Here is a 144179-nt window from a genome sequence, read left to right on the forward strand (position 1 = left end):
CATCGAGGAAAACACTTGAAATTTCATGGGCAATTCAATGCCGAAACCCTTTCACCCATACCCATTACTACTACCCGTAAAATTTAAAATCTAAAAATAATAAAATAGAGGACACGCAAAACAGCATGTAAATGTGTTGTTAAATGCGACGGCGACATAAAGAAATATTGGCATTGCGAAAAATCCAAATCCGGCGGGCATAAATCAACAATTTTTATGCAATTGCCAGAGATATCAGAGTATCAGAGCACTAACCCCATTCACTCGCCAAATGGAAGAGGGGAATGAATCCTCAACATATGCCAGCCCATTAACATGCGATTGTCAGTTCGGTTGTGATTCGGCATTATGAATATTCATAGACGGGCATTGTCTGAAATCGGCGTAACGTAAATTAAAAGGCAAATTTATAATAATGCCCGAAAGCCAGAGGACAATGGCAGATCACAAAGGGGTTAGATCAGATAAATGCTCTATCTTCTCTGGCCAGCAAGCACTTTTCAGCGATCCGAGGGGCAAATCGGCAATAAATCGCCTTCAGACAATGGGTGCAGCCCAAAGGGCGAACTACAAAAAAAAAAGGGTTTCGAGAGCATCCTATCTCCTATGTTTGCCTACTCCCGATTTTATTGACAATAGGGGTAGTAAAAATATAAACACCGCAATACCTGACTTTCCATCGCTCGCCACGCAAAAACATTGAACTCCTCGTTTCGAGTGTTTGCGGTTGGTATCGGTTACTCGGATTTTTTGTTCTAAATATATTTGGTCCGCACTTAATTAGCCTTTCGGGCCAAACTTTCAATACACATTTCATGCTCAGATTGCTGATGTGGGATGGGTTCACAACGCGACGTAACTCTCATCTGCATACAAAATCCAAAATCTAGGCCCGCATATAGCATCGTTTCCTTGGCTACCTGAAGCTGAAGCGAATTTGAAACGCTTTTGTCTTTCGTCTTCACGCATCATGAATTTGATTGAGGATTTTATGCTTTGCATTCAATAATTTTACGCAGCTTCTCCTCATTCAGCACGGAACCGGAAGTTGGCCGCCGGAAATATATTGTATATATATCTCGAGAGATTTGGTCTTCCCTCGTTATTTACTGCGCTCTGAAAAGTTTTTTTCCGAAAAGGGAAAGTGCAAGAAATGCTCAAAGTTTTGCAAGTAACGCACTTGACAGTCACCTTGAATTGAGTTGGTTAATGAGGGCGGGGTTATTGATATTGATTTGGTTTTTCATCACAAGCTAAAAATATATTTTGGAATTGGTTGTTATATATCTTTAAAATCTTTCACATTATTAAAGACAGCTACAAATATTTAGCTGTTCAATTTTATATGCTAATTAGTGCTCATGAAAACTATAATACGTTAGCTAAGCAGCAAAAGTAAAGTAAGAACTGACTACAGATAGTTGCTCAAATTGTAAAAACACCTCGTGCCACAGAAACTTTACCCACGAAAAAAAACACTAGAAAAATTGCAACTGCTGCTGCAACATTTGGATACCCAGGAGCAACAGAGTAAGAGAACTTTCAGTTGCAGAGGCAACTTCAAGCAAACAAGCAAGAGCAACATCCACAGGAGCAACATCAACAACATCTTAAGCGACATAATGAAATTAAGCCACATTGTGCTGCTCCTTCGACCTCGTTTTCCACACCCCCCACACAACCCACACACATTTCCCTGCGCCATTTAACTGCTGCTGTGTCTTTGGAAAATTCAGGAAACCCAAGAGAAGCTCGTGTACGTGAAAATGAACGCCCAACTTTTCGCAGCTTGACTCATTTTCATTTTCCCCCCCGCACAAGCCCACTCTCTGTGTGTGTGAGTGTGTTTCGGGCGCAATTAATTAAAACTTTGTTGGGGTTGGTTATGGTCGTGTCCTTGAGGGGGTGGTGGGTGGCGGAGTCTGCTGGCGGGGAAATTATGTCAAAGTGTCTGGCTCAGTTTGGCTCCTTCCCCCCGTTTCCTCCTCGTTCTCTGCTACTTTTGGCTGCGCTTGTCTGGGGCGTTTTGCGGGAATTCCCCCAATTATTTCGCCGTCGCCGTCGCCGAGAGAGCTTAATTTGTTTTTACTTTCAGTCGGGCCGGGCGTTGGAAAAAGTGGGTGGTTTTTCCTTGCTTCACTCATTTTCCTTTGGCAACTTGTTGCTCGGCTTGCTCTCTCGCATTTAATGAAATCAATTATGCTGAGGATGAGCAAATGGCAGCGCAACTGGTGGCTATGAAAATGAAATGCCACTTGCTAGGCAGCCACAATTTGTCAACTGGCACATCACATCATAGCAGCACAACAGCAGCGCCACTATGTCCTTATTTTCCCTCACATCCTGGCGAATTCAAGTGGCTCGTTCCGTTTCCCTTTGGCTGAAATTTCAATAAGCGAACAATGGCCTGAATTCTGGGGATTGGCTGCTGCTGCTCCAGCCGCCTGCAAATTGTCATTCAAAATTCATGCACGCCACGCAGGCGGAGGATCCTGCCAGGATACGGCATCCTTCGGCTGGCTCTCGACTCAACTCACACATGCAGCTGGTGGCAGGCTTCAGAAATGCCTTCAACACGGCGAGAAAATGGGGTGATTCATATTTACAACCGGCCATTTAGAAGGCTAATGGTCAGCAAAGATTAAAGTTGGCACAACTTAAATTTTAAATTGAAAGTCGGTAATTTGAAAGTGGTATAGCCCAGGGCAACTAGCATACGACCGCATTTTATTATTAACCAAAGTTTTGAAAACTATTTCTGTCTGTGTAGTACAAGGATAAAAAAAAGCACACATCCTGTGCGACACATTCAATTCCACATTCCTATACGTGCCCTTAGTAATACTTCCCCCCTCCAGTCGTCCTGCGATCGCCCCCACACATACCCCTTTTCACCTTTGTCAACACACAGGACTCCTCACTGTACTTTGATTTTTATTCATTTCCCGCTCGCTGCCATCGACAATGACGCTTATTATGAATTCTTTGTGATTTCGCGTGTTTTTTTTTTACCAGCTCTCGTGTCTTTTCATATTTTCAATATCTTCAGCGCCTCCCGATCGGCCCCGCCCCCGCGCCCTTAGTCAATTGAAATAACTCGCATGATGATTGTTATTCAAATGTGATTTTGCTCCTTATTCTCCTCGCATTCCCATGCATCCTTTGCCAGCCAGCCTGTATTTATCATGTTGTTTGCCTTACATTGTGTATGCAAAAATAATTATTTATATTGTTGCATTCGAATGGCAGGAGATTTGCTCTGTTATGCAGAAGGAAATTTTAGAATTTCTAATTGTTCCCGGAACGATGATTTTTACAAATTGAAATCGACATAACTTTTGGCTTTAATAATTTGCTTGGATTTATTTTGTAGAAGAAAATGTATCAAGTAGTTTCCACAATTTGCCATATTTTCGTCAGTTTACCATTGCTAAAATCGTGAAGATATTTTATTTAAAAAATGTTACCAGGCGAAATGCTAATAAACTGAAAAATTGGATTCTTCTCCCATCCTACCAATCCCATTAACCTTCGCATCAACTCAGTCCATAACACCAGGCAGCATTAAAAATGAAACAAAATTTGATGACACCACATCATGATTCATGATGTCGAAGGAATATCTTCGAAATTTGAAATTTACACTAAGAGAGAACACGGGACGAGCATTTCGCCATCGATTAAACCTTTTTTTGATGGGCAAAACCTTGAACCCAAATCGCAATTCGAAGATATGAATGAAATGCGTGGGGTATTTGCATTGTTGTGCGAGTTCTTCAGGGGCGGCGGCTGTCATCAAAAAAATATTGTATTGTTATTATTTTATTTTTATGTGCCAGTGTGGATGTTATTTGCATAAGGATGCCAGGCTCGTGGTCCTAAAGGTCCTGCGGAGGTCCTGAAAAACCAGCAGCCAGAAAAAAGGAACGTTGAAATAAAAAGCGTTTTGTGTTCGTTCGTTTCGCTTGCTTATTTCGCATTGTAAATTTTTATGCTAAAGTGGGTTTCTGTGTGTGTGAGTGTGGGTGTGTGTGAGGTCCTGCCACACCCCCTGCGCCCTCTTTTCGGCTGCCTAGCGAGCCAAGCAATCACACACATTGTAATTGAACACACACGCTCGAACGCATTTTGTTTAGATTTCATTTTTTTCTCTTCTGTATGTCCTTGTTGCTCCTGCTCCTTTCGCTCCTTCTGCTTTATTCTTTGGCGGGTTCGTCTTTCTATATGTGCGCATTTTTTTTTCTTTTTGTATACATTTTGGGTTCAGGAGATGTCGACATAAAATGCAAAACAGAATTTCATTTTCGGCAGGAATGCTCTGAGCGGAGTTGTTGTTATTGGGAATGCTACAACATTGTTGAAGCATGTAATATCCTGCCAAGGATAAGGGTTGGCACACTCACACTCACAAGCACGCACACATACGTACACAATGGACCCTCCCCACTATATCGTGTATGTTGTTGACGATTTCTGCTCGAGTTTTTGGTCCTTCTTACTTATTTTTTTCGCTCCTTGCGAATTTAGTTTATTGGTTTTGTGCGCCTGTATGCGTGTGGGAGGAGCTGCTCCGCATATGTGTGTGTGTGTGTGCGTGAGTTCCCTTTTTTGGGGTGATTGATTGGCATTACGAGCTCGACATTTACATACACATTTCATTTATGCAAATGCTCGCAATTCATATTCCACAAATACTTTAGCAAATTACAATGAGCAGCAACAACCACAACAACAACTACACACAATCGCTCTGCTCACATTTCAATTTCCAATTTTAAGCATTTTCGCAGCTAATTTCCCCTCAAGATTTGCACCAGTTAGATATCCATGCGAGATATCGGCTTTAGATCTCCCGTAATTTCCTGTCGCAGCCATTTTCGTATTTCCACGCCAATGGGGCGAAGTGGAACGAAGATGGCCAAAATGCACCGAAAGGTGTGGCCAAGATAGTCCATCATTCCCCGGCTATTTAACTATTCATATTCATTCGGTAAGTCGGACATTCAGGCATTAGCACAACCAGAACTCGATGCCAAGTACAGGGGCTGGAATGTCATGCCTGACGAGTTATGCTGATGAAGAGGCGTTTACGCTTAAGACGGCAGTACAGTGGATAAAAATAACTGCGAGTGTACATAAAATTAATATAAAATGTAATTCATGATTTGTTATTACATATGATAAGTTTGAGTAACTTGAAACTTGGTGCATTTTATTAGTTTGAGTAACTTGAAACTTCATACTGCCAGCTGCCTGATTATGATTTCACACATCAAGATTATTGCAAAATAAAACTTTGATGCTTACAAAATATATTAAATTAAACATTGGTTTTATTTAAACAAATTGAAGTACAGGGTTTTTAATCCTGTTTTTTACTATTTTAAAAGGTATTTAATTTTAAGCTATTGATTTCATAATTACTACCACTGTAGCAGCAAGTTGAACAACTTCCTTAGCTCACGACTTGGATTTAAATTAGCATTTTGCATAAATGTTTGGCATGTCATCATAAAGCAACACAAGCACCCACACACACACTTAGCACACACATTAAAACCGCACACCCACACAAGCAGAAACACAATCACAAGCACTTGTACATACACTGATAGCAGAGTTGGAAACATCAAACAAGCATTCGCTGGGCTCACGCGGCGTATGCGTAATGCGAACTGCAGACATTGCGCCTCAAAGGAATCGAAAGATTCGTCTCGTTTGTTCGTTTGTGCCTATGAGTTTGGATTACTCGTGTTACGATTTTCGGGGCGCGGTTTTTGCGATGTGCAGCTGGGCAAATCCGTTTTGTGTGCAATCAGCTAAAGCTATCACAGAATTCGATCGACCAGGTACTCTATATAATGTCTCCTAAGCAGCGCACCAGAGGAAATTAATGTTCCTTTTTGGGGCTAGATGAGGAGGTGGTAGATGTGGAAAACCTCTGGTGGATGCCTGCCACTGACGTCTGATGTCTGAGCGAGTGTGGCAGATTAATGATTTCGGAAGGGAAAAGTGAAGAGGGGCGGCAAGGAAACCCCCATGCTCAAAAACACCAAAAACCGACCTCATGCCAGCCTGATTAGCTTCAAGCGATGGTCATTAGTCGCTGCTCAGGAGGAATTTGCCTTTATTAAATTCCAAGAGTTGCAAATGTATGCAAGCATATGGGTTTGCTACAATTCGCTTCAAAATAGTGGGAGTTACAATTCCTTTCTTCAAGATTAAATGAAATTAATGCAATACTTTAAAACAACTAAGCCAAATCTTAAAAAAAAATAGGGTAATTTTTATACATAAAAAGTAATCAAAAGTGTACAAAATTTATTTAAAAAATAATAAAATGAAATAAATATAATATATTTATGGGTAATTGAAACTTAAATTAAAATAAGGCACATAACTGAATCAAATTTAGGTAATTTTAATTTTATCCCCTGCTGTTGAAAGCCACACATGCGCCAGTTAACTAGTGAAATTATAATAAAAAATATTTTGCAAAAGCCAAATAACTCGAAATGCCTTTTTGATGTTGTCGAAATATTCATGTTGCTGCCATCACAACAGCAGCAACATCAGCAACATGCAACAGCAACAACCGACAGCAACAACATGGGCGGCAACTACAAGTTTCTCGCATTCATATATGAAGAAAGGGATCTTATAATAAATTCCTCTACGGGCAGACGAGTTGAGGATGACGAGAAGCGAACGGGATTCAATGGGAGTAGGGAAACTTTTGCCTTCCTATTTTTCCTCTTTCCTATTTATATTTTTTCTTTTTGGCCAAATTGTTGCATGTAAATGCGAAGGACTTGCGAGCGAGTATGTGTTGTAGTTTCATTAGGATTACAGTTAGCTTACAGTTTTGCCAACCCCCCCTGAGAATCCTCAACCCCCTTTTTAAGCTGGTTATTGAGTTATGACGCATGCGAATGGTAAGCAAAAGTATGGGGGAAATACAAATTTGCTGCTTATAAAAGTCGGTAACTATACACACACACACACACACAAAACACATCCGAGCGGATTTCAACTTTTATATAACATAGTACCATAGTTGGATGCGAGTTTGTGTGAGACGGCATAACAAAAGCTTTGGCAATAAGCATGGCATGGCTGCCGAGGCTGACAGACATGGCTCGAGAAAATCACAGCCCTCCAAAAGCCCAACTTCCCCTACCCGCTGAATTGCCATGCCCCCCCGTTGCCACCGCCTCTGGCATCCCTTTGAATTGAAGTTGCAGCTGATCCATGAAAATATGTTGCATCCAGCCCGACAGCAGCAACAACAATATCTCGAGTACTGCTACTTACAGCTTGTGGCTCATAAAAAGGCGAAGTAAAAATCCAACTAACATAAAATCTATAAAAATGTGCACAGCATTGAGGAGCAGCCCAGTGGAGATGGGGCAAAATATTTGCCCCGGAATGCAATTTGGATTAGCTTAAAGTGAAAATTTCTGTAAGTAAAACAAACAAATGCATTCAGCAGGAGATAAGTTGCAACCGAAGTGGAATTTCAATATGGAAAGCCTAAAAATAGTATGAGAAATTTAAAATATTACCAATATGAAATTGAATAAACGTTAAATATGTCAATAAATACTACGATAAATTTCAAAATATTTTAAACTTAGATGGAGTATTCTGATCATATATGCAAAATATATATATAATGTGGAAATCCGGAGCGCTACATCCAAGACTTTAAACCAAGCTCCAAAAATTGATTGTATTGTAAACTATTGATGGCAATTTTTGTAATGTGAGTATAAAATAAATAACATTTAGTGGTTCTTATCGAATTTTAAATTTCTTTCCAAATCATTTAGATACAGTTAAACAAGAAAGAACAAATAAATGTTATTTAATTTAATATCGAACCCTTTTAAATTCGTTATTGTGCGCACACAAAATACTCATTTTCCATTTATTTTATATATATTAAAAGGAAATGCAGGTCAGTTCATTGTCACATCTCCATTTATGGGTTTCATTTGGATTTATCCCAAGCAAGACTAACAGCTCTTACCTATCAAGCGATTCTTTAAACTTCGGCAACTCTTTCGCAGCCGCATTCGATTGGTTTGTTTATTATCGATTCAGCCCTACGAATCCATGTTTCCCCCCTTATTGGTAAAAATAGTGTAGAGGGTAACCCCATCATTTACCCGAGGACATTTCCTTGTTGGCGAATGCTGTTGGCATGTTGCTGCTGCATTTTACATTTTTACTTCGTTAACTTGATTTCCGCCGCCAAATGAATGCAGTCGCAAAAAAGTTGACAGCTTCAAGCGATCGGAGCGTGTTTAAAGTTTAAATATTTGGTAACAAAAGCCGCCGGGGGGAGCGGGGAGGCGGGGGCGATAGCGGCTTGAGGCGGTAAAATTCAATTTACGCCAAACAAAATCATAATCCATCTATCATTCATCGGGCGGCGAACGGAAGGAACTTCATAGATACGCGCCAACCTGCACGCTCAGATACAGATACAACGCATCTATATCTGGGCGTATGGGTAGGAGGTGGGGGGGGAATGCCTTTCTTATCCTGGGGGTTTGAGGGCCTCTCATGCCGAGGCTTTTCTTTATTTCTTTTTACATATTTTGTTACGCTTGTAAAGCTCAAATCCCCAGCGTATAAGCATTTCTACTTCAGTCGCTGCTCAGTTTAGCAGGCCCCCAGTTCCCATTTTAGATATATGTATATATAAATTATTTTTTTTTATTTTGCTCCTCATACCCGGTTGCTTTCGCCTTGTTTGCCTTTGAATTTGACAAAATGCGTGGCTGGCATTTGGCTGATAACGTGGCTAGATGGCTAGCACTGCCCTTAAAGCCCGCTCAACAAATGGCCAGAAAACGTTTGAAAAGCGTGGTGAGTACTCCGTCTAAGGGGTACGTACTACGTACTGCCTGGAAGTTTTCTCTTTTCTCCAGTTTTTTGTGTTTCTATTTTTTTCTTTGCGTTTTTTGTGAAGGAGAAAGACCCCTGACACCTGAGGGTAGAAAGAGAGGGGTTGTTCGGGCAAAAAAGAGAGGGCTATAATGGGTCTCTGCAGAGAGAGAAAGGACTGCAAGTGCGGCTGCGCTGTAAGTTGGACAGAAAAAAAAAAAGGAAGCAGCGCTGCCAGCGTCACACACTTGACGTTTCTCCCTCAATAATACTATATCGTGTATATTTTTTGGGGGTGGCAATGTGGACTTCCAGTTGTGCGCCTGTATGGGTGCCGCCTGTGAGGGTGTGTGCGTTAACGCCATGTGTGTGTGAGCGGACCACAAAAACAAATGCCAGCCAGAAGTTCTGTGGGCAGTAGCTGGCGGGCCTTACGCCCGGCAAGTCTTCGTTCTTCGGTCATCGGTCTTCGGTCTTTGGCACATTGGCACACCCCCGGTGAATCCCCCCTTGAATTCCTGACGCCGACGCCTCGCGATTACTCCAATTCGTGTGCGTGCGATAAGAAAGTCGAAGTCGAAGTCTCGGAAGTCTCGAAGCTCGCAGCTCGAGGACCACAGCCAAAGTATCTTATTGGAGTCGCTGGCATAATCATTCCTTAACGCGACGCGTCTCGGTGCGGTTGTGTTTATAGATCCCCATTTCGAAAATAGAGAAAAATACTTTGAATCGCTGGGCATATCCGTGGATTAATATTGTGACATCGCCGTGAACTTGAACAACCTACGATGATTTATTACACAAAATGACACACGAATTGAGCAATATTTTTCTGATGGATTCGGAGGCTCAGAAAGCTCAAGAAGCCGAGAATTTTCAAATTAATATATTACTATTAAGGTAAGAGAGTGGCCCAAAAAATACAGGAAACTGTTTCAAAGTGCTTGTGTGATGAGTTTTTAAAAAATATTATTTTTTAATATTTGGTCATTTTGGACATAAATATTTTTATTACATATTGGAAAAATATATATCAGATATATCAAAAAATGTGTCAATTTTGAAATTATTGTTTTCATTGCGTTTTGAAAAGAAAATTTTTAAAGAAGTTTGGTCTGTGGAAAATCGAAATATTAGTAACACCTGTTAATTAAAAAACGATTGCGGTTTTCGCTCATTTGATGATTACTCGTATATAATGAATTAGTATCTGAAATGGTTATAAAATCTCTTCAAATTATTAGAACATTTGACTAAAAAATAAGTCCTTTTAAAATAGTTCACGTTTTTTGATATTCATGATTTATGATTTAATTTGTTATACATTTTTTAAAATGTTTTCTAAAGCAAAAACTAGCCTTACAATAAAATAAAATGGTGGTTCAAACTATTTTGTGAAGTTACAATTTGTGCAATAATTAAGTGAAACATATTTCAATGACATTAAGAAAATATTTTGAAGTCAAATTATATGAGTTTTAGAGCATATTTTAATAAAGTGATGTAGAATATTTTAAATATATATTGATCACTGTAGCATTTTAAATTAATGAAGCATATATGTTTCTGATATTTAAATATCAATTTTTTATAAATCACATGCAAAATGCCACAACACATAACGGCTAAATTTTATAACGGCTAAACGATAAATCGCGATTTTCATGTCCATTTTCACGTGATATTTATCACCTTATCAAATAAGACAAGATCACTTTTCTCGATCGCCTCGCGGACTTAAAAAGACAACCGCACCCAACGAGCCAACGCGCCAAAATAACTTCACATCCTGCGAATTCAAAATCAGAGCCAGAAAATGCAAACGAAAACGAAAACAAGGGCAGCCGGCGAAATAATTGCATAAATTAAAATCTTAATTATGCCAGGACACACAAAACAGAGAGCGGCTCTCTGGCCCTCTCTTTCTCGTTTGGGTTTTGTTTTTGGTTTTGGGTTCGAGTTCGAGTTCTCTCACCTCAGTCGCCGAGTGTGACGTCATTAAATGAGCGAGGGACAAAATGAAAAATGAAACAGGACGAAGTGAAGAGATAGAGATATAGAGAGAAAGAGAAAGAGCGAGAGTGAGTGCGAGTGCAAGAGAATTAAACAAGAGGAGAAAATTTGCTGGCGGAAAAATATGCAAAAATACGATGGGCGAAATTAATGAGCAGTAGTAGTAACAGGAGCAAAGGCAGCCAGGATGTTGCAAGGACCTCTCTGCCGCAGTCGCTGCTGCTGCCGCTGTCGACGTCGACGTCGTTGTGGCTGCTCTGCCCAGACTCTGCTCATTACTCAAATGAGAAGCGCAGGACTCGTTGTCCTTGGCCGTGATTTTGGTCCTGTTCGTGCCGCCGCTGCCGCCTCTTCCCCTCCCCGCCGCTGCCACCGTGTTCATTAACATAATTTTAATTTGGGTTAGTGAGACAAACGGCCGTTGAACCTGGCTGGCTGGAAAATCAGGAAATCAGGACTTGAGCAGCTGTTAGACAGCATCAGAATTTGGTACTTTTTTCGGGTTATGTTAATGAGCCGAAGGATACAACCCCATGTGTACCTCTTTTTTTTTGTTTATATGCAAATGAGCTTTTTTTTTGTGGGCTCATACCTGAGGGCCTAGTTTTTTCGTTTTCGTTTGGTTTTTTTTAGGGGCTGCTGCAGCTGGCGGGGATTTAATTGCAATACATCGATCACAACACACGCCGGCTAATTTGCATAAATTTTTGCGAATTTACTCGTTTTTTTTTATTTGCACGCGCAAATTCTTTATGCAAATTCAAGTGCATTATTTGCAAATCATGTTCCGCGGGCAACTCCGCTGTCAATTACCGAATTGATTTCGACGGATGCGAATTGCTTGAGTGCTTGTCGTTAGTTTTTGGATTGAGTTCGGATTTCGGACTGGTAGGGGTTGTCTACTTTGCCAATTATGAGCTTAGAAGTGAATTGGCAACGAGAAGTGCTTGGGGGTAAACGGAATCAGTATCTATGAAGGGGATAAACAGAAGTGATTGTTCAGTGTCAATCAGCGAGTGATTTGGATCTACAAATGCTATTTCGAGTTGGGAAAACATTTTACTTTACGTTTAAATTAGTAATCTGGATTACTTAAATTCCTTCCTTTGCCCATATCAATTTTTGAATAACTTAATATTATTAATGATTATAAAATTATTTTTTCGAACATTCTTATAATAAATCAAAACAGGTATTCTTCTAACACCCACACACCATTTTAAAAAATTCTCTTATCTGAAGGCTGCCAAAAGGACCTTAAGCCCATCTGAAAATCAACTCCACCCCACAAATCGATATCCTTTTTGCTCGGCTTTAGCAGATGCGTCTCGCGATTTCGTTTCGCCATCAATCGCGATGCCAAATCGTTTTAGATAAGCCTGGAATGGCCATTTATGACAACGCACCCATAGTTCAAGTCTAAAACGCTTTCCACCCGCTGAAACTAAATGGGAAATTGCCACCCAGCAAATACACGCACAAACACACACGCATACGCCTACTCCGCACATGTCAGACGGAAAACTGCCATTTTCTTTTGGCTTTGGCACAGCACACAACACACACACGCGCACACATGTTCGAATTTGGAGCGTTTTCTTCATCGCGACACATAAGTAAATGTTTGATGGTTGCTGTACCAATACAAATACAAACAACAACCACAGACACACGAAAATTGTGAGGGTGAATAAACCAAAAAAGGAAAACATAAAAAAAAACCTCAATAGAAAAGCGTGGGACACACACATGAAGTTTCGGGGGGTGGCTGTTTTTCCAACAGAGGGTGGTTGAGTGCTTCGTGTTTCCATATTGGCATGTGCAAAAAAGTATAAAATCGGGAAAAAAATGAGAGACAGCGCCAGCGAAATAAACCAAATATTGTATCTGCGGCCGTCGAGTCTCTTTGGCTCCTGGAAAACGCCAACCCACCGCCCTCTCCACCCAATCTAGACCCCCTTTACAACGCCTCTGCTTTCCTTTGTGGCTCCTTGCCCTGCTCTCTGCTTTGTGTTAGAGTAATCCTTTTTAGCGAAAAGCGAACGCTGCGTGAAAAAATAAACTACGGGAGGAAAATACATATCAAAATGTTGAAAATAACTGACAGGACGACAAGCACTCTACGCTGTCCTCCCCCTTTCCTGCACGCCCCTGGATGTCTCTATCCTTTCTCTGTAACTCCGTTGCCATCTATTTCTCTGTCCAACTGTCGCGGGTTTTGAAGGGAATTGAATTATAGCCAGACGTACATACATGAAGTTTCCTTCAGCTGAAGTGCAAAAGAGTACACTTGAAAAATTGAAAATCAAATAAAAATCCTACTCTACATCTAATTCTATTTTGTATAATTTAATTTTTGTATAATATTAATACAATTAATGCTTGCAATTGTATTGCGCACTATTTCAACTATCTAACTCCAAATCAACGCATGGCAGTGAAAACGGATTTCTAATATATTAAGTTTATACGGAAATCCCATTCAAACATTCGATTATCTAAATCACACTTATACAAATATTTTTTCCCAAATTATGAAGAGTACTTCCCATTCGAATTTTCATCTTTGCAGCCACGGAGTTCGTTGAATGTTTGCCTTTGTCAGGTGCGCCGACAAAACCAATTTTCAAATATTTTCACTTGGTTTTTTCTTGGCTGTCAGGCCACTCATTGGCAAAATATTTGCTTGACTAAACAGATATATATATATATATAAAATACACAACCAGAGGAGCAAACAGACAGACAGGCAACCAAATGCGTCTGTCAAAGTCAACAATGCATTGCTGGCAAATCAATTTTTGGCAGAGCGAGAGTGAAAGGTTTCGCGCCGAGGAAAATCCTTTAACGAGGCAGACGGGACAGATTATGCAAATTAACGGCGAACAAGTTTTTATTTTTTCGCAAATCAATAACAAGCATCGTGTTAGGCAAAAAGAAAAATTTGCATAAATTTCCACACTCCCCACTCGGCATTCACCTACGGGTACAAACTCCTTTTTGGCTTTATTAGTTTTGCAGCGAACGCATTCGACATTTTGCGATTTTTACATTCTGCAATTTTGCAATATTTTTTTGTAGTCCTTTGCATTTTGAAAAAGAGGGAGGATTCGAGGCGATTCGAGTTGGCAAAATATGCAAATGAAGCTCAAGTTGTTAGGGTTGCACATGACCTGAGGGGTTCGAGGGATGATCGGATGCGAATATAGAGAGAAATCTGGTTATCGATTTTTATAGTTTCCAAAAGCTAGCAATTTGCAAGCAGATCTGGCGAGATTAATTATAATATGGTAGATAACTGGTATTTGCATTGAAATTCTTATTTTCCATTCCTATCTCAACGCGCTGGTCTGCAAATTATAACTATACTGTATACAATCTTGTTAAACTTCGGTTTGAACCTCTAAACCAGACATCTCAACTCATTCTTATCAGCTGGCCGAAAAAGCTTAGCACAAACAATTTGCCGCATTCTTAGCGAACGCAAAAGGAAGTAACTATAACAAACAATTGTGCTGTTGTGGAGAAACATTTTCAATTTGTGCACAAAGCAAACGTTACGATCCCCGAGCCAAGTCAAGCTCAAGTACAGTTAACAGTTTGCCCGTTCCACTCTTCCTGAATAAAATGCAAAATATTAAGCATAAAATATGTAACCCATTTCAAAGAGAAAATGGGTAGGAAAAGCCAGCAAAGAGCGGTGGGTGGGGGAAAACTGGGGGGAAAAAGGAAGCTGGAACGGTACTTGCGACTGATGGCTGGTTGGCGATGCCAAATCTAGAGGCACATTCTGGCAGATTTACTGCATATTGGCCCGGCGTCAAAAGCAGCCAAAAATTGCGCGAGGCGACGGGCACACAGTTGAGTGCGTTGCTATCCCCCAAAGTGCCGCCCCCCGCTCTTCGGATTTTCCACCCAGTTTTCCCTGGCTTTTCCTCCTGTGTACAGAAACAGAATTTCTGGCTGCGACTGGTTCTGGCAGTCAGCATTGTCCTTGTTCTGGTCCTGCGCTCTAGTGAATTTATTTCCATCATTAGTTTTGGCACTTGAAGCTGAACATAAATGTGATTTATAAAGATTTTCCAACACTCATATACACACACACACACACACACACAGACACCAAAGCACCGCGAAAAATCAATCCTAAATGTGTATTAGTACAAAGATCGACGATACGAAGGCGGCAAAGTTTTCTCTGCGTTCGAGACACACCCACATCATCGAATATGCATTATTTTGACATTAGCATAATTTACTCTGCGGCAACGGAAAAAGCAGGATGAGTAGGTGTATCCTGGCACTCATCCTTAGATCCTGTCATCCTGACGTTCTGTCATTGGCACTGTGGCAGCAGCCACATGGCTGCTTGTAACAAATAGGATTCCATCATAATAATGTACCCTTGGCTCAATATACATACATATATACTCGGATATATAAATATGTATATGGATGGGAGTATTTGAATGTATATATGTACATCCTGTGACAAATACGACAGGACTCGCAATTGCAAATATTTCAAACTCAAACACACGACATTCCCGTTCCCCGACTTTGGCGTTTTTCGGCTTGGGGGATTTGCTTTCAGCTTTCTGCCAGCGAAGCTGATGCTCCGCAAAATTGATGACTATAGTGCGTGATGTCATTTGCATGACAGTTGCGCATCCACGGCACAAGAAGCTAAGCGCAAAGTATCTACATCTCTCTAAGCGATTCGAGGTGGTTATATATAAGTGTATCTCTTGTCTTAGAACTCTTATGTATCTGCACCTAAGGTGGTGAACGACTTTTTGCTAGTCTACTTCCTTGGTTTAGCTTGAACACTTAAGCTCAGTCAATTTAAATTTTAGATAAGAACTATATATGTATAGTGTATAACATTAACTAACATAAAAATGATCAACATTAAATCTATCTTCAACGCATTTCATTAATAATTGCTCAAAATATTTTCCCTTGTTGCCTCTCTTGAATGTTTATTGCCAAAAATCCTGCCCTTTCATTTTCATTCCCAATCCAATTAATATTTCAATGTCATCTTTCATTCCGGCTTCAGAAAAAACCTCAAGATGCTGGCGGAAAAGAAAAAATTGTTCTTGACCTAGAAACAAAAGCAGGCACAGAACGATGACGACGCCAGGCCGGGGAAAATGAGGAGGAAAACCCAGCGACGACGTCACCAAAAAGGCCAAGACACGAGGAAAGGAAAGCGAACCAAACAAAAATTAAAATTAAAACAAGGACACACAAAAAAAAAGCGTCATCGTCCTTGGCTAACAGAGAGTGTGAGAGAGGGAGAGGGCAATAGCAACAGCCGCCAGCTGTGGGCCAGGCCAAAAAGAAAAGCGGGAAAAGCAGGCAGAACTGGGTTAATAAGCAAAACGCAGACGACGATGATGAGGAAAAACGATGATGATGAGCATGGCAACGAAGTGCATAATCAACAAGAGAGCAAAATTGTGGGTGCGAACTTTACTCATTTTCATTTAGGTTCCCGAGGAGCACAAACTTTTCTCGTTCCCAGCATGCCACTGTATGAGTATATGTGTGTGTGTGGGTGTGGGTGAGTATCTGTGTGTGCAAGGACGACTCCTTGCTGTTTTTAATTTCATTGCAAAAGGAAATGAACGAAGGCAGGCAAAATGGAGAGCCGGGCAAGAGAGAAAACCTCAAGGAGCGCGAAAATGAAGCCAAAGACACTGCCATCCACAGTCTGGGCGCCAAGTTTTCCCGGCTTTCGCCGCCATTCACCCCCTATCCCCATCCCCTCGCTGTTTTTCCCACCCCCTCGCTACACCCCCGCAGGCTAAATTAGCTGCAGCAGCCGCGCGACATTAAAAAGTTTGCCGGGTTCCTTCGCGTCTCGCGCGAAAAAATAAAAAGAAAATGCAAAGAAAATTCGCTGCGAAAAGTGAAATTAAAAGGAAAAAAAGAGGAGGGAGAAAAGTTTTCTTTACAATGCGAAAAAAAGGAAGTGCAGAGAAATTAGTGGCGTAAATGTGGGCAAGGTCAAAGTCGCGAGCTCCGCAGCCATGACAATGAACCAAATTGTCTTTTCGAATTTTGCAAGTTCATAAGTTCAAGTGACTAAAGTGCAAATACATATTTACTCTTATAGTAGTTTACCTACACAAACAAATCCCTCACAATAACTTAATTACTTTATTAGAAAACTTCATTCGATTCCATTTTGCCATCAATTAACGACTGATAACTCCACTTATTTGGTTCGGCAACTTTGTAAGCGAGTCACCATTAATTATTCAAACCCGATTCGTTGGCCAAACAACTTCCTTTAGAGATATCAAAATTAATTTAGCAGACAAGAAAAAATTGAACTGTAAATTGATTTGGCTCATTAGGCGGCGCGAGCAAACAAATGGCAGCAGTTAAAAAAGCCGTTAGTAGGAAGAGAAAAGAAGTTAGTAGCAGACGAAGTAGCCGACGGTTATGCGGTTATGGAGATACAAATTCAAAGATACAAATTGCCAAGCGGCAGCGCAAATTTTCAAATATTTGGCTAGAAACGAGGCATTATAAAGCACTTTATAAGGATGCATTAAAAATAACAGGGCATGAAGTATGAATCTTTTTTTTTATTTTTTGTAAAAACGCAACTACGGCGCACTTTAATTGAAATTACCAGACTGGCCAGCGGGCAGCCGTTGGTAATTAAACTGGTTCCAAATTAACATTAAACAAAAATTAAATAAATAAGATAAGCAAACTACAGTTAGCGGTCGCGGCAAACATGTTTGAGTGCCGCACAAAATTAGCAAAGTGAGTGAAAGACCGTGCTACATGTTGCCTGGCAGAATGCCGACGCTTACAGATAAATTTCTGTCAAAATTGCTGATTGACTTCATTAATAACCACGGCAAAACCAGGCAGCCAGCCAGTCAGCTAGGTGCACTTAAAACAATTTCACTAACCTATTAAATATATATCTCAAATGATGTAGACAGAAGAGCTTGCAAGTTCATCTAATATTTCTAAACAAAAAGCATGCAGTTTGTGGTAATAAACCTATAAAGTGTTATGTCCCTAATTGTTTTGTCGCAAAGGAAGTTTTAAATGGAATCCTTTTTGACATTCTTTTACATAGAATTTTATAGAACATTTTACTGTTTGTTATTTTTTTGCAGTGCAGCTTTGAAGCCAGGCTGACAGCTCAACAAGGCAGCTGCTGAAATGCAAAGCAGATGGGCGAGCCTGCCAGCTGAGGGGGCGTCAATTGAGGGGGATTTCTTGGCGGCGCGGTGAGTGGTTAGCAGGTGGAGGAGTAGAAGAGGGGTCCAGTGCAAATTAATAGCAAACTTGTAGGACCTGAATGCTGTGTTTCGGTGGCGCGATTGATAAGCTGCGTGCTGCGTGGCCATGTTCGGTGTCCAAACGCTGCCACAACATGTTTTTTTCTTCGCACTGCTGGCAAACTGCTCGCAAATGGCTCGAAATCAGTGCGAATATTTATGTTTGTCCAGCAGCCGCAGCAGCAGCAGCAACAGCAGCGGGCTGAAAAACAATTTTAATGGGCGCACTGCGCACTGACCATGAGGAAGCGATTTGGCCGATTTTGCATCTGCATCTGCCGGTTTTGGCGCCCCGTTTAATTGCGCTGCAGAAACCGTTTCCTTTTAATTGGCCATCGAACAGAGGAGGCGGACAGAGCATGTAGTTGGTTGTGGGGGGTGCGGTGGCAAATTAAAAATGCCAGGCAGATAACTCAATAAATGTACAGATTAGTTACAGACGCAATCAATCAGCGTCAAAGGCGAGCCGCACTAAATTGTCAGACTTGCTAATAATTGCAACGGCAACAACAACAGCGATATCCGCAAGTGCCACCAAGAGCCAGCCTTTCGATTCGACCAAAATGCAGACGTGGCACTTACTGACCATCTGCACTGGGCGAAATGGGGGGCAAGTTTATTAAATTTCAAACGAAATGATGATACTTGAACTTAAATCCCTACCATACTTCTAAAAGGTTTTTTTTTTTGTAAATGAAATTTGTTTAAATTCCCAGAGAAAGAAGACTAAAATTGTATAGATTATTTAACTGATTCATCGTCTATCCTGTGCTTAAAAATGGCAATGAACCTTTTTGAAAATCAGTATCTTAAATTCCTGCAAATTTTATATTGTAATTTCTTCTTAAGGAGAACGACCCAACTTTTCGCTCCGTGTCCATATGTGCCTGCGCCAGTGTGTGCTCGTAATTTGGTTGCCTTTCACAAAAGACACTTGACGTGGCCAAGATGCAGACAGACACACAAGACACATCGACGTCGGCGTTGACAACGGACATGGCACATGATACGTGGCTCTTTGGGCTGTTGCTTGTTGCTTTGCTGCTTGCTGGTTGTTGTTGCTTTGCTTGGTTGTGGCTGCCGACAGTTGGTCATCATCGGTCCGTATGTGCTGTGCATTTTTTACGAGCATTTGCCTCGCTTTTGTGGCCGCAGATGCGCTCAACGCTGCGCTGCGCTGAGCTGAGCTGAGCTACATAAATTTTGTGGCCCGGCGAAAGGCAAAAATTAAAATGCGCTTATAAAGCAATAAAATGCAGCATAATAGTAATAGCGGCAGCGGCGTAATGGCCACGTAATGAAAATGTCTACGATTTTGAGAGATGTGCGAGTTGAAAGATACACATATGTACAACCATGCAGTGCAGCATGGGATGCAGCTGTGTGCATTGTGCAACGTACACATAACGTATCTCTGCTAGATGCAGATTGCAACAGAGAGTGCCCAAAAAAAAAATAAAAAATTTAAAAAAAAAACAATTATAGAATGTATCTCGCAGATTGCCGACTGCACATTGGATTGTGGCCGGGCACGGAGAGTTGAGAGTTATGGCACTGGCATTCTATGTGCGCCGGCCCTGTCAACGGCAATTTGCCATAACATAAAACTGCACGTTTACACTAATAGCACAGGTATCTAAAGCGCTCAGCAGGTGAGCTTCAGCTCCAGCTCCAGCTTCAGTTTCAGGTCCAGCTCCACTACCCGAGTGTCGCGGTATCTTGGTATCTGGGTATCGGAGTACTCGAGTATCTCAGTATTCGAGTATTCAAGTACCACCGGGCTATCTGCATCTGTATCTGAAGTTGGACTGGTCGTCGCCATGGTCAGGCCTTCACTTTTTCGCTGCCCGGCGCTTGATTAAAGTTCAATGCATATGAATTAATTAAGTGTTTTTTTTTTTTTGGTTTTTTTTTTTACTGCCTCCTTTTTCTTATTTATTCCTTTCGCGCTCGCAAAGCTTATCGGTAACGCTCGAGCCGGGCACATCCATCATCCCGTCCAGTTTTTCAGTTTTTCAGTGCCAGTTCCAGTTTTCTGGCCCAATGTGGGCAGTTCTTCCTCAGTAAAAGTGGCACAGGAAAAAACAGCTAAAGGAAACTGGACAAATGAGCGACAAAACTGGTGCAACACATCAGACACAACATCCGAACCAATAACAATTAAAAAAGATCAACAAAAACGTAGACCGTTAACCGAAAGCATATTAATAGCTGTGTTTAATTCAAATTTCCTCATCATAAATTCATGTTTTACTCCACCCCTTAATTCAATAGTTAATGTTTTAATATAGCCAGCAACAAACATTTAGCTGAAGTTTTAAAATGAGAGGTTTATATTATATAAATATTGCTTTCAAAGTAATAATCCCACATGTGAGCTTCTTTAACCCGCATCGTATATAAACTTTTTTAGTTCCATCACAATTTTGCGGCACGTTTGGTGCCCCTCGCCGTGGGGGCGTGGCACACTGCCCGCTGTCTGGGCGTGTATGCAACTTGATACATTTTAATTTGGTTGCTTTAATTAATTTTTTTTCGCTCAGTTATTTAGTTGAGATTTTATCGCCCAGATATCGCATTTTGGTGGTTTAATTAATTCTTTGCTAAGTGAGAAATTGCCTGGCTGGCAGTGGGTGGGAGGCTGTCCATGCCCGTTGGCATCAATCAAAGTGATTGTTGAAATGGATTTCAAGCACGTCAGTTCGGCCAGTGGGCAGTGTTGGAATTTTTACTGTAATTAAGCACATTTTAAAATGTCGGAAATAGAAAAGTTCGCATGCGTCTATCAATAGTTTCGCATGTTCATTAAGCTAGATTTATTGGCATAACCTCTCACATAAACCAAGCGGCTAATCAAGATCACTGATCATTAGGCGAGGCAAACGTCAACACTTCAAGCCCGGCGATAAAAGTGTCAATCCAAGGCACATATAAACCTCAAAACCAGCAGTTCGTCAGTTAAAGTGCAAGTCGCATAGAGTCGATCCTGCAGATGCAACCGAAAGTTTGCCAGCCAGCCAGCCAGCCAGCCAGCCATTCGGTGCGATTTATGTGCGAGTTTTGTTTGCTCAGTCTTGGCTTTTCGTATGCAAACTGTCAATCAAAGACTGCAGCACCGGCAGCGATGCTAATCAGCCCAGACTTTGGCAGTTTATGTACTGGCCGGGCCAAAGTTATGGCGCCGTTATGGCCCACGAGGAACAGAAGCAGCTGCCACCGTCTTTTCGGGAGGCGCAAGGCGTTCATCACTGAGAGAAAAAACTATGCAGCTTGAAAAATAATGATGCAACTAAATAAGCAATTTAGTTGCATTAAAATGGGTTTCAACAAGGCTAGAATAAATTAATTACAACTTAGAAAACTATAACGCCTACCATTGCTACGAATTTATATTTTGTATTATTAGGCTTGAATATTTCACATCATTTAGCTGCCTTCTGCAGGTGTCACTTTTTGCGACAGTGAAGCTTTCGCCCGGAGGTCTGGGCTCGTGACATCCCAGGGAGCACATATTGAATATCTGCTGTGTTGGCTCAGCGGGCGGCTAAACATTTGCTCGGCTACCTTAGACCAAAAGCTGAACACAGCACCAAAGCCGAAGCCAAAACCAAATTGATTTACGTCGCGGGCAGACAAATGGCAGAGGGGCCAGGGAATTAACAGTCAAATCTGAAATGGCAGCAACTAAATGCAAATCATGGTGGTTACCATGGCAGAGCGAACGTATCCAGCAGATACTTAGTACTCGGATACTCGGGTAAGTCGACTACAGATACAAATACAAATACAAATACAAATACGTATACGAATACGTTTACAACATGGCTGGGCTGGCAATCAAATGCATTTATTTTGCATATAATTCAAATGATAATTTGTGTGCAGTCAAGTGCTTTTGTAGTTGCCAGCTTGCAGTTGTGGTGGGCGTTAAAGAGTCGCCTTCTCGAAATGTCAACTTGTGTAGTTCTGTCAGATAAATCAATCAAGTCGATTAGTTTTTCAGCATTGCAGGCGGTAATTAGCGTGTGGGGTGTGACTCTCTTGATATAGGAACAGGTATCTAATGCGGGTGGAAAATTCTCCAAGGTTAATTCAGCCATTGAAATTATCTTAATTCGAGTTTCCCATCGGCTCGAGTGCAAATCAAATAAATGCCAACGCCTGGGCATATATGCGGTATTTGTATCTGTATCTGTATCTGGGGAATACCCATACCCATTTTGCGGCTAATGCATTAGCCTAAGTATCTACAACTCAACTTACATTCTCTTTTTGCATTACTTTTTTTTTCTACAGAGAAACGGAGACGGCGCCAGCTAATGTGCAAACATAAAATTTTAAGACGCCGCCGAAAGGAAAGCCAATGGATGGAAAGGATGGGCAACTGGATGAGTCTGGCAGAGCAGACTCTTTTGGGACTTTGATATTTGCCGAAAGTATTGGCAGCCAATTTCATTATTGAGCCCAGCCAATATCTGGCAAACATAATCCGTTTATGACTCTAATTGCAGCTTAGCACTGACAAGTCAAACACTCCGAAAAACTGCCAGATAAGTAGACACTTCAAGTGCAGTGTAACCAAGTGAACTGTGACAACAGAAAGAAAAAAAAAACGAAGTCTTTTTACCATCAGCGAGGTATAGAGTTCCTACGTTCCTATTCAGTCGTAGGAACTTAATACCGTGCTCTTGGAGGACTGTCGACCATCATAAAGTTAAAAGACGTATCGAAATTGCAGTGATGAAGTGAATGTTTTAATTTGTAGAATTCCTAACTCTTAAAATATATCTAGTGTGAACTTTACCTTGTCATAAAATGTGTAAAAGATAATTTGAAAAAGCTTTTATACGTTCAACATTAATATATCTTGTTCTTGGCTATATGAAAATTTAAGGTAATGACTCAGCCAAAAGAATAACTAATATAACAACACTACTCTGCACCACATTTGAAAGTGAATCTTCAGAGCGTCTTAAAGTATCGAATGATCTAGAATTTGTACTCTTTCACCCCACAGACAATGATCTAGAATAGGTACCCTTTCACCCCAACTAAAAAATGTATCAAATGTATACTTAACCCCTAACCGTAAAAAGGAGTTGAGATCGGATCGCGTCGGACACTTTCCTCGAAGATAGAAAACCGTTGCGGATATGCCGCGAACCGAGGAGTTCAACAACCTTTGGATGCATCTTAGAGATACGCACTCAGCAAGGACCTTCAACCCCTTTACGGCCTATCGCTGCCTTTCTATCTTGATCCTGGCATTTGCATGGTCGCGTTTAATTGCGAAAATTGTGCAAGGACGAGCAGCCGTTACGCAATTGATAACGGTTCATTTGTTTTTGCGGATTTCATATCCACTTGATTAACGGTAAAGGCAATGGATGGCGTAGCTACAGGATACAGGATACGGCAGCGGAAAACTAAGGGATTATGTTTGCAAAACTTAATGAAGCGTTACATTATGAATATGCAGCGGCACATGTTATGTAATAGCTTACAATACGTAGTACAAATTAACTAAAAAACAAACTAATTGTGGTTCTTACTAAAGTTACTAACATTTCAAGTTACAATAGTAAAGATACCATAAAAGACTAAAAAAATTGTGAGAAAACTGATAATACATACATATATGAGTAAAATTAAAACTATGTAACTAGTATAGAACAAATCTTGTACAAATTTTTAATTTTATTAATTAATGTAATATTTATAATATTTAGGATGTCTTTATGGACAAAATAAATAGAATACATGAAAATGGAATTTTCAAACAATTTTTTTTATTGGTGGGACAAATCGGATTCCAATATGACTAAAGGGTAAAGAGGTCGAATCACCAAAGGCCTTTAATATATTCTAACACCACTGTGCCGCGTTAGCAAAGTTCCACACCACTTTCTAATATCCTTCAAATAAAATTCTACCGACATTATTTGCCACTAGAGCATGGATTTCTTTGTTTCCGATAATTCCAATAGATGTCGCTTTAAAGGACACATAGACAAGATATTTAAGATTTTTTCGAAACTTCCCAAGAACGTCTTTACTGTTTGTGCATTTCACTATTAGTTTATAGACCTTAGAAAACTTTTTCCAATAAAATATATATTTAAAAGAAAATCGTAAAAAAGTTAAAATATCTCAAAAAAAAAGTAGATATAAATCTCAAACTTCGATTTGCACAAATGCAACAAGTTTACAGCTTTTTACAAGTTAGTATATAAATGCTTAATTTTAAAGTCCAAGTGTGTGTAACCCCTAGAGGGTGGATGCCCGAAAGCGAATCAATTTCCATTTTCCGATGCCCGACACTTTAATGGCAATTTCCTGCAACAGAGAAAACACGCGGCACATAAAATCAATTAAACGGGAGTGATGCAGCAGATTCGCATATTGCAAATTTGTTCAATGCTTATTGGATTTGGCAGTCGTGGGAGTAAACAAGGCAAATGAGAATCAATGCGATTTTACTCCTGCTGTTTTCTTCTTCCAACGGAAAGAATCAACGACCACCTGCTGGGCTTTTGTGGGCCATTCATGGGGGCAAATCCAACCGAGAGACAATATCTCTGGGGGCATGCACATCAATTATGTTAATTTCAGTCAGCAATTACAAAGCACTTTTTTAATTTATCCTATGCGATACTACTAAAAGGATTTATAGTCCAACGAAGCAGGAACTCTAACATTTTTAAGTAAAGGAAAACCAGCTATGAACGTTACAAATAAATATTAAATTGTATATACTAAAAGAAATTAAAAAATTATTTATTCTCTTTAGTACCGACAATAACCAAAATCACAGACAAATTTAGCTGAGATTTCATCCCCCAAGGCGCTAAGCGATGTTTTCTATCAAGGCTTCAAGGACCTGGGTACAGTTCCCCTTCAATGGGAACAGTAACACAAAATAGAAAAACATCGAAAAATCTGTTCGGTAACAAAACGTAGACTCAGAAAATTCCCCTCTTTTCTGAAAGCAAACATCGCACCAGTTCGTTTTCACTCAAAACGAAAACATCGCACAGCGACTGAGTCAGCCAGCAAAACAATACAAAAAGGGGCGGAGTCTAAAAAGCGAGCAAGTGACTCAACGCGAAAACATCGCAAACATCGCCAGCGAGTGAATTGTGGTATTCATTTCCCCTTTTCAGTCGCTGAGTGAGTTTTACATTTATTGTGACTATGTGTAAGTAAAAAATTGTAATATAAATTTCAAAGAAGATAGGTAATCGGTTTCTTTGATTTAAGTATTTCAGAATCCCCTTTTGTAAATTCGCAATACGTCACTGCTGCGTTGCACGTATTCAAATTTGAAGTTTTCTGACCTAACCGCGACCACGTTTCTAGCTTAATACCCTTAAAACCCAACCCTTAGTTAACCCTTTATTTATCTGCGATTGTAGAACTGGTTTCTCATTATATGGCTGTAGGAAATACAGCAGATGATCAATGATCACAGCTATGCTTAGAGAAATATATATCACCGCAGGCTACAAATTCACCAGAGTTGTTTTCAATTTTTAACAAGCTCAAACAGATTTACTGGGTAAATAAGCTGTGGCTCTTTTCATTGAACGTATTTTACAGTGGAAGATATTTAAAAGGTGAACTTGTATAAAAATTAAAGCAAAAATGTTCAATTTTTTACTGTTTCATTTGTGTTTTGAAGATATAGTAAAATACCTCTGTATGTACTCATAAATTAATAGTTTTAATAATAAAAAAAGGTTTTTTTTTTCCAAAAAAAACCACTGGTTTTTTGTTTTCTATTAAGCCTAATTATACAATTTCTGATACATTTATTTAAGAACTAGTCCAGTGCAACGAAGTTAAACTCTTTCAATATTCTTTGTAGTTATCTTTGCAAGGTTAGCTAGCTTTTAAATGTAGTTTTACATTATTCAATCCCATTATTCCTATTCTATTCGAAACTCATTTTAAAGGCGTCCACTGTACAAGGACATTAACCCAACCCACCTATTGTGCATCTGCCTGGCACTTAGTCGCTTCCTGTGGCACTTTGCATCCCCCTGCTGCACCCCCAACGGGAATGTCAACCCTTACCTCTAACCCTTTAAACGTTTGACACTTCCCCGCTGACCACACTCTCCGGCACTCACACACACACACACACACACACACACACACACACGCACACAGCAACGATTTATACCATCAAGAGTGCTCTTCAGGCCATGACGCACTTTTCCAAAGGACTCGCGACCAAGAGTCCTGCTTCTGTTGTGCGTGACGCATTTTGTGTTATTGTTTTACGCGTTTTGGTGTTTGGAAGTGGCTACCAACCAACCCCCCGCAAAAACAAAACTCTCTCGTTCAACCCATTCTAATGAAAACCCCTTGCCTCAACCCTTTTCGCCTAACCAATTTGAATTTGAACAAGTTTTGAGCGGCGAAGGGAGAATTATGGCACGCAGCTTTCGGCCTCTGTCTTGTTGTTAGTCCTCCAAAAATTTATGCCAACTTTCCACATTTCTAGCGACAGTTTGCCCGCGTCACTCGCCTTGAACAGTGAGAGAAAAGCCGAGACAACTGAGAGGAAATCGGCCAGAGAAAACACGCAAAATAATTGTGGCAAGAGTGCTGGGGAAAAAAAGGGTTTTCCTGGATGAAAGTATAAATTTTCCTAAATACTCGATTCGTTGTGCGTTTGTGTGCCTCCTTGAGAGTTTCAATTCTTTTGTGGAAATCTGTGTAATGTCATTTCGGCGGCAAAAAGGACAATTGATAATGAGTCATTCGAACGGAATTCGAATGGTATTTCAGTGGCAAAGGGCCGAAAGGAAAATTAAGTGCTCGCATTGATGCTTAATTAAGAACGGGGAATTTTTATGGCTTTCCCATGGAATTTAAAAGGTGAGTGGAAAGCGGAAAATTGATTTAAAATGTATTTCTACGGCGCATATAAACACATCAACGCATAAAATCAATATTCACATGCACAACATGTATACAATTATATTTCATTTGGCATTACCTGCAAAATAAATTAGCCATAAAATATCCCCTAATTCTCTCGGCATAAAATCCAAATCCACATAATAATATTTCTAATTGAATAATAAATGCCGCATACTAAATAAAGCCTGTGGCCAAAACGGGCCCTTTGAACCCAGTCTAAAATAACACAAAAACTAATTTAAACGAAAAACTAATTTTAATGACATTTTAATGAGCCGCAAAATAAGCGTTCAATTTCGACCAGAATCAATTAACTTAATTAAATACATTTTATGCATTTATTTATACGTTTCCATTATAAAGCGATTTTAATTGCCGCCAAAAACTATTCGGATTTGATAGGCCGAATAATTATTACGTTTTTGGGTGTGTCCATGTGGAATGGCACCCTCGTTAAAGATTTGTCGCATACAACGTTAAAATGAAACAATTCTATTCAAAACAAATGAGCAAGCTTAGATTAAATGGGCTAAGTTTGGCAGACAGATTATTTTAGTAGTTTGTCGCATTTACGACTTGATAAAAAAATTGGGTTGTTGAACTTTGTGGTTGATTTAATTATAATCAGCTGTCATGACTTTTATGTTTTTTATTTGAGCAACAAATTATTAAAACTATAATACACTCATAATTTTTTTTCTTTTTGTAAGTATTTTATAAGAAAAATATGTTTCTGTTGGTAAACAAAAATCCTAAATAAAATATTTTATAAAAAAATACTTATTATACATATATAAATTCTGAGACATACTTAAATTTTTGATTATCTTTATTACAGTACAATGGCTTTAGTGCTTTTGAAAAATCTACATGTTCATAACCATATAAAGTATAGTTAATAGCTGTCGATGGTTGTGATGTTTATCCTCATTTATTTTCTGTTTCCTGCATAGATTATAGATTTCTTGTAAATCTACCCCAACCCAACCCATTGATTTTCCTATTACCTCTGACTCAATAACGTTTTCAAAATGGCAGCAAGATGAAGGCGGTATCTGTGACGAAGGAACTGCAAAAAGCCGCAAAACTGCATCTGGCGATATTAGGGGGTTGGGTTTTTTTCTACAGAGCACTATATATATATATATATGTATATGTATATATGAAAGTCGATGCGGAGGGGTTGCAATTACGAAATACGGCGAAACACTTCCACTCAGTACTGAGTTTAATTATAGCGCGCGACTAGCGAAAAAAAAACTCAGCGAGCCGTTAATAAGCATTTAATTACTCATTCTGAGTGGCAAAGTGCGCGCGTATGGGCGCCCCTTTTGAGTGTTTGCGTGTGTGTGAGTATCTGTGTGGGGTATTTCTTTGCTGGTGTGCGCCATCGTCTGCCATCTGTGTGAGTGAGAGCTCTCTCTTTTTCGCTCCCTCTGTCTCTCTCACTGTGGGCGATTCTGCTGGCGTTCTGCCAGCGTTTCGACTTTACCTTCGCGCAGACGCTCGTCTTGAAAAGGGGGCGGAGTTTTTTTTTTCCCGCACACTTTCTTGCTGCCGCCACAGCCACCCACCACCCACTCACCACCCCCTGCAGTACCCCGGCAGCCACCCACCCCACCGCCCACTTACTTAGTTCGTCTCTCTGCGTTGCCAAGGCAAATAATATTAAAACGACTGGGAAAAAATGCAACAAAAAAATTGAAGGAGCGGGGGAAAAAAGTAGGAAAAACCTCCCGAGTACATTTTCATGTACAATTTTTTTTTGCTCTATCGCTCTCTCTCACTCTCTCCGCCTGCCTTCATCTCTATCTCGCTTGGCAAATTGTGGCCATATTGGATTTTTAGCACTTTTTTTTTCCGCTGCCGCCGCCTTGGCCGGCTCTTCTTCTTCTTGGCCAAATGCCGGCGGTTCTGTGGGCCGTATATTCACCCTCAATTTTCAGGGTGGCTCAAATGTTGATTTCTCTATTTTCCTTGTTTCCCATTTTTTTTTTCTGTTTTTTTGCGTGCACATAAATTGTATATAAAATAGGGGGTGGCATGGGCTGTTTTCGGGCGAAGGGTGGGTGGTTGGTATTGGTGAGTTTTGTTGCTAGGTAAATTTTTTTACCGCCGCTTTGATTTACTTTCCTTTTGGCTCAACATTTCAACTCAAAAAGTAAGCGCAAAAAATGTACCGAAGCTTTGAAGGTCTTTGTTATTCACTCAAAACAAAGCTAGAACGCAACTTCCAAGCCAAAACAAAATGCAGATAGAAATCAACGTTAATATAAGCTCCAAAATGTTTTCGGATATAATTTTATAAATTACTTTTTGAAGCCTGCCAAATGTATATATGTAAATAATGCTGGCTATGGCTTTGAATAAATTTAAACTAAAAGTAATGTCAAATGGAAAGTGATAGATAGCGCTCTACAAATTTTAACATGTAATTATAAAATATACTTAAAAAAACCTATGAGTAACTGTGGACCATAAAACATCGTCCTCGCTTTTTTGACTCAAAAAGTAACTCCATTTGAAGCGGGGTAAAAACTTTAGGAATATCTCTGAAAATCGGACGGCATTTCCCCGCTTTTTTTTTGCTTGAGCGCAAATCGCGGTTCATTAGAAAAAATTGCAAAGGGCAGCGCAGTCGGCGTTCTGCGGTTGATGGCTGCTGCTCCATTTTTATTTCCAACTCCCTTTTAATTTGCATACGTATGAGTGTATATATGTATATATGTATGTATATATATATAGGTATATTCCCGCTGATTTTTATTTATTTTTCAGTTGTTTTTTGCGTGTTTCTGCCACGGCCACGGCCAATGCCACCCCCTTGTTTCGGATGAGAGATGGTAAAACATTGGTGATTTTCAGCCGGGACAGGCTCCGTGGTTCATCCTGCCAGTCGGCCTTGTGCAGTTACCCGCCAGCAGCCGATGTCGCCAGTTGCCAGTTGCCAGTTGCCAGTGGCCAGTAACCAGTGGCCAGTTGCCAGTTGCCAGTTGCCACGAATAAATCTTAGTCATCAGCAGACTGGCCAAGATCAGCCATACACAACATAACTCGGTCTAAAAGCCAGAATCCAGTTGTTGCTATTGCATTTGCAGTTGCTGCCAGTGTGACACTTGCAGACTTTTTGCAGCGGAACCACGACGAAACGACGAGACGGCCAGCAAACTTGCAGAGAGCTGCATTGATTTATGGCGCAAATTTTATTGTCTGGCCGGGAACTGGAACTGGAACTGGCCTGGAACTCCTGACCGACCAGCCAGTCAGCCAGTCAGCCAGTTGCTAGTTGGTGGCTCTCAACTTGTTAGCCACTAACTGTAAAGCCTCGAAAGTGCCTCAGTGTTGGTGAATCGTGCGCGTGTCATGTGACATTGACTTTTAGTCGGGTGAAGTTTTCCCCCCCATCCCACATCTCACATCCATATCCAAACTACATATCCACGCCAACCGTGTATACAACTTTGTGTATAAATTATATTATAAAACTGAAACATAAATTGCAACTTAACAAACTGTAACAACTTTCGCTTTGGACCGCAAAAAGAGAACCACGCTCTGGACAAAGTTTGCCGTGCATTTGTTGGGTCAACACAACAAGTAAGTTTTAAGCGACACGTTTATTTCTGGCAAATTGTTAAGTAAACAGAATGCTTTTGAGTTCTCAACATGGGCATAACATTTTTCAAATCACATCTGCTTAATTAATACAAACAAAAGATTTGGCCATTTTACATAAAAGCTACAACTTGTTAATAAAGCAATGTGTTAAATAAATTAGACACTTTTTCAATGTTTGAGTTTAAAACTATCTTTGCTACTTTGGTTTCAATATTAATTACTCAACTATTTGAAACACTTACAATATTAATTGATAAAAAAATCTGAATATTACATATTTGAAATTTACTTTTATTTCATTAATAAGACGAGAATTTTGTCTTTACTTTGCTAACAAGAAAATCAACCAATCTACATAAGTATATTGCATTATATTTAAAAACTATAATCCGATCCACTTATGTATATCAAACGGCAAAATAACACAACAAATTAATTTATGTCGATGAAAAAAAATCGTTTCCATTTAGATTGGAATTATTTTAATTAAATCTAGATTACATTAATGGTTCATGAATGCTGGTTAATTGCGAAATAATTGTTCCAATTACAACAAAACATTTGCCATTTACAAATTTCAATTTACATGAGTGTTAGCAAAAGCATTTTACTGCTTACAAGAGCGCTTTAAAATATATAAATCCCTCCGCTTTTCTCTTCATTTCTTTATGGGAAAACATACGAATCCAGTTGCAAATGCACCTGTATGCCATTAAATAAATAATGAAAAGACAGCAACAAAGATCGGCGAAATCAGTGGCATTTTTAACGCTTCCACTAACTGAACAGCAGTGAATGCAATCTCCTTTTATACTTCTTTCTTGTTTTTCCCTTTTATTTTGTTTTTTTTTTGCCAGCTTGTCTCTCACGACTATCGAATTAAAATTTCCTCTGCTTCAATATTGATATTTAATCAGCAGCGCAAAGAGTTTATTTTTTTTTTGGTTTTTATACTACGTATAGTTATATGTATCGGCGCACACCAAATTACATATATATATACACGGGCTGAAGTGAAGTGAAGTTGGTAAAGCGCATTACGGTTTTAAGCTGGCAGCCGCTTATCAAGGACCACTTAAACAACCGCCGACCCACTGCAAGAATTTCGCATTCACATCCACATCATTCGGCATCCTCCTCTGCCTCAACCGCACTTTCATCCTTTCCTCAGTTATTGTCAGTTGTAATTTTCACTGAGAGAAATCACGGAACATTGGCTGAAATCACAATTTATAAATTACTGAAAATAAAAGCTCCCTTAAAAGCAGTTTCAATTGCACATACACTATTAGTATCAAAAAATATCAGAATTAAAATATAATTCTTTGAAGCTCTAATATGGAATATTTCTCACAGTGTTGCTGCGGTTGACTTGGGTGGAAAAAATGTGGGGGGAGGAGGGTAGGCCATGGAGTGCACTGAAGTGCAGATTGGCAGCTTCATCGCTGTTGATTCAGAACTGGACTGACGGGAACCGAAAAACCCACTCCCAGTCTCATCATTAAAAACAACCGAAAATAAGAAGACAACGAAAAATTTTCGTACACAAACAGCAGCGGCAGCAACAAAAACCAACCCAAATAATAGCAAGTGAAATGTGTTTTCATGTACACACATACACATACACCTGTACGTATATATAAATATATATATATATTTATAAAGGCGATTCTCGAGGGGGTAAAATACGGCTTACACGTGTCTGGGCGTTGCTGCATCCCATATATACATATATCTGTATCTGCATCTTTCGCAGGCAATGCTTGTGGGGATACATGTGGCCAAAAGGTGACCCAAATTGAGAAACTCATGTAGGAGAGGCACAAAATTAATTGAAACTTTCCCAAACTCCAGTTGGGTTTTCAGTTGCTGACAAAAAATAATGGAAATCTATTTGTTTAATATCCTTTCTGCGTTTAATTAGTGGAGCTTATCCCGAAAAACTTTGTTGGCAAAGAAAGCATACAAATAATCCGTGTTTTTCGGCTTAAAACTTTTGCCATTAGTGGTAAATACTCTTATGTGCCTATTCTTAAATCTGTTCTTACCAACTTTAAGTACCACCACCCACTGTTCAACCCCAACTACCAGTTTGTAAAAGAACCCAGAAGCGCCAGACAATCCTTTCTTTTTGCGTACTTTTTGCCTCGGACTTTTAACCATCGCTTCATCAGCACACTTTTATCCTTTTGCTTTGCTATCGTACCTTTTGCTGTTTGCCACTTTTACCCACTCCTTTTTGCCACTCCTTTTACCCCCGCATCTTTGGGATTCGTTTTTAATTTTCAGCTGATTTTTTGATTAATGCTTAAACGTTTGCTCCTTTTTTCCGCTCAACGACGACTCCTCGGTAGCCCTTCTTTTATGCAAATCTCCAGGCACTTTAATTAGAAAAAACAAGAAAATGTCTTTTTAGATGAAAAGCTGTTGCGCGGGGCGAGGGAAAAACGCCGTTCACTTCCAAGTTTTCCTCATTATGCTCGCTTTTTGTGTTTGTCATTTATAAATTGGAAAAGTTTCCTTAAGCAAATTATGCAATTTTTTTCCCCCGTCGCCCTGCTCTCCAAAAATAAAAGCAATGTCCAAAGAAGAACCCTTTCGGCAAAAAGTAACCCCAGATTGCCAAGAGCTCCCTTATCGCTCAGCTGACGTTTTCTCAAAACAAACGTCACATGGTCTTGCTTCCTTTTTGATTTCTGTTTTTTATTTTTTTTTTTAATTTTTTTGTTATCCCCATTCAGATTTGTGGCTGAAGATCCCTCATTGAGGTAGGACCACGACCACTACGAGTCGAGTTGAAGGTTCTCAAGGTTCGCGTCTTCAGGTTCCCAACGAGCTGGTGACGACTTTGCATCCGCCTTAGCCTCTTTGCTGCCTTTTTTCCCTTTTTGCCCCGGTGCATTCAACTTTATGTCTTTGATTTATTGCTGGTCGCCTTTGGCTTCCTTTCTCGGGGGATCGGGATTGTGCCTGGGCTTGGAATCGGTATCTGAACGTAAATGAATCTGAATCTGAATCTGAATCTCAAAGCGATTCCGATTGCGAGTCTGAATGAAAGCGAAACAATGCCCCCTTCTCATCGTTTATCCTGTTGTTATCGGGTGACCCTGCTTTATGTAGGTCTATAGGCTACTACTACCTCATGGCACTTTCGGTTTTCAACCGTCGAACAGCAGAGTTCTGTGATTCCTGCTGCTGTTGCTTCACCCCTTCTGTTCTTTTCGTTTCATTTCGTTTTTGTTGCCTCTTGCTTCCTCTTTCACTCTTTCCACCTTCTGACTGACTGTGATGTAATAAATACGCAGCGATCCCTAAAAACCCGATCCGTATCTGTGTATCTGCATCTGTCTCTTTGTTCGCATCCGAATGGAACATGTGCTTGCGCCCCTCGTTGTCCATAAATTGCCGCTGAGTTGAGGGAAAATCCCTGTTGATTAGTGGGAAAAGAATCGAAATGCCCAACGATGAGCGGCGAAGAATAGAATTCCTAGCCGTACTTTGCGGTCATCTGGGCGCAGAGATTATGTCATAAAGATAAAAGGGCACAGCAAGTGTTGCCTTTGTGACCCGAGGTGTGTGCATCGTAATTAGCTCGGCTTTTTTTTTTCCTTTTTTTTCCAGGTGAGAGGGCGTCTTCCTGCTCCTCAGGAGATGTCAGTCATTGAGGATTATTTGGGATGTGATCTTGCCTGCTGTGCAATAAGAGCAATTAAGGTCTTGTTAGAAGAATCTCTAACAAGCAAGGTTCTAAGCAATTTAATGGCTTTTGAGAAATACAACTATACAATACATACAAAGTAAAGCAAGTAATTGATAATTTAATTTGAATCCACTAGAAGTTACTAATAACAGGTGCCGGGTTTCGATTATAGTTATAATTTTCATTATGTTAATTTCAATATTGCACCTTGATAGACTCATCTGACATGCATTTGCAGCCATGATAGCCGCGCAAATTGTGCGCCTAATGGTTGCATCACCGAAACAAGAACAACACCCACAATTAGCGGCTGAACAAAAACAATGCAATTGACTGTGAGAATATACAGACTCAAGGCGGGAAAAACTCACTCAAGTCGTTTGTTTTTCGCCCACTTTTCCCTTTTTTTTGCCCCTTTTCCGCCAGCTGCGTCATGCGCAAGACTTTTGAGTTTTGAGCCAAGTGTTCTGGGCCTTCTGAGTTCTGCGTTGAGTCGTCTGTTGTATGTTGTGTTGTGTGGGGCTAAAATGTCACGTTCGATCATTGGAGTTGCCCCGCCCCCGCTTCCGCTCCCTTCGACCGCCCCTCTGGGGGCCAACTAATGCATATGCCAAAGCGGGCACGTAGGCGCATCAAAAGGAAATGTCAGTCAGGCGACAAGCCCACAAACGGCAAAAGCAACACGGCCAACATTACACTGGAAACAAATGCAGTCTATTTTCGGCCATTTTCTTATCAATCCGATTAAAAGTGTTCACTTCTGTCAAGGCCTTGTAATAAAAACCCGACGGTACTCATAACAGAGAGAAAAAATTAATTAAACTGGCATTTTGTTATGCAAACGGTAAAGTCGTAGGGTCATAATTTACAAACAAAAAATCTTTTAAATATTTTATTATATACATACATATATGTATCTATAATCAATTGGAAATGCAAAATAATCAAATCATTTATCATATGGTGTCATATTTTGTTCAGTGCACTTGGCCAACAACAACAGCTGAGCTTCGGATTCTAGGTTCTCAGTGGTAATCCTTTGGCGAAACACGTGCAAGCCCACACACAGATACACAGATACTGTGCGAAACTCACAGATACAAAAACACACGGATACAAATACTACAATCGAGTGTGGTGGGTTCTCGGACTTGTGGTGGGCTACAAAGCCACAAAAGCACACCAGCAACATGTTGACTGCAGCTGCTGCAGAAATGCATTTCGCAAACACACATACACACACAGTTGCAGTCCGAAGAAAGAGAGGTGCATATGGGGTCAGAGGGAGAGGGCAAATGCATACACATATATATCTATATGTGCGATTATACGAGGTTTTTTTTCTGCCTACCAAAAGTTGCCGTCGACGCCGACGTTGCGATTGTTGCTGCGGTGCGAGTGGCTTTTTTAGCCGCCAGTTGCCAATTGCCGCATTCGCTATTCGGCTTTGAAGCCGCTCGGGTTGCCCCAAAAGAACAGTTAGCCAGCAATTCTCCGGAGAATCGAATGGAAGCGATTCTTCTGGGAAACGAACTCGTGACCGCCCACGTGTCCTACGTTCTTCTCCTAACTTGTAATAACTTTATCACCATCTATGTGTTTTTTCTGTGCGCCAACGTTCTGAGTTGCAGAGAATATTAGATGTTCCCCAAAATTAACTTATACATTTTCCGGCAGTGTACTTGAGTGCTTGTGTTTGTGCCACCGAGTGTCTGTGTGATGACCAAAGAATTTTTGGGCCTGCAATTTTTTGGTGAGTTGTGGATTTTTAGTACAAGTTTGGTCGAGAAAAAAATCTTCTTATGCGGGGAAGAGTGTTTTGCATTCAAAGTAATATTTAGAAAATTATAGACAAACAAAAAAAATATATGTATAATAAAAAGTATTATTAGGGAATTCTTAAGGAAGCTTTTAAAGCCACATTTTATTCAAATTATTATGTCAGAATAAATTACCTGTGATCTTTTGTTTTGTAGAACTAAAAATTTAATTAATTATATGCACATAGGATTAATCAGCAAAGTAGAAAAACATTTACCTGCAGGAAAACCAAAAGGGTGGAGTAAGAAAAACATACTCCTAGCAGATGACAAGCAATGAAGTTCTTCCGGCTGCCTCTCTTATTTCTGCAAAGAAAAAAATACGACTTGGCTCCAGAAAGTCACATACTCGCATCTACAGGCTTACGAACTATAATCGCCAGTTTCCTCTTGGCCAAGTCAAGACCAGGCTTCCTGCTCGACTGCAACAACTGCAATACAGAGGGAAAAATAAGCGAGTTAAATGTTGCAAATGATTATGTGGATATACTACTTTACAAACGTTATTATATTCTTTAATATATAAAATATTTCTCTTTTTCTTTGAGAAAATGAGAACAACTAAATAAGATGTGACAATATCCCTTTTCAATGTCACTCACTGGCATTTTTCGATTCTGCAACAGCAGCAGCAAACACATTGCAACCTTTTGCGAACTGTCTAATATAATTTCGCCTTGGAATAACTCAACTAAGTCAACTAAGGGGAAACGAAGAAGTGGCTCATCAAGATGCCAGCGTCAAGTTAGAAAAGCAAAATGTTTGCTTGCAGATCGGGGCCACACTGGCGAGACTACTTATAGAGTAGAGTAGAAAGACCATACAAAATAAAAAAAAAGAGTCAGGAAAAACGGGCCAAAAGGGATAAGCCGGAAAGCAACACGGAACCCAAATTAATACAATAATTGAAGCCAATTTAGTGTAATTTTCTTCAATTTCATTGTTGTTGTGCTGTAGGTTTTTGCTGGCCGTCTATCCACCGAGTTTGCCAACTATTATCGCATTTGTTTGCCATTTGCCAAGAACCCTTCTCTGCCGCTACCTTCTTTGCCCCCAATCCACCTGGAAGTTCATTTTGATCCCCCCCTCTGGGCAAGTCTAGTGTATAGTATACATAGTACATACCTATAGTTTTTGTTCTCCTTTGCAAGCTGACCGAACGACGACCACACCCCGAGTAAACCAGGTTTGATTAGTTTTGGGTCACAAGCTGCTTGGCTAATTAAATTAAAAGCCCGACAAGTTGCGACTCTTTTTAGATCGGGTGAAAGTGTGGCTTACCTTTCACTCACTACTACTCAGCGCGCTCTTCTCGCATTAACAGATTAACAGATTAGCCATCTGCCCAGTCGTTAAAGAGCACAACTCCGCCCGAAGTTGAAGCTTAAAGTTTTTCCCAAGTTGTTGACCGGCCCGGGCCATGAAAATCAAACATCAAATTTATGACCCGAGTTATGGGCCTGCGCGTCGTTAACAGTTCGGCGTTTTGTTTAAAACTATGAAAAAAAATCCATGCATCCTGGCGAGGAACTGGGGAGTATCTGATCATAAAATATAAATAAAAGTTGACCTACGAGATTTGGTTTCGCTGTAAAGCCCCGGCAGTAATAGAGTTGTATTTTTTCCCCTTTGATTATTTATGAACATTTTGGTGTAAATAATCCATAGGAGTTGACTTTCATCGGGATTTGGGTGTGCAACAAAAAATTGTCGTTTAATTAAAACATAGGCTACATAAACTTTGCCATACCCAGCAGCATTTCTATGTTTGGTGGAATTAAAATAAAAAACCCTTGCCCCCAAAAGAAAGCATGCGAAAAGTTGCCGAAAAAAGCTGAAATGCACAAAATCTCCGGATCATTTTATATATGTATATTTATTTTTTTTTTTGGCTTAACTTTTTGCCGCATGCTTGTTGTTTGTCGTTGCTGTTGTAAATTGTAATTTGAAAAACATCACCGCAAACTGTCAAAATGCTCTGACATTTACAAATTATTTTGCTGGCAGCGAACTGGTCCGATGGCGGAGCACCACCACTGCACCACCCAACCACCACTGCACCACCGCACCGCCGTAGTAGCTCCACCATTCCCGCACCACTCGGCACCACATCAGCGATTTGACGCTTTGAAATGCGAAATGGAAGCGGTCGCCGTTAATTTGCGTCAACGGGCTAATAAAGTTTTGGCATTTGTGTGTTTATACCTCTTTTTCTCTCGTTTTTCACTACGCTATACTATACTTTTTTACTTTTTTTTTTTTTAATTTTGATTTTGGCATTTGGCAAACACGACAAAGTTGCTCTAGCTATATCTGTTTCAATCTGATTGGCCGTCACTGCACTTTGTATACTAGAAACGACAACGTTGATTGATTCGATGATTCATATTAACGGTTTTCTAGATTTTATGCTTGAGCACTAAACCATTTAATTGCAAATATTCTCAGCTTCATTAAATGACAATCAGCCAGTAATGGCAAAGGCTTTGTGGATTGATTTTAAATTTGAATTGATCCAATCTTGTTTTATGCTAATTGTCTTTTGGTCTTTAACATAAAATTGCTTTCGCTTTCTAATTTTGAGATATTTTTCTAGCTGAAGTTATATTTTTTTCTGACCTAGAGCCCATCGAGTGACTAAGCCAAGCTGACACTTCAATAGCAACAACATCGAGTCAGAGGGCCGAACTTCCGTTCTGCTATTGGCTAAAACCCCACTCCTTTCTAGTCGCCGTTAATTGCATTTGATTGAGCACCTGAGCTGTGCCACAGAGTATCAATGAACTCGAGAGCTCGTTTCTTTTCTACTCTTCTTTTTTTTTTGTTCCTGTATTTTCCCAGCGCCGCGGGCTATGCAACCGAATAAGTGAGGATCCGCTCAGTGCAAGGTGCAAATTCCCAAGCCCAGATTGCCGCAGCATCGAAGAGGAATAGTAACCACTAGTACCTGTAACCTGTAACCAGTAACCAGTAACCATCCAGCTCACCTGCCACTTGCTTACCCTCCTCACCTGTGCTGTGTGTGTGTGAGAGATACTGTGGAAAAATGGCTTTATGGTCTGTGCCCCGAGGCTGCGTGTCTAGGAGTGGCCGGTGCCTAATAGCTGAGGAATATCTGGTAGTTTGGATGGGCGGGGGGGGAGAACCCTAAACCAGACAGGGGAAAAATGAATTATGATTTGACGGTAGGCATTTAATGGATGGCCATGGATCTCTGACTTCGACTTTGACTACACAACGAATTCTCGTAGCATTCTCGTTTGGCGCCAACACATATTGACAGCTGCCGGTGGTTAGGGTATCTTCCTTATTTTAGTTTTTTTTTTTTTTAATTTCGGTATGTATGTGTGTGAAGTTATTTCGGCGGACAGGTGAATGCTATTCAGTTAGAATGCCAAGCGGATCGTATCTGTGGCCCTTTGTCTTCTAATTGAATTGAATTTCCCTGCGCTGCTTAAAAAGGTGCCATTGAAAAGCATTCCAAATTGGAGCATGACAAGTTTCGGTCGATTGATGGATTGCCGTTGCTTTGCGGTTTAACTCCAAACTCTGACGGTTGATGGATAGTGAAAGGATAGTTAGGGATCGTTGGGAAAGGGCATCTTTGGCCTAAATGGGAACCCTCATATCTCGTGGTTTTATCTTTCCAAGCCTGGCCGTTGTGAAAGGGTGTTCCTTTCCAAATCTTTAAAGGTTTTGAAGTACATACTACGAGATTTGAAGCTGAGATGTATGAGAAATAATTTAGAAAGCTTGTAATTATCACTTCTAGTATTCATAAACAGAACACTTTAATTTCCTTTAAATTGCTTTCAAACTATATGTTTTTTCTAAGGTCACGAAAGAGTATATTTATCTGCCCTTTTCATTTCAAAATCCACATTATTTCTACAAAATGTGTATTCCTTTTCATATTTCCTACCCAGCAGTATCTTTAACTGCTTAAGATACTATCTCCCACTCCGCAGCGCATCTTAAACTGTATCTCGACTGCTCGCCGCAGCCCAATTAGCCCCGTTTGCCGCCGAGGGGCATCCTTAAGACGTGCCAGCTTCCTTGGGCCAAAACTGAGACTTGTGGCACTTTGTCCAGGCAACCCACACAATTGACAAACTGTGTGATGGGCGTTGTGAAGCCCCAAGTTGGGCCAACTAAAGGCGGCCAAAGGCGGCCAACTGGGGGCAACCGCAGCGGAAACTATACTGCTGAAACAACCGCCCACCGGCAAAACAACTTTGGCCAGAGAAAACAATGGCAATGCATAAATTTCAAGAACAACAACCCAAACACGGCAATTTTTGTTTTCCTTTTTGTTTTTTTTTTTTTTGTAGGCCGCAGAAGAAGATGCGGTGCAGAGCGAAAAACTCATTAGGCCCAGCGCCTACGAAACATGAATGCAATAATATTCAACAAAATTACGAGGCTAATAACATTAATTCATACGAAAAAAAACAAGGGGAAGGGTAGAGAAGGTAGGACTAACCTTTATGCAGTTTTGTATCTATGAGATATACGCACTGCGTAAAAGTTCATTATAATAAAGAATGCGGCACTCCGAAAAGGAGTTTGCCAACCCATTACAACCGCGCTTATCATAAATTATGACCCAGAAATATGCGTAGAGCCAATGTCATAAACATAAACTAGGCGAATTAATTGAGACAGAGAGAGATGGCCGCAGGCAGATACCAATAGAGCGGCTCATAAAGCCCGGAAATTATGCGTTTTTAAGTCATGACCCATCCCACAGTGCCATACATACATACGATTGCACCTGCCTCCGCAGAGGGAGACTCCAAACCGGACCACATACACCTTTATGTGTATATGTAGACCATCGGAGCATTAGAGCGGCATTTGGCCAAAGTGCCAAATACTACCTGAGACACTTACAGCTGGGGGGAAAATGATAGCAGTCTTAATAGAGATTATCTTACGGAATACCAAGAGTGATACTATGAAATAGATGCCAACAGGAAAAAGGTGACCAAATTTGATATCAAGTAAGAGAAAAAAGTTAAGCTGGACAAACCTGACATGTGACACTTTGAACAGTAATAACTTAAATACATTTTTATACTACCTTAATCCATTGAGAGCATTTAAAATATATTCTTTCTATTTATATAGATATAATTTAAACCCTTTAGTGCACAACAACCTCCTTGACTGGCACTATTTCAATGACCTCTGGTACGCATTAATCGCAAAGTAGAGATCGAGTGAATGGCCTAGGCCTAATTGAGTTTTGAGAGTCGTTACACTTCATCGCAATGGGAGTAAATTAAACTGTCATTAGTTTACCCTTTGGCACTTTTGTCACTTTTTTTTGTTTTCTGAGCGGCTTTCGGCCTGGTCAGAACATGTGAAGTGGCGCGTTTTCCTCTGTTATGTGTGTACTTTTGTGCTGTATTTTTTTTTTTCGGAATTTTTTGTATTCTTCAACGTCTTCTCTCGGCTGCAAAGCCGTAATAATTTTGTAGGTTTTACGAGTGCCGCCAAGACAATTAGGCATTTGTTATGTTGTGCTGTTGGCCAAGTGTGGGCATTTTGCTTAGCGGCTTTTCAGGCTTTGATGTGAGCAAGTGAAAAAAAAGAACGGGGTAAAAAAAAATAAAAAGGGAGATGAGGGAAAAAAAAAGCGACGAACGCGCGCGCCCGCAACGAATCTAACGCCTTTTCAAGCTCGGCGTTCTCAGCCAGCTTTGTTGCTTTGGCTTTTTGGGAGCTACACGGCTCTTAACTTCTGCCGCGTTGTTACTGTACCAACAATATCGAAGATTTATTTTTCCATTATGGCCAGCCGGCAAACGTTGTGGGTGTCGGATGCCCCGACACAAGCCATTGGGGCATGACGAGCCAAAAAATCGAAAAAACTAAAAAATCGAAAAACGAAAACGCAAACGAAAAAAACCAAGTCAAACAAAAAGTTTTTGGAGAATTTTAGGCGGTTTAAACCGCGCGATGATCAGACTTTTCGGCGGTTTTAGCCGCTGCTGTAAAACCATGTGCGAAATAAGCTAAATAAAATAGTTATCAGCTTTGACTTAAGCGGTTTTAACAGCGCTTATAAAATCGCTAGCCAGCTAGTTGAGACTTAATAAAAAAAATGAAAAATAAAACGAGTGGGTTGATAAGTCAATTACAGCATTAACCTTGAACGAAGTCGGGCCAACGCGACTTTTACCGCGTCTAATGATACCCAAGCTTAAAGGTATATTAAGAGTTTTTTAAGTGGGTTTTTCAGATCGATTTTATGGGTGGTTATACCTACATTTGTATGTGATTTAATACGAATTATACCACCTAGCTATATCAACTTATAGATCGATTTTATGGGTGGTTATATCTACATTTGTATGTGATTTCATAGGAAATATACCTCCTAGCTATATCAGCTTATACCAGAGAAAATTCTGGAATCATGAACTGGGCGTTATTCAAACACTACACTGGTGGCCAAATCCAAAATGCAATAAAAGCTCACATTAATTAAAATACATGATATTCAAATTAACAGAAACTCTTTTTATATATTTTATATTTAAGTCAACTAATTAACGACACGCTATAAAAATATGCCAAATGAAAAATGTTTATGATAGAAAGTTGTGGAACAAATTTTCCAACAGTTCAATTCGGAAAGGAGGTGGGATCAGCGGCAATAAAAACCCACAAAAAGCTATTCAGAAATTCACATTCTATGTAGTTTATACCCTTGGCTTTTGTTCCTAATGATTCACTTGCCGCCGTGCGATCGCTATTGTTGTTGCTGTTAATGACTTGACAGTAAAGTAGCCTACACAATTTATAGCAAAATCGAAAAAAAAACTAAATGAAATGAAATGAAATAGAAACAGAAACAAAACTTGTCCGCCTACAATTTCTGATTGTGAGTTTCCTTTCAGTTTGAGTTGTGCTGCTTGTTTCGTTTTTTTTTTTTTTGAGTTCTCCTCTTCTGATTTTAATTGAAACATTTTTGACCATATTTTCTTAATGATCTGACATGACATGGCGTCTGTTTTGTGTATGTCTCGGTTGCCTCACATCGCGCATTATAAATTCAAAGCGATTTCCACTAATTTAAGCACAACCAACTAGCCCAATCAGATATACCCAATAGTAATAATATACTATAGTATAAGCATGAGATCCCATCATATTTGGCTAAATAAAAGCGTTGACTGTGTGACATTTGAATTGCCGGGGATCGTTTGTATGTGACATATGTGTATGCCCCCCCATATCATTATTATAATTTGTTCATTATGTACCGATCTTTATAGCTGCAGTTGCCATGGCAAACGCCAACGCCTTTGGGCCACAAAAAGCTGCAAATGTTGGCCACATTCACCATTGTTGCTGTTGCCCGGCACTTGTCGTTAAAAAAATGTGTTGAAAATGCTTTTTTATGACACGAAATGAGCCGCAACCATCAAATTGAGCCAAAAACCCAAAGCAGCACACAATAATGATCGTATTATATGCCTTCTGGGGCTCTTCTTAACGTCTGCATTCGATGTTTTACCACCTGGCCGAAGTATACACTTCTTTAAGCTCGTTCAGCTATTATGACATGTTTCATTAGGCTGCAATTATTGTACAGGTATAATTAGGAACTCGTAACATTTATAATCCATAATAAAAAGTACTTTAGAATTAGTCATTTTTATGTGTATAAATTAGGCAATCGGGGTACAAATCTGCATTTTCATCCGTTATATCTATTAACATAAATTTGTATATACAGAAATCTTTAGACTTTTTGCACATTTTGCACTCATTCAAATTAATTTCTTGCCAATTCACAAATGGCGAGACAACTCCTTGTGACTTCTGGCTACCATTTATTTTCGATTCTGTGATCAACTTATAATACCTCGCTAATTGAGTTGATTTATGCAGCTGCCGTTGTAGCTTTAACCCATTCGTTTTGATTCATTTGAATTTATTTAGTTTTCATAATTTCTGTGTGCTACGCTTAGATTTCTTGTATTTTTGTTTTTTTGCTTGTGTATTGTACCTTTTGTTTTTGCTGTTGGTCTTTGTTGATTTTCGCTATCAATTTCAATTTCGAATTTATTTATATAGTATTTCTTGTCGCTAATTTTGCCTGGTCGGGTTGTCGCGTTGTCTCGTTGTCTCGTTGTCTCGTTGTCTCGTTGCTGTGTCCACACTTGCTATTATTTATTTATGTATGCGGAGGAACAGATTGCGCGCCATGATTTATGCCTGGCACATTTTATGGCTATTTTGTTGGTAATTTATTAACAAGCTTGTTAACAACAGTCTGCTCAGCGCATCGGCTTTTTGGCCCGTCCCAATCCAAGCCCAAAAACTCCCAGCCGTTACTGGCCAATATGCAGATGGCCAGCTCAGCGCGCATTAAAACGCTACAAGCCTGAGCTTTTGGCCTGGCCAAAAAAATAAACGAAAAAAAAAGGAAATTAAAACGAGACGAAAGACGAAAAGGTTAAAGGCCAAAATACGGCAGCTAGACGCAACATACCAGACAGCAGGTGGCTTTAACGACCGCAATCATGCCGATGTGTCCATGATGTTGATAATGATGATGGCCACACTTGGCGAAAAGTTACAGTGTTGCATAATCAAGATCGACAAAAATCGGGAAAAATATATATTTTTATACAAAATGAAACATAGTATTTATGATAAATCTACTAGATACATTTGTTTTTAAAATCTGTAATACCTTATTGAAATACCTATTTATTGGTTTAAAAACCTTTGCAAATTCTTTGGCAGCAAATCTATTTTGTTCGCCCTCAGTGCACGATGACGCTGATATTGCTGGCTGAAACTAGCCAAAGTCATGTCCATATTTATAGAAAGTTTGGCTCACACACGCTGCCAGCTAGATCCGACGGAAAACTTTGACATGCAGTTGGCTCAATGCTCCATGGCTCCCTCGAAATCCCAACCCACCTGCTCATCCCCTTTGAAAAACATGATTTGTTTGCCGAAGCGCGTGCAGTAGCCCAAGTGGTCAAGTGGCCGCTCGGTCGCCGTTAGCTGTTGCTCAAATATTCTAAATATTTGCTAAATAATAGAGAAGACAGCGGGCCATTGGCACTGGCACTGGTACTGGTACTGGTACTGGTGCTGGCACTGAAATGGAGGGAATGGGGGGACTTGTCTTTAGTGTGTAGGCAGTGAGGCGTAGACAAACATTGGCGAAACCAGCGGACAAACCAAGTCCAAAGCTAATGGCAGTGGCTTTGCTTTTGACGTTTGAATAGCCACGGCTATTTGCGTAGTAAAGTGTACGAAGACCCAACTGACGGACAGTCTATATACTCGGATACTCGACTATAGCCCATGGATATCGCTGCCCGTATGTGCAATTGATGGACATTGATGGGTACCCCCTCTTTTGTGAGCGGCCCCAGCTGCGACTTCAATGGGAAAATAAAGCCCAAGTCGGGCTACAAATTTTCAGCACATTTCCATCGACATGGTGGCGGATACATAATGTAGTGCTTTCCCAGGGAAATAATATTATAAGACTTTTAATTTCATAAATTAAAAATTCTAATCCCCAAAACATGGGAATTATACAAATTTAAAATTGATAAATACATTACGTACGTACATCATTAAAAAACGAATCAATTATTTTACAGCATTTATGCATTACCTCAGAACTCACTTAAGAATATTTTCCTCAAGTTTCAGACAGATTTATGCATATTATTTCGTAACACTTATTCCTTGGACACTTTCAATTGATTTTCCAAGCCAATTTCAATTGTGGCTTAGAGCCAGTTTTTTTTTTTCTTTTTCAGTTTTATTTAAGCCAAGTCAGCGGCAGCGCCAAGTTGTCAACTTAATTTACAGCTAACATGTGAGCTACAAGTTCGCGGCGATTGAGCAAGCGATAAAAAGTATTAATTTCATAGACCCCATGCAATTAACATAAACTGGACAGAGAAACAGATCGCAGCCATATAGAAAAAGGCTTATAAATATGCAAAACAGTTTCGATTACAGCAACTCCTTCGCTGGCATTGCAGATACAAATCTGCAGCTATCTATGTATCTAAGTAACGCGAATAGTTCCACTTTAAACTTGATCGATCGCAAGAGGGTTTTATGGTTTTATGGGCCACGGCACGAGCGACAAACATTTTGCATTTGTCACCACCCCCCTTCCACAACCAAATGAAATGGAAAAAAAAGTCAACTTTTATTTGCATAATCGGTAATGATTTTTCATTTTGTGAAATGCCAAGGAGCCCATAAAAACCAAAAGCCTGTTGAATGCAGCCAGAACTAGTCTGATTATGACGGCGCGGAATTAAATATTATTGTTTATGACCCTGATTTGCCATGGTAAAGATTACGCCTTATTCAATCTATATTTTTGTGTATTTATGTTGGGCTTTAAAAAATAAAAACGAGTTTTTTAAAATAGGTAAAGTCGTAAACACTTAGGAAATGTGTTTTTTATGTATAGCATTTGGTATAAAAAGACTTTCAAGCTAAAATTATACTTTGATCTACATTTGGAAGTCTTTAAAGCAATACTGCATAGAAATCATAAAAAAAAAAAAAAAACTGAGAGCCAAATAAAATGAAAGAAAGGAGCAGAAGCAATCGGTGAATAATTTGGACAAATCGTGCAAGTGCAATAAAAGCAAAATTAAACGTTTTGTGGCACCAAAACCGAGTTGCATCTCAATTTGCTTTTACCTGCAACCTGCGACTTGAAACTGGAATTGGAGGTGCCGATGCGAGTGCAAAAGATTCCAGCTGCCCTTGATGAGCTGCTGCAGACATGGCCCGAGGAAAGGTTAAGAACGAGAAGCTGGCTGAAAAATAATAAAAAAAAAAACGAAAAAAAAACACAACCAAAACAAGAAAGGCTGCAAAAGAACACAACTTTCTACCTTTAACTGTTTTGGCCAGAGCCCTGAGGAATTTTCAACTGGTTTTTGGTTTGGAACCTTATCATTTCACAGGGGGGGAGGCGCAAATGAAATGCAAATGTTGTTCGGGAGGGGGCTTATCGGTAATCTATTGACTGAAAATTTGCAACAGATAAGGCGGGGCACTATTAAGCCATAAAACGCATGCAAATGAAGGCGTTGAAATGCGCATAAGGCCAAAAAGGAGTGTATTCGGGGCTGGTCAGTTCACTTAGCCGAAACTTAAAGGGCGCAAAAACTAACGCGTTTCGGAAAAGATAAAGCCGGGCCAAAGAACAGTGGCGGGTATGGTTGGTAGGTTGGTAGGTTGGTAGGTGGCAGGGGGCATCGCTGGTCAGTGGCAGCTGTCTGCAACTGGCGGGGGTAAAATTCAACTTTAACTTCAACGAGGCCAACGGCTGACTGGCAATTAATTATGCCCAAAGTCGCTCATTCTCACTCTCACTCACTCGATCTGCCATCTCGCTCTGCGGCACTCGCCCCCTCTCCTTCTTGTAGCGGGCATATGTTTATTTACTTAATTTACTTAATGACACATATCTAGAGAGGAGCACGAGTCACAAAGGGGCACTGAGAAAATAAGTTACCATTTTTGGTTCAATATTGGCTATAAGGACAACAAGCTGGTCGAAAAGAAAAATATTTCCATGTTTCCAAACACTCATTTCTATGAAACTAAAATACAAATATAAACATTTTATATGAATATTTACAAAGTACAAATTCTAACAGTTCTAGCAAACATGTTTTTTTTTTATCACTTATTTCTCACTGTGCACGCACACACAATTTTATTCTGGTGAGGTCATCCAGGCAAAGAGGAGCAGCCCATGTTTGTCTAATAAATAACATTATTAATTACCAGTGCAATTAAGCATAAGTACGAGTGAGGCAGGCACCCTCGCCAACATAGATAGAACTTCAAACCAACGAAACGGACAGCGGAAAAAAAAAGAACAGACCGACTGCACTTGATGACCCAAATTTGAGCTCATTGAGTGATATATGAATGCATTAATCTTAGTTTATGTTTATTAGTTTGTTTATCAAATTTTATGCGAGCTGGAGAAAAAATGCCGAAACTTTAGCTAAAAACCGAGAACTGAAAACTGATCTTGCCAAGAAATGCATCAGAGATCAGATCTGTGATCTCTCAGCTGGAAATTTATGATCAACATAATACGATTTTATGTTGCTTTAATGGCCACCGTCGATATTTATGATCGAGGGGCAAAAGTTTTTTAAATGGCAAAAGCGTTTTTTAGAAACTTTCAGCTTAGGGATATTTTTATGATTATGCCTATAAAATTGGCTGTCTCTAATCTACAGCCGCTCGTTATTTTCTTAAATATGGCAACTGTCACGAGCAGGAGCAAATCAGGCGAGTACTAACTAGAAAATGCGGAAAATTACAGAGCGCGAGATGGCAAACTAGGGAAACTCTACACACGCCCTTAGCAGGGAGGGAGCCATCTAGTCAGTCTAGCCGTGTCACAACGTTTAATCTTTATTAATTACAGTGAAATAATAAGTAGATCCCGCCGACGAGCACCCTTCCGCATCCCCACCACTTTTCTCTGTGTTTCTCCGCGTGTCTATTTCTCTATTTCTCTCCTTTCTCTGACAATGTCAGACGCACCACCGACTGATTAATGCCGGGGCTAAAAGAGCCAAACAAGCAAACATGCCACAAGCAGGCGAACGGGCAACTTTCGGTCTGGTTTAGGAATTCTAGCTATGCACTGGAAAAAATACAGATAGGATAATACTAAATTTAGCTGCCAAATAAGGGCTTAACATTATACCAAGTCGGGGATAAAAAAGCAAATACCTATATAATTCTCTAATGGAAATATAAATTTCATATTTAATTTTAAGGAGTTTGAAATGCTAGTATTTAATTCAATATAATACAGGATTCATAGAGGAGATACAATCTTCAGTTTAATCTAAACATACTTCAAAAATGTTAAAATAAGTTATTTTCTAATGTTTTGACTGTACTTTCCCATGTTCAGTTGCCTTCTAGTGGGACAACATCCATCACGTTGGCATTTCTCCGCATGGAAAACAACTCCCCAATTTGTTTGGGGCCAAAACGCGCCCAGCGGGTGGCAAAAGCGGTAAAAAGCCAAAGGGGAGTGGGGTTAAAAAAGCAAAATTAGATAGCAGCGTGTGCAGGGCTACCATTTGATCCTTTTTTAAGGTCAGAAGCGAAGGCGTTGGCAGAAACCGCGCCTCGCCTAATTACACATCTCTAATCAGAGGTGGTGACCCCGACAGAAAATTAAATGAATAAACGAAATTCATTTAAACATCTGCCTGCATTAAGCAGTGAGCAGTGAGTGAAAACTTGCGGCTTGTCAATCAACCGAAAGCTGTTCAAATATTTAAACAAAACTCAGCCTCCTCTCAATGCATATTTGCACTTCAACTTAGCTCAAACTGCGCATGCAAATGCAAATGCAACAAATTCAAATAAATTCCGCGGGGGGGACAGGACAATTAAATATGCGCATAACTGTTGATAATCATCGAATCAATATGCTGACAATTTTCTCACGCATTCGCCAAGACTCGCAAGATACGCACTCGGATAGATATTCAAATGAGTCGCATCCCAGATACAGACAAGGATCCCAGGATGAGGGTTCATCACCATCATCATCGTCATCATCCTCATCATCATCATCACGTTAATGTTAATGATGAATCATGATGATGATGCTGACATCAGCTCGAGCGGCTGAAGTCAATGAGAAAACGAAGAACGGTTTCCAGGGGCCAAAAAACGATTTGTTCTGCTCGAACCCTTCTCCTTTGCTCGTCATAAAAAAAAGGATTTGTAATTTGAATGTTAAATAGCAGCAGCCGCAACTCTCATTCCCTCCCTATTTCTCCAAATTGTATTTACTGCTGAATTAATTCTTACTACTTTCTTGAATAAGTAAAAAAAAAACGAAAGGACTTGCCCTGTTTGCTTAGGGTTTCCTTTCATTTCCATACAATTCGATTTGCCGCGCCGCCTTTTAAGTCTCCGAGAAAGAATCTATAAAAAAAGAAATCTATTAAGAAAACCGATTTTATTTTTTTTTTTGTTCGTATTCCTCTGATTTCTTCTCCAAAAGTTTCGCTGGCTGCCTAATGGCAATTGACAGGCGCAGTCATATGTAAATCTTAGGGCGTGGCGGTATCGACATTCAACCAGCTGCCGTTGGTCTCCGATTTCAAAATCAGTCGGGTGGCCAAGGGAGAGATTAAATAGGGCGCAGGCAAAACGTGTTTTTCACGGTTTTTTAACGGTTTTTGGTAATGGAAAAGGGGAAAATTCGTTATGACAAATCTGGGTAAAAAAGGTAAATAATTAGCCCAAAATGAATTAAGAAAATAATGTCAGAAGAAAATGTACTATCTTATTCAAATTGCATTCAAATTATTCGTGAGAAAATTTTCTTTCTAAATAGTTTTTGTATTTGTACTTTTTTTTTCCATTTTTACTACATAAAATTATTGAAAGTAATTTGCAATTTAAGCAAGCCGCTTAAAATTTAAGAAAATCTTTCAATCCTTGTTTTTATCACAAAATTATTACAAAGTTATAAGTTTAACAAATAAACCTGTCAATGCAATTGAATTTCAAATTTACCCAATCAAGTTGTAATCCTTTAGCAGGATTTATGGCAACTTTTCTATTTGCTTTCCTTGAATTGAATGGACAGCAGGACGGCCCCTCCTTGAAACGTTGATTGCATTTTGAAAGGGAGTTAAACTGCTGAATTGCAGCAATAATATTGCAACCGACATCCATATGTGCCATTTGATTTGCATAATTCAGCACACACACAAACCGAAAGGAAGACCCAACCCTAATGCGAATGCAAAAAAAAAAAATGAACTAGCAAAATATTGACAGGACATGGGGATTGTGAAAGTCAGAAAGGAAAAGGGAATGATATATACAGATATATTGCCGCTTAAGCTGCAAAACAGCCGCGCCCCTTTCTACTTGCTGTCTGTCTGTTTGTGTTTTTGCAAATTCATCGATAATTGGCAATTTGAAATGGCAACAAAACAGAAGACAGGGGTTGCTTTCGACTTTCGACACATGAGAGTGTACGAGCCCAACCCATATTGACTTTGCCACTCTTGAACAGAACCCCTGATTCAGGACCCTTAAAAAGAAAAAACACAGACCTCGTGTCAAGGGCGCATTGCAAAAAAGAATTGCCAAAAACTGAAATAACAATGAGAGGGAAACAAGACTTCGCACAATAGATAATGACTTAATGACACTTTAATTGTAAACAAGTTAATTCGGGCCATTGATGGCCAGTCACAACCAATTATCGCATCGATTCGAGCCAAAAACGGTGGCAGCAATTAGTGTCAGTTATTAAAATTGGCAAAACAAAAGCTGAATTATAATTATATCGTCGCAATGGAAACCAGATTGGGGGCTCATAAATTCGAAACGAACTCCTCAAATGAGATGTGAAATTAATAGGCCGCGTCTGTCTCTCAAATGTTTTCGATTTGTTTAAACAATTTCCAAGTTGCTGGGAGCTCGATAAAAAAATATTTGTTTGCCTGATTGATATCTGCATTCACACCAGATATACACATACGTACATATATCTCAATGCAGAGTAGAAATTAAGTTTTCCCCTTTACAATCAAAAAAAACAAAAAGCATTCACAAATTCCTAACAAATATCTTCTTCTGCCCTTCTTCTATTTACAGAGGGAAAATCACAACGACTTCTGGGGACCCCCGAAAAAGGTAAGAAATCAGCCAACGGAGTGAAACTTGGCCAAAAAAGGCCAAGCCAAGCCAGGCCAAGACAAGCCAAGCCAGGCGAAGCAAGGCAGAAACTTACGAAACAAAACAAACATATTGCAACTTTTACTTTGGATCTGAGGGCTGAACGTCTTTGGGGCCCCGAGGTCGGTTCGCTTTCAAGTTTCGTTTTTTGACAGCTGCTGTCAAATGCTGAAAGGCAGCCCAAGCAGCTCCCATTCGAGCAGAAATCTAAAACAAGTCACACACGAAAAGAGTCGCAGTCGCAGTTTGGAGTAGGAGTCTCCAAGTCTCGAAGTCGAAGCCGTGGAATCAGAACCAGGCTGCAGTCTCGGTCTTTGGGTCTCTTGGATCCGGGCATATCGCCAAAACATCTCTATACCAACACACACATATGGGCATAAACAGCAGGGCTTAATCTAATAGTTTTCAGCTTTTGAAAACTAGATTTTAATACAAGAAATATAAAATCAAGTTGTGAAACCCATATAAACACAAGTCAGTAGCTTAAATAAGTACAACAACTTTTATTTATGACACTCCTACAAATGTTATGTAAAGTTATATTATTATATCACTACATCACATCGTCTTTCTGACCTATTACTTAGCCAGTAGGTAATTAAGTCGGCAATTTTAGAAATGTTTTATAAAACAATTTTACGGCACTACATCCTACTATTAACTTAACCCCCGCTGTACATCAGTACATGAGCACACCTTATGGCCCGGCTATGTTTCTTAGCCGTACTCTAAGCAAGTTCTCAAAACAACAAAGAGAGAGGCAGGGAACAACAAAAAAGAAAAAACAATGAAAACATTTTTATAGTTTTCATGCACGAAGTCCACGAAATGAAAAATTCTACAATTTAAACTGACATTTAAATTGATAGTTCAAGAGATGCACACGACAGATACGAAACAGGGAGAGCAGCCAAAGCAGCAAAAGCAACTCGCACATACATACCCTCGGATACAAACGAGTCCATCCATAAGTATCTGCATCCACATCCACATCAACGTCTATGTGGCAGTGGCAGTGGCAGTGTACTCACTGTACACACTCGTACATGATGGGAATGCATATGCCTGATGCATCGTTTTTTTCCGGCCTGAGCTGCTGATGATGTGGAGCTGTGGAACGAGCCGCCAACTGATGCTGATAACAAAAAGCACACACCGTAGAAAAACAATTGCCAGGCCTAGAAGTCTGAAAATATTTTTATTATGTGCAACCGCATACGAAGCGTTGGGCTGTGGTTGCAATTGCCCTTGCTGCTGATGATGGGAAAACTTTTTGAGCAGGGTCAAAAGAAAGCATGCAGTTCAATGCATTAAGCCACAATAAATGGGTTTGTTAGAAATAAAACTAGGAAATCTGTAGTAAGAAGTGTAGAAATGGTACGCCGAAGAGCGGGCTTTCCAATAACATTGATTTAACCACAATTCTCGGTTCACTACAATTAATAACTATAAACTCCAACATACAATATGCCACACATTTGCTATACGTTTAACAACTGAAAACACCATTTCTGCACACATATATTTTAACTAAAGTTAACAACACTTTCAACAACACAACAACGCTAATGTTTCTACGACCCCAACACGTATTAACGACACATAATACAAACAAGAAAAGTGTAAAACTAAAACAAGAAAACCTACACCATGAACAACCTTCGGCAACAATCACCGCCAGAATCCTCCAGCGACGTCGTCAAGTGTCATGTGCGTGTTCGCTATCACCCAAGTGCCGCAGATGGAGATACAAAGATGCAGATAGATAGGCAGACACTCAGATACTCAACGGCCCAAAGACGGGGAAATAACCATATGCGCACATATATATATTTATATCTACTATATATATATATATGTATATATACTTGTACATATATTAATGTATGCCATACGAGTGGAGCATAGATTGGGCTACGGCGCTAATCTTATAATTAGCATTCCTGGCAGATAACAACAACAAGAACAGAGTCAGTGACAGGCAGGCGACTGCTGACTGCTGGCTTGGACTGCAAATAACAAATAACAAACAAGTTGCAATTACAGAGCGGCAGTGGTGGCAGTGGCAGCAACAGCAACAGCACTCGACTGTTAATCGGGTTGCATGATAACTGCACATTAATTAAAAAAATAAAGAAAGAGGCGAGTGAACGTGGGGGAAATTACAGATCCCAGCTAATACATTTATGAAACGAAACGAAACCGAAAGAGTGCTAATTGAATTATTGCAACAAAGAGTTCGCTTCGTTTCTTGCCATTTCTGGTTGCACATTTAATTGCGCCAACTCGCCACGCCCCCCTTCCCCTCCCCGCCACTCAACTCCGCTTCCATCCAACGATCACTTTCGGCCCCCTCCACAGAAAATAAAAAAGAAAGCCTTTTGAGCATATTGCTTACCGTTCCAGGAAGACCCACAAATGCCCAGACAAAGCCAGACTCCGTTCTAACGGTAAGCAGCTATATAACTAAACCCAAAATAAACCCGAAAAATATATATTTAGATGGGGGCACAGGCACTGAGAAAAATGTACAGTGCTTCAATGGTTTTAAATCTACTTTCTTTTCAAAAACTGTATACAAGTTCCAAAGATAACATTTCATTCTTTACCAATTTTAAAGTTCAAGATCTAGTTCAATAGAAGGTCACTTAAATATGTAGTTGAATACTCTATATTTCGAGCAGTGCACAGACAGACTGAAGTTCAATTTCTTCTCGTTTTTTGGGCAATTCATAAACCGAAAATAAAACACAGCAAAAACCGAAAAACTGTCAAGCTCAGTTTTCAATTGCTTCTGGCCGTGTAATTCGAGAGCCTGCCCCAGACATTTGGATGAGGGGCGTGGCAAGGGCGGCGAGGGAGGGGATATTAGGCCATGCTGCGGGCTTAGTCACTTCTGGGTAATGTGTCCTCCAGCAGCGTCGGTTCAGTCCAGTCCACACCAGTCCAGCCCATATTAGTTTTCAAGTCCACAAAACAACAACACATTGCAGACCCGGTTGTGCATTGTTTTGCTCTTGTGCTCCTGTGCTCTTGTGCTGTATTCATGATATGACGGGGCGCACAACCCGAAAGATACAGCTCGAGTATCTGCAAGTGCACGCAACACTGTTGTTGTTTGCTGTGTATCCCTGTATCTGTATACCCGTATCTGTGTATCCGCATCTGCAGCCCCATGCAATGTCTAGGGCCCAAAAGGCGGTACGGACATTTCAACAGCATGTCGCTTCATTTAAGTTTTTTGCATCAATGCACTCGTGACAATTTGTCATAAAAAGGAGCAGAATGCCCAGCCAGAAAAGACCAACTGGTCAACTAACTGGTCAGTGCAGAGATGTGTGATATTTCCTTGGAAGTTACCCATCTGTTGGCGAAACTCCCAATTTAATTTAATGAAAATGAAAGCCAAATGGGGGAAAGTTCTTTGACTTGTTCTTGCCAACAAGATGGAAAATTATTACTAAATTCATTTTCTGCAGTAATTCCTATTTAAATATCTAGCTTTTTGGCCTTACAAAGAATGTGTTTCCAAAGCTCCACAAAAATTCCTAGTTTGATAACCGAAATACACATTAAAATCGATGGCACTCCCCAAAAAGTTTATAGCCATCATTAGTAGCAATCAGTGTTGCCATCTGGCACCTGAAATCTGGTCGAAAAATAATCTCCTATACTCATAATTCGACCCCATAAAACTACCCAATAAAAAGCTAATTGCATGAATATAAAACCCATCTTTGGGCTAATCATCTGATCCATATTGGGGGGTCAGTCCCCCGCTGCGAAAAAATATAACGATTGGAGGTGAAGCAGCTAAATGTCAGATTTGTGATCGCATTTATATAATTCATTTTTAAATATTTTAAGTCACACAAAAGCACAGCGCACTCAAAACATATATTTAATATCCAGATTTTACGATTCATAATGCGAGGGGGGGCCGGTTGTGAAGGTGGATTTTTATTACCAATAATTTTTAAATTTGTTGCCTGGTTGCTGCTGCTGCTGCTGCTGCTGATGCTTCTGCCTTATTTTATTTTTACTCATCTTGCTTTTTTTCATTTTATTTATTTTCCTTTTAATTTTTTGCTTCTGCTCCGTTGGACGGGTGCAAGCAACTTGTTATAAATATAAACACAGATACTTATGAAGGCGCATATAGACGTGCATACTCATATCCATCGGTTTATATATAGACGGACGTGTGTGCAAGTGAATTGATTGTAAAGCTGCCCGACCGACCGAGCGACGCGATTATTTACGGTTTATTTTCAACACTTCAAAAATAAACGCACGCGGTACGAGGAAGGGAAAGTTTTGGGGGGAGGTGGGCGGTGGGCGGTATGCGGTGTGCGGTGAGCGGTAGAAAGGGGAAAAGCGCAACATGAACTTCTGTACCGCTCAACGATCTGCCTCCCGCCCTCTCCCGTCTCTTTCCCGCTCAGGGCCTCATTTGAAACAAAAATATTGCATACTAATTTTAATACGTAACACGCGGACGACTTTGAAGGCGGCCAAAAATATCGGCACGGGTGCACTGGGAAAAATAAGGAAGGCGAAAAGTAAATTTAACAAATATAAAAGAAAAAAATTGGCTAAGAGTATGAATTTATATATTTTATGTATATCCATCCAATCTTCATTCTTCTAAAATGAAGAAAATATATAACTCCAAGAAGCCTATAACAGTAAGGACTTTCTGAAAATATTTCAATGTTGCCTTAACATACGTTATAAATATATATGTACCTGAATTTTTCCGGTGTACTCAGGGGATTGGGGGATCCAGGCGGTTAGGGCTAAAAGTGTCAGGCGCGTTGTGGGGCTTTTTCATACACTTTTTGGCAGGTGGAACGAACGACAAGTGCCTGCTGGCGAAGTGGGGAAAGTGGGAAAAATGGGGGGAGGAACGCGATGCAGAGGACTGCATTCATATTTCAATATTTTCGGTTGGCCACATTTAAAAATAGCATTTAAAATACAAAATACATGAAAAGCTATAGCCAGCAATCGGAAAGAGAGAGAAAAAATGGAAATGCATAGGAAAAAGAAGCAGTGAAAATTAATTTCCACATAATTTTTATGAGGCAATTACTCATCGACACTCTCTCACTCACACGGCTCTCGTTTCTGGTCTTAAAAGTTATTTATAAATTGCGATTATAAATAAAAGAAATTAAGCACCGAAACGAAATGAATCAATGGAACATGGCGTATGCGTAATCTTAATAATAGCTCATTGATAGAAGCTGGGCATGTCTGCCACACCCACTTGCCCCTCGAACCCTGCTGAAAACAGGTCGAATGACCCAACTGACCTAAGCAGTGGCTACCGTCCTGTACAGTGCGAGTCATAGTTGTACATTGTTAAAAATTCTATTCAGATGGCTGTAATCTTATACCAATTAATAATATTATTTATAGCACATTCAAAAAGACAACTTATATGCATGAAACGCACTGTGGCGCCACCTCACACATATTCCATGTGCATATTATTCCCATAATTACGCCCCAACCACGCCCACCCATCTAAAAGGCTGAGGTGAAATATGCTTTAAACTGCATATTATTATAATAATTCTTTCTGTCATACCATTTCTTGGCTACTTTGTGTTAGAATTTCCGTCTGGCGGTGTAATTATTTGGAAATGCTTTTTAAGCGATAATTGCCGGTGGCACTACACTCTTTCTCCATTCTGCTCGGCATTTTCCTTGGCTTCCTTGGTGGTTTAGGGTATAGTTTTTTTGTTAGTTAGGTTTGTCAAATTATACAACATTTATCATCAATTATCGCAGAGTTGCTGGTGTCGCATTCGTGTTGTTCTTTCTTTACCATTTTATTTTTTTTTTTTGTCATTGGTGGGAGAATGATTATTCTAGGTTCGAGGTGCACGCAACATTCATTCATATGTCATGAAATTGAATAAGCAAATGACGTGCTGACTGCCAGTTGAAACTGAAATTTCCAACATGACGATTGCACTGCCCATTTCCCATTCCATGTGGCATTCACCTTTTTTCCCGACCACAAAACGCAGTTTAAATGGAAACCATGCCATCTACCTCAAACTCTATATACATATATGACATTTCATGCCAAAATGCAGACAATTGTCAATTGTAACAACTACACCCCTTTTTCCACATGCTCAGCTCCGTTTCTCTGGCTTATTTTTTCTGCCGCTTTTTCGTACAATGCACATGGAGAATAAACGTTCTGGAGAAGCAGAATTTCTTACGAAAAAAAAGAAAGATATAATATTATAAATTTCTAATCTGCAAGTAACAATATTTTCTATTCATTCAGTAGTGTATATCTTGGTATGGCTAACCCAGTTATAATACTTTATCTGCAACACTCTAAATATTATGTGATGAAGATGTTTATCAAGATATAAATTTTGCCAGTGTATATATATTCGTATAGGCCAGAGACCAGACCACATGCTAAACGAATGTTGACAAACAATTATTATTTTATTATTATTTGTTTGTCTGTTGTCTGAAAGTGCCCTCTCAGCACCTCTCCGTATCGCTATCGCAATAGCGAGCTGCTGCTCTGGTTCGGAACGTCTATCTATCAGTTTGACAGTTAGTTTGCATGACTTTCACAGATACACATACACACATGGAGATTCGCTCACACAGATACTTTTTACACTCACATGCCAGTTGTCGTCAGACCGTCTGCCTGGTACTTTTTTTTCTCCACCGCCTCCCCGCGTTTTGTTTACTTTGTCTAACTGCTATTTGTAATACAATTCATGTTCTGTTGTTGATTATTTTATTATTTTTTGCTTGGTGGTCGGTCGCCCGTTGGCGCTGAAATCTTCACATGCAACATATTTTAGCGACCTAAAATTAACTAAAACAAACACAGATACTACAGATTGGGCGTATTGCGGGGGTATAAACAAAGTTTGACAGCTGAATATCAAGCGCTTAAATATTTGCCACATATTTTCTCTCTGCCCCTCGTAATTGTGGCGAAATATTTAATAAAGTTCTCCGGCCTGTCGGCCTGATTGCTTTGGATTAAATGGCTGTCAGTTGGTCGAATGACAAGCTGGAAAGGGATTTTAGTCTATGACGAAATATGGTTATAAAAAGTATATCATAGGTATAAAAGATTATTAGGGATTGCCTAGCAATAAGTTAAAGTTAACTGAAAATCTTCTCATTCAGATGGATGGCACACAGTTTTCTCTCCTAACTGAGCTATCATATCTGATCCATATTTCCCAACTCATTTTCTCGGTATCTGCGTGAAGAACATTTCTATGTGCTGGCACACAGTTTTCCAGCTGAACCATTACTAATAACTTAATTCGATTCGAGGAAATGGGCAGCGAGCAATCTCATTCATATTGGGGCGTATCTAAACACAGAAATCTAAAGCTCAATGGCTCATTAAAGCGAGAAGAGCGGGCGGCCTCGAATGCGTTCTTTCCCCTTCTTTAGATTACAAAATTTATTGTTGGTAATATGAATAAAAATGAAAAATTCAAATGCAATGTATATATGGACATATGTATATGTATCTGTGTGAGGCTGCTAATTATGCATGCCGCATATGAGAGCGTTTGCATTAGAAAAACGGCAGCAACAGGCTGCTTATGCAATCCAATGCAATGCAAACGGACAAGGAGGAAAAATAAAAAATCATAAAATACAAAACAACGGGGAAAAAATTATAATAATAATGCAGCGGCAACAAAACCATGAAGGGGAGGCAGGAAAATATATACATATATAATAAAAAAAAAAAAAAATAGTAGAGATACAAATACGAGAGCATTGCAATAATGGCAAACGAACCAAGGCACGCAGTTGGCCTACGAAATGAGCATTTCACATTGTGTGAATTTTAATTAAAGCACCAACAGCAGCAGCAGCAGCAGCACAGCAAAAGTTAGACGCACTAAGTCAGCGAGCTTACTGCTTAATTAAATGCAACATATGCCGCTAATTAAATTTATGTGGCCGTCGCAAGCTTTGATTATCAAAAATTATTTATGCAAAATCTCTGACAGGAAATACCTGCAACTGGCAAACTGGCAACTAGCAACCTGCAACCGCCAACCTGCAACTTGCAACAGGAGATGCATGGCTCGATAAGCCCAACGGCAACATAAGCAACATCAACTGTAAACTGCAAACTGAAAACTGCAACTGCAACGGTAGCAACAAAAGCCTGGGCTTAATTTAATTGTACATAGTTTTTGGTTGCATTGTTAATTATGCTGCAGTGTTGTGGCTGCTTTGATTTAATGAGCGAGTGCTGGTTAATTTATTGAAAGAGCCAGTCAATTGATAAACTCAATTAAAAACGGTGAGGCACCAATTGATTTTCACATTGAAAGCTACTGCAGCAATAATTCATTGAAAATTGTGCTAGACCTAAAATTGATTTAAAGCTATTAATATATTTAATATAATAAGGTAATCTTTAGAAACCTTTTGATAATCGCAACAAGCATATTATTATTTAATATTTGTTTAAACTCGAATGCTCACTTAACTCTTAACTTTTACAACAAATTGTTTTACATAATTAGAATTAAAAATGTAATATGCAATAGAAACAAATTTGGAATGGAATTTGAATCGATAATGCAACTAATCAATTCCTGAATGAACTGCAATGACACTTTCTATGAATGACAACCACTTTCTGTGCGATTTGCATTTGTGCAATGCATCAGCTGCACTATATATACGCAGATATATCTATAAATATATGTATCAGTCCGGAGGTGTTGGTGTAAACAATGTGTGGCAAACACTTGCACTATGCGCATAATCGACCAGGGAAACCTCTTACATATTTATTTATTGTGCCAAGGCGACTAACTCGCCGACTGGCGATGAAACTATGACCAGATGCAGTGAGTCACCCTGATGAAAACGAAATGGTAGTGATGGGCCCAGTCGAGTTTTCGTTTTTCGCTTTTGGAATTTAATTCATTAAATTAAAATTAATGTTTATTTACGCGCCATTTTACAGCGTGCCAGCGAGCCTAGCCAAAAGTATTGCCAACGGAGCATAAATTAAAATATATTACGAGCAGAAACCGAGCAACTTCAACTTGTTTAAAATTAGCCAATGCAAAGAGCAACAACATCATTATGTTTGTGATTAGCACAGATAGCTTTTTCCTCGTAATTAAATTAGTTCGCTGTGGCCAGAAATGCGATATTGCTTATGGCTTTGCATCTGACACTTGATTGACGGCAGCTGGCAAAAAAAAGTATAAATTATGCCTAATGGAGTTCGCAGATTTGCTTAAACAAAACGGGTTTTTCGTAGACAAAAACAAAAATGCTGGGAAAATAATTGTACGCTCAAAGATCCTGATAACAGATCTACAAGTAAATCAATATTTGTAGTGTTTTTTGAATCAGGTACTATAATTAAGCGATTGTGCCGCGGCGATTGGAAAATTAAAAACGTTTTAACAGCGATTTCGCAGAGATAATATTGTCTAGCTATGAATAAACTAAAACGAGCTTAACAAATGTGTAACAAGCGCAGCAACAAAACAAACAAAATTTTTACAATTATTACAAAAAAAAAAACTGGAGGGAGAGATGGGGATGATAGACTAGACGACTATGTACAGCTGTTTTGTCATTAGAAATGCCAATTGCACGTAATACGTCAAATGTTTTGTGAAATTATTTTTAATGAAATGTTGTGTCATTAGGCGAAAAGAGGGGCGCGTCTGGTCAGCGATTAGGTTTCCCTTCTCTCTCTCGCTCCCTCTTTCAGTGACTGACTGACCCATTGTTGGTTTTGTTAATTTAGCTAAAAGTCCATTAAACGTTATAGTTCCTATGGCCGATGGAACTATTAACGTAATTGTTTATAAGGCACTCGGGGACCTCTGCTTTACACCTTATGGCTCACGGCTCATGGCTCATGGCTTACGGCTTGTGGCCGAAAGGTAGTGGAGTCGTACCATCAATAGCCGTAATTATTATGATGTGTGACATGCAGCCTGCACGGCCGGCAGTCATTATCATTATGTTCAGGGACAGTGAACTGTCCTTGATGATGATGGGGCAACCTGATTTGGCCCAGAATCGGGCATGAAAACCAAAGGATCTCGATGGGGTTCGGTCTTTAAAGTTGAAGTGCACAGGGTTTTAAAGAGTCATAATGATCTGAGATATTTTTATAAATTATATTAGTGCAATGCTGCTTAATGGCTTACTGGCACTAGCGCTTTTTCAAGGCATATAAGAACAATGGGAAACTTTTTCGTTTTTTTCACTTCTTTACAGCTCAAAGTCCGATGAGCTAATTATATTTTTAGAAAACCTAAGGTATTGTATGTTTTTGAGTTTGGTTCTATGGTTCGCAGTTACTGCCCCATCAACTCGCAGATATAAAATGCCCCGAAACAAATACGACCTCGAGAGCATATCGCTTGAATCACCATTTAGCAGGGAATACAGCCCACATGGCCTCTTTCCATCGCCACTTTGGCCACTTGTCAACGCCATCAAATGGCAAAAGGCACAGAAAAGGAGATGCAAGGGGGGAGTGAGCTCACTTTATTTTTTTATTGCATTTTAGCAACGCTTACTTTTGAACAATCAATTCAACTCTTCCTACCCTCTAAACGCCTCACTTTACTTAAGCAAACTGATTTTTATCATCGCTGCCGTCGCGTCGTTTTATGAGCATCATCAAAAACTAATAAAAACTCAATGCGTTCTTTATTTGCAGGCAGGCAGACGGCAGTCTTCAGTCGTAACCGTGCTCTTTACTAGAGTCCCCAAGCCCCAAACCCCGGACCAAACCAAAGAACCGAAGAACCGTGGAACCGAAGACCCCAAAGAATTGGAAGAGGAACACTGTGCAACCAGAACCACAAAGGCAACATGTTGCACATGCACTCGCCAAAAGCAATTTGCATACAAATGTTGCCAACGCACTTCAAAAACTGCGCAATCACAGGGGGTTTTTTTCGGTGAAGAGAGAGGTGGGCAGGGGAGGGGGTGGTGCAGCGGAAAAAGGGTAAAAGCCGCTTCATAATTTGATATTAAACATGCACGCGTGTCTCCTTCTCTTTTCCACCCATATGTGCAACTTGTAAATTTGCAAATTGCTAAAACGCATGACAGGAACAAAGGGCGAATATCTTAATGGCGGGGAAAGTGGGGAGAGTATCGGGCAGCTGTGTGAATTTGCATTTACATCAAGGAACCGCAGGACAGCAAAAGGACTGCAAAAAGTTTCCCAAAATTCAGACACACAAGGAAGCTGAATAACAAAAAGTGCAGTTTGCTCAATTGACATTCAATTGTTAAGCATACAAAATGCATTGGGAAAAATAGTGGAGCTCAAGACGAAAAGAAATTTTCAATTTGGTCCCACGCGGCGGATCATTCCAAAGGAAAGATTCCTAATTTTCGTTTTTTCTTACAAACAAACAGTTTCTTTTTTTTTAAATTGACTACTATATTTTAGAGAATTTCTTGCAGTGCCTTCGTGAATATAAAAGGCAAGCCCAAATGAATTTATTTTCAATTTTATTTTCAATCTGCTTTGTGTCCGTCATATGATTGACATGGTCGATTGAACTGGCAAACGAGCGAGGGAGTGGAACGATACACATATCGTTTATTTTTGGCAGCAAGTGTTTGCGTTCGATTTGCAGTTTTGTTAATACTGCACTCGAAAAATACCCGAGACACCTCCTCAATCTCAAACTCAACCTCAACCAAAATCCGAGGGCTCTTGAAGCCAAAATCTCCGGAGTCTTAATAAGCTGGTGCGAAAAACAAGTACACACACTTTTTTATATCAGATCTCTACACACGCAATTAAATGTATGTACCTACTCTTATTTTGGGCTACTACGTGTGTGTGTGGATATATAAATCATATTTATGAGACATTTCCCCAGCAGGGAAAAAGAGAAAAAGGAATAAAAAAAAACATATGAATGTTAAATAGGCACGCAATGTGCGAAAGGGATGGCCACAAAATGCGTCACTCCCCCCATTTCACTGACTTTTCCTTAACGAAGGAAAACAATAATCAATAAGTAATACAACGGGCAGCAACTGTGTGTGGGGGGGGGGGGGGGGGGGGGAAACTCACCCCCGTCTTAGCCATAATTCCTCCCTCTCGTTCATATGTGTTACAATTTTTGCTGCCCTCATTGCCTGGGTAGTTCATAACTTTTCTCTCATGTGTGTGCCTATGTGTTTGTGTGTCTGTGGTGGTTTTCCATGGTTCTTGGCCAGGACTTCAGGCGTTTGACAGCCATGTTTGTCCTTTGCACATGCACACACACCCACACATGATTGTTGTAGGCGTCTCCTTGTGGCGGCACCCCCAAAAAAATCCAACCAAAAAAAAAAAACAGCAGGAAAAAGGGAAAAAGTGTTGCGGAAAAGTGTGCCACAAACTTTTCGCCCGAAAAAAGTTTGTCTGCTGACACAGATCTGTGTGTAAATGGGCGAGATAAGAAACATTCGCAAATTTTCCAGACTACCTCTTTTTTGCACTCTAAGCGTACACAGAAAAAAATGTTAATTGCATTTTTTTTAAAAGATCCCCAGTTAAACATACATAGTTCATTGAACTGGAAAGTTTTGTATGACTTTTCGTGTGCTATTATTATTAATATTAATATTATCAGCTTAATAAATCAAAATTTTTGGTAGGACGTGAATTTTAAAAAACTGATAAAATAGTTCCAGAATTTTTCTGCGAGTGTAATCACCTTTTTTTTTGGCTTGTAAAGAGTTGCCGAAAAACAAATTGGAAAAATTTGGTTAGACTTTGGGTTCGTTTCAGTTTTGGGCCCAGCTGATTTATTGTCATAAATTTCATTGAAATTCATGAGGCTCTTGGAAGAACCTCAAAAATGTTTGTAAAAAATAGGGCGTGGCCTAAATGATGTACCTGTGTGTGTGTGTTGCTGCGCCTACGCAATGCCCCGAAAAGATTTATTTCAATGGAACGAAGAAATTATAATATTTTCTAACTTCTATCATTGAAAAAGAAATATGTTGTATAAAAGAAATACAATTCTGTGGGGCGATTATGAAAAGAGCTGTTGATGTATGAATTGTATGGGCCTCTCATAAATCTAGGGGCGCTGTCAAGGTGTCCAATACTTTTTTTTCTGGGCCTGTCTGTGTGTCTGTCTGTGTTTGTGCCTCAAGTGGCAGTCATAAATTTGAGATTTATGTTCATCTCGCTTTTGGATTTTGTTGTTCTTTGGCTCTTAGTTTTTTTTTTTTGTCCCTTTACCAATTTTTTTTCGGTTTTGGTCAAGAGAACCTGCCACAAAGCACAGTTCTTTACTCGCTTGTTAATTAAATGCGATTGCATCATCGCATCTTTCAGCTGTCCATCTCCATTGATCACAATGGCGGTTAAGTAAATAGGAGTAAAGCCAAAAATATGTGGGTAACACAGGAATTCATTTTTCTGGCTATTTATGTCGCTTGTTATTTTATTATGTTAAGACAGAATTTTGTAAGGTATTCCTTGAAGTAAGCCTTGCTAATGTGTTGACCCATGCTGTGGGTATCTCTATTCCATTTTATCAAGCTATGACTGGACAGAAATTGTCGCTAATCGCTGCTCATGTACCAAAAGACATGCCGCATTTGTCTTTGTCTTTAATTTTTCGGCTTTGCCTGCTCTGACACATTTTTCTTATGAATTTTCAGTATTTTCCCCCGACTCACTAACTTTTCGTGGCGTGTTTGTTCTGACCGCCAAAATTGCTTGTCCAACATTTGTTGAACATGTTTTTGTACTTTGTTTCGTAGTTTTTTTTTTGTTTAAAATTTTTTTTGTATTTTTTTTTGGGGGAACCAACAACGAACTACACGCAAGTGCTGAAGATTTTTAGGCAGATCCGTTAAACATCAAAATCAACTTTTTCAAGCTCATTAAACAACCAGGGGGAACAAAAAAAGTGAAATAAAGCCAAATGTTGACCTTCAAAAACGCAACGCAACCAAGCGAAAATGGCAAAAAAAAAAAAAAAAGATTAAATAGACATAATACGAAAAATAACAAAAGTCAGAGCTGCTTGGAAACAGGTTGTTGTTTCGCTCTCTCTATTGTTAACATTTTATTATGCTTTTTTCAAGCGGAAAGCAACAAAAGCCCCCAAAACTCATGCAATTTGACGATTATTTACGATCGAAAAACATTTCTCTGCCGATTTTTGACCTTGCAGTTGTTGCACTTAACACGTGCCAGAAATCGATAATGAAAGAACGCGTTTTCAGGTTTTCAAGTGTTAATCAGGTGTTCCGACTATAAAAAAAAATCCAGTCGAAAAAAAGCAAAAATAGCCCGCTAAAAACGTAAAGCCCACATTAAAAGGCGCCAAAAATATTTCGACGACGAACCACAGATAGCATTTACAACAATAAAGGTTCATTTTACTTAAAACAACTTTCCAAATACCCTTTTTGGTAAAATCTTGGACTACAGATTTGCATACATTTTTAAGGCTTCTACATATTTATGTATGTTATCGCATATATTACAAAACTTGCAAACATCTCTTAAGCTAAAAACATTAAATGTTTGAATATTATTTACATACATACTATATTTGTGAAGGTGTGTACATATGGATGTACATATGCATACATACAAAGCTGATAAGACTTTAAATTCCTAAAAACTTCGTTCTGTACCTATTAAAAACCTTATGTAAAATTCCGCTATTCACAAAACTTTACTGCTGATCAAAGTTAGCATACCCTATAATACTCTACGTATGTTTGAAAAATTCTAATCATAAATGGACGTTTGCCGCGATGACGAAGAGTTTGCCTATTGTAGATCTTTATTTGCCCATGGCTTTTGTTGCTTTTGTTGTGGGCACTTCAAAAGTCGTGTGCGCGTTGTTGGTTGCTGTTGTTGTTGCTGTTTAGTTTGGTTGTTGTATATCGCTTGTTTACTTTTACGGTAAATACGAAAAGCAACAACACTAAGGACTACAAAAAAGCGCGCGCTCGTCGCGCGTATCTAGATAAATATCTGTGAAAATACACTTGAGGCCAAGCTACTGTATGTACGCACGGTGACTGCGACGCCGGCAGAGACGCCGACGGCAATAGGCCGATACAGTAGTTGCCACACAAATAGGGCTCTATTGAAGAGTATAAAAAAACTAATAATAGAATCCATTCCATTAACGAAAAGAAAACTTCACAAATAGCACTGAAAATAAAATGCAACCAAAAGTTGTAACACAATTTTTGAGACAACAGTTTTGCTGTTATTTGGTAGTTGGAATTAAACAACATTTTACAGATATATTAAGACATTTTTGTGAAATAATTTGTAATATTTTTTACAATTTACACGCAGTATTTTACTTAGCGCCCAATAACTTGCCCTTAGCTGTTCTTGTTTTTGTTGCTGCCTTTTCCAGCGGAGGCAACGACCAACAATAACAACAAGTAACAGCAACAAAAACAACAAGCGAAGACGACGCCGCGCAAAAAAACAATCGTAAACAGATCATCGAACTCCGTCGCTGTGTTGTTTCTCCTGTTGTTGTTGCTGTTTGTTGGCTGCCGTAGGCCTTGAAGTGGCTCAAAAATTATAGATTTTTTTCCGGTGCATGCCTTCTTTTGGCTCAAAACCATTTAATTGTTTCATTAATTAAAAGTCGCTTTTTTCCCATTTTTTTATACAGTTTTATTGCCGTTTTGGTGATATTAATTGAGTTGAAAAAGCGTGCGGCGCCCACGCAGCAAGCAGCGACGTTGACGTCGGCTGAGCTGCTTTCACCGCTGCTTGCGTCATGTTGGGCGACAAAGCTACAACGGCGACAAAGCCACAACCATAATGCATTTGCTGGCTCTGCAAGCGTGTGTGCATGCAAGTGTGTGTGTGTGTGCAATGCAGCCGCTACAAGTGGGCAATTCACCACTTGAGAAAACCACCACCGAAGCAAAGAAACCCACCACGACAGCGACGTCGACAGCAACCAACCACGAAACCGCGTGCTTTTCGGTTTTCAGTTTTCAGTTCAGTCGCCAAACGATTCTCAAATACGAAGGACGCAATCCGCGGATGATTTTAAAGCGAAGTTTTTAAAAAATACGAAGTATCTGGACTCTTTTTGAAAATCATCGAACGGAATTTGTATCTAAGTATCCATGAAAGTCAAGAATTTTGTGGTTACTTCAAAGTTAAAAATCCGTTACTTATAGAATGGAGAAAAACTGGAATTACTTGATCGGGCAGATATAGTCGCCTGAATGTTTCAGTGTGTGTGTGGTGCACTTGTAGCGCTGCTTACGTGCACAAGTGAACGTCGACGCGTTTTCTAATCTGGCGATTATCGATTGATAGCGATAAGCCGCAGTCGACGTCGACGCAGGCAGCGACTGCAGCGCCAACACCAAGCCAAAGAACACACACATGCAGAGAAAGATACAAATGCACTCGAAGAAAAAGTCACTCCATAGCTGCGCGCGACTTGAAACGAAGTTTCTGCGCGCGTTTAAAGTCGCGCGATCGACTCCCTCGGCCGCTGTCGACGTCGCTGCTAGCCGCCGCTGTCGCAGTCACTGCCTCTGCCGACGTCGACGTCAAACATCGCCGCATCGAGTTATTTTCTGCGCGACTTCGCTGCGTTTTTTTCAGTTCGGTTTCGGAGCTCCAATGTCGCGCATCAATCGCTCGCAAATCGCATCGTGTTTTCGCATTCGCGTGACTTGACAAAAATTCGTAAAAACTGAGAAACAATTTACCAAGTGATGAACAAGAAACGGAAAATTTTAAGTTTAATAAAACAACCAGATAATACAACGCTTTAAAAAATTAAAATAAATACATTCGAAAGCAAATAAATTTTACAAAGTTAAATACAAAAAGAATTAAAAAACTTAAAAGCATAAATGAGATACTAATATCAAATTCAACATTTTTAAAAATACCTAAACGATTTTAATACAATAAAGAAGAAATGAGTAAACATTAAAAAGCTTTTTTTGAATGCATAATCAGCACATTCAATCCATTTTGTGTATCAGAACACAAAAAAGATCAAAGTTTTCTACATTGTCTAAGAGGAAATCAACTTCCTATAAATATCGTATTTTAAAAGCAAAATTTGACACTTCTGTTTAGTAGCTAAAGTAACTTATTCTTCCCAGAAATATTGTACATCCCTTTTCTCGATGTAGGAAAACTCATTATAAGTGGTTTACTTCCTTTTTAAATTCCCTTTAAAATTAAAATATAAAAGCAAATTAGAGATATAAGCAAACTTTCCGCTAAAGATTATCTGGCAAAATATACAATTCTAAACTGTAAACAAAAAAACCTAGCCAAAACTTTCCGCAGATATAATTTCAACAAATAATAATAGTTAACCCCGCACACACGCGTCTATTTCCAGATTATTAATAATGATTTGAAAAATATTTAAATTCAATCAAACAAAAAGTCTATCCAGCAAAAAATGCCAACCCAAACCCCGAAAAAACAACACTGAAAAAGCTGCCAAGCGAGAAACGACGGAGGACCATACCATATATAACCCCCATATATAACCGTCGTCGTCATCATCATCACATCAAGCTAGAAATTCCCCCAGCACAAATCCCATGAAGAGAATCCCATCAGTCGAGTAACTGAGAAATACTACAGAATGAAACCAACAAAAAAAAAAAATAAAAAAAAACAAGACTTGGAATTTTTGTAAGCTGGTATGTGAGCTGTTGTTGTTCGCCTCTTTTACGGTTTGAGCTCGAGTTTTGTGAACAAAAAAAGAAAAAGGGAAACGCGCTGGCAAGATATTTTTTACCTGGTTTTTGCCATCAGCGAGGTATAGAGTTCCTACGTTCATTATAAACTCGTAGGAACTTCATACCGTGCTCTTGGAAGACCAAAAAACAACCAAGTGAATGCAAAAATCCCAAAAAGTATGGCGAAAACAAACAAAAAGTGCGTTTTAAAACGATGAGAAAACGCTGGACACAAACGAAAAGGAAGTTGCAAATGATGGGAAAGTAAGAGTTACTACTAAAATGATGTTCGAAATTCAGTAGTGTTTACCCAAGTTTATTATAGTAATTTGAGGCCACAGACCTTCATGCAAAGTTGCTCTTCAAGAGCGAAATGAGGTTTTCTTTTGTGGTTTGTAAGAAGTAACACAATGTTATCATTATTCCAATTAAATGTATATTTCAAATATATCCATTAATGAATATATTTTTAAAATTGATACAGCAAAGCTCCTTTTAATAAAACTATATTATTACTGTATTAGGTTCAGTTTTAAATTGTTTCTTAGGTCCTTCATATTGGGCCTTGGATTAATTCAATTCAATTCAATGCGTTTAAAAACGCTATAAAAACGCGCGCGAATCGCTTGCTCTTGCATTTGTACAAAATGTACCAAAATAACAGCCCGTAGAATTAGCAAATTCATTAAAATGATGTTAAAATTTTTCCGCTGCAAAAAATACTTGAAAAGCATCAGGAACAGCTAAAGATACTGAAAACCAGCTACCGATAAGATATGGAAAGGCAGTTCTGAATGACTAATTCCGAGTAAAGGCCGATTGAGGTGCGGTTGATCCGAGCCACTTAAAAGTACTTGTCATAAATTCACAAACGTTATTTCTAATCTAACTAAATATCAATTTCAATTAATTGCCAAGTACAGATAATGTTGGATTTGTGGTTGCTCTGTCCCGCTCTGCTCATATAGCCCTCTCTTTCACCTGCTATTAAATGGCATCCACATTGAATTTGCTAATTGGTAAACTTGCAAAGCAGCTAATGGAAACTGTTTGTGGTTGATTGGTGTGTTACAACGGAGGAAATTGTTTAAATGTAATTTAATGAGGGAATGGATAGAGTTAACAAAAGGCTTTCTACTAACCTAGAATTTTTACCAGAAAAGTCCAAATAAGTTCTTTACGAGCTTGAAACGTAAACTACCCCTATGATTTTGGTGAAGAATTTCTCGGACTCGAGACACAAAATGCCCAGAAAGACCATTTCCAAAAACCATTAAACAACTGTCTGGGCGAACAGAAAGATATGGAGTCCAAACTGAAGCATGTCGATAGGAGAAATGCATGCTGCCATTTGTATTTCATTTTATTGTACTTATTTTTCGCTATGCCCGATAAGCAGCGAAATAAAAAATAATAACGCCAACGGCGCACACAATTTGCAATGACACACCAAAGGCCACAATGATACTTTTATCAACTCGAAAAAAAAAATATATATGTATATTTAAAATGGACGGAGAGAGAAAAATAAAAAATATATATTTGCTTTATCGCGCAAAAATGGGAATGAAACGAGCAAAACGGTTTCCGTGTGCCTTTCGCAATTTTCGCAGCATATTTGCCACTGTCACTGTTGGCCAAAAGGATGGCGACCAGGCCAACAAACAACCAACAACAGCAGCAGCAGCATTGCACTGCCGATTTCAACGCTTTAAATTCCTTCACTTCTGCACGGCTGTTGCAGCAGTTAATTTAATTTCAGCTCATAAATCAAAACTGTGCCGCGCAAAATGTTTGCTTTTGACGCGCCGTTTTTGTCGCCAGACTAACCGACATCGCTGGACATTGGACATGGGACATGGGACACTGCACAAGTGGAACGGACATGCAGGAAGGCAGCTGGAGGATCGGGATCGGAAGAGGAAGATTGACCAACGGAGAGCTGACCAAGTCCGATTCACAGCCACCTGATGTTTGGCAAACATCGGCAGAATGAAGCCACAATTGGCTGGGGTATAATAATGAGCCAATTTTCTAGCTACCACAGCAAACTATATAAAATCAATGGGTTTAGGTACGATTTATTGGTGAAAGTGGTAGGAAATGAAAACAACCCAGAAGCAATATCATATATAGTCATAGTCTAGATAATTCTTGCTGAAGTATAGAAAACTATTGAATAATTTATATCATATGGTCAAAGTGCACATGTTTAAAATGGCATTTTAAGTAACAATTTAAGTGTTAAAGCAAATATTAGTTTTTAGGATAAATTCATAGCATAGCAGACAGTGAAAAAAAGGAATACGAATATTGCTTAGAATCATATTGTTAAATGTTAATATATATGAAAAGGAACTTACTTTGATTTACTAGCTAGAAATTTACTAATATGTGTTTTTTCTGAAATAAAAAATAATAATTAAAAGTAAACCTAATGTCTTCTTATTAACCTTTATCATGGGCTTACTTCACTCGCTGATTCACTGGCCAAACAACTGGCTTTATCGCGGGTCAGTCGACTGACTCGGTCCTCTGAAACTCTGAAGTTCCCTACACTCCCGAATGGATATCTCTCGGACGGCCCTTCCCAGTAAGCCAAGCCCCTTCGGCCGCAGACCCATTTCCATTCCCATTTCCATCCGAGGGGCACTCAAAAGCGTGACAGTAAATAGTAAGCTAAATGACAAGTACTCACAATAGTTAGATAGATAGTCGGCGATAGTTGGATAGTTGGGCGCAGAGTAGAGATGGGCGACACAGATATATGTGCTGGCAAAAATCCTAAAAAAAAATGGTAGTAAAATTCATGGAGAAAAAATAGAAACTGGGTGTGTACTTATGCCAAAATGTTAGCCCTACAAGCCATGAAGCTCGTTAAATGCCAATCGCATTGACACGACCCAAACTGGTGACTAAGTCGTTTAGAAAACTACGTTTATAACCTACTCCACTACTAATCCGATGGACAGCCTCGATCTTCAACTGGAAAAGCGGTCTGTGGCAATATATACATATGATCGCATTTAAGATACCCTGATGTATGATTTCACTAAATGTCTGAAACTCCTTGGTATAATGGAAACCCCTTGACAATTTATTGTATTTTAAACAAAGCCAGCTCTTTCATTTCAATAAAGAGGAGAAAAGTGGTAAAGTTGGCTGATAAAATCGGATGTTAGCTAACGGACTACTAAATGTTTGCTGGTGTGAGGTTTTTGTTTTATCATTTAATAGTTTCCCAATTTGCTTTATAATAATTTCTTTTGTAATCAGTATTTTTTGTTTCCAAGAGCTGTACTTCAAAAAAATGTATATATATATAATGAGCCCAAAAAGGCTTAGTTCCATATAAATCTATACCACTTAGTGCACTTCTCCCTAAGCGAATTTAACGTTCAATTTTAGTTTTTGCGATTCGAGTGCCAGATTCCCTTACTATCCAGCATAAAAAGCGCTTTGTTTGACGGCCCAACCCAGTTTTCCGACTTGGCACAGTGGGGCACAGCTAAGGCTGACCCATATCGGTGCAAATATGCTAATTATCTGGAGGGGGCGAACACTGTGTTGCCACTGATATATGTACATATGTACATACTCGTATATATACGACTATCTCTAGTCAGTCTGTCAACCAGTTGAAGCACTCGACATCGACATCGCCGGCGGTCAAGGCTGGCCTAATGGGCTAAAAAGGTTCGGGCCAGCAGCCCCCCCCCTCCCCCTTCCCCGTTCACCATTCGCCGCTGTGGAGGTGGCTATAACTATATGGCCATTTAGCCATATACCCATATAGCCATATGGATATGCAATAAATCAGCCACGTGCATTCGAGTGATTCAGCTCGAGAGAGTCGTGCAAAAGATTTGTGCAATTTTTTTTGTTGCTTTTTTCCCGCTCATGTAATTAACGCTGACGTCAACTGAAATTATTTACAAGAATCAATTTTCAATCGATTAAGTTTAGTGGCGGCCCCGCCACAACTTCGAGATCGCCCGGGGCAGTTCGACTGGCCTGACTGACTGTTGTCACGTCGGAAGTTGATTCAGTCACAGATTGCCGTTTCACTCGGCCTGATAAATACATTTTTGTATCAAATAAATTGTGAATTTATTAGTAAGGTAAGGAGCAGCAACGATTCTTCTAACTAACAACCCGCAATGGCTGATTATGGTTGAAGTTTCCGGTCAAATATGTTTTACATATAGTTTGCAGAAATATTAACAAATCATCTAGAGCTTAGAAATTCAGGAAACTTTATTTAAGTTAGATTTTGCGTTTGTAAAATTCGATTTTATCATCAAAGATAACAATTTGTTTGATTTCATCATATATTTTGTAGACCATTAAATTGTATTTCAACTTGATTGCACACGTTGTGTGCATATGCTAACTCTTTGGAACCTACTGGCGTTTAAAGTAGTTTTCTTGTAGTGTATGTAGGTTGGAAAAAGTGAAATATATAACCCCCATACACTTAATGGCTATGGCAGCAATGGGAAATGCTGGGCCACGATCTGAGCCCAGTACAAAACTTGTTTCGTTAGCGGATCAACCCACATGCTGCCCGTATTATACTATTATACTATGCTGACGTCCGATTTGCGAGCGGGAGAACGATCTAAACAAATCATTTAGATCATTTGTTATTCATTGAAATGTATTAATTTTGAATTCAACATTCAGCAGCGGGCAGGCAGTCCACATTGTGTGCGGCTTACCGATACAAAGTGTGTGACTTTTGTATCTGTATCTTATACTTTTTTCTTCATTTTTTCTTGTTTTTTTTTTTTTTTTTTTTTTTTTGGTTGACTCTTATTTATTTGAGTTATCGCCGGTGTCCCCGCATTATTTCACTGTCGGATTTGCGTAGCATTGTTCGAGCAACGAAAACTTGAACAAAACTTAGAGCTGAAAACTGAAAACGAAAAGCCAAAAACCAAAAACCAAAAACCAAAAGCCAAAAGCCGATTTCCAACTAGATACGCTGGATTGGCATTGCCCCTAACGGATTGTGCGGCGACATAAGCTTTGATGGATTTTGACATAAATATGAGTTGGAATTTCGTGCGAGCGCGGCCATGTTTGGCATGCCAAAAGCAGAAAAGCAGGGCTTATCACTCCACCACCACCACCATCGACCATATAGAGACCATATAAGCGATCTATGCTCGGATCCATACGATCGATCGACGGTGTGGATTCGATTCGAGTCGATTGGATTGGATTGGATTGGATTGGATTGGCAGCCAAACTGACGACGACAGGCCAGAAAATAAAAACACGGCCGTGTCCAAAAGCCACGACTATAATATGTACATATAAATACATACATATATGTATATGCGGTTTGCTTATGGGCATCGATCGGTCGCAAATACGAACGAACACACAATTTATGCTAATCCCGCCGGCCATAATTTGTATTTTGTTGGGCAGTGTAGCCGATGAATTTTAGCAAAGTGAGCGCGTGTGGAGCATGTACAAGCAGCAGCCAGCCGGGTCCATCCGATTGCGTTTAAATGATTAATTTACATAAATATTTTTATGATTTGCCAACAAAACGGCCGACAACAGAGAGAATCTGGCCACTAGCCAGCTTACACTTGAATTTATTAATTGTAATTGATAATTTCAAAATTTGAACCACTATTTCTATTCTTCTAGAACACTACATCTATTGCAAATATTTCATATTTCCATTATCAGCGATACATACATACTAGTAATAATACCATATTTAATTACCTTTTCTAAAAGTACGAAAACCACCTTTTATTCTCCTTTATTTATACTTGCTGAGGAGGCAGTAAAATATATATGTAACTACATTCTCATAATTAATTGAACATTTTTTTAGAAAAATAAAATTTAAATAACTAATAAAAAATTGTAAAAAAATTATAAAAATATGGTCTATCACCTGACTTTTTCTGAGTGTGCAAGGTCCAGTGGCTCTTATGCAATCCACACAGTTGGCCGAAAAAGTTGCGCCCCTTTTTTCAAACTTCTGTTGGTTCTGGCCACGTGCCTTTAACGCAATCGGAGGGAGTGAGAGGGAGCGGCGCAAGAGGGAGGCAGAACTAGTTCAAGCAACTGTAAAAGCCAACCTCTATGGGCTTCGCTGTTTTTAGCCGCCACTGGGTGTCATCAACCTCGAACGTCTTTTGTCTTTGGCTTCGGCTAAAAAAATAAAATGAAATAAAGAGCCCAGATGACAGGCTTAGTGGAGGAAGCAAAGGAGCCGGGAGTCGGAGTCGGAGCCGTAGAAACCGGAGGTTCTGAAAGGGAGGTGCGGATGCACAGGACACAGGACGTGAGCCACATGTGACTCAAATGCTCAAATGCCAATGAACCCAGAAGAACGAGCGACGAGAACGAGCAAACCAGGAAGTAAATTTCTGCTTCCTACATCAAACGCACTGGCTGGTGGCAACAGGTGTAGCTATAGCCCCCTATTCCCGCAAGATTTCCCATCATCATTGCCATCGATGCAATGCAATATATGAAAATGGTATCTGCGTCAGCAAATGGATACCGCTCCTGCATCTTGTCAAATGGCATTTAGATAAGTAAACGATCGCCGTAATCTGCAATCTATAAGGTAATATCCATAATGGCAGTGGCATAAATTAGATAATTCTACAAACTGGGGGATTAGTTAAATGCAAAGATATCGAATGGCGCGAAAGGAAACCACTTTTAAATACTTGATTATACTTGCATATCGCTCTATTCTAATTATTTGCAGTTTTCCAACAGATTACGTTTTAGGTGGTTTAATTAAGAATAAAGTATAACAATTATATTATCAATTTTGCAGTTTTTAGTAAATTAGAACATTTCTTGTTTGTTTTCAAAATAAAGTAAAGTAGCTAAATATGTATATTTATAGTAATTTCCAACTCAACATGAAGTGCTGGCAAATTCCTTAGATAAGTAAACTCATTAAATCTAAATATATATTCTTTAAACACTAAATTACTCATGAGCGCAACTAAACACGTTCTAATGACAGCAGCTTTAAAAAAGAATATATTTTTAATGCAAAAATATTGTGGTTTTACTTGGTTGAAACTAAAATCGTTAATCACATTTTAAGCATATACAGCTCTTATCTCTTTTGGTTGCTGTATAACTAAGTTTTCCATTAATAATTAATACTTTCATTAGATTATATTATTCTCTTTGTTTTTTTTTTTTTCATAGAGATAAGTTAATGGTGACCCCATGACAGAGACTTTGGTCATCGACACCGTCATCCCAATCTCACACTCTAGAGTTGTTGTCGTTGCCTGTTAATCTTCAGCTACTCAAACCCTTTTTATGCAAATTCAAGAAAAATATATGAGTGAAAAATATAGCAGCAACAAAATGCTGTATAAATTTAACATATACATATAGAAATTTGTGTGTGCGGGGATGGATGTTCATGTGTGGAGACTTTGTAGATAAATTTGCATATTTCAGTCGTTCATAATCCAAGTCTTTCCTTAAGTTGAAGTCTGAGTCTGCGACGCAGACCTTAGGGGGAAATCAGCCAAGCGGCAACGGAATCGACAACTAAAAAAAAATATAAAAAAAATTTATATATATATATATAAAAAGTATAGGAACAACCTGGGTTCGCGTCACTTTGAGAGGCGTCGAACCATTTGAAATGCCACACCTAACTAAATTTAGGTATTTTTTTCTTCATTTTACTTTGCGCCTACTACCAAGTTTGTTGTTTATACCTCCACATGTTTTTAATTTACCATATTTTTACCACTCGAAGGAGGAGAGAAAAAACAGCTATATCACCCAGGCCATTTCTCCTTTTCGAATAAAGGAGGCGGGGAGAAGCTCTAACCGGTGATTAGCATTTTTGTTGAGTATTTAATTTGATTTTATTGAATTTGTTATCACGCTGACAAGTTGCTGGACCACTTAGCGGAATCGAGGAAACGGTTATACACAAATATTTCAATGCTTTAATGTTTCCAGTTTTTTGAGTTTTCGATTTTTCGATTTTTTTTTTTTTGGTATTTTGTTGCTGAGTTTATTTGGCAAACACACGTGCGGCTGGAAAAGTTCTGCGATGACATAGAACGTCTGTCGCACATCATCACACCCTAAAGCGAATTGTCATAAAAAATGTTCACGATTTAATTTTAAACGTTGAATTAATTTTGAGTGTTTGCCGGCAGATCCTTATCTATGCAAAAATATTTGCCAAAATAAAACAACGCAAGCCATAAATGTGACTAAGGGGGCACTGAGTAAGCAAACACGAAAAATCCATACTAATTAATTGTTCAATCAGATAACACTTGACTTTTGATATAAAGACATTTCATTTCCCTGCTAAAAAAGATATTTCACCAAAAGAAATTAATGACAGAAACGAAAGTCTTCATTGTTGTTGCTGGAGCTTCATTAATTTGCTGCTTGTGGCCAACAAACTGTTTTTTTTTTCAGTTTTCTGTTCATTTGGCTAATTTATGGCTGGCGTTGGCTAATTTTGGCAGGCACTGTGTCGTCAGCACCCTAATAACAGCCAAGATAAGGAGGAAGACTCGTAATAAGGGAGATACCTATTTGGGTTTAATGATCTTTAAGTGGTAGAGTATTATTTTGAGAAAGTAAGAACTCATGATTTGTCTTAGAAAATATGTAATAATAAAAAAAAAGCGGAGAAAGTTGTTTAAAAATATTGTTAATTGTTTAAACATAGATGGAACACCTTGTATTTTAATTAGAAAGAATACTATACTAGTACAAAATCGAAAACAAATCAAAATAAATGAGGTATTTCCCACTTTTACTAGATAAAACAGACGAACTGATTAACCAACAATGAAATCCCTGTATCGTTCATTGGTTTCACAGAAATCTACGCTTTGCAGAGCTCCAACCTCCTTTTGCTTTATCGATACACCTAGCGATATATAACCGGAAGATTTGGGATATGAACGCACTAAATCACTTCAGCAAGGCGCTTGGAAACAACATGTCAACAAAATGAGCAATTCAACAAAGTTTAGCAGCCAAGAAATATAGCTATGGAAAACCACAAACAAAATGGCAACAAGGCAAAAAAAAAAAGTAGCAGCGAAATGAATTCGCCAACAAACGAAAACATTATTCATTGAATGTCTATAAAGACAGCGGAAAAAATATACGTATAAGCGATCTATGCGAAATATAGAAATAAAATATAACGAATTTGATAAATACATATGTATACATATATATTTGTTCACACATATGCAGCGGCGACAAGAGAGTTATATTTGCAGCTATTGTTGGAATTATATACGTATATATATATTTTTGAAAGGCAAATTGATTATAAATTATGACGCTGCCAGCTAACTGACAACTATTTAAGATTCCAAACAATTATGATTTATGGCGGTGTGTGTGCATAATGAGGATGAGATACCTTGACATGATCGCACAGAATCGCATCAAAAATATACGCGGACTAGATCTTTGCGTAACTAATAAAAACGTTGAAAAACAGCTCAAAAAAAGTTTGATCAAAACCAGCGGAGATCAACTGCCATCAATCATTAACCCAAAAATTAGTCACTCTTTTCTCCTCTCCTCTCCAAATTTTTTTTTGCCGTCGAGCTTCTTTTTTTGGTTGGTTTGGCGAGTTCAAGGCGTTCGCCTTGGCTACTTTTGGCAAACTTTTCGGGCAGCCCCCGCAAAAACATATCAGCTCAACATGCTGGTATGGGTTTATAATGTGTATTTAATAGACCATTTACAAGCTAACTACAAATGAGACGCTGAAATCACCAAGGTCAGGTTCAAATTATTTGACACACAAAATACAAAAAAAAAATATAAAAACACATACATTTGAAAAGAACATTTCGACGGATGAGTAATTTGTAGCTAAAATTAGCTATGTCACATTAACATAAAAATCGAGCAGTTAAAATGAAGTTATTTCTTATACTAACGCAAATAGATACACTTGAAAACAGTATTAAATGTGCATGCTTAAATAAATTTGTGTACCTGAAGCTAATAGTTTCAGAAAGTATTTCTTTCCATCGACTGCAGCTGTTACCCCTTACTTTCCTCGAGAATGTCACGTATATAGAGTACACATTCAATGCCTGATGGTGCATATACAATATTGCGCAAATTTCGAATAAAAAAAATATTAGGCAAAAACTAAATAACAAATGTGAATATGAAACGTGCCACTTGCAGCTGTTGATAACGAACGGCAAACATAGCTCGACTAAATATATTTTTTTTTTTTGTTAACGAATTTATAATAATCAACATGATTTATTTGGCAGAGGTCATTGCTGTCTACCGCCCATAAATGCTGCTGCTCTTATACCCAAAAGCATTTTTCTCGTATTTTAAAATAGTTTTTTTCGTTTATTATTTTTGTTTGTTGGTTTTGTTTTTCATTTGCCCGAGAATTAACTTGATTTATTTGCCAGGCCAATGCCAAAAAGGAGAATGCATTTAAAAAATCGGTGAGAGACGACGGGTTATTTGGCTGCCAAAAAAAAAAAGAAGGAAAATATCTCAAATGAGCTTTTCCAGCTAAACTGGAAACTTGAAACTGTACGCTCGACCATTAAAACTGTCGTCGAACATTTGCCGCTTGGCGAATGGCCCGGCAGCAATTTGCAACATTTTCCCTGCTAATTAAAACACTCAAATCCATTTAGCAGCTCGTAGGTTCTGGCGGCTTTTGCCAGGGGCTATAGGCTATACGAGGCTGCCCCTTAAGCCGATTAGCGCATCGAATTCCAAGTCAAGTCGTATGACAACCGAGGCCTAGGCTTCACTTCACTTCCCCTGCGCCATGACAATGTTATCAAATATCAATAAAATGAGTGCAATACGAACAGCAGGGGTTCCCCCATACCCTCTTTTTTCTCTCTATATTTAGATGCATTCATTAAATGCAACATTGTTGCAAATCGACTCTAGATTAACGGGTCCCAAGAGGTCGGAAAGTTGGAGATGGAGGTTCTTTGATGAGCCATTTCATTACTATTTTAGTGCGCTTAAGATTGGGATGATGGGACGCACTTTCGCTGTGAATTTAATTAGTTTAACGATAAGGTGTTAAATATAAGTAATTTTATTCGGCTGGCGATCATGTGTTTACTCTAATTAGGACTTTAAGCTTTGGTTGCTGTTTTATCAGCTTTACCGCGGTTGCTAAGTGCTTTTCTTTCTCTTCATTCATGACGATAAATGGCGAGCATTTTGGAACTATATATATATAGTCATAGATAACGAATTTGCTGGTGCTAGCATGTGTGTATTGTTATCGTAAAAAATGTGTTGCTTCGAAATATACATATATATTTTTACAAAATTATATTTCTAAAAAATGGAATGGGTTTTTCTTAAGCTAAAGATGTTATTCCAGCACTCCTTTCATTCATGTTCTAAGAGGTGCCGTCATTTAAGGAAGGTGACCAAGATTCCTGCTCCTCGTAGAACCAATTTCTCATAGTTTAAAGGCCGGGGCTTTTTGGAGCGTACCCACTTATTAGCACATGATAGATTGCTGCCGGGTGAGGGCACCGTTATTTGCACTTTACTTTACATTTTTACAACAGCCAAAACATTTAAGCCAAAATCAACATGCCAGCGACGACAGAGTCATAAAGCAAGAGCCAAGAAAATGCAGCGCCAAGCTGAAGGAAAAGCGAAGTGCAAGGCGGTACAGGGGCGGGGTGTGCCATTTTTCAAGGGGGTGGAGGACAAGGGGGCTTCTTTGGTCTCTGCGCACAGGGATGCAGTTGGCAAGTGGGCGGGGCATTCGGGGTTTTGGGGGGGGCGATAAGGCTGGGGTAATTGCAACTAGTGATTTTCGCGCATGTTTCATAGTTTTAGGTGGTTGCTCTGCCAAAAGTTGTTTGTTGCTGTTGTCGCCTGTCGTTGTCATTATATGTGCTCCACTAAACACTGAACAAAATATTAAGAGTAAAATAATATACAAATTTTAATGGAACAAACCGTTCCATTAAATATTTCAAATGGATGCGGAAAGTCCAACACAATTTTTAATGTTTCAGCAATTGACTTTTCTATGCTCATATATAACCTCTTTATTAAGTATTTGTAGACATAATATTTGTTTAATAAATTGCATTATATGTTAAAATATTAATACCACTACTATTACTACTTGTGAATGGTTTTCTGCAATTTTAAAGGCAATTTTCGTGGAGTGCAGTCGCGTTTAGATTTTTAGAGAGTGGGTACTGAGTGTGTGCCCTGTCTCGTGCAATTTTCAAATCAATTTTGTTTACTTTTTATGCAGCGAACACTGAAGCGACAAACACGCACGGCCACTTTCCACTTTCCCAGCCCGCTCGACATTTTCCCCCCTCCCCCAAATCCCCGGTAGTTGGGCTCAGTTTTTTTTTTAGTGTGGTTCAGTTGAGTTTGGTGCAGTGGTGCAGCGGTGCAGCGGCGAGTGTGTGTTTAACAACATTTTTATGGTTTGGCACACACCCCAAGACGATGGGCAAACAAATGGAACAGAACAGAGACGGACAAACAAAGTTTGTTGTTCGATGCGATGCGATGCGATGCGATGGCTAACTGTAAATTATACATTTCATAATTTTCGCTACATACTTCATGATAATCGCATGTAATTGCACTTTATCTACACCTTTCCATCCCTGCTCGAACAACAACTGAAAGTTTGTATTTTTATATACTCGTATTTATGTTTCGAGGACAACCCTCGGCTTGTTTGCACCTTCAACTTGGGAACTTGGGAACTTTGGTGTCTGGAAAAGTGCAGAATGCAGAATGCAGAGTGCAAAATGTAAAATGCATTTTCAGGGTGCGCTTCAATGGGCGATTTACATCGGCCGATAGCAAATTATGCGAGCAAACGGTAAAATGCACTCGATTACATTTATATTTGGGTTACAAGCCTGGTCAGCAACCCCCAAAAAAGGTGTTGTCCTTTTTGGCCCGCTCCCTCCTCCCTCCCGCGGCTCCCTGCAACTTTCACCGACGTGCCGACGGGTAGCTAATGGCCTTTATACTATACCTTACCGCACATAATTCCCCTCGAATGTTGTGATAACAACTCACGCGATTATCAATTTGACACCCAAACACTGAAATTGGCCAGAGGAGAGATCACGAAACGGTGGCCAAAACACGGCACCGAAATGTTCTTTATGGCTTAAAGGGGGAATGGGAATGGGGATTAAAGCCAAATGCAGCTGGGCGCATTGGCCAAATGATGGGCAAAGCAGCGGGGAACGGGGCATCCTAATTTAGCAACGTGGCACTGAAAAAAAATACATTCTTAATAAATCTTTTGCAGAAAAATCTTTGCATAAAAACAATGCAATTTAAATATTGTTAGCTGTATTAAATATAAGACTTAATTAAACATAAGCTAAAATGTGGATTAATAAATAAGGATTAAATGCATTACCTATACCTACTTTAACTATGTAACTTTTTTAAATCTAAAAACAAATCTAAAATGTTTTAAGCTTACAATACTTTATGTAGTGAAATATATATACAAAATATTTTTTTCTGATAATAATTTTCACTCAGAACCGAAAGTTAACACCAGTCTACCATCAGCATGAAACAACTTTTACTCATCTGCATAATTCGAGTGTAAACGAAATTTTGAAAAGAAAAAAATAAAAATTATTTATTCAAAAAGCATTTTCCTCGACAAATACGAATAAACGATTCGAAGATATGGCGAGAGTAAAAAGGAGACGGCGAGCTTAATTATGCTGTCAAAGTAGCTTAAAAAAGACTTTCATCTTTCACCAGACCAGCGCAGACCAGACCAGACCCGAAGAGGCTACCAACCAGCCAAGGTCCAGCTAAGTAGAGGAAAAACGAAAATAAATTCGAATTTATAATCGCTTAATTACATTTGACATGACATGTTGACGGAGTGGCGAATAAAATGCTGTTGGATCTGTACCTCCATACATATGTATGAATGTATATACAAGATCAAGTGGCATTAAAGCAGCAGCGATTGGAACAATTATAACAATTTTTTTCTCGCGCTGAAGAAATTTAGGAAAACGAAATGAGAAAAGAGAAAACAGGAAATGAGATCTTGGGCCACGATCAGAAAATACAATTTGTATTTTTAAATTCTTCTAGAAATAGTACAAACCAGCATGGTAGAGTAATTGAGATGTGTCCTCAAAATGTGTTTATTTTAAATTTATATGTTATTTTAATTACTTACTTTTTCAATGAGATTACCAGAGTTAAAACACTTAAATGTAAATGCATTTATCTTTTCATTTGGGAATGAAATCAGCGGCGTCTGCGCTCCAAATCGATTTACCGAAATCCACTGATGAATGTAGAAAACTCATTTAGCTGTTTACAAATCACTTAGCAAATTATGAAGTGCATGCTGCACACCATTGACTCCCCTGGACCATTATTCATTTGAATTAATTTTATAAAAAAAAAGAAGGAGGACAAGACTGAACCATAAAGGAGTTAACGCGGGGTAAGCAATTTGCGCAGGCGCTTTCAGCTGAGCCGTTGACATTTATTGTGGTGTCCGACAAAAAATGAAAATATATATAAAATGCATTATCGGGGAAAAAAAATAAAAGGAGATGTGGAAAACAAAAGGCGGCCATGTTGCGGCCAACCGCAGAGTTATTATTTAAATGTGCATTGCAGTTAAAATCGACAGTTGGCTGTCGTTGGCCGCCTGCTTCTCTTAACCCATTCTCCGGAATGAAAACCAAGCCCCCCTTCCAAAACCCTTAACATTTCGACTGGCACAACCATTCCCCTGACTGCTGACATGTTGTCATCAACCCTTTCGCTGCTCTGCTGCTGCTGCTGCTGCTGCGGCTGTGGCTGCGGCTGCGGCGGCGTCATAATTAATAAGAGAAATCCCTTTTCAATTTGACGGAGTGCATTTGTCATTGCATTTAATTTGCGGAGTACGCCAAAGGACGCAGGACTCCGGAAGTTTCGGGCCAAGCCGGGGGAGATCGTTTCAATCGTCTGGTGTCAAGTAGGGGCTGTTCCCTTCTGCTCCTTTCCGTTTCAATTTTCTTCCCACTTTTTTTCAGTTTTATTCATTTTTATTCAGTTTTATTCAGTTTTATTTCGGGTTTTTTCGGTTTTCACACGAAACATTATTGAAATGACCGCCTAGAGAGAGCGCTTCAGTTGGCAGCAAGGACGCGCGTTAAGGATGCGAGCCAAATGAAATGCGTTAATTGATTTTTATGTCGTTATGTTTGTCGCGTTCAATGGTATTCGGTATTGGAAAAGGGGTTTTTTCATTTCCAAAAAACAGTTGGCTAATAGCCATTTAAGTGGCTAACAGTTGGCCTAACTGAGTGGGATGGGATGAGCGTGGTTATGGCCGATTGGTCGTGAAGGCAAGTAAGTGGCATTATAAAAATGGCAGATGTCAGAGTAAAATGGAGGTGCATTTAAGAGAGAAAAAAAATAATGTTTTATTCTTAGTTACATACTCAAATTGGCATTTATATAAATGAAATCTGAAACTATCTTTAGGATCTATATTTTATAACCTGAAAACTGCCAATGATCTAGAATTCGTTGATTATAAGTAATGTGCACAAAATTCTCAAATGTAATTTAAATTATATTCAAACTATTGGGCACATTTCATTGCTCCCACTTGAAGCTTAATCGCTTCGATTGCCAAACCCAATCTATCTAACATTCATCTACAGCCAGTGCCCGTGTACACACCGTTATCTACCCATTAAGACAACACATTTATCTTCCATTTCCCCACCTTAGCGCCCTGAATTTCCGCTCATTTCCTCTGCCCACAAAAGCGATTGGCAAATTTGCAGTAAGCCACATTCATCGCCATAGGCCTACTTAACGCAGCAATGGCCCAAGGGCATTGCCAATCACTTGTGGCCCCCTGCATTTTCCTGTATCCCCCCTCTGCATTTTCCGCACTCCCCTCTGTCTCTCTCTCTTTTTCTGCCTCTATGAGCAAAGATTTTCCAACGGAAGCGGATGCATTCGAGGAGTCAAAGCCAAAAGCTGTAGCTGAAGCTGTTTGTGTTTTAAATTGGCAACGCGCTTTTGCATATCCGTTAGCGAGATGCATGATTAGATGGGGCTGAAAAGGGGGTTGCAGTGGGCGAGAACATGCACTGGAAAAAATTGTTCACTACGTAATAATACATTTTATATATTATATGTATCTTATATTCTTATATATCTGCTTTTCAGATAGATTAGGTTAGTAATTAAGATTGGATTTATTTGCCAATTTTCAAAATCGATTGCAGTGTTTTTTGGCGAGTGCAATTGCAACAGTCGGAGGCAGGCAATAATTGATTACCTAACCATTTGGCTGCAGCATCAGCGATTGCTCAAAGTGCGCAAGCGACAGCAGGTGCAGCGGGGCAAAAGCGACCGTTACCTGGATCCACCTGCCACCCAAAGCGCCTACCAATGCCTACCAATGCCTTCCAATGCCACCCAAATGCCGCCCCCTTTCCAGCATTCCAGCTTTCCAACCACTTTGCCCAGATGAGATTTTCAATTTGGCTAGGGCCCGGCCCGAAATGTTTGCGTATTAAATTTGCATGGAAATCTGTCTATATTGACCGAGAATGGCCAATGCAAATGTTTGCCGGCCAAATGAATGGTCAGTGAACACCCGTACAGTGGACACTGGCCACACGGACGGCGGACAGCTGAGATCGGCCATTGCACCCGGTGCAAATGGTGAACCAACATCGGAACATCAGAACATCGGGAACATTGGACATCGGGCATTGGCATTTGGCTTCGCCAATGCTCTTTGAGCATTTTTAATACGCGTTTGCGTATGGCTTGCCGTTTGCATTTGCCAAATGTTATCAGTCCGGCCAGCGACATCATCATCCTTACACAGTAAGAAAAAATGTAAAGGAACTAAGCAATAAATATTTACAAATTTATTTGAATCCAAAAATGTATTAATTTGCGGAGTTTTTATTAATAATAATATATTACAATGCAATTCAACATGATATTTCAATCCAATTCCCATACACAATCTGATAAAACCCCATTCCAACATAATATTTCAATAATGTAATACAATCCAATCATATTTTAAGAACGTGAATCCAGAAACTCCACCATAGCGCAAGCTTATTAAAATAAATTTAAATTTCTTTGCAATTTGCAATAGTAGTTTTGCACAGTGTTTTATATCATCATCATGGGCTTTGTCACTCAGTCCAATGGCCTCACTTGTTATCGATGAGGCCTACGTCCGCTATCAGCTGTCAGGGTACAGTTGCGCCACCGGCCCCCTTCTACAACTGCACCCCCCTCTGCAATGCGCCACCCATGCAATGCCAAACCCCCCTTTGCCACACCCACGCCCCCCATTTAACTTAGAAGGAGAAAAAGCAAACATTTTACTTGAGTAACATTTGTTACATTGTTTCATTTTATACTCTTGCTGGGAACATTAGAATTCACACAAAGTTGCAAAGCTACATCATAAGAATAGGTAATATAAGATGCTTATTTCAATGCAAAGTAATCAAATTTTAATAGCTTCAATTAGCGACACATTCCATTCTCAAAACGTTGAGTGACTAAAGAAATCATGATTTCTTACTTCCGTTAAAGTATGAGATATTCTTTATCACGCTGGCAGAATATTTGTGTAACCAGGGTATGCAATACTTCGTTTCCCTCAGCAAAGACTCAATTTTCTTGTTTTTTTGCTTTCAACTGTCTGCAAATAGTCGGAAAAAGTCGGGACTTGGTCTCTGCGTTGATATGTGGACACATGTGTACTACTGGATGTCCAGTCCACATCATGTCATGTCATCAGGCGTCAGACTTTGCACAAACAGTTTCAAATTGATTATTTGCCGCTGCAAATTAAAATTAAGTCATTAAGTCTGTCAAATGGACAAGCAGCATAAAGAAAACGTAGAGGATGCGATGCATCACCATCAGCATCGCAAGAGGGAATGGAATGTGTTAATTAACTTTGTCATTGGATTGGGTTGGGCTGCCAACGGATCGCTTTCATTTCGAGTAGTATCGTGTTTTTTATGTCCTGCACTTGACCGTGAATTATTTACAACTCAGAGTCACTAAGAGTACAGCTTGCATTAAAATTCAAAAGTAAATGCATTCTTTCTTTTTTTGTCTTATACATGTACATAAAAAAGCATTAAGCTGCAATCAATTTTAATTAAGCAAAAAATCATTTAGCTCATTGCCTCATGCCTTATCAATATTATTTGCGTTGCATTTGCAGCTGCTGCATCGTTAGATGAAACAATAATATTCGATGGCTGACTTCCTCATTGACCCCGCAATTTGAACTCGAAACTCGTGCTTATCAATTTCGCTCGGTGCCACAGCCAACGACACATTTTCTACAATAATAGAGAACACAAACTAAGAGAAAACAAAAAAAACTGAACACAAAATCCATTGCCAATTTGCAATATTTATTCATTATAATTTTCCTATTTATTTTAATTGATGACTTAATGGCAAAAAGCCGAAGAGCTTTTATTGTTGTCACAACTGCAATTGCAATTGCAATCATTATGACAAAGTCAACAATGAGGTTCTGCCACCCCCCGCTCCACAAACAATTGTCATAATGCTGATAAGCATTTTCCATAATTGAGCCAGCTAAAAACTAGCCAGCAAAACAATAAATCAATGAGCCTATTTTGTGTGCAAAATGGCAAAAGTTTTAATTATTTTATCAATGATTCTTCCACTGGGATGCTGTTTAACATAAAATATCTGTCATTTGTAGGCTCAATTATTTGTACAAAAACTATGTTAATAATAATGCATTTTAATTTAGTGCAGTAATATTTTAAGCGCTTGGTAAATCAATTATTATTTTCATTCTTTTAAAGTACGTTAAGTTGTCTGTGGTTTTTTATAAGCAGTATTAATATATTGTTTTTTTTTTACTAGATAAGCAAACAATGTTCCATCACACCGTTCAACTGACCGTCTCAGCATCTCCCCCTTTCTGCAGGGAAAATAATCTAAATTTAGCATTATAACCGCACATATTCGAGATGAGCAATTAAATTCAGCGTGTTGCGTGAGCCTGATATTTATAATACCCACAGTCCAAAACCCCAGCATCATGATTAAAGCCGCAAATGAAGGTGGATCCATTTCCAACCGCTCACAAGCAGCAAGCTGGGGAAAACAGGGAAAACAAGGAAAACAGGACCAATGGATGAGTGATGAGGGGATAATAGGGACAGTGCGGTCTGCCTAAAATGGACGGGGGTGCAAAGGGTGGAATTCAATTACATGTTTGTGGCATGCCGCAATGCTCAATAATGCAGTTAATATTGACAGCAAATGTGGAGTGGAAAATGGTTGGTGGAGAAGTCAGGTTGTCTCTATGTTTTTCCCCAGCAAACATACGGTCTGCTGCATCTAATTCAATTTTCAAAACCCGAAAATTTTGTTGACCCAACTGCGTTGAAGGGTTGATCATACAACCCCACCATTCAATCCACAACTTACCCCAATGAGCAGTGCCGCCCACAGAGTGTTTATAAGTTTTTGGCTATTTGACTGCCTGTTTGTTGCCTGTTTGCTGTGTCTATGTGTGTGTGTGTGTGTGTATGGTCCGAAATGGAATTTTGTTAGCTAATTGAATTTCAGTTGCAACTCATTTGCCATGCACAGTCGGAAGGAGCGGGGTAGAAAAGGTGGGGGCTTTCGGTTTGGCTTTTGGCCATTTAATTGCTGTTTTAATTTTGCAAAACAACACCGGCACCCGTTTTTGGCACAAAAAAGGCAACGAATCGCTTTTGGGACAAAGAGTTTTTGGTGCGTTGTTTTTGCTATCGATCAGGTTGGAGACAAAAAATAAAAGCAACTACAACACACATTATGTTGATTAATGAAACAAAAACACCCACAAGGCAAATAATAAAAATCAACAAAAAAACCCACAAATGTTAAGTACAAGAAACAGGAAGTTTGTTGAGATAGAGTATCAACTTAAAATAACACTTGTAAATTAAAAAATAAATAAAAATGTGCTCTTATTGACATTAAACATATATAATATATTATATATGAGTTTTTGGTATAAAAAAAGAATTCAAGTTTAAGTTGCTATAAATTAATTAGGGAAGTATGCAAGTATAGAAATAATTGAAAAGTTGTAATAATATAAAAGCGATTTTTTTATTATCCTAATATGAGTTATTTTCCGTAGACCGAAAATAAGTAACCAAGTTGTTGAATAAATGTAGGTGAGCCTGTAAACTCAAAAGAGTTACTGTAGTAAAAAAATTGATTTAAATACGCGTGACATGCGCCTGACTTTTGCACTATGCACGCGCCGCCGCAGAAAAAATACAACCAAAGTAGGCAAGAAGTAAAAAAATAATATAAAATAGGTCCCAATAAAGCCAACAAAACCACAACTGCCCCGCCCTCCGCCTTCCAAACCCCTACATTATCCCACAGCTCCACCCCCCCTCTACAAAACCCAGTTCCCTCCTTATCCTCACAGACTTTCAGTCAGCACAGAGCTTAGCACAGTTTGCGTTTTGGGCATACACAACTCACTCGCATCGTGTGATTATTTTGGATTTTAGATTTTATACATATTCGTGCACAGTGAAGAAAAATGAAGACTTAACAAAAAAACATGTACTCGAAAAAGTGAGAGATACATATGTATATTGGTAGCGATCGTAAATTTTTTCACACTTTATAATATGATTTTGATAATATACTCCTACATTGTATATATAAATTTGTATCTGTCCGTATATTTGTTTGTCCGTATGTTCTTAAACCATTATGTCCGTATGTCCATTTGATTCTTAAATGCTAGAAAATGTGTGTGAAAATCATAAAAAGAAGCTGTTTTTCAAAAGATTTTGTTATTAAAACTACATGTTGTGCTTGCACCTTATCTTTTTAGATAACTTTTGAATTTTTATGCCATTTAGTCCCATTTCTCCCTGTGCATTTTGAATATTTATTTTTTTATTTTTTCCTCAGCTGAGCCTGAGCGCATGATTCATGCTGTGATTTCCTGAAAAAAAAAACGAAAAGTACAAAAAGCGAAAATCTTTGCCGCAGCTTTAGACGCGAAGTCAGCCTCAGCTTTGGCCAACAACAAACAAAATTGACGTGACTATGACATGACGCGATGGTTGTTGTAGTCTTTCGTTGTTGTTGTTGGTGTTGCTGCTGTTGTGGTTGTTGATTCAGTTGTTGTTGCTGCTGCCCGCCTGGGCATTATTATTTGCAATTGCCGTTTGCTGGCTTTGCCCGTTCTAGTTGCTATTGCTGATTGCCATTGTCTGCCGAAAAAGCAGTAAGCTCCAGCGGAAAAAAAGGAGGAAAATAAATGTAAAAAAAAAAAAAAAGAGCTGGCACAGCTTCGTCCAGCAGCAAAACACAAACAACAATCGCTCCGTCTACGTCGCTTTTTGATTGTGTTGCTCGGTTTGATTGAAGCCTTTCACTCCATGCTCCATGCAAGGCAATTGTCGTTGATGCTGCTGCTTTTCGTTTTGTAGTTTTATTATTAAAATTACCAGCAGCACTAGCAACAACAACAACAACAATAACAACGACATCAACAACACAACCATCGGTTCTTTAGCTACTAAACATAACTTAACGTCTATGAAACAATTAACGAAATGCTGCAGCAAGAACAGCCACTGAAATTGATGTCAATATAATGGCAAAATAATGGCATAGCTTCACTACATCTTTCCGACTGCCGATCACCGGACTGGTGATCGGTGGTAGGAAAACACTTGACAAAAAAGTTAATAATTAAAAGTAGTAGTAGTTTATCTTACACTTTAATAAGCTGAATAAATAAGACTTAAAATATGATGGCGTTTCCTGTCTTACAATTTAAACACAGATACTTCGTTTATTCAAATATTTAAGAAAATAAGTCTTGGAATATAACAATTTCTAAAATATTTTCAATGAAAGAAAATTATGTTTTTTATAATAAACAATTCGGCACGTTAAAAAGGCATCTAGCTGCCTTGGGAGTATTTTGTTTTGGCTCAGTGTACCGACTAGTATTGATGACGCTGATTGCTGACTTGGCCGACACGTTGCTGGTCTTTGACGTTTTCTAAAATGATTGCAACGAATTACACACAACAACCAGCCACAACCGAGTGCCGAGCAAAACCTTTCATAAAAACAATGCCAATGCTGACATCGAATCAATGTAACTACCAGGCTAAGTTAATACTCCACTCCACTCCAATCCAATCGGCAATCCACTCCAATCGACGACTCCAACTCCAACTCCAACTTGGCCAAAAGGAAGGAAAGACAGTGCAGCACAAAAGCAAAAAAAAAAAAACTGAAAAAAAATACAAACTAAATAAAACAAAACAAAACAGACGGCACATTAAACATGCATCCTGTCTGTGCCAAGGTTGCCGCATTTGCCGCTCTGCAACTCTGGCAACAACTCGGCTCAGAGAGATATACTTTGCCACCAACGCCGACGCGAAGAAGCAGGTGTTACCAACAATTACTTTGCACACGGCTGGCTGGCTGGCTGACTGGCTGACTGGCTGCTCCCTCGCAGATGAAGACAAAACAACAACAAAAAAAAAAAAAAAAAATATTTGAAAAAAACTCCAACTGCAACACCGGCAACAACAGCATGTTGCTGCTGCTGCTGCTGCGCCAGTTGTTGTTTACAACTAGACAGGCTCTAGAGCTAGACTCTGGGTTTCTACCCTGGCGGATGCTGGCGCATATTAAGCGCAAACTATTAAAAATAAATCATGGCACAGTATCAAGATCGGGCAACGACGAAGACCCGCTCTTGGATGTTGCATGTGCTGCATGTTGCCGCTTGTATGTCGCTGCATGTTGCTGCTGTTGTGGCCAAGCGCCGTGCGGCGCTTTTGCATGCCACTGCTGACTGCACTGAAAGGAAATAGATATTCGTTTGGGTTGTGCTTATAAATTGCGAAATATGTGGACAATTTTAAAAGTCAAGCAATAATCTTTGCAATTAATAGAATATTTGTTATAAGGTATTTATACTCTTTATATTATTTGCTTTAAGTAAATGTTGCAAGTGTACTGACCGCTGTCCACCTTCAGGAAAGGAGAATGCTGGTTGGTAAAACTCCGATATTGGAGTTGCCAATAATGTCATTGTGCTGCAACTGCCATGCCAAAAGACAGCCAGCAATGCCCCGGGTGGACTATGTGGAGCAGTTGTTAAAGGACAAACAAAGGGACAAATGATTGTTGCTGCCGTTGCAGCGGCATCCACATGTGGCAGATCGTACACTTGAAGAAATGCAAATGGGAAATCGCAATGTCAGCACTGAGATTGCCCAGTGAATGAAGAGTTATTGGCGTGGGCACAAGGATTTTATTGACATTAATTCCATCTAAATTTGCATTTCAATCATTCTGTTTAAGATGTTAACATGTTACTTTTTCCCCAGCGTATTCGCAGATTGCCGGGGGAGTTAAGAAGCAAGCTAGTTAAAGCTTATGTAGCTAGAGAACTTGGGTTTGCTGTTGTGAAGGGGCAGATATTGGTGCAGAATACAGACTGATAAGTGAATCATTGCGATGTTCGCTGCAGCAAAAGGGTCGCAACTAGATTGGAGTCGCTTTTAACCATGATAAATAAACACAGAGCACATGTTGCACATGGTGCTGCTGCTGCAATGGCAATGGCAATAATGGTAACCAGCAATCCGGAGAGGAAGCGATCGGATCTCTAGTTGGGTACTTATTATAGATAGATACACCAACTGTTGCTGCTCATTATGACTAGCCCGGATATTAGTGTCACATGCAACAGATTTGGCTGCGAGCAACATGTTGCTGCTCCTGCTGCTGCTGCTGCCGTTGCATATCCGGCTGCCCACAACAATTGCGCGGCATTTAACTGCCAAATCAGCGTTACTTATTGCAAATACGTAGCATGCAGCAGCAGTCTCAGCAGCAGCAGCAGCAACAACAATTGCTAATGGCTTGCAGCGGTCGTCCATTGGTGCTGCATGGCAGCAACATGCAACAAGAGTTGCTGCTACCGTGCCTTAGACATTTCGCTGGACAGAACAACAACAAATTTATGGTTTCCCTATTACGGCTTTGACATGTATTGGTGGAATTATTTTTAGATTTATTGATTACGCGTTCGTCGTAGCTCGTCGCTTAGTTGTTGTTGCTGCTGTTGCTCCTACTGCTGCTGCCATACTTGTTGCTGTTGTTGACTGTAATCGCTTGGCTCTATTAAAAACAACAAAACGTTTATGCCCCTGCCTTTTGGCACGGATGTGTGGGCAAATTCAGCGGCCAGTCAAGAGCGAACAAAGTAGCAACAGCGATTGCTGCTGCTGCTGCTGTTGCTGCTGTTGCTGCTGCTGCCACTAATGTGGCTGCTGCGTGGTCGCTACTGTGGGCCACTTAGTTGGCTGTTGCATCCAGCCGATCGTCTGACAGCCGTTTAATATTGAAAACGTTGATCGGGAGGCGCCCTAATGGGCGAAAAGATTGGATTGGCATGCCAGCGCGCGCAAAACAAAACAAAACAAAAAAAAAAAGAAGCGAAAATCAAGAAATATATATAAAAATAAAAAACAGAGTTCTCTGTACCGGTTCCTTCGGCCAAAACCAGTCAAATTTGTTATTGTCGCTCGCTGATAAGCAGCAAAAGATCTCACATTAGCCGGGCACACCAGCTGTCTGGGGAAAAGCTTTACAAAATTTTACGATCTCAATTAAATGTCAAATGAAATGCCAGAAAATTGCTATTTATGCGACGATCCCGAGCCAGTGGACAATCACAACAGCAACACCGACTGCAGGTCTGTCTACGATAATTTCTAGGCAAATAAAATCAAACAGAAAATCCAAACAAAAAGCGGTAGTGCACTTGGAAAAGGCGATTTTGGAGTTTTGTTAAACCAAAAAGGAAGAGCAAGATTGTATTTCTTGAGGTTTCTTATACCATTTCAGCTCTTCAAGAAATCCTATTAATTTCTATATAACCCTTATTGTAAAATTTGTTTGAGGATTTTTTACATTATTTCATACATTCATCTAGACGTTGGCTTTTGGTTTTTCTAGCTACAATTTTATATTTATTTAAGTGTAAAAACAGCCGCAGTGGCTGCGGCTCAGCGTCAAGCCGCCACGTTTAATATCACATTTTGATCATGACAATTTCTTTGCCATTTTATGCAACTGGCTGCGTTCAATTGACAATCTCTGGATGTCGGTACGGTCGCTGTGAAATTCGATATTTATGCAGCAGGTTTTGCATTTTATGCTTATCAAAATTGTTTGAGTCCGTATTAAGTTTCACGCACCACTTGCATGCGGGCCAAGCGATTTGCCATCCAAAATTCGAGTTCCAATCCCCAGAATTCAATCGAAAACAGCCAAAGGAAATGCACCAAATGCATGACAATTAAGCGAGAGTTCGGACCGGCAAAGTAGGGAGGAGAGTAAGGAGCGCAGGGACAATCCTTAAAATGTTTGCCCCAGCACGATGCGGTGGCATCTCGCAGGTTTTTCTTTAAGTTCCCCCGGTCTATGAAGACAAAAGGCCACGGCTGCGATGATGGGGTGTGTCCGAGACACACAATGTTTACATTACAATTCAATTGAAAGTTATTCAACTCACGAACTACTTAAGACCCGAGTGCCAAGCAAAGGCAAAAACACAACAAAAAAAAAAAAAAACAAAACAACAAAAAAAAGAAGCGACAATGCGACGCTGGGAAAGCGATTGCAACTGCAACTGCAACTGCTATAAACTGCAACTGCAGTAACGGGCATATTGCACACGTACTGCGATTGCTGTTGCTGTTGTGCCGCAACTGTTGCTGCGGCTTCTGCTGTTGCAGTTGCTGCTGCTGTGTCGCTGCTGCAGTAGCAACAGTTGTCGCTTGTAAGGCTGAGGCGGCCCCCAGGCTCAGCAGTTCGAGGCTTAGTTCCGTATCTGTGTTGATCATTTGTAAGGCGCAATGCGACAGATTGCAGGATCAAAAGGAATACAAAATGCTCTTTATACTACAAAAATTACTTATATTACGAAATAAAATGTAATATTTATAACTCATTTTAAATTCAATATTTAAGGCTTATTCACAAAATATATTTTTAAGCGTCTTTAAATCAATAGGTTTTGTTTGCTGAACTCTGATATATAATGCTAATCTTTAAGTTAACGAAATAAACTCATCTTTTTATTTTTCTTGAATTTATAATTTTTTTTCCTGGTATTACTTTTAAGTTTGCGCTTTTAATCATTTTTATATTTTAAAGAAAGAGTTTAATATTAGAAAAAAATACCTACATACTCAGATTCTAAATATACCTTTTATTTTATTATTTTGTTTTAATATATTAATATAATATATATCATATATATTTATATGATGTGATTGCGTCTTTCATTTGAATTTTATTATTTTGTTTCCATATATATGATGCGATATTTGATTTATTTTTTTTTGCTTTTTCTTTACAACACACATATCCATTGAAAAGTACCCAACATGCATTATAGCCAGCTGCAATATAATAGAAGAATGCCGCCTGCAACATGACAATCGATTTGTGGCCCGATCTATAGGCGATTGTGGCGGCCACTTACGTGCCACAGCAAAGGGTTCAAAAGGGCCCCATTGAAGGCACCCGAAATCCAAATCTATCGACACACATATGGGTACACTTACTATATATATATATACATATATATATATATATGCCCATTTTATATGCTAAAAAAACCGCTGATCTTTCGCTTTGGCCTCGTTTGTTACGTTAGCAATGTTGTGTTTGCTGTCCATCAGATGCATACGAAATTTTAGTTGCTCTGCAGGGAGAGGAGATACTTAAAAGCAGTCAAAACGAAACCAACTAGGAAACGAGTCGAAAAGGAATTTAGTTGCTGCAGCAAACAGCAGCAACAAATGGCAGTCTGAAGTTTACAGTTTGCCGGAGGAAAATGTCATTGTATGATAATGAGCTAGTCCGAGTCAGATGCAGCTGAATGAATGATAAAATATACTTTAAATGGTCGTTTCGACTCTTGTCCGTCTAGTGAAATGCACTGTGAGAGTGTAAAGATAGCAATGGATGTAAAATAAGTGAATGAAAATGCATTGAAATGCATTGGAAAATATAGATTTGTCTAGGCATTTTATGATTATCCTTCTCATTTAAAGTATCTTTGCATAATTATACTCTTGACATATTTTTGCTACAACTCATTTTCTAGTTAATTTTCCTCTCAGTGCACCTAGCTGTTTAGTTTGTGTTTCTGTGTTTTTGTTGGCCTTTTTCTTCCCATATCTATTTCTTTGAGCAGATCCACTTTAAGTGGTTCACATCATTTCAGCCAAAGTAGCTCGCAGCTCGGCGACTTCTTGTCAGCTGCAGATGCAAGCGATCTCGGCTCGATGTTGCTGCTGCATCTACTGCTGCTGCTGCTGCTGCTGCATTTACTGCTTCAGAGTTGTCAAACGTTGTTGTTTTTTTTTCGGTTTTGGGGTCGAAGCAAAGTTCATTTGGGTCGCCTTTTGACGTGCCTCCCGTTTCGGATTTAAAGACTTGGCCGCGACGCGTGTTGCGCATGGCCAAGTGGCTTGAACTGTGCCCCCAGATACTTTATCTACGAGATTGCAGTTGCAGTTGCTGCCCGGATACCACATAATTTAGCGAATCTTTTGAGCTAAAGCCTTCGGGTTGATCATAAATTAATTATTCGGCTTTTAGGGCCTTTAATGGGTTTTTGGCTAACGGTTCGGCCCAGTAAATGGCACATCAAAGCCCGGCTTGCCGGCTGCATTTAATTGCAGTTATCCCACTGCGGCGGCATAAATTAACGAAATATATTCTAATTTGCAGACGGTCGATAATGCCGGACCTTTAACGAATTTGGTAAGGAAAAACCTTAAACTTTTCCATTTTCCCAGTTAGGTTACTTTGTGTCATGTTTCGTTATTTTTCTGTTATTAACCCAATGCGCGTTTATGTCGGAAAGACTGGCTACCTGGCAATATATGTACGAGTATAGTTAAAAGGTATATGGGAGTGGAAATGGGAATGGGAATGGGACAGGGGTTCGTTTGTATGAAAATTGAATTCTAAACAGGTCTCGACCAACGCCAACGCCAACGCCCCACCCCAAAATGTGCGCTGAAGCACGCACAGCAACAACTCTATATACATTTGGCGTTATAAAGTAGCAGCGTGACCAAATCAGATAAGAAAGTTGACACATTTTCACCATATATTTTGACATTTGACATTCCGCATTAGACGCGGCCCGTTGGTCAGCGGCAGCAGCAATAGTAGCAACAGCAGCAACAGCAGCAACAGCAGCAAACAGCAGCAACACCAAACGGCAACACATTGCCAGCCACATTGCTCCCTAGTTTTTTGTGCGGGATTTCGCATGTTTCGCTTGATGGCATGATGGGGGTTGGCTTCGACTTTGGCCATAACAACTACACGCTCGCACTATGCCAACTGACCGACCAGCGACCCTAGGTCGCTAAAAGGTTACTGAACCTTCAATTAAAACCAGCAGCAAACCGCCCACAAGAAGACGCTGCTGCTGCTCAAGTAAGTCAAGTAATTCAGTTGCCCCGAAAATATAAAAAAAAAAATACGAAAAAACAATGCGGGTCGAATCCCGGCAGACAAATGAATTAAGAGTACAAATTGTTTTTCCATTTTCGACGCTCTCTCATGTTGTCTATTTTAAACTGTGGCATTTTATGAGCTATTAAAAAATTATTGTAATGTTCACCCGGCTACCACGGCCAATGACAATGTGTAAAAATATTTTATGAAAGTGTTGAAAGCATTTTACAGCAGCCCCTCACTTGCGTCGGCTGAACTTGCCTGTTATCTGTTGGCAACTCGAAATGTGTTTTTCGAGTGTGTCATCGTTAAAGCGCTCGACTCGGTTTTTACGACTGAGAACTTTTCGTGTTTGCATCAAGCAAAGAGGAAAATACTCTTTATCTGAATACCTAACATATGCCATGTGAGTCATTCAAAGGCGCGTTATTCAGGAGCCACATTTGGGTATGATATAAACATGTACTCCCAAAGAAGAAACAATCTTGAGAGATACGAAGACGGGATATTTTTTTCACATTCCTTACTCTGATAGCACTATCTTTAATAAATTGAATAAAAATTTAATTTTTAGAAAACAATTAATATATAATTTTTAATACTAACAAGTAGTTTTGCTCTTTTTTAAACGAGAAACAATAGTTATATTTTTTTCTAAGTGCATCCAAATGACATTTTATGGGAAAATTTTCGCGTTTATTACCGAACCATTTGAGTTTCTTAACAGCTCTGATCCCTTGAGATACAAATACCCTAACCCCTTCGATAGGAGGCACTAAAAGGGGTCGTATTATTGAATGGCCAGAGGGGGAGGAAAGGTCAACGACAAGCATTTGAGTGGGAGCCTAATTGTGGGACCCTCAACCCCCCAGAAAAAACTATTGCCCCATGTGGCACTAATTTGTAAATTGCCGCTGTAATCGCAAACATGCTCGACTTCCAAGCCATTAAGACTTATTAATTTGTGAATGAGGGTGGACCCGAATTTCATTGGTAGCTGTTGCTTCAATTACCCCGATGATTTATGGTATCGGGAGCTCCGAAAATGATTGTGAAATATTAAGGAGAGATTTATGCCCAGAGAATTGTGACTCGAATGATGGGGGTGTAGAATAGTTGGTTAATACTCAATATGCAGGGTAGATATATGTGCCTAGCCACGCATAATCAAACCAAATGCAATTTTGTAGAGGGGCGGACAGGAGCTCGACACAAAATTATGGTATTGCAAAATATGATGTAGTAAGGGCGAGGCTCGGTTTGGGAGTGAAAATGGAAATGGGACTACAAATGGGGCTGGGCTTCTCATCATTCATTGTGGCGAGCGGAAGTGCGTAGCATGTTCATTAGAAATGCAAACGCACCTTCGCCGCAGCGACTACTCAGTCGAACTCCTATTGTTGCCAGTTACATTCGTGTAGTTTCACTATAAAAAATAGTTGATAGCACTAGCACACTCGACATACAGTTACAATTTGCAATATCTTACTAAAAGAATATTTTTCGTATTTTAAAATCTAACTAAAAGTAGAATTGTTCAAAAGAAATTCCTATAAGATTACTCTGTAAGTAAACTAGATATTGCAATACAGACTTAACATTTTTCAAGCATTATATATACAAATAAATTAAAATCAATTTACAAAGTTAGGGCTCTACGAACTTGGTAAATAATTTTTAGAATGTGGTGGGATTTTTTTTACAATTAACAGAAAATTTACTTTTTGCCACTTTAAAAATAATCTTAATTTTTTCAATACCATTTTTTCGATTAACAAAACAATGGCCAAATTAAAATTCATAAAATAATTTCCTATAAGTGCAGGAGGGCTCCCTCCGTTCGGCGATCCGGTGGGGAGTTTAGTGAACGCCCCACAAATTATATGGCTAAATATTTGCCCGGCACTTTTGGTAACCGGCAATCAAAGAGTGGCTCGCTCGAATGCCAAATACCAAATCAGTAAAGTGGCAAAGTGGCAGCCTGATTGCAGCAAGTATGCTGGATTCTCGTTGCCGCTGCTGCTGTTGTTGCTTTTCTATCATTTCCATCGATACAAAAAAGCTGAGGAAAAGCGAGGCGAAAACAAAGGCTGCTGAGTTACTGCTAATTGCATATTTGTCTTCAGTCGATGGCCAAAAAGGGGCAAAAAGGGGCAGAAAGGGGGGGCACTTGGGGCTTGCAGAGGGGGTCAACTGTTGCACTGACACTAAGTAGCGACAGGCGGTGGAACGCGTGGAAATTGCAAAAACTAATTAGAGCCTTTGCTACTGTGCTGCTACTGCTAAAAATTGCTGGTTTGGTACGCAGCAGTGAACTGCAGTAGCAGCAGCAGCAGCAAGTTAGCAGTTGCCGCAAAATGTTGCACGTTGAATAATTGCACTTCCGCTTGATAATGCATTGTTGGATTTTATAAATATTTGCTTGGCCAGAGATTCAAAAGGGGAAAAGAGACAGGCGGGCAGACAGGTGAAAACGAAGGCTGAGCTTGATTTATGTTGGCAACTGGGAAAATATTTTCACAGATTTATTGAACATTTTCTCGAGAGGCAATTAAAGCAAAACAAGAAATAGTAAATGAAAGGTGATGTACGAAAACGTTTCAAAGGCAATTCACTTTGATATAATAAATATTTTTATTCTTAGATTTATATGTTTGCTTGCATTGTAAATAATAGAGACCAATAATAATAAAGATTTTTAGTAAAGTGCAACCTGTCTAACTGTATTTAGCACCTATTCGTTTAAAGGCTTATCCTTCTCGATTCTAACGAGGATGCAACCTGAACTGTTATTTTCCCATTTGCCACACGACTCGACTCGTGCACCTCAAACTTTCATCGCCACACCGCTGGCCATAATTATAGGACTCCCCCTGCACTTGCTCCCCCACTTACTATAATTATAATGCCATTTGGCGTGCAGTGTTGCAACAGTTTGCACCGCTCATCGCTCATGCGTCTTTGATTGCATTAGCTTTGGCTTTGGCTTTGGCGTTGGCTTTTCAGTGGCCATCGCTGCACCAACGCTGCACCATCGCCTTGCAACGTCGACAGTCGACGGCTAAATACGCAACACCATCGGTGAGGGCCACGCCCTCAAAAAAGCCCCCACTCACGCACTCTCAGCCGTATGTAAATGCATAATTACAGCACGCGTCTAATTATGCAGGGGCGTGGCACGAAAAGGGGTAACAGCCCACGACCAAGTGCAAAGGTAAAAAAGTTAAAGCCACAGCCAGAGGGAGAAGTCAGCGTTTCTACACCGAAATATATATAAACAGGAAATGCGTTTTATTAATATTAAAACGTTTTCAAGGGAATTTTGTTTTAGATACGGTTAAGATAAAAACGTGTTTGGAAGCAGGTCATATTAAATGCGGAAAAAGTGAATTATATTTAATTATTATTACTGCATATTACAGAATCTATAAACATGCAGATATAGGATAGAATTAGAATAATATTAATATTTAAAAGCCACTTGTGGAAACAAATGGGTGGATGCCTCGCCCTACAGATAATAAAGATTTTATTTCGCTAATTTTTCCGCATTTTCCTTTTAGCGTTTTGAGATCAACACAGTGAGTGTCTAATGGCAAACGACACGTACGTGCCAATAACCATTTGTATCTATTTGTCAGGTTGCGTTTTGGCTTTTGGCTTTGGCTTTGGTCAGCAGACTTTGATTTAATTAACGTTACATTGACCAATTTTGGGGCGCAACACGGCGCGGCCAAAACGGTATTGGCCAGTATTCGAGGAGAGTTGGCAATATGTTACGGGGTATTGGGGCAAAAGGAGAGTGCGAGTCATTACCATCATTAAGGCAATATCATTTTCAGGCTACTCGTATGGGCCTGGCTCGTACATTTCCGAGAAACGCATTAGAGCCGCTCCAATATGGTCTAATAATTCATGCCACATAATATAATTATGGAGCGGACCCGGCCAGACAGTAAGGCACGGCCATGGCCACAGTTCCGACCCAACTCGACTCCATCCTGGTCTCTGGTCTTCTGGTCTCCGCTCGCTAGTTGCATCTCAAATATGATTGATATCTGTAGATGTTGGCTGCCGTTCGTCAGTTGGCTGCTGGATGCTGTTGCAGGTTGCTACTGGGATATGTTGCTGGTTGCGGCTAGTTGCTCATGGCTGCACTGCCAAAAAAAATCACAGCTTGCAGCTTAGGTTACTTACATAAACTATACTTTATCCTGTTGCAAAAGTACCTGTCTTAATATCAACAACTTTCATACAATCATATAACGATTCACAATTTAAATGATAACTTGGGGGTACATATTTTAAAAGATATTTTCAACAAAAAGCCTATGATTTTTTGCTTTTTTCCTTGTGTATCCGCTTTTCGCATTCATCTTCACTTAGTTATGTCAGTCAGTTAAGGTAACGCAAAAATGGAGCACATGTCTCAAAATGATGATGAAATGCGCACATTTTCTAGGAATTTACAGCGCCGTCGAATCGCAATAGCAATCGCAATTGGCAACTGAAGATAGAGACTAAGACTGAAACTAAAGTTGCTGTTTGCAGTTTGCTGTTTGCAGTTTGCAGTTGCGGATTGGGGATTGGGGCTCATTCCGTGTGCCCAAGTTGGTCATCTGGCCATAATGAGTGCGGCATCGTGGCCGGGCCACAACTGTCAGCTGTTGACAGCCGTGGCATGTCAACATGCTAAAATGCTAAAATGCTGGCCATCCAGCGTCCCGAGGCATTGATTAAAATGGCTTCTTCTTAGGTTTTTTTCTCTCTCTCATCTGCGCTTTCCAGCGGATTCGATTCTTATTCGATTGCGTTCCCTGGCATAATTAGAGATCAATAGATATACCGTATACAGATACAGATACAGATTCCCTTCCTCATTTGTCAGGCTCAGCACAGCAGCTTAGGCACTGAGAACAAATATATGATTTTGTGTATTACTTCTTTATTCAATATATTCAATTATAATATATCTTAATAAAAAATAAAATAGCTTATAAATTTTCATCAATTACATAATGAAGTCGCTTACATCGATAAGTCTTTTGAAGGCCAACATCTTTGGTATGATGGTATCATAGTATAATATAATTTTTGATTGAAATGTACCCAAGTACGTTTAAACCAACCTTTATACCCAAGTTATTAATCAATTTAGCGATGTACAGCCGTTCTAACCAATGGGTATTAGTTGAGCTTAGATTTCCTTTGCGGCAGTGCACTTTAGCTGGCCAATGCTGATGAACTTTAAGTCGAATGAGCCACAGGGGGCCATGTAACCATATGCAAAATGCGGGGCTAGTTGGTGGAAAAACTGATTGAATGCTTTTGGTCCGCCATCCGCCGTTCGATGGCCATTAATATGCGCTCTAAGTGATGGGAATTACTGTAATTTCAGTGCAGCTAGTCCAGCAGCTCCCTGGCCAACTCTTTTGGCTTTGGGCCTCAGCTTTTTCTGGTATTTCCCCCCTTTTTTGTACACTATATTATTTTTTTTTTCTTTTTCTCTCGTTCCGTTCGGGGCGTTTGCAGTAGCCGTGTTCGTAATTGAAACCTCTTTAGTGTGGCTAAATGGCAGGGCCAAGAAGCTCAGGGGTATGGGGAAATGGTGTTCATCCTCTGGCCAATATTCAAAGTGCTCTATGAGCCGAACCGAGCCATAATTTTTGCATAGTTCTTGCCACGTTTTTCCGTTCATCGGTTTGTGCGGTTTGATCTTGCCACAAAGGCACAAAGAAAAACCAAAAAAAAAACTAAAAATAAGAAAACAGAAAAGCGAGTGTTGTGTTGGTAGCCAGTTTTTGGCCCGAAGGCCGCCACATATTTGCCAAGCATTTTGTGTGGCCAAAGCTGCAGATATAGGCAACAGCTTGATCTGCCATGAATTATGCATTTTCAGATACAAAATACGAAAAAAAAAAATACGAAACGGCAGTGGGAGGTGGATATTCCGATTTGGGTGCGATTTATGGCGCGGCAGATCTAGCAGGCAATGCATACCTAATCGCGATTACAATATATTATAACAGCAAATGTGTATATTACAAGAAATATATGTTTGGATATAAAACTACTACATACTAATACAGTGCATAAGATCCATCTGCATCGATCGCTGAGGGGGTGGCATGTTTGCAGCACCGTTAGCTTTGCAATTACAATTACAATGCAATTACTCTGCAATCGGCCGAAAAGGAAGTGCAGCTGAGCGTGCGGCGCACAGGAGGTGAAAACTTTCCCTCAAACATCCGCTTGGAAACCTGACCGTGTTTGTTGTTGTCTGCCATTGCAATCGATGCGTTAATACGTTAATAAAGTGTGTAAATTGCGGCTGAGGCTTATCGCCGGGACACGCGGCCAGAATGCTGCCAAGCGAACAAAAAAAAAAGTATGTAAAAGCTATACCAATGCAGCAAACTTTTCTTGTACACTGCCAGAAAGCTAGGTGTCTAGAGCCTCAGTGAAGTTGAAAGGAAAATGAATTGCCCATGAACCCATTAATTCATGTATCTACATGCTTTGGAGAATATATTTATATGTATCTAAATAGCTAACTATTAAGAGCTAAATAAATGCTTTAAACACTAATATTTACAGATATATTAAGATGTCAGTTTTCTTTTTCCTAAAAATGTAGAATTTTTCGCAGTGCTGCTTGAACTGCAAACGGAGAATTAATAGAGCGTGTTAACCGTTGTGCAAATTATAAACATAATTAATATGGTAGGCCATACTCGCACACCTGATTGGGAAAACGAGAGGAGATGAGGGGCTGGGTTTGATTAATTTTAGCGATAGTGTTTGCTTTTGGCTTGAGGTTACTTGCTTGGCCCGGTCGACAACTGCCTCTGGTTTGGCTTGTTAGCTGATTGATTTGCGTTTTGTTTGCACTCTGGACGTGGTCAAGTATGGACATCAATTAGAAATGCCTGCCAGCCACAATTATGCAGATGAGCCTGAAGTCTGTACGAAGGAGTCAGCAATCTCGATGGTTTCGGGATGAGCTGGCGATTGGCTTTTGCCATTCCACAGATAAATCATAAAGAAATGTCTATATATAACGGATCCCGAATTGATTGCCATGAATTTGCAATTGCCCATTAGCCGATTGATGATGACAAAGTGGAATATATTGAATGTATAGCCCGATGAGTTCAGATAAGATTATAAACAATTTCTTGCCTGCAGTAAAGCAAGCAATGTTTATGAGCATTGTACTTGGTTTAAGTTCAGATGAAAAGTTCATCTGTTGAATATTCAAATTATTGAAGAACCTTCGCAATTCAACGGTTACTCCCATTTTAACCCATTTAAATTCAATTAACCTTTTGAATAACAAACCCACAGCGTTAATCCACTGCCATTTACCACCATGATACTTCTCCCCACCCAAGAACAACCTTCAATCCACTCAGATCCACACCCAAGCATCCGATGCACCCATCTATATGTATGTACATATAACCCATCCCAACCGAGGCAATTTTCCCACAATCATCACATTCAAACACGCCAACCATCAACGCCAACATATTGGCATTTGTCCATTTGAAATGTACAAAAACAGAGACGAGCCAGCCAGTCAGCCAGCCAGCAAGTGAAGGAAAAATGGCAAGAAATCTTTACAAATTAATGCCAATGGCAACACAGCATTCAAGCACTCGGATGGCGGGGCAGAAAATGATATTTACACCACTTACATATAAAATTAGTTTGTACAAGTTGTCCGCTTGTCCCGGCCAGCTTCTTTCGCATCGAACCCGTCCGACTGTCCGTGTCCAACTGCCATTGACTTATATAAATACATTAAGTCACAAATCACAATTTCCCGATGCTTGAAATGAGCAAACGGAAGGCATACATTTTAAATTCTCCAGCTCCTGCATCTCCTGGTCTTTTATTTGTGTTTTTTTCTTTTGTTTTGTTGTAGTCTGGCTTAAAGGAGACCAGTGTCCATTCCAGAATTGATCCGGCTAGCAAATAGCCCGCGGCGATTGCCGGCCAACCAACGGCACCAATCAGTGCAATGTCGTCTGGTCCAGACGCGATGTCCCATCGTCCAAGTGGAACCAGAAGTCCATCTGCCAGGCACCAAGGCAGCCTGGCACCCAGTCACCCCATCACCTGTAAGCAACTGCCCACCTGTATCCTCACGCCCCCCGTGGAACCACCCAGACCCATCCCCGCCCACCTGCTGCATGGTGCCTTGCGTGAGATTGGATATCAATCTTTTTGCAATTTCGTATGCAATTTAAAATTCATGAAACACATTCCTTTTGACTCAAAAGATGCAGGCAAATGTGGCTGGCTGCACTTGGGAAAAGAAAGTGGGAAAATCACAACCAAAATAAAGTAACTACATTTTTATATAACATAGAAATTAAAAAAAGATTTCGTAGTTTAAAGTAATTGCGTAATTGCTTTAGTAACGCCAAATTAAAATGTGATTCTTTCAGCATTAATTGTAAATAAAATATTAACTCTATTAATTTTTGTAAAGTTTTTTTTATGCATATATTATCTAAGCATAATTTGTATCTATAGTATTGTATAGATTTTTGGCAAAATATAATATCAATACGTTAGTTGGGGTACACGCAGTAGGCTCATTTTTTCAGTGTGCTTCTTGAAACCTCTAGCAGGAATGGGATTGTGATCTTCCTCATCATCGTGGTCCATCGTCGGATGTCCACTGTACAGTGTCCACTGTCCGTTGGCTTGGGGAGCAGAGAGCAGGCTCAAATTGCCGTTTGCATTATTTATTTTGCCTCTATTGATGAGGCGGCTGGTGGCTGTTGACGGCTTTTTGCCCGCGCTGTTTTGGCCAGGCTTTTTGATTTGGCGGTCGAGGAGGAGAAGCATGAGGAGGGGGTTTATGTTTCTGTGGCTGCCCCACGCAAACGAACACATTCTATGGGGAGTCGCCTGCCACCGTTACTTGTTTAAAATATTACAGCAAAAAAAAAAAAAAAGAGTGAAGAACATAATAATGGCAAACTGTCCCCTGCACTCATCCGCTATTAGTTTAATGTTTTGTTTATTGTCCAACGGACCGGGTGCGTCTGAATGGCACTCCATGGCCCATTATGCTGAGTAGTTTCACAGTCGATTCCATCCGATATGTGAGTGTTTGTCCGCCCTATTGGTTAGCCTAATGGTCAGTTGGACACCGGGTTGGTTTGTGGGGAACATCCTGCTTTTTTCAAACTGGAGTGACAGCGAATCTGCCTCTGAATGTGGCAACAATTGAACGCTGCAGCCACAGACGACTGGCTTTCATTTCGTTCAATTGGAGCGTAGTACATTTGTGGAAAATGTTTGATTTCTCTCTCAAAAAACAAAAGCTAAGAAATTAAATATAACGCATATTAACTTTAAATGCTTGAATTAAGCTCATTTAATTTAATTTAATATACATATGTACATAAATATACAAATAATTTAATGCATTTCATCTTAACAAAGACTTGTCTAAATATTTTGAAATACAATTCAATTTCAAGGTAAAGGCCACAGTACTTTTTTATTAAAATCTCCCAAATTATCATCAAGATACATTACTTCTGTTGATTTTGGCCAAGTTTAATTAGAACCCCTCATCCAGTTTCGGGCGCATTAGTCTCCGTTGTTTGCTTGGTTATTTATGCTATCTTCTAATGCAACTTTAACGTTAGCACAACTGCCATTCCCCACACCATCAGATAAATACTTGGCCATCAACCCTTTTGGCCAGAGTTCACCTGCTTATTAGATTATATGCATTACACCCTCTGGCATTTGAGCATTAATCCAGAGACTGAAACACGAAAGCCGGGAGCGGTACTACGTCTACTCACAACCCACTGCACACTCACAGAAACCTGCAACAATGATTACCTGTACTTTGGGGGGCAGGTAACATGTTAACGTTGCATGTTGCACATACAAGAACTGCTTATCTCTGGTTAGCCAAAATCTTTTGTCGGGCGGAGTGGGAGGGCAACTCCATTCAACTAGCCAAGTTTTCGACGGATTAAGCTGATTAATTTGAGGCGATAAGAGTGCGGTGATGGCCCCTAGTGTATCCAGGTTTCCCCTCTTTTTTTTCCAAGATGGGGCTCACCACAGAAGGCTAATCCAGGCAGTTCGAAGGGTAAACAAAAATATGTTTTGCCGTTAGTCACTGGCCGGGCATATCAGAAGTCAGTCAGGTAACAAAAAACTTTAGTTTCCTGTCTGCCAAGTTTTTAGCCACGACTTGCCTCTCTTTCTCGCAATTTTTAGGCGGCATCGTCTAGCGGTAAGCCAAAAAATAACCGCAAACACGCAAAACACAAAAAATATTAACAAAAATACAAAAAAAACGAGTAGTGGGTTCATAAAATAAATAAATATTAAAAAAGTTTTAGCACTTTTTTATAAAAATGTATTTATGTTGAAGAATGGCAATGGAAATGAAAAAATTATTTAGTACCATACCTAAAATAATTATAAGATATTATATAAAATGTTGTTTCTGTAGAGCAATATGTATATTAACATAAATATATAAATTATTATCTCTATTTCAACGGCAAATTTTGTTCGAAGTTATTACCTATTTACGACAGTCCACTGTATACGGAAAAATAAAATTCTTTCAAAAAGAGAGCAACCAAAAATTGTATATTTTTTTGTATAAAATTTCAAATTCATTTTAGCATCGAATTACGTGCATGTTCCAAAACTTATAGAGTGGGCGGCTGGAGAGTAGGCGCCAATTAAAATCGTTTCGAATTTCGCTGAAAATATCATAATTCCATGGAACTAACATGCATATTTGCCAGCAACAATGTTTCATTGAAATGCGATACTTTTTCAGGTTACCAGGAAAAGGGCAGGGGGGGGGGGGGGCGGATGCAGCCGAGGGGCACTTTGGAGCCCAAACCGCAAAAATTCTGACATGGCCACAACCTCAATTTCCCCAGAGCTCCGCCACTCAACTCCTCAACTCATCTCACATAAGGGAATCGATCGAGTGTGTAAGCTTTGGGTATAAACAAAAAATTAAAAGTGGTATCGAAGCGGGATAAGAAATTGAAATTTGATGAATCTCGGACAAAACAACATAATACATTTTGTAGAATACAAATGGTTGTAGCACTGTTCACAGCTTTAAATATAATTCTAAATATTTATAATAATAGTTAGTTTGTTAGTATATAATATTTATATCATTTTAGTATTAGCGTTACCGATCAAATATATATTTTGTTTATTTGTATATATTTTATTTTAATTATATATATTTTGAGCATAAAAGGAGTTTTACATTTAAGATGTTTGTGTAATATGATTCCATTCCAGTTTGTAGCGCTTGATAGCTACTGACATTTAATACTTCACAGATTGGCTAAAACTCTGCAACATATTAAGGAGAAAAAATAATAAAATACTCAATGTATCCAAGTTGTTTTTGCTGCCGCCGCCAAATTGAGCTTCTCCCCAATAATCCAAACCGTTCATAGACACTGGCAAATTGAATGGATTCAGATTCAGATTTTTAGTTTGCCGCCGCCGATCGTTAAAATGCCTACGCTCAATTGGAACCCCTCAATCCGCACTGGTCGGTCACTCCCCTGAACGGAGGTTTTTGGACCAAGTATACGGGGTTTGGACCCAGTTTACATGCAGTTAACATGTTTGAGGCTGGTGCCGGGCGTCATTTACATGTCCGAGTGCCTCTACTCCTCATCCACCTGCTCCTAATCCTCTCCTGCCTGGGACAACATGTTTACATTTTTGCACTAATTTAATTTTTTCGCGTTTAGCCGTCGTTGTTGATGCTGTCGGTTAGTTGCATTTTTTTTTATGCCGTCTTAAATTGCTGTTGAGTTAATTTAAATTGGTATTTGATTATATTTGGACGACCGTTTATGGCCAACTCAATTAAGCGCCAACCAAATGTATTGGCGAGAGTTTTGCATTCAACTGACTTTATTGGCTTCACTTAAATTTTATATATGCATTTTTCATTTTTTTTTTCTCTCGTTTAAAACGAAGATACGCCATCGTCTGCCGAAAAACTCCACCCAAGATGATGATGGGCAAAAAAGATGGGAGGTAGCTTAGGCCACATGACTTGGCCAAGCCCAGACGGAAAACATGTTTTCTGTGGCCCATTGCATGTCAAATGAAAATTAATTTTGGCACTTAAACAAAAGGATTTGACTTTTAATCCCTGGCTATAAATGGCATGTGTGCAGATATACGAGTACCTGGCACATAAATATCCCACAGGAGTGCACGGGTGAGTGTGTGTGTGTGTGTTTGTCGGCTTAAGCCAAAATAATGAAATTTTCTAACAAAAGCAACACCTTGTCCTCATCATCATCATCATCATCATCACGTAGTCGTAGTCATCGTCTGGCTATAGCAGCAATTTGTGCTGACTTTGGTAACCTCCATGGGGAGTGGGCTTTTCAAAGAAGTAGGAGTGCGGTGGACAGGTTGGACTTTGATAGCCCAAAATTCAAACAGACAGCCAGCTCTGCAGGGGAATTTGCAATGTTCAGTCGAAGATTTGCAATAGCTCAACAAGGAGCCGATTTATGGACTTAAAATAAAACTACAACGAATTTTGTGTCTGTATTCCATAAACTTATTATCGCACATTAAGTATAAGCAAACGATTCACTTAATTCGATTTCATATAAATACTACCAGTGCTAAAAACAGCAAATGTTAAATAATTTTAATCCAAAACGTAAAGCCAATAAATACATATACATAAATGGCTAATAACGGACTGAACTTTTAAAATATCTATTGTGATCATGTAATTAGATTTACGGACATCATTTGCAAATCCTCCTTAAACATAAAAACGGTTTTGAAAGGGAGTAATTTAATCTATTAGGCAATCAATGAGCACCATTCTTTTAATAGTTTTTTCGTTAAAAAATGTATTGTAACTTAAGTAAGCAATTTATATTTTTATGTTCGTATATTAAAAATGCGCCAAATTTAAATTGCGTAGCTGCACAAGTTTCGAAACAGCTCTAAAAACTTTATAACCAGTAACACCGTAAATAAAAATATGCATAAAATGATAAAAACAAATTCCAATAAAAACATGAGATACATTTTTATAGGCATAATTTACAAAAGTTCATGTGGACTTTCAGATTTGTAAAATTAATAGTTTTCAAATTTATGGCACTATGTTTTGAATACATTTTCAAACCCTATGGAATAAATCATTAACTTTACCAATTTATTTTTAAACTGTCAGTTTTTCCCTCCTTCAAATATTTTTACGTTGCGTGTCTAAATGCACAACATGTGGGCCGATCCCAAAGTTACAATAAAAATACATTTATTATTCTTTAAAACCAAATAGCTTTTAAATAAATGTTAATGTGTTTTCATGCATTTTTATTGAAGCTTGTTTTAAAATTTACAACTGGTAAACTACCATTAAAACTACAGGTTGAATAACCGTTTATCTTCGTAATTTATTTTGCGGGGGCAGTCATTAAGTTTTCGGAGTGTCTTACACACAACTGCAATTAGTGAAAATTAGTGAATGCAATATGAGTAGATGTAAAAAAAAGAGTAAAATAAGGAGAAGCTGTCGTTGGCCATATATGTATTAATTGCAAAGCTGGCGAAAAGTGAAAAGTGTCATAACAAGGCGAAGAATGATGGGACTGCCGCTGCGTTACTGCGAATGCGACTGCGACTGCGACTGAGATGCGATGACGTTTGCAGCTGAGTTTTAATGACTCACTAAATTATTCATACGCCGTGGATGCCGACGAATGGCGTTTTGTTTTGAGCACGCCAAGCGCTAAATGTAAACAATTCAGCGCCAGGCAAAATGAAAAGTCAACAAACTTGTGCCGAGCATATGAATATGCAATGAATGCCTAGCTCCACTGGCCTGGCCTGGCCTGGCTTGGCTTCGCATGGCCAAGATGATGTTGATGTCCTGCCGTTGACAGGATTGTGGATTTACGGAGTAAGGGTCGTGTGCCTCATGTATGTTCATAAATACATACCGATATGAAGAGCATGTGTTGTAGTGAAGTCACTTTCTACCCTCTCGCTCAAATAGAGGGATCACATGACTTGATTGCTTACACAGCCGCCATAGAACATGCTGGTATAAGTATACGTACGTACGTACGTGAACGTATTAATATGAAACGCTTTTGAGCACGTAGCAACACTTATGGCCCCTCAGTCAGCCATCCTGGATGGGATATATCACGACAATCATCAGAGGACCAGAACCAGAGCCAGGACCAGGACGAGGACCAGGACGAGGACCAGGAGCAGGACGAGTACGAGAGGACAACGCAAACGACAATGACGAGCACAATGAGGATGGAACACTGGAGTTCTGGTAGCTGGTGCGTACGATTCCATTACCAAAATGCCAGTGGAGTGATGACGAGATGACGATGTTGATGATGATGATGTATCATGCATGAAGCATAAATTCCATTTTCAAGTGCACCTCTCAGAATCCTGCCTGCCTGCCTGCCAGCCTGCCGAGTTATCCTTTTTGTTGGCTTTCCATCTATTTTCTTTTTTTTTTTCTCCCCCCGTTTGTACCATCTTTGCTGCAATTTTTATTTTCATCTTACTTGAGCCTACACTTCATTTAGCCCCGTCTGTACAGACCTCGCCTGCATTTATTTGTTCAAGGGTTTTTTCTTCGCTTTTTGTTGTTTTTTTTGTCGACGTCCTGGCTCCGTGGCTTTTTCGCTGAAGTGTTCATGCATTTTCTTCATTGATTGCATTTTTTGTGTTCGTGCGGATGATGTTCGTTGCTAATTAGCCGAAGGGGTTGAAACAAAGGACTTCTGAGGGATATTGCATAATAATTATGCTCAAGTGGCGGCTGGAAATCCGTGAATAAAATGCAATAAAGATTAAGGACGCACATCTGAATTTAATTGCACGCAAATAAAGTGCAGTCTCTATCTGAATCCAAAATTATTCAAATATAAGCTTAATCCCTTCTATATATAATCACAATAGTGCGGAACTGAAGTCATATTCCACACCTTTGTGGCAGTCATTACAACTGTATCAGTTTCATTCACAATTGAGTTGTTGCCATTGTTACGACTTTATAAGTGCCTGTATCTAAGTATCTAAGCAATGGCATAGTTAACGTGTTTTTTTCTTTTTTTTTTTGCCAGCTGCCGACTGCTATATAAATATTTCTGATTGCGCTTTATAGAGTTATAAAAGAGTAAGCGGAAAAAAAAAATCAAGGAAAAAAATGTAATAAAAAAAAGTATGGTAATAAATGCCATGGCATTTGAAAATGTTATTAAAAAATGCTGGTGAAAAAAAATATACTGCACAGAGAGAGAGAGAGAGAGAAGTCAGGCCATGCATATAAATTGCATAGCCTGCATGTAGAAATAAATAAATTAAACAAAAAAAAATACAAATGGTATACCAATAAGTGGTGGACAGGCTATGACGTCAGTTGGCCAAAATACCAAGCCAAGAGCCAAGTGGTGCCAGCCACAGAGATCACAGCTAAATCAGAACCATAAACCAGAAACAACTTCTAAAAACAACTTTCATTTTGTACTCGAGAACGCTGCGCTCAAGTACTGCAACAAAAGCACAAAAAAATATATATATTTATTAAAATTGAATTTAAAAGCTGAACAGACAGAAACTACAAATGATTGCGTTTCATTTCCCATTGAGAATGAAATGTGCCAAGGGGTGTGATTGGGAGGACCACGTTCGTAATTAAGTTGAAGTCGCATAATTTAATTAACGTCTTGGCTGTCGATGGGGAATGGGTGGTGCTGCTGGCTTTAGTGGTTTGTGTGGTTCTGGTGGTTCTGTTGGTTCTGGTGGCTTTTGAGGTATTTCTTACTGCCCGTGGAGCACACGCAAACGCAGGCAGCAAAAGCACCCACTGCTGCATTGTATTTACTAAGTGGAACTGGTCACTGATCTGGATTAGCAGCAATAACAACAGCCGGCCAAGTAGACGTCAACACAATCACCACACAGAGACTCGAATGTTGCACTGGGCGAAGGAATGGCAATTAGAATACTGAAGAAATTTGTAAATTTCAAGTTTAAAAAATATATAGTTAATATGGTATAGATAAACAACAAATTAACCAACTAAATTATATCCGGAATTTATTACTTTTATACTTTATACAAAATGTTCTATACTTTTGAACTATAGAAAAAAAACATAAGCTCACTGTTTCCGTGGCATTGCCAATCAATATAAATACCCTTGAGATAAACTTTATGTTGTTAGTGGTCTAATTCATTTATGCCCTTTTAAATTGACAGTTGATTTTCGGTGATCCTACGATTTTCACAGTGCATTAGAGCCGGGATAGGAAATATTGTGGGGACACCGCTGTACCAAAGCGTGACAGGCATGAATTAACAATTTGAATTAATGTCAGTTACTCATGGCATGGCTGCTGCTCCAAAGAGTGAGTGCGATGGCCCGGGGGAGGGGGGTTGGAATTGGGGGGGGGGAATTGAGTGGGCGCCCTCGTTTTAGTTCGCCTTAGTTGCACTTACTAATTTCTGACTGCGACTGGCATTGATCTTTGCATTGTCCGTCGTCGCGTCCGCCGGCGGCCACAAAATGAAAGGAAAAGTAAGTTACGATTACGTTACCGAGCGCAGCGGAGTTTAATGTTAAACGTTAACCAGAGGGAAAGGTAATTGCGATTTGGCCAGAAAAGGGAAAGGAAATGTTTCCTGCGCTGTGATTTTTTGCTTGGCCAAGTGTCAAAAAATGTGGCAGTCCCCTTTGGCTTCTCAAATGAAGGAGGGCCAAAAGGCTGCATTGGGTATGGGTATGGGTATGAGTATGGGTATTGGTATGGAGTACGAACGAGACTGGAACCCGGCTGAGCTGGCGCCAAATTAACCGGAAATGTCACAATGGCAATGGGCGACGTGCGGCCCGCTGCCCGTTTTGGAAATTATACAATTTTGTCACGTGACGTGCATTAGAAAACACAGTCGCACAAAAACACCAAGATATTACCAAGACGTGCCAGACTGTCGCGGTCCAAGCAACCACAAAAAATGCGGAGAAAAAACAAAGAAAATCCGATAGGAGCGAATCAAACAATTAAAGGCCTACCAGATAATCTAAACATAATATGAGGTATGACAGGATTGTGAAGAGATAGTTTTGACCTGATAATATTTAGGACAGATGAAATCAAAAAGTGTCTATGTACAAACATAACAAATACATAGTCATAGTCACTAAGTGGATTGTGATAACATGTCACAAGTTGGGAACCAAATATTAAACTCTATTTTGGTGGGCTAAGCACAAATTTCAATTTATTTTAAGTAAACTTTAATGGCCCAAGTACTACCCTGAGTAATCAGCTTTAATTACAACCAATCCACCCCTGAGTACCCATTAGAATGGTATAAAATCCAGTACCGCCCCCCACTTAGACGAGTGTGAACCCGTCAACTCCACTAAATGTCAACTGAACACGCGAAATTCCGCAGCAGGACTTTCACTGGCCAAAGAGTCCTTTATCTGAATCATACATACATATTCCTGCATATACTGCTGGCCCTCAAAAAAAAAGTTTTTCAAAAGCAAAGGCAACGTTCTCTATGTCACAAAGTGGATGAGGTTTTTTTTTCCAACGAAACCCACGAAAAGAAGCCGCAAAAGCGCGAGAATATTGGCGGACGAAATGCAAAACCCGCTTTGAAGTCTGAGCCCAGTGATTTGCCTTCTTGGGGGCAAACTTACTAACTAAACTGCCACTTTGAAGTGGCGTAGTTTTCCTTCTTAACGCACTTTCTTCGTTGGCTAAAAATACCCTACCACCCAGAAAAGATGGCGGAAATGCTTCAATTTCAAAGGCAAAAAGCCGTCAAACGATGAAAAGAGACAGCAGCACATACGTGTCCACACATGTGGTGGAAAAAAGTTTTTCCTCTGCCGATTTCTTTCACTTTTCGGGGGTTGAATGTGTAATGGGGGGGAGCACTTTCACTTTTCTTCGCACCCAAGTTTTCTGTCACAAGGCTACATTTTTTTTTTTTTGTGCTTCTTTTTCGCAGACCTTTTTTGATTGGAAGTATTTGCGAAAATTTGTGAGGGTGGGATTATGATAAGGATATGCCCTAGGGTTGCAGCAGAGTACAATCGTTTTCAAAGCAAATTTTTAGCCATGCTTTTGCTTTGATGAAGAGTTAAAAGAGCTGTCTGTGCAGTGACAGTTTCCAAAGGCGAGTAATGCACATAAAATAAATGGTAAGGGAAATTTTTTAAACATACAAAAATATTTTAAATTAAAACACACTGATCCATCTTCAACAAGATCCTATGATAAATGTGCTGTTCCCGTAACCCATTTTGCTAACCAACCCACTTGATGAATGATCACCCGGATCGCACTTAAAGCGAATTTAAAAGTCTAGACTGTAGACCAAAACGAAATACACATAAATCTCTGACACACTCGAAACTTGAAATTAATTTTGATTTTAATTATATACGAATTCATCGCCGGGCAGCTACTGTTAAACCGCTACTCAAGGTCAATCAATGGCGCAGAGAAAACATAAATTCAGCTGTCCATGCCAACCGTTAATGTAATAACTCATGCCTCACCGCAACTTGGTTATGAATCGAGAGCCCGACTTTATACCAGAAATACAAAAAAAATGCTAGCATTCTTTCCTATATGTTGTACACACACACACACACTCGTCGTATATCATTTCTCTTTTGGGGGCCCCAGTCGCATCAAAATCAAATTAGTTCCGAGCGTTGATTTTCTTCCACAGTGTCGGCGCTTCATGCTCGTTGATTTCCCGCTAATTTTTGCTTTTCAAATCGACTACACAATACCAGACAAGAGAGTAATTATAATGCGAGAAGCGGGCGAACGCATTTATCGCCGCGATCAGCATACATCCGTTTGCCGCTGATATAAAGCTTGTAATTACCTGGCTAATTTACATGAATTTCCAAGCGAACATCCTTTTGGCCAGAGAAACCGTTTGGCGCGCTGGAGAAATTTTTCCCAAGAATATTTCGCAGCAAATAGTTGCAGGAACATTAAGTACACGGTGCAAAATTAAGGAGTTTGAAATAAACAATACCTAAATGATTTCATTAGATTTTACTAAACCTGGTTAGTTTTACTAGTGCACTTGTATATGCATTACATATTAAGTATATATTCTATTACTATTGTAATTGTTGTACGAAAATTAAATATTTTCCCCTGTTAAATGGTCAAAATGCATTAAAGTTCACTATTTTTCGTCGTGCAAAACTTTAAGTAGGCGCAGAAAAATGTCAGTTGGCCGGGATTGTTGGCTTTGCCTATCAGCTATTTGGCATCATCATCATTGGACAGGCTTGTGGTTCTTGCTATTTTGGCGTGGTCACGTCACAGGGCCATCGCTGTTGACCATCACCATCATTGCAGTTGGCCATTTCTTTTGGCCACTCGCTGGATGCGATTGGCAATGATAAAGCGTCGTGGCCAACAAGTGGCGCATCTGCGATTGCAATTGCATTTGCATGGTGGCAGGAGGAGAAAATTCTTTAAATTTTGCACATATGACACTGGCCACGCCCATTTGCTGGCAACCGCCTTCGTCCGCTCCTTTTTTGTTATCCCTGTTTCTTGTGCACCATCAAATGGTCAAATTATTTCCTTTTCCGCACTTTCCACCAAAGCATTCACGCGCACGAAAGGATTTCTTGTAATTTGGCTGTGACTTGAAAAGATGCTGGATGAATATACAAAAAAAAAAAGGGGCGAGAGTGTGGATCTCCAACCACACGAACTGATGAAAGGGATTTTGTGGCTGCCTTTGCTGCTTTGGCGACTTTGCATTTCTATTTGTAATGATTTTTGCCAGCTCTTTTCGCTTTACTTTTTTTTCTTTTGCCATTTTGAAACGGGCTACCGTTTTTGGCGGGTTGTTGTGCGGCTTTGTTTTAAATAAAAAATAATACAGAAAAATGGAAGGGAGAGAAAGAAATAAAGGCATGACCACGATATGTGTTTCTCCTCTATAAATGCATATACATACTCACGTAAGCGAAATTCAACACTCAAAAAAATACTTAAATTTAAGCAACTGCACAAAAGATAACAGATGTATAGCATGTTCTTTTCTTTTTAAAGTATGTGTTTCTTTGAAGACATGTATTTAAAGATCAGATTAGAAGTATTTCTAAAATATTCTCTAGGTTATTTTAAATCGTTTTATATTGTTACTAACATAGGGGTTTAATTTTTGTAAATTATTTTTACCAACTAATTTGCTTGCAGTGTAGTCCTGCCCAAGTGCATCTTGGCATGGCAGATTGAGCCCGTTTGTTCAATGAGTGCTGGAGATGGGCTGGATTGGGCTGCTCCTGGGATCCTGGACCGGGATCCTGCATCTGCATCTGCATTATGCACACTCATTACCCTTACTCCATATATATGTATATCTCGCTCATTTTGGTTTTCCGTCCCGTTCTGGTTGCCATTATCCTGCGCTCACTTCACTTTCATTTCGCATATCGTACATGTGTGTGCATGTGGTTTTTTCCTGGATTTTATTCCTCATTTTTATTTACGTGCCTTACCCTTGCCACTTGAGACATTGCTTTGTTCTGTTTTATGCCACGAAAGGGTTATGAAAAAACATATATCCCGAAAAGCTTTTAGTGTGCATGTGAGAACGCGTTAAAAGCGCAGGCCAAATGCATTTGGATGGTCTCTCAACTAAGAACTAAAAATGCGCGATTCCTAAAGCCGCTTAGCAACTAAAATTCACTCAAAACTTAGCTTTAAATTTTTTAAAATTGTTAAACATTTTTTAATATGTTTTTAACTAACTTTCTATAAACTTTCCATAACTAGTGTTATATAAAAATATATTATTATATTATTATATTATTTTTCCAAACATTGCATCTATATTTTGGGTGGAAACCAGTTTATGGAAACGTAATACCAAGCGGTTGGTCTTAAGATCAAAATTACTATAGCCCTGGTGATTATGTGGTTGTAGAAACTTCTCAAAAAAGTTCAATGGAAAACGACTATCCTAAAATGTTGCCATATCGTACAATTTATTTTGTGATTTTGTCTCTGTGTGAGTGGCGTTTCGCAAAAGGAAATTGAATTGACAAGTACTAACTAAGTAGGTTCAGTCTTCATTAGAAAAAAGAAGAAAAAGAAGTAAAAAAATATATTTCATTACATCGAGAGTGTTCAATATCCTCCAATACGATTCGTGGTCTGTAAAACGTTGTTGCTGTCATTTTGTTACCGTTTTCAAGAGTCTCTATCCCATCAGGCCCATAAAAAACATCAAATGTTTTAGATTCGGTGTTATAAATTCCAAAACAATCCTAACCACATGCTGGTAATATGAATTCCGAATCGGAATTCTCGGATGAGGACCACGGTGACTCGCATCGGTCGCTTCTCACACATTTGAGTTGCGAAAATGACAGCGGCAGCGAGGATACCTGCACGGAAATCCTATTGCCGGAAAGTTCCAATAGTCCCGAAACGGATGACTTTGTGTACAAGGTCCTTTCGGTGGAACAGATTGTTCAGCATCAGCGTAACATCATTGATGAGGTTAATAATGTCCTGAATTTGCCACCGCAAGTCACGCGTATTATTCTAAATCACTTTAAATGGGACAAAGAGAGCTTGTTCGAAAATTATTTTGAGAGCAATCCGCAGGATTTCTTCCAGCGTGCCCATGTGCTGAATCCATTTGAGAAGAAGAGTGAACTCGAGTCTGCGGCGTCCACATCCTGTACCTTGCCGCAGCTCTGTGGCATTTGCTTTTGTTCTTGCGATGAGCTCAAGGGTTTGGGTTGTGGTCACAGCTTTTGTGCCGCCTGCTGGAAACAATATTTGGCCAATAAGACGTGTAGCGAGGGCTTGGCCAATACCATCAAATGTCCAGCGGCCAACTGCGAGATCCTGGTGGATTATGTATCCTTTCTGAAGCTGGCCGATGATCCAGAGGTTGTGGAGCGCTATCAGCAGCTCATCACCAACACCTTTGTGGAGTGCAACATGCTGATGAGATGGTGCCCCGCTCCCAATTGCAGTCATGCCGTGAAGGCCGTTTGCGCAGAACCACGAGCAGTCCAGTGCAAATGTGGCCATGAGTTTTGCTTTGCTTGTGGCGAAAATTGGCATGAGCCCGCCAGCTGCAGTTCGCTGAAGACGTGGGTCAAAAAATGCCTTGAGGACTCGGAGACTTCGAATTGGATTGCGCAAAACACGAAGGAGTGCCCCAAGTGCAATGTGACCATCGAGAAGGATGGTGGTTGCAATCATATGGTTTGCAAGAATCCATCCTGTCGTTATGATTTCTGCTGGGTGTGCCTGGGATCCTGGGAGCCACACGGTTCGTCCTGGTACAGCTGCAATCGCTTCGACGAGGAGGAGGCCAAACAGGCCAGATTGGCACAGCAGAAATACCGCTCTTCGATGGCCCGGTATCTGCACTATTACAATCGATATAGCAACCACATGCAGAGCTTGAAACTGGAAAATAAATTGTATTCCAATATTCAGGCCAAAATGGATGACATGCAGGAGGAGATGAGCTGGATTGAGGTTCAGTTTCTGCGCGATTCCGTCGATGTCTTATGCCAATGTCGCACCACTCTGATGTACAGCTATGTGTTCGCCTTCTATCTGATGAACAACAATCAGAAGATCATATTCGAGGATAATCAGAAGGACATGGAAATGGCCACCGAGAAGCTTTCCGAGTGTCTGGAGCGAGAGATCACTGTAAAGAATCTCTACGAAGTTAAACAAAAGGTCCTGGACTTATCGCACTATTGCCAAAAACGACGACATGTCCTTCTTTGCCACGTGAGGGAGGGTTACGAAAATGACTGGTGGGAATTCAAAGAGGACACTACCACATAACTCGTATAATCCACAAGACACCTGATTTCGAGGCACATACAACACAACAAAAATGGAAATTTATACTGAAGACTTTATAAGAAACACACACAATATCTCTTTCGGTTTCCACTCGGGTTGAATTGATTCCAGTTCACTCGACGAAGATTTTTCAAAATTTTACAGTTTTGATACAGAAAGAGAAAAAATATATACAAAAAGAAAACACCAACTATATTGGTTATCTAGCTTATATTTTTTATTAAAATGTCACGCTGTTAGAATGTAGCAATGCAGTCTTCTATAAACTCCTCTCATAAACTCAAGTAGTTTAGAATTTGAAAGGATTATTTGCTTTTATTAAGCTACTGAGACTTTTGTGCAATTTCCTGCAAAGTGTAGATCTAATCTACTTATATCGCCAGCCCCACTGTTTGCTCTCCTTCGCGGCCCCCTAATATGCGTCTGGCTTTTGTAATTATAACATAAATCAATCCCAATTTCATGTTATACTTTTCAGCGAAGCAAAGCGATTAATGTCGACAATGGACCAGAGAGATATGGCATGGCAAGAGGAAAATCATAAATAAGCCATATATTGCCATGGCCAATAACGGAATGGAACGAAATGAACACCCCACCGACCGATCGACCGTATGAACCGTATGAAAAATATTTCCTTATCGCGATGCTTCCCCAAGAGAAACGCCGCCAGGTGCAAAACGAAACGTGTGGATATATCGAAGTGTTGTGGGGTTTTCGGTGGGGTTTTGGGGGGGTTAGGAACTGGGAACTGGAAAAGCCTTGGCCAATAGATTTACGGCAAACGGCAGCCGAGTCGTGCCTGCCTTGGCTTAGAGTGTGAATTTTCGCACCCGTGATGAAGTTTCCAATTAAATTTTATTGGATTTCAAATTGAGGCTGAGACTCAAGCTGCTGATCCGATGCCTTTGCCTTTTTCCAGCTTCGACTTCGGCTGGTAAATATTTGCGCACCATTGTTGTGGCAAGTGTTGAAAGTGGGCGGTGCAGTGCTAACCCCCTGCAACCTCCCAAATCCACCCACCAACTTCCCTCTCCCATCACACAATCCTCTCGCTCGCAGAGTGATTTCTTATGGCAGTTCAATTGCGGGGTCATCAACGTGTCAGCATTCGAATTGCAGCATTGCGGATGCCACAAGGTTGCACCCTGGAATTGACTAATTTATGAATGCATTGTGGGAACGCCTCGAGAATTTCGGAACTCACAATTGCGGTCTGCAATTGGCAGTAAATATTTCAGAACGAGGTGAAAGTTGTTGACTGGCTGAGCATAGAAGAAAAGAGAATTTATTCAATTAAATTCCTTATTGCCAGACGGAAGTTATTAATTATTAAATATATAGTCTAAAATTACTGAAATTCATATTTAATAATTCTATGCTTAATCATAAACCTAAACTTGTCTATATAACTTCCGAAAAATGTGATATGCTCTTTAAAAATTGAATTCAGATCGCTTTCAATTACTTGAATTTGCCTTATCAACTTACACTTTTCCACCTCCTTTTTTCCTCGGACCAACTTTAAGCTGTGGACCTCATCTCTATTTACCTAGCATATCGGCTTGGCCATAAGGCAGCAAGTGGTAGTCAACAGTTGGTCTGTTCCTGGCCCTTGGACTTCGGCTCATTCAACAAGTCAACAAACAAAACACACACAGCAGAGAATGAAGAAAAGATGACGATGGGGAATAAAGCATAAAAAAAAAATGGAAAAAAATCACTGTAGTCCTTCCGTTGGAGACCTGCTCCCTGGTCAAGTTGTGCTCAAGTGCGTTCGTATTAATTTTATTTATTGGCCACAAAATCCCAACCGCAGACACTCTGCCCCTTCTTCGGGCTTAACGGTCTCGGTTGGTCGACTGGTTGGTATGTCCTGCTCCTTGGCTCTTGGCCTGGCTTATTGAATTTTTATCTACAGTTTGCCTTTGTGCTTATGGCATCTCACTGAATCTTGAATCGCGAGCAGGGCGTTAGCTATTTTTATTACTGCAAATTCTCCTTCAGTTTTTTTTCGCTCCCTACTTCGAGCGGCAGGCACTTGATGTCCTTACAACTGCCTTACAACGTGGTCGCGTACTTTCAATTACGCGCCTTCGTCCTGTGCCATTGTCCTTGGCCTCTGACGAAGGTCTACGGGATGACAATGGACCAGGGCCAGAAAGTGTTGTAAGCCAACTGAGATTACCCGAGAAAGTGTGTCAATGGACGGGATAAATCAATCAACTGAAAGAGGAAGTATGCGCTGAATGGAATGACCTTTGTTTTAGAACAATAATGGCGTTTTTGACGAGCTTGAATGGGATCTTCTATTGGCTCACTTTGTACTATCTAATTTTATGGTTAAATTCATTACTAAAATACGTTGGCTTCTATTAAAAAACTTCCGTTCATTAGCTTTTCTTTTTATATAAGAAGCACCTGTCCCTGGTGAAAGACGCTTTATGTAATTCATGATTGCAGCCAATTTGTTTTTGCACTTTCTAATGGCTTCCCCTTTTATTTCCTATCTGCGGCACATTAGTTGGACCATTGAGCAACAATGTTGTTGCATTGTATCTTTTTTTGTACAGATTTTGCGGCAAAGTCATAGCCTTGTAATAAACAATCTGCAGCAGACACAGAAAACTAAATTATGTTACATTGATGATTTTACAAATTAAACTTATTTTAAAGATTTTACTTTGATTTTAGAATTATTTATTAAACACTCTTATATAAATCTATATTTATATATTAACTGGAAGATGCGATTTTTTTTGTGTAGTAATTTAAATAAACTGGTGTTTTTAGCGGTGTAACTTTTACTATAGTTGGATCTGAATCTAAGGCTGCCCCGGCGACTTCTTAGCCACTTTTTTTTTTTTGGACTAACTTGTACTCCTTGCACTATCACTTCATCAGCGACGTGAATTTATGAGGCACTTTGCACAGTCGCCGAGCATCGTTGGCCATAATTTGCCGCCGTCTTGGCTTCTCGGTCTCGTCTATTGGCGAGTGCACAAATTGCGTTGATATGCTGACAGGCGGCACACAGCTCGTGCACGGCGAGAAAAAGCCCCCCGTCTTTATTAGCAGACTCATTTGCCTATCGCCCATCCAAAAGGAGGCGGCAAAATGCATTGAAAATGCTCACTCTTCGGACTTCCACTAAATTGAGGCACGCGCGCAGGCGTTAAAGAGTAAACAAATAAACAGTAAGCACCAGCAGCGGTCCAGCAGAAACCAAAAGGCAGAAAACTTCAATTGAATTTAATTGGCCAACTTGTGAGGGGCAGACGTTGGTCTTTTCGACACTAACTAACTGTCACATTTCTGTGATGCGCGAGAATTGGAACTCAGATGCGTAAATAAGCGGGATCGTTGTGGAATAAGAGTTATGGAACTAAGTAATACTCTATTAATAGTCAGTTTGAAACAATTAAAATGATGTCATATACAACATTATACAATATATAGTAGTAGTATAATAAAATGGTATTTAAAATATCAATATATGTAGTTAAGCTTATAACTTAATGCATTCCATAATCTTTTGCCTCATTCAAAATAATATTTCTTACATATAAGCATAGCACATATTTACATATTTAAAATATCTTGTATTTACCTCTTAAAAAATACAATTTTAACACATATACCCTCTCATGTAGGGTATCTTTAACTTAACTCATCATACAAATTAAACGCATTCCTGGGGCTTCAGCTGCCGTGGCTTCTGTTTTTTCTGCTTATCACTTGAATCATCATCATCATCATTTCTCGGCAAAAAGCCCCATCGGAAAAGGTCGTGCCAATTTAATTAAGCGACATTTTATTTAATTATTTCATATATTGATTGCAAAATGTGTAAAGCTTTTAATTGCGAAAAATGACCGCAATTCCCCAAACGGCGAGTCGCGCCGAAAAACACAAGGCTCACATTCCCTTCCGTTAATACATACATATGTACGTATGTATATGTACATACAATATGGGCAGCAATAATTTCAATAATTTCGCATGGAAAATTTGCTGGAATGAAATTGATTTGGCTCGACAGCAGATGCATTTAATGCATTTATATTGCATTTCATTATGCTTATTTCATTTCGTAATGATTGAATTGCAACGGCTCGAATGATGACTGCCCATAACAATGGACAATTGGACAAATCAAACAGATATGGGGCTTTCTGGTCTCGTCCTGGATATATCGCTCTTTGGGATTGTGTTGGTACACTGGACAAAATTATATGCTTAATTAGCAATCATTGTGTATGTACTTAAATATTTCGTCAAGATAAACTTTAATTTAATTTCTCAAAGGTTTAAAAATTTGTTCAAAATATTTCATTTCATATATATAAATTAAAAATATATGTCAGTGAAATAGGGTATTTTACTGTACCAATAATACATGCTATTATTTATTAAGTTACTCATTTTGCAAATTACATAAAGTTCCTCAACTCATTGAAAATGCATTGTCCCGCAGCTATTGTTTAGATTTATTTCGCTGTGTGAGCCGTTTGGGCAAACATATCAATTATGCGGCACATTTTTGCTGCTATAAATATTTACGCAGAAATTAATTATTTGATATTAAAATGACCGCCAACATTTTACACTCGACTGGGGCCTAGGATCTGCGAAATCCACTCGGGATATTGGCTTTATCCCCGGGCTTCCTGCGGTTGAAATATTTTTTTTTTCGTATTTTGTTTTTTTGAATTGCGGGCCGAGTGACTGGTTGACTGGTTGAATGGCCGTGGCCTGGATGTGTGCACTGTGATTGACACGGTAAATGATATTCGCATTATGCACAGGATATGTTGCTGTCCAATTCGGAGTGCCAATGTGTGCGTGTGTGCGTGTGTGCATGCATGTGTGAGTGTGTGCTGGTTAAACAGGAAACGGAAATGGCAACAAGCATTGTGTGTGCAGTTCCATTGGGAACCATCTGCATCTGCATATTGCATATTTGTTGTTTATTCAGCCACTGAGATTGCCATAAAATCCATTGTTGTTTCAGTTGTTGCCGTTTGCCAAATGGTAGAATTTAAAGCTCGATGAACCGATAAACGCTTTAAAAGTGTAGCCGATGTTGGGCAAAATTTTTTTGCATACTGCCCCCGTCCAATATAATTCGCTGTTTCAGCATTCAGATCCGTCCTCATCATCGTTGCAAAACCAAACCCAAACCCTCTGGTTTTCTCATCGGGCCCATTCAGAATGTAGCTATACTCTCGAGCCCCTTGCCCGGATAAAGGCATCCACGTTGGCAGGAGCTGAAGAAATGCTCTTTAAGGATCCACTTGTGTGCCTGGGCTCTCAAGTGTCCTTTGCATGTTAGCGAAACCACTCGAAAATATGACGCGTTTGCTGAAGTATGCAAAAATTGCACATGGAACACGGAACACAGGAGGCTGAACAAAAAAATACCACCAAGCTCAACTGCTCAACCATGCCGCGGAACAATTCAATGTTTTCGCTGCTTTAAGTTTTTCTCCGAAGGCCTAAGACTTATCCAATTTTTTGATTTATTTTTTGTTCGACAAAATTTCTATCAATCGATGGCTATCAGGGCGGCAAATGTGAAACGTTGGCATAAGCGAAAAGTACACAAGGATAATATTGCTGATTGCATGGAACATTTTTTCCTTGTTTTTGTTCTTTACTTTTTAAAAATTCACAATAAAATTTATAAGAATTAAGCTTTGGGGGTTATGTTTGTAAAATATGGCTTTAATGCGTTTCCAATCCGAAAAGCGCAGTTTTTCGCCCCCAGATTCGATCAATCAATACTCAGAACTTTGGCGTTGGCGGCGAACATGAAATATCACAGCCAAACCCTTTTTTTCCCGAACCCAAAAACTTTTCGATTGGGAGTCGGTATCGCTTTGGGTTTGGGTTTTGGTTTGAATTTTGGTTTCGGCTTAGGTTTCAGTTTCAGTTACAGTTTTTCCTTGTCTGGATTTCCTGCAGCCGCCGCCGCGAACGTGAGCGTAACCAAATTTTGCCAGAGGGCTTGGCCAAATCAATTCAATTGCCAAATTATGCCAAACCTAGGAAATACAAATGGAATCGAATTGGCATTAGAAATGGGAAATAGTCATGGCCAATATTCGCTGTGCAGCTACAATATTTGTGGCCGCAATTGTTTTGCATGACTCGACGGAGGCTTAAAAATCGTAAAAAAAAAAAAAGACTAAAAAGCTGAGAGACTGAGCGACTGCATTGGCCTAATCGATCATCTGGCCATGTTTTCTTTCTTTTTTTTATATTCGGCTGCATTTTGACTCTTTGGTGTTGTGTACTATTTTTCTTTTTTTTATATATTTTTTGGACCATTTTTTTTTTGGGACGGCGGGTTTTGTCATTTGGCTTCGGTTCGTTTGTTGGCCTGCTGTCATTTTTAACTGTCTATCTTGGTGTCGGTGAGCCGCGGTAAGACATCGGCTCTAAGCTGGGCCTGCAACTATTTTCCGTGCCACATTTTAACGTAATTATGCCGAAAAAGTAACACGAGCAACGACGCGACGCGACGCGCCGCGGCATTTGATTAATTGTCGAATCGTGCACACCACTGGGGCTATTTGTTATCTGAAGGCGTTGAAATTATAAATTGTTTTGAGTGCTAGCCCCACGCGAGTCACCGAAAAATATATAAAATAAAAAGCAAGAAGAGACTGTACCCGGACATCGCCTGCCGATCATCGTTAAAGTTGTGCCGAAAGTGTGAAAGGGTTCACCCAAGGGTTCACACGAAATATTGCCCAAAAGTTCGGGAACGAAAATACAATTTATTTTGACAGGGGATGTAGGCTTGATAAGGCAGTTTGACAAGAAGTGTGCCTTAAAGATGTAATAATATGTCTTGTTAGAATTTGTAAAACGTTAAGTATGTGAATGGAAATTTTAAGAGTTATGCTATTTTTCAATAAACAATATACTTAAGAAAAAGTATTTATCTGAATTATTAATATCTACTTTAAAAGCATACAATAGCAATAATTCCTTATGATTCCAATCACATTAATGGGCTTATTAAAATGGGATCCCCCTGAAAATACGTTGCTTTTAATTCCCCATATCAGCTTCCTTTGCCATTCATAATTTGGCATTTCCTTAAAGTTCAACCAATCCGGGGAAGTTCTTTTGTCACTCTCGCCACCCAATAACCTCCACCTACCGCCCAGGCAAAAAAAAAAACACCACCCACTGAGTGCGCGCTGAAGTGCATAAATGCTGAGTATCCCGGTGAGAACGTGGAAATTTCCATGGCTCACATGGACCTGTCGCCGAAGCTAGAAAATCAGAAGAGCACGTGACATTGTGTGACATCATTGAGCTGGAAAACTCCGAAAACCGAAACGACAAACAGAACTTTCGCTTTATGGAGTTATGAAGAAAGACAAAGCCAGACGACGCCTTCCAAGTTTAGGTGATTTCATTTTTCGTTGTTTGGATTTATACAGCTATTTTTTTATTTTTTTTTTTTAGAATTTCTCCTCACTGTTTTCCTTTTTTTTTCGTCACTTGCAAGTGCACACTTGAGACGGCGATGATGATGACGATGGCGATGAGTGACGAAAACCCCACGGGAGGTGTACACTTTTTGGGGTGTGGCAGTCAGGTGCCGAGAGATGCATTCAGCACGTAGAACATAGATCAACGCGTTTGCATACAAGGAACATCAAAAAAAAAAAAGGAAGGTGAGGTGCCAACTGCAATCACGTTAATTAAAAAGGTGCAAATTGTGAAAGGCGCTTGGGGAATCCGAAAGCCAAATGTGCTGACAGCTGTTAATGAACGAGGTAAGTGCCAAAGGAATGGGCCATCATCTCACTGGTTCGCCAGTCACGTGCCCCACTTGGTAATTAAACGTATCATAATTTCTTATGGCAAACAATCTTACTCGTTTTCTTATTTTCCATATGTGGGCCTGCTGCTTTCTGGTCCTCCACCCCCACCGAAGGGAGCATTTTTAGCAAAATTCTCAGACCCAAAGGACTCGTGCATTTTTACATGCATTTTAATATTAACGCGCCGCGCGAAATGAAAGGCGACGCGGCGCAGACAAAAAGGATTTTTTTCCCTTCAGGATCAGGCACAGTCATACTACCAAAAAGGATGATGCGAAAACAGCGACGACATTTGCTTTTGGCCATGGCTCAGTTTGGTCTGCAATTGCTAAATGCGGCTGTCTACGCCTTCGGGGAAGTTGGGCGGATAAATATGTGGACTGGGCTTACACTGGTTAGTACATTAAATTAATTCTCATTCCTGCAGACAATTCACTACAAAAAACATATATCTCTTTAAATTATATTTACATTTGTTTGCAATGAAAAATAATTATTTTGAATGTACTATGCTAGCTATTGTCAATCGTTTAAGCTTTGGTTAAGTTTAAGAAGGTTTTCTTGGCGGGAAAATCAGTCGTAAAAAATCCTTTTCTAAGTGTACAAAAATGTAAAAAAAAAAGTTTGGTTTTTTTTGCGTTTGTAGTGCAATAGGAAAATATGAAATTTCATTTTGCCGACTGCCGCCGACGCGTTGCATGCAACAATGGCGTCAAAGCAGCGGCAGATATGCACGGACACCAGCGGCAAACGGCCAAGAGGAATACAGATGGGAATTTAAATGGTCGCCCATATGGGACAGCTCTCGAAAAAAAATGCAATAGACATGAAACGGGATGAGCAAAGTGCATTAAAATGTTGTAAATTCGAATTATGATATTAAATTTTAGTCAAGTGGTCGGCCGGTCGAGGGAGAGCTCTAATGAAAGCCAGATGCCAGCACGATATGGAAACAAATAAAATCAAATGGAGGGATCGTTAAATAGAAAAGATCGTGATGAAAATCAGTTCAAGCCTGGAGCGCTATAAAAATGATCGAGTACTATCCTCAAGTTTAATACAATGCTTGAGAAATTAACGATGATTGCGAACTTTATTGATCGTTAAGCGGTAATATGAGGTCAAATATAATAAGCCATAGCAATTAAAAGTCTAGGAAATGTTGCAAGCTAGAAAGTACATGTTAATTGAGTGATCATAAAATATGCATTTACCTTCTAGGGAGGCTTAAAATATTGCATCTTATGATGTTCTAATAAAAACGCAACAGAATTGATCTCAGGAACAGAACATCAGACTCAGTTTCTGTATGCCTTTGTTATATAAACTTTATTACCCATTTAACATAAGAGGTTTTTATTTGAATATCCAATAAAGATGGCTTAAAAATAGTTCGAAATAGTTTTACTTTTATATCCTTAACGATGAGGAAATGTTTTTATACTGCTAAAAATCGGGTAGTGGATTCTGAACAACTAAGTCAATTACTTCAAAATCATGCCTAAGGCTATGCAAATTGGGTAATAACTCAAAAGCTATGCCCACACTGAAAATTGGTTTATGTTTACGATCGCCGATCTCTTTAATTGCAATTCTTGCACTGTTGCGTTCCCTGCTGCGATTATTTTCATTTATCGAGCCAATAATATCAAATCATATGGAACTTTTAAAAATCATTGACAGTTTTCGCAACAATAATATAAAAAAACTAACCAAAATACTTGGACTCAAATTACGTTGATCGTGTATTTTGTAATTAACATTTCATAAATTTGCCATCGAGATAAGAGAATTTTTCCATTAAGAATCAATTAAAATGTAAGAAAAAAAATATTGCTGTCTGTAACTATCGCGATTGAACCACTTTTCACACTAGATATAAGATAAAGTCGCTGGCGCACTCTTCCAAATTGTGTGGCAATAAAAGAAAAATGTGTTTTTATTGAAATAGCATAATTCACATGAAAATGCCAATAAATTGTCAGCAGATTATGCGGTTGGCTCCATTAAAAATGAAATAAAAATAAATATATATATGTGAGCAAATAATATAGATATACATAGTATGGCCTGCGCGATTTAATCGCTGCCACAGCTCGGTTAATGAATTGAATTGAGCTGGCAAAAAAAAACAAAAACCCAAGTGGGCAGTCGCCAAGTGGGCCGGCACTCGTTGCTCTGTAGGCTTTGCGCTTTTTGATCTACTCTAGATTGGCACTTTTAGCGTAGCGCCATGGATACCAAAGCGCCTGAGAAATAATAATAATAAAAATTATGCACTTGCCACTGCGCAAATAATTTGCATAGACATACGACTCTATTTCGGTTGCGGTTCGGTTCGCTTTGGTTCGCTTTGCATATCTCTTTCTCTCTGTCCGTTTAATCGCCATCTATGTGGGTTATGCATGGCATCTGGGGGAAATAAGGCAATCGAGCGTGCCAAATGGAATTTTTGTAAGTAATTGAAAAATGTATCTAATTGAAATGCATTCGGCAAGGGAATGACAAGTTGGCGTCATCTGGAGGGCACATGCTGAACTGACAGAAAATGTCCTTTAGCGTGAAGGTTGCTGTCTCTGCTAACAGCAAGGATAAGAGTTATACCAGTTGAGCTTTGGTGGTAGGATAATAAATACTCAAGGGAGTTTGAATGCTTCAAGCTTTTTGGTTTCAAGGGACTGCTTCAGATTCGTTAGGAATTTACTGATTAACTTAAAAAAGAGGGCTCTTTTTCTAAGAATATTTTACAGAGGCATTCCTCTTTAAAAACATTTCCCAACTCATGCGAGTAACTATAGAAAATGCTTTAGATTTTCTTGGGTAATCCCACAACTTAAGTTAACCCTGGGAAAATGATCGGAATTCGCCCGACCGAAACTCCCATTGATTTATTGGCATCGAAGTCGAGAGCTTAAGAAGAATGAACAACAAAAAGAAGCATTTTAATGTAATATGTTGTAAAGCCAGCACACGAAAATCACCCATACCGACCACATGCTGGTGTCCCAAATGCATTAGGGGAACCCACGAGAAAAGCGGAGCCGCCTAAAAGAAAATAAACAAACATAGCAACGCCCGCATTCCAAGGAAAGCGCCAGCCGCAGCAGCTGCATGAAGAACAGCGACTAGTAACAGCAACTACACTGGACGAAATGTTTGAAAATCTGTGAAAAGGAACTCATAAAGCGTGAATATTACATTTGTTTCAAATAATCATTTTATTAATATAAATCTTTCTGTCTGAATAACTTCTAAAATCTTCATAGTTTCAGCTCAATTCAATTTGCTAGTGAGCTCTTCTTATTTAGCTATTCCTTGTTATTTGTTATATTTTTTGGGGACATTTTTTATAAATTTAAAATTTATACAATTTATTTTCCGTGTATCACCAGCAACAACTAGCAGCTTGCAGTCACACACAAGTCAAAGAAATTTGCTGTTAATTCACGTATTAACCTTTTGACATTTGGCAGCATCGCCAACGACGACGACGACGACGCCGAAGTGGAAAGAAAAAGAAAAACAAGTCGACAAAATTCCAATATGGGGAGACAGAATCGCCGCAGGGAAAATCTAGGGGCACGTTGGTGGGCGGTTGTGCGGAGGGGGAGCAGGGCTTGGGCACATCTGCCGTGGAAAACTGTGTCAATGTGCCAGCTACAGCAGCAACAACAACAGCAACTACAGTGAAAACTTTTTGCCGGGGCGTCGGTTTTCCACATTCGAGTGTATTTGTGCGAAGATGTTGGCATGTGGGAGGGCACAAGCTGCGATCGGCGGTCGGTTTGCTGCCACACCAAATGGAAAGCCGCAAAGGTTTCAAATCGGCAAGGAATCGAAGTGCGAGATACCTCTATAAACTTAAGGTAAACATAGCGATTCTCAACTAAGTTATTATTTTATTAAAATATTTTATTAAATTACATTCTTTAAAAAAATACTTCGGTATTTAGGATTCCTACAAAAGTAGCATGCACCTCTTAGAATGTTGATTAATATTTTGAGAGCTATACTTATTACTTTATAAATAAATACAGAATATAATGTATCAATTTTCGGTAATTAATAGTATTCAGCCTTCTTGCCTATCCTATCATATTCCTATACTAGGTAGCACGAAAACTCGTGTCCATGAAGTACGTGTGCTTCAATGACTTTCAATTAAATCAATATTCATCGTTTTGGCTGAGGCAGCCGCTTCGGGCTAAATGGCAATGGGGCGACCAAGGCATCGACTCCAAACTCCGCTCCTTGATTAGACGCGACAACAACAATAGCAACAATATTGCCAAGCAACAACTGGCAACATCGGCTAGAAACAACAGCAACAGCAACAACAACCGGCAACAGCAGCATGGGAAAATGTGCAATTTTGGCCAAAAATAAATAAGCCAAGCTGGACGACGGCAGAGGACGGCGGTGAATCGACCTGACCGACCGTCCCTCGTCTTACATTCGTTGCGCAAAAATTGCTGCCTGTGTCTGAGGATCTTACACACAAAAACATAATTTTGGTGGAATTTGTTGTTCAAACATTCGTTCAATATAAAAATTATTAAAAAAATATATTCACTCTCAAAAAACACTACGACTAATAAATAGGATATGAGTTTAATTCAAACAAAATTATTTTGTTCTCATCTTGATCTTATCCCAAATTAGTCAAGTTTCTGAGCGGGACATTTTGATTTTTTTTATTCACTTTTTCAATAAGCATTAACTTCTCCATGTGTAGTCAGCAATCAAAGGCACACCAGGGAGAGCAGAAAAATAAACATTTGAACTACTAGCCCAGGCCTTTCACAAAAAAAAGGAGGCGGGCGCCAAATCGCGCGCAAATAATTAATGTTTGGCAATAATCGAAGACACCTTCGGAGGCAGTTGCAGCTTTGGCCGCCTGCCAGTTGCCAATTGCCAGTTGCAGGTTGCCAGTTTGCCATTTGGCCATTTGAGCAGTGGATTTTGAGCCGCGACAAGTGCAGCCAGCGGGCATGCAAATGAGGCCGCAAGGGAGGCGTCACCTTGCCGGCAAAATATTTTAGCGTATTTTCGTTGTAATTACAGTTTTTGGGCGGAGAGTTATGAGTGAAAAACGGTTGCGAGCAAAGTTTATTTTAAAGACCCGCTGAGCAGCAATATGTGGCACCACATTAAGATAAACATAACTATAAAAGCATAAAAACATCTACAAAAGTTATTTGCATTTTAATTTAAAGAATGGTTTTTTACTTTATTAGTACTTTCAGTAAATTTTTAAAAATTAATGAAATATTACATTGTATTTGATTATCAGTTATGAATTTTGTTTTACACGATATATAGTTACTTTTATTTTAGTCGACCCAATAAGCAATTCAGCAAGGAAACAAACTGTAGCCAAAGTCAAACCACCAAACCACAATCCAGCAATCAGGTAATAATATTCCACATCATTTGATTTCACTTCCAAATACCGATCCCGAAATGCAAAATTTAGCAAACCACTTTGAATTCCATGTAGATAGGCATCGTCCTTCATTTTCAGAAGAATTCCACTTTCAAATATTTTTCTAACAAACCGATTAAACAACTGCAAGTAGGGACGTCCAAATGCAGCGGAAGTCTGAAGAGGTTGCTGGTAGAGGATATGTGGAAATTTCCGTAAAATGGGCAGTCTTAGGAATTTCTGCTGATAAAGAGAAAACTCAAGGCGATCAAAATATGCTGAATTAATACAACTTGTGTTTAGATTCATTCGATATAATTCAACGTTTGCCTCTGAAGTGCGAACCATTCTTTTTAGCAAATCCGTACGATCAGGGATAAGTTTTTCATTAGATGTTATATCAAAATCTATCAAGGGCCAAATGCCATCGAATTTGTCGAGATCCTCCCAAGAATTTATTTGTTTTTCATGAAGCCCTACGGCCGAATTACTCGATAGTTGGGCCAAATAAAGATTGGTAAATATAAATCCTGAAGTTGTTAATATGAGAAATAAGAACAGGCGACGAGTTGTTGGTCGAGTTCCCATATCTCTGCTACCTGAGAGAAACATAACCAATCGAAGAACTTTTAAGAATGCATCGCTTAGGCTTATTTGTCCTCTTGAAAAAATCCTTAAAGCCACGGAGCAGTAAACTAGCATTATTAGCCAGGCTATCCAGGTGTCGAATGAATACGGCCTGATTAAATAAACCCAGTTTGGTAAGGGTCGTGATGTGGGCACTAGTAGACCATTATTTTCCAGATAAAGGATATTGGTCATTGAAAAGCTTTCCATCGGTCTAATTAGGAATGGAAAAAAGTCTATTGTACGATTTGCTAAAAGTTCAAGAGCATCATTTACAGTTACCACATTTATCAACTTAAGGGATCCATTGAAATGGTTTGTAAAATCCACAACCGTTCGAAGCATATATCCAGATAGAATTAATCGATTTTGACGATCTCTAAAAGAGAAGCAACGAGGAGCTCCTCCCATTATAAGACCACTTGTGATGTTGTATCCATTAAAATCCATTTTCTTTTCGGAATAATCATAGAACTCCTTAACACTTTTTAAGCTCAAAATTGTCAAACCTTGATATGGCATAAAGGTGTAGAGTCCTTCCGAGTCCAGCAGCATTACAAGTATATTCACTAAACCTTCATTGAAACATCGCCTGGATATTTGTATAAGTTTGTCATAAGATCCTCCGTTAAAAAATATTAGCACTTGGAGGTGATGATATTCCCATAACCAATTTACAAGATAGTGAAGTCCTCGATCCAGGTGCTCATCTTCCAGATACAAAATGGTAAGGCTGGAACTACTGAAGTTTCCTTGCAGAACCTTCTGATTTTCAGGATTTCTAATCCAAAGAGTGGGTACAGAAGTCCTTTGGGCTGGTTCCAAAATGTCTGCACCATTGCCGAACTCTAAAAACACGTTGAGTTCCGTTTGGTAAATATTATTAAGTTCCTGAACTGTTTGACCCAAGCGATTTCCTTCAACTAGTAAAAGGCTTTGAAGCGTATTCAGGTAAAGTAACTCCATTGCAATTTCTGTGAAATCCTCTGCTTCGACGTACTTTTATAGGCCGTGTTTGACTACCCCATCATTGTTACATTATTTGATTACAGTATTTTCTTTAATCCATCGCGGAACTTCCAATTTGAATACGTAAAACGAACGAGTCATAAAAATACAAGTCATGATGCTTATGTGCATTGAAGCTTTATACAATATTTTATTTATTACTCTGAATATTTATGGCCTCCATTTAGGAGAAATAAAAGATGCGTTCTATACTTTATGTAAGCAGTGCTTATTCATTATATTCTCTTTGGATTGCATTAGTACAGTCATTTTTACGATAATAGATTCTTTGATTGCTATTAATATTCGTATAATTATACCCGTTACTCGTAGAGTAAAAGGGTATACTAGATTCGTTGAAAAGTATGTAACAGGCAGAAGGAAGCGTTTCCGACCATATAAAGTATATATATTCTTGATCAGGATCAATAGCCGAGTCGATTTGGCCATGTCCGTCTGTCCGTCCGTCTGTCCGTCTGTCCGTCTGTCCGTCTGTCCGTCTGTCCGTCTGTCCGTCCGTCTGTCCGTCTGTCTGTCCGTATGAACGTCGAGATCTCAGGAACTACAAAAGCTAGAAAGTTGAGATTAAGCATACAGACTCCAGGGACATAGACGCAGCGCAAGTTTGTCGAATCATGCTGCCACGCCCACTCTAACGCCCACAAACCGCCCAAAACTGCCACGCCCACACTTTTGAAAAATGTTTTGATATTTTTTCATTTTTGTATTGGTCTTGTAAATTTCTATCGATTTGTCAAAAAAAGTTTTGCCACGCCCACTCTAACGCCCACAAACCGCCCAAAGCTGCCACGCCCACACTTTTGAAAAATGTTTTGATATTTTTTCATTTTTGTATTAGTCTTCTAAATTTCTATCGATTTGCCAAAAAACTTTCTGCCACGCCCACTATAACGCCCACAAACCGCCCAAAGCTGCTACGCCCACACTTTTGAAAAATGTTTTGATATTTTTTCATTTTTGTATTAGTCTTGTAAATTTCTACCGATTTGCCAAAAAACTTTCTGCCACGCCCACTATAACGCCTACAAACCGCCAAAAACTGTGTTTAAGACTCTCCTTCTCCCTTCCACTAGCTGAGTAACGGGTATCAGATAGTCGGGGAACTCGACTATAGCGTTCTCTCTTGTTTTGTCCTATTGTTCTTGTAAAACATTTGAGACTGAATATTTGAATCTCAATCTTTCCAACAGAAATGCGACAGTGCTGAAACACCACCCCATTCCCAGTAAAATATAGGCAAAGAAATAAAATTCCTTGTCGAATATTTTGATTTCACGGGATTGGGATATACGAAAACTGATTTCACCACTAGCAATTCCTTCGAGGAAAGAGTCTTCCTGCAACTTAATCCAAATGCCTGATTCATATATGCGCCTAAGGTAATTGTTAAATAATTCCACATACGGTAATCCATGTCGAAGTGCCACAAATACAGGCCGCTGGTCGTACACCTCTTCTAATGTCTTGAAAATGGGCACTCGAAGATACCTTTGCTGAGATAGTTCGAATGCAATGCGATCCTCATAGGCCTCATAGGCATAACTAGTATTTAGGCTCTTGCGATGCTTGAAGACCTCCTCTATTGAGGTTACTAATATAATGCTCTGAAATTCCTTTTGTATAATTTTTAATTTGGTCATGTTGCGCAGTACTTCAGCGTCAAAACTTTCCACTAGCAATCTACGCTTTTCACGGAATAAATCATCAAAGGTGTTGATTTGACTTTTAAACAAGCCCGTAGTTAAGTAACTTGATAACTGAGCGGTATAGAGATTGGTCAGCATAAATCCAACTATGAAGAGAACAATAAAACTAATAACCTGCTGCGTTCCCATATTAAAGTGCCATATTTTGTTCACTGGTAGCTGAAAGAATAGCTCCAAGACGTCCATAAAAGAACGCGATAGAGAAGAATTTCCCAGCTGTCTATATCTTATCCACCAGATGACGATTGAGGCGTAGACAAAGCTCACCATGATTGTAATCCAAACTGTGCTGCGAAATGGCTTTATAAAGTACAGACTTTTTGGCAAGGGTTCGGCCCAAGGCACCATGATGTAGGTCTTAATGTTGTATAAAATATGACTTCGGTAGAAATAGCTCCATTCCAAGTCATGTATTATCCGGGGCATCATATCTATTTCGCCGTTTATCAGTGCTTTCAAGCCCTCTTTATAAGGTATGGTGTCCACTTCATCAAATATATGCTCCTCTGTGCCATTGTATTTTTCGATGAACTCTTTAACCATCCTGTACATATAACCAGCGTATACCAATTCACCATTACGGTTCCTATATCGAAAACATCGAGGTGTCATCGTTTCCACAGAGGTGCGAACCACCTGTCCTTGTAGGTTTCTCAGTTTTGTCAATTTATAGAATTTTTTCATATCTTCAATTTTATGAATTTCGACTTTCGGATATGGCTTATAGGTGTAAAGCGATCCATTACTTAAATTCAAGGCCAGCACATGAATGAAACCCAGACTTAGAGCTTGTTGAAAATAAGAATGCATGTAGGATTCTACGACAAATAACATGGGTAAGTACTGAAGTCCCCAGAGCAGTTCCTTTACTCCATTTAGAGTTCGATTTCTTGTGGAATCCTTAAAGCACGCAATGATCAAAGAGTGTGAGCTGAATCTACCCAATAGTTTATTTTGCTCTTCAGTACTATTTACTAATAAATTCGGCACTTCCTGACCGATTTGTAGTTCCACGTCATTGCAATCCAAGTAAATATTAAGCTGTAGCCGCTGATCATGATTAAGCTGATGTATTACTTCTCTGGCGGACCAGCTTTTGGATCTCCCACAGAGCAGGATAATATATAAGAAAGTCAGCCAGCGAGGCATGATGCCGTCCTGCCCGAAAAAGGACACTGAATGCCGCGGTAAAGAGACTTGGCGGTTTTAAGGCCTGGTCAAGATGTTTATCGGAAACAATTACATTGCATTGTCAATAAGTTAAAGTTGAAGTGGAAGTCAGAGGCGATGTTGGAGTCGAAGTCCAAGAGCAAGTCGTGCGCGGGTGAGTGCACTGAAAGAATTTCAGTACCTGCTTAGGGTAGAACCAAGATCGACTACATATAAATTATTATGTTTGGGTTTTATTTAATTGATGACTTACATTAAAGCTACTTGAAATTAAATTGTATGACTCAATCAGTGCTTTGTGACACTCTTTCTTCCAGTGTACTGCTTATCGCAGCATCTACCAAATTGCCCCTTTGACCACGACCACGTAAACGTAATTGTTTGCGGTCTGGCTTCGGCAGTTCTAACGTGACCAAACAATTGCTAAATGTCATAGATATTGTTAATAAAATTACATGATTGCATAAATGGGCGCTAAACTGGGCGGTGATCTAAGTGAATTATGTCAGCCAGATGGTATGTGCCAGTGAGTGATTCCCATTCAATTTAAACGGTGATAAATGTAGTTTTTTTAAATTGCAAGATGATCACTATACCTAGAAAAACCAATAGTTTCTATATATTATTATATTTTTTTGATACATTTTTTTATTTAATGTTCAGCAGTTGTATATTGTAATCAAAGTCATATTTTTTAAAAAAAGTATTATAAAAAATGCAGACACCTAATTGAAATACTTGTAAAGTACACAAATATTGCACTTATGCGTTAAAATTATTAAGTGTTGACTGACACGCTGCTCTGATTAGTCTCAAATGCTGTCAGTGATTATGGCTTTGTTATTTAAGACGGTTGTCATTGTTATTCTTAAGTTCGCTGCTGCAGTGGCTTTTGGCCAGAAACTCGTTAGCGTATAAAAGTGATCAGCCAAGGCAGGCAAAAGCAACAAATGAACCGCATTGAAATTGAAATCGCTCATAAATTCAGTTGCTAATTGTAAGGAATGGCAGACCTTGGAATTCAAAGAGGCAAAACTCATTTCCAATGGCTACTGCAGAATGCGAAAAGCACAATCCAAATGGGTAAAAATGCCTTGCAAAAATGAAAAAAAAAAAAAAATTATGAAGCTGCATAAACGCCAAACTGGCAAACAGAAATAACAATAAATAAATATAAATTTCAAGCGCAAACATAAAGAGCTATTGACTGTTGACTTTTATGAACAATTAGGCGGCAGCCACTTAAAATGGCCAACATACTTGTGCATATACAATATATTTGAATCCCCCAGATGCAGATACGCCAAACAAAAGATACAGAACAGATACTCGCACATATAAGGCCGACTCGCTAATCGCATTGGTGTAATGGTATAATGGCTTCTCTATGGGCCCGGCCCAGTAATAAAATACAATTGATTAGATCGACAACTGCAGTCTTTGAAATTCTGGGAGGGGGCGTCATCGTGGGGTGGCACTTGGATTGGATGGAGCACGAGGGAGTCAGGGCATTTGGACTTTAATTAATGCATTCAAAGCATTTATGTAAATGGCGGGAAATAATTTATCACCCATTCAAGACAGCGACAACGAACGGCAACAACGACCAATCAAATGTGGCATCCATGCATTGCAATACAGTAAAGAAACCTACCTTTCAATGGATTCAATGCCTAGTAAATATACCAACTTTAAAACGCCTATAAGTAAATTTAATCATAGTGAACAATGAATATGTTAGCAAACTGAAAACCTGTACAAATTTAATTAATTTAATAAACTACAAATGGTAAAAAATTACATAAATTATATGCTTTCAGGGTCTTAGATTTTTATATTTTTACATAAGCACCACTTTAGATTTTATGTTTACTACTGAGACAAATAAATCAAAAGCCAGTTTAACTATTAGCTGTTTAACATTTTTACATCCCAATAACAAATAATTAAAATTCAACAATAAAATACTGAAGGTAATAACATCTGTATTGCGACATAAATACATTTAATCACTATATGCATTTGCCAATGAAATCGTTTTCATATGGCAAGCTCTACTGTGCTTCACATTTTTCCCATTTGCTACACAAATCTTTCGATATTTCCATTTTTTCTCCATTTTTGTGTTCATTAGTGCAACGCCCACACATTGAGCATTTGGTGGGCGTGGCCGTAGCGAACATTATAAGCGGCAAATCGTTTGATTTTCCCAACATTTCTCGTTTGCTGTTTATGGTTGTTGTAGTTGTCCATGTAATTAGTACTTAATTTATAATTTTTGTACCGCAAAAATTGCCAACCAAATTGCTGGGCAATGTTCTGTGTCTATGTGTGTGTGTGCACTAGTGTGCTTGTTTGTTTGAGAAATCGGCGCAAGGTTATAGATAATAGATTCCAGATACAAGCTATAGGAAGGCGGTTCTGTGGGCGGGCCCAAGGCGTTTTTGTGTGGGTGGCATGGAAATATTGTAGCTGGGTTCCGATTTGTGGGATAAATTCCAATTGCCGGCGGAAATGCAAAATTATTGAACTAAATATGCCACATATTTCTTCACCTTAACCTTCTCTTTTTGTACGCTCCTTTTTTTTTTGTACGTTTTATTTTGTGCCGGCACTTTGCCAACAATTTCCGCAAATTAAACAACAATTTCTATCTTCCTTGATACCAGATAGTCAAGCGCTTAGCTCACATTGGCCACAATCATTAACTAGAGCTATTATGGAGTGAAGGATACGATGGAGCACCAAGAATTTCCACACATTTCTGTCGAGTTGCTGAAACGCACTGATAAAAAAAACTGCGTTTGTAAGAAATACAAGCATCACAAACAAAAAATATAAATGAAACTTTTTTTTTTATTTGTTTATGTTTTCAGTTTAAGTAACAAATATTTATTGTTATGAATTGAATGTTTAGAAACAGATATCCCTGATTACTACGGCATAAACATGAATGTTTGCTTATTTATATAGCTTTAAACGAATTTCGCTCAGTGCACATTAAATCAGGTGGCTGCTTGATGCTCATCCAATCGAGCCATACAATTAAATAACAGTCCAGCAAGATAATGCGACTAACTAGAAATAAATAAACAAGGCAGGCAGGCGCCCAGTGGCAACCACCACCACCTCGGATGCATTACTGCACCACCGTACTACCGCCGCACCGCCGCACCACTGAACCACCATCACATCGCGGGCTCCATCACTCAATCCTCGTTGTGGTCGTCAATCAAGGTTGGCCTGTACTTTCAGCCGGACTACTGTGCGTACCCGATGGGAGGGACCGGCTTTGTCTGTCTGCCAGAGTTCCCTGGCCGCTCAGTTTGGAGACCGCATAATGATAGAGCGGACCCGCGGCCTGGCGTTAGCCGGGCTTTTCGGACTGGGGCTTACTCAATTACCTTTGACTAAATTATGGCCAATTGTTGCATTGAACATGTGTTGCATAATTACGGGCTGTGGCGGCCACGTACGCTGCAAGTTGGTAGCTGCGAGCTGAAATTTGATTACTGCTTATAGATTAGAGCCGCGAACGGAACGGCGATGGAGTTAGTTGCTGCGCGTTACGATGCACTGCCATTAATTCTGGGACCCAGAAGAAATTCGGTAAACATTACATTTTAAAGTGACAAAAAACTAGGCACACAATTGTATATACTGAAAAGTCAAGACAGAACAACTCTGACAGCAGATCATCATTAAGAGCCATCATTAAGTGCGCTTACACACATTTCCTTGCTATGAAGTATTTGTGTTTCCATTTAAAATATTTCTTTTGCTTTTTTGGTAGCACAAATATATTATTTTACATATTATTAATATTATATTATACTATATATTTATTTTGAGAGTGCTGGATAATTTTCGTTTTAACCTTATATATTTTGCCACTTTTCCGTCAGTGTAGATAGTGCTTAGTTCTGAACTTGTGCCTTCGGGCCGGCCACTAAATGTGTTGCAAACTTGGCCACGTTGACAGGTTAATGTACATGGCCAAAAGGGCCACAAGGAGGAGGCGTTTTTCCGAAGGGGCGGATATGGTTTTTGGGGAGTGGAATTCTGCGGTATCGGACGTTAGCGCTCAGCCAAAAAAAATCAGTTTTAGGAGTCATGGAAAATGTGTGGAAAACTGTCGACCCACACGTGTTTGCAACATTGTTGTTGCTGCTGTCACAGTTACCATTGTTGTGGGACATATTTTTTGTGTTACTTCTAAGATTTTGCCGGCAATTAGCGTCGCAACATTTACGAGTGCCAGACAAATTACCGGGCAACCTGTTGCAATTAAAATAACGGCACGCCAACTTTCGCCGCAAATCGTTCGCAACAGCAAAAATGTTGCGAGCACGCGTGCGACAACACAAAACAACAAACAAACACGACTGTTGTTTGTTGCCCCGTTTGAGCCGTGAGTTTATGGCGCAAAACACTTAGCCAAAAGAGCCAAACCTTTCGCACACAAATTCAATTTGTTTGCATTTTAATTGTCGTTTGTCGCCGCAACAGACCAAGTGAAAAAAAGAAGGAGAGAAAAATTGCCAACAACTCGTCGCCAGTTGTCGCAGCAAATGCAACATATACACTCGATATGGGTGTTTTTTTTTTTTTTGTATTTTTTTCGTTTTTATTTTTGTTTAAGTTTTATGGTCTTATCCTACGCATTTCCAATGCTGTTAACAGCTTTGTCCGAGGGTGTGTTAAATATTTTTTATGGCTTACTTTGTGCGCCCAACAATCATTTCGGTTTTCCTCCTCGCACGACTGGCATTTTTGGCTCTAAGCTGCATTGACTGCCATTTTTATGGTTATTAAAGCCGCGAGCCGTCTTTTCTTGGCCCTCATGTGTTAGCTGTTAGCTGTTGGTTGTTCAGTGTTCGGTGTTCGTTGTTAGTTGTTCTCGTTGTTGTCGGTGTGGGCGCAAACTT

The 144179-nt window shown here is 39.4% G+C and overlaps 3 protein-coding genes and 1 long non-coding RNA gene across 4 annotated transcripts; 1 reads left to right on the forward strand and 3 right to left on the reverse strand.

Annotated features, from left to right (window-relative positions):
• Positions 1 to 36471: 36471 nt before the first annotated feature.
• Positions 36472 to 72710, reverse strand: LOC120449424. Its single transcript, XR_005616194.1, has 5 exons — positions 72667 to 72710; positions 72298 to 72611; positions 72191 to 72230; positions 36661 to 36724; positions 36472 to 36599 (listed from the first exon to the last, which is right to left on the reverse strand). It is a non-coding gene; the product is annotated as an uncharacterized LOC120449424 (long non-coding RNA).
• A 46906-nt stretch (positions 72711 to 119616) lies between these two features.
• On the forward strand, positions 119617 to 121637 carry LOC120449857 (E3 ubiquitin-protein ligase ariadne-1). The gene is made up of 2 exons (XM_039632516.2): positions 119617 to 119756; positions 119817 to 121637. Exon 2 carries the CDS (start codon positions 119891 to 119893, stop codon positions 121424 to 121426), a length of 1536 nt encoding a protein of 511 aa, XP_039488450.1. The 5' UTR covers positions 119617 to 119756; positions 119817 to 119890; the 3' UTR covers positions 121427 to 121637.
• A 12950-nt stretch (positions 121638 to 134587) lies between these two features.
• LOC120447700 lies at positions 134588 to 136312 on the reverse strand. The gene has a single exon (XM_039629228.1). The coding sequence runs from the start codon at positions 136310 to 136312 to the stop codon at positions 134588 to 134590; it is 1725 nt and encodes a 574-aa protein (XP_039485162.1).
• A 1196-nt stretch (positions 136313 to 137508) lies between these two features.
• LOC120447701 lies at positions 137509 to 139230 on the reverse strand. The gene has a single exon (XM_039629229.1). It carries the CDS (start codon positions 139228 to 139230, stop codon positions 137509 to 137511), a length of 1722 nt encoding a protein of 573 aa, XP_039485163.1.
• Positions 139231 to 144179: the final 4949 nt, after the last annotated feature.

Source organism: Drosophila santomea, chromosome 3L (genome assembly GCF_016746245.2).
Source record: "Drosophila santomea strain STO CAGO 1482 chromosome 3L, Prin_Dsan_1.1, whole genome shotgun sequence".
Lineage (NCBI taxonomy): Eukaryota > Metazoa > Arthropoda > Insecta > Diptera > Drosophilidae > Drosophila > Drosophila santomea.

What these genes read in the sequence shown, in the direction of transcription:
- LOC120449857 (XM_039632516.2), top strand. Translation starts at nt 119,891, where the DNA reads ATGAATTCCGAATCGGAATTCTCGGATGAGGACCACGGTGACTCGCAT.
- LOC120447700 (XM_039629228.1), bottom strand. Translation starts at nt 136,312, where the DNA reads ATGGAGTTACTTTACCTGAATACGCTTCAAAGCCTTTTACTAGTTGAA.
- LOC120447701 (XM_039629229.1), bottom strand. Translation starts at nt 139,230, where the DNA reads ATGCCTCGCTGGCTGACTTTCTTATATATTATCCTGCTCTGTGGGAGA.